Here is a 144,179-nt window from a genome sequence, read left to right as displayed (position 1 = left end):
AAAGAACAGAAATAAAGTGGGACTCCCAGGCCAGGAAACCAGGCCTGGGAGGGGCAAGGAAGCCAAAGTGGAGTCGTGTTTCAGGGAATATATACCTTCTTTCCATAATTATTCTAAAGCTCCACCAGTCTCTTTGTGATTGGTTAGTTCTCAGCTGTCTCACTTAATTTGCTCCTGAGTGGGGGATCTTCACATTCCTTATCTAACAGCTTTCTCTTTCCCCATTTGTTGCATCTTTATCTTTATGGCCCAGTCCTCTGGATGGACATCCCTGCATTGAAGTTAAACAGCTGCCCTTCTAAGTTGTCCATAAATTAAACCACTCTCCCATTTCTCCAATCTCTGCCTCCCTTTATCACCTGAAGGAAATCAGGACCAGAGTTAACAACGTTGGCCTTGGTCCTGAGATGTTTGTTTTTCCTAGTGGAATTGGTTACATTCCCTTGGTTGTCTTTATCTCTGAAGCCTCCCTAAATTCTTCAGAGGTCCTCTCCTGCACTGTCCCTAAATCTGCCTAATTTCTAGCTTGCCCTGTGTCTCACCCTCAGCAGTGTACTCCGGTCAATCTGCCTGTTCTGTTCCCCAGTCTGTCTCTGGTGAATTCTCTCATCCTCCGCACCTCTGGCCTGTACCCAGCTCTTGTATACATAAATAAAAATAAATCTTTTGAAAAGAAGTGGCCTTGAAAAAGAGTGCATGCTCAAGGGAAAAAGTTCAAGTAACAACAAAGAGACTGCAGTAAACAGTAAGCCCTGTCCCACCTGTAACTGAGACTTTTCTGCCCAGGGGTGACCATTTTCTAGATCATCTTGACAGTCATCCTTTTAGAGACAATCCTTATACTGTCAGGGCTTAAAGGTAAAATTCCCATAGCTCTCTAGATTCTCCTAGGCTGACAAATAATCACAAAAGTATCAGACAGATTGATAAGAGAAAAAAACCCAGAACGAGTTCAAAAGTAACATACATAACTCTCACATACGTGGGAGAGACCCAGCATGACTGAGTAACTGGCATGCCTTCAGAGGCTAGCTTAAACAGTTTAGCTAAAATAGGAGAGTTGAGGGAAGAAAGGGGGTTAAGGGAGTTTATGGGAGAAGGCACATTAAGCAGAGGTATGCAGATTAGGATGTGCCTTCTCCATTGAAAAGAGACAAGAAGTTTACAATTAAATATTAAAAACAACCTTCACTCAGCCTTCTGAGCTCCTCCCCAATATCAAGCTTTTGCCAAAAAGACACGTTGTGGGGTCGCAGATTTTGGGTCTGGGTCCTCCACAATACACATACAAGCACATATATGTGTTTTTACATATATATTCAATTATTTTTTACCTCAGTGGTAATGTAACAGGGTGGTCCCCAGGAAAGGGGGAGGTTCCCTGCCCCTCCCAAGGGAGGGTGGAGCTGAGCAGGAAGAGGAGAAGCTGCAGAAGGGACTGAGGAAAGAAGCAGGATGGAGCCAGGAGACCTGGAAGAGGCGCATGGAGCCTAGAGACATGTGAAGAAACTGCGCTTGTCTTTTGGTCGTGGACTGGGTGACACAGATGTGGGTGAGACCTGTGGGGAGGTGACAATGGCAGCTTTTATCTTGATGTTGATTTTGCTCTTTTCCTTCTGGGCTTGTCTGATTGTTTCTGACCCTTTGCTGTGGGTCCCCACTGGAAGGTTCTTTAGACTCATGGCAGGCTTTGGGGCCTTGCTCTGGGCCAATCCCATTTGGATGGACTTTTACCCACGAGGGGACGGGTAACTTTGGGTGCTTCACTTAGAAACTAGACTCTTTGCCTTACCTGTATTGTTTCCTAGTTTTATTAAAGTTCCTTCCCATTAAAGTCTCATATGTTTTGTGTTGATGTGGCGGATGGCAGAACCCATTTAGAATAGGCAGGTTTGCGGGGTTTTGGGCTGCCCCTCTCCCTGTCCTATAACAGTAACTCATTGTATTTTACCTCTTTTTTTTTTTTTCCCACCTAGCAATATACCTCAGAGGTCATTCCACATTCATGTAGATCTGTCTCGTTCTTCATAAGGGCTGCATAGTTTTCCACTCTAAGGCTATCCCAAAATATGTTTAGTCTCCTACTAATGGACATTCAAGTCATTTTTCAAATCATGCTTCAGTAAATAACTTTGTTCAATGGTCTTTGCACACATGTGAATATCTGGTGGAACATATTTCTACAAAGGGAATTTCTCTGTCAGAGTAGTTGCATTTTAGACTTTGGGCTGATAAGACCAGTATATTATAGTAGAACACATCCTGGAGCCAAACAGTGGCTCAGCCATATGTTAGTTGGGTGAGATCGGCCAACTCCCTTCATTATTCTGTGCCACAGTTTCCCCATCTTTAATTGACCCTCCTTTAGAGTGGCTGTGAAAACTCAATGAGTTATTATACAAAAACTACTTAAGAGAATGCCTGACAGGTAATAAAGTCTCTGCTTTTACATTATTTTTTTTTAATTTATTTTTTGTCAAATTGTCGTCAAAGTGGCTAAAATAAATTATATTATTTTACTTCCCTAACTCCCACTATCATTGCTTTTTTCAAACTTTTTGGACTTTCTGAATCTGATGGGAGAAAAGAGTATCTCGCTGTCATTTTAATTTTCATATTATGTTCTAAATTACCGAACTCAGTTACTTTCTCAGTCCTATTCTTCAGAACTTTACTTAGCATTTGACATTTGAAGCGTCAACCTAAATATTCAGGAGGCATTTAAAAAGGAAAACCGTATTTATTTGGGGTAAAGAAATATAATTCACAGTACACAGTTTCAGGTAGAAACTGTATATTGTGTCCAAAGCCAAGGAGGTAAGGTGACTATTTTTAACCAAAAAATAAAAAAACAAAATCAGAGTTACTTAAAAAATTAGCCCAAAATGGAGTCCTTCTTGCTGGGTCTGCACAATGACTTAGTATCTAATCTTATTGCAGTTACAACCCCTTCCAAAAATGTCATCATGAACCAAACAATCTAGAGTTTCCTAATCAGCCCCAGCAAGGCAATTTGCATGCTAAGAACTCCCTAGCTTTTCCCTGAGGAAAGGTGGCTTTACCTAAAATAATCTTTTCTTTTGCTAATAACCTAGGTCCACACTCTTTCTGTGTATAATTACCCTCCATTTTGCGTAACCCCTTGTAGTATCTAGACTGGATGTTTCCTGATTCATGATTCATTTAATAAAGTCAATTAGATATCGAGATTTGTGATTTTTTTTAAAAACAGAGGTATTCAATTATTTGAGATTATTGAATTACAAATGAGGGTAAATAATTTCAGATAAAAAACCTAACGTGTCACAAGAAGGGGTAAAAATAGGGTTCTATGGGAAGAAAAGAGGAAAAAAAACTAACTGGTTAAGGAAAAGTTAAATAGTGTTAATAAGCTTAAACTCTCTTTGGCTATACATAATCAATTACTGATTCTATCCTCATGCAAAAGTCCATAATCATCACTCTTTTCAATTAGGATGTTCTTCTGCTGGGTTCTCAGACACCAGTTCTTGAAACAAATTGCTATTTGGCCCAGTTCAAGGGTCTTTTGTCCCAGTACATGTCCCATCACGACAACTCTGACCCTTTTTAAAAATGTCTCACTAATGTGTTTTTCACACCATTCTTCTCTCCGTGGCTTCACATGGTCTTCCCTTTGTTTCTGTCTGTGTCCTTATTTCCTCTTAGAAGGACACCTTTTGTGGACTTCTAGTGAGTCCGAACCTGGGACATGACGGGGAGGGAAATCAGACATGGGGAACTGTCATGTCCAGCATGCAGTAAATCTTTATTGTCTTAGTGCTCATTATATACTATTTTAATTGCAGCAGGTGTAACATCAAAGCATACCATATAATGATAACATGTATGAATGATTAGTCTATTTTCTTACTATTATCTATTTACTTCAGACAGTACGGTACCAGGAGGTTAGTTCTCACACACATAATCTTATCGCCCCCTAGCCAGAGCCTGGGAAGTTCACTCGTTATTTTTGTTATTCTCAAACTGTGGAGATGTACACAGGTCACTTCCAGGCTCTCAACACCAAGTCCTGTCACCCAGAGGTTTTCCTCCGAGACGCATGTGTTTTCACATGCCTTAGGGACTCGGGTCAAGGCCCTTCTGCTCACTACACAGGGTGACCGCCTCCAACAACCTTTCATATTGGATTAGGACCTTCTCTAATGACCTCATTTCAAACTAATTATCTCTTTGAAGATTTTTCTTCCAAAAATAATCACACTTTGAAATTCTAGGGGTTAGAACTTCAACATATGAATTTTGGGGGTCACAACTCAGTCCATAACAGCCGGGTACTAATCTGTTGTCCCTCACACAACTATTTTACAGGAACCATCTCATTGCTATTTTACTTTTATAGATTAAATTGAGGTACAGACACGTTAAGCAGTTGTCTAGGTTGTAGAATATCTAGGAATCAGTAGAGCAGATCCTGAACCAATAAAGGCTTTTGGACTGCTAAAGGGTGAGTTGGAGCTGGCCCAGCAAAGTTACAGAGAGCAAACCAGGTATGGGGAGTATACAGAAAGGCCCTGGAGAAGGAGGAGGTTTAGTACACATAAGAGGATAAAAAAGCAGAGTTGATAATGTTAGAGAAGTGAGCCAGGAGAAATCATAGCAGTTTTTACAGGCCACAATAAGGATTAAGATTTCGGTCTTTATCCTATGAAAAATGAGAAACCATTGGAGGATGACTCCTGTTGAGTAGAGAACCACGTGAAAGAAATTCAAAAATCTGTTGCAAGTTTTTAAAGCCAAGGAACCTGAGATCCACTAGTTTTTTAATACACAACACCCACATTTCCAGAGAATTCACAATCTTAAGGGTGAAATGTGGGTCTGCCAGACTTTGTTACCTGCAATTCTGCATTCCTATACAAAGGTCAGAACTGCCCAGTCAATCAGTTATAACCAAACCTTACAAGGTGCCTTTCGAATCAACCAAGAGCAAAAAGCTTGATCACTCTGGGAAGGCTATGCATCACAAGACATGCCTGGGAATGCCTAGGGAGCCCGAGGACTGATGTATGACAAGGGACCCCTGAAACTGATCAATGGAATGTTTTGTTAATAAGATTAGAACCATGGCTGGGGGTTTGGGGTATGGTTTTGATGACAACACTTAGTTATCAAGCAGATAAGAAGTATCTAGGCAACAGACTCATGTCCCCCCAAAGTTCTAGATGACAAAACACATACTTTAGTTTCACCCATTTTTTTTCTCCTTGACCTCCTACACCACATAACTGATGCTGTATGATTATTCTATCCATAAAAAGTCCAGGATCTTGCTTGTTCAGGAGCATTGTGCAGTCTGCTCCATGACTCCTGTTCATCAGTGTGGTGTTGCTGACACAATAGTGAAATATTTGCAAAACTGGCCTCCTGCATGTGTGAACTATTTAAAGCAGGTGGGTATGTATTTGAAAGATATGTATAGCATAGATGATCTGTTTGCTATGCTGATCTCCCTAGGAGAAATAGAAAGATGAAAATTTCAGTTCTGCTATGGTACAAAGACTTACTCTTTAAATTTATTTTGTATAATTGCATTAAAAATTTTTTTAATTATTTTGCATCATTTATTGTGCTGGGGTGTAGGCCAGAGGTTGGGGGCAGGGCAGGTAAGAGGATTCACTAGAGACCCAGTGGGGAGCAGAAAAGGTGGAGCTACTGAAATATACTGCTGAAGGGAACAGGAGAGGTCTATTGCTCTTGGTAGCCAGACAGATTATGCAGATGCTTCTCTTCACTGACTTTCCCCCTTTTGCAGGGCGGCAGCCCTTCTGTTTGCCTGTGCCTATCCCACCTGTGCCTATACTGGTGCTCCTTGTTGCCAGTTTTTTCCCTTTGCAGGGCAGCAGCTCTCCTTGCCCACCTGTGAGCAAGCCCACCTGTGCTTTCTCTTCACTGACCTCCCTTTGCAAAGCAGCAGAAGCTACTCTTCTCCAAAGATTGTCCATCTGTGACTATGCAGGCCTATCTTTCAGCAAATCTGTCCCATTCATGGGCAGCTCATCCTGCCCGCTTGTGTCTATGCAAGTGTCCTTTATTCTTCTCTCCCTTTTCATAATAACCTGCCCTTTTGGATATAAATCAACACCTCTTTTGGATATAAATCAACCCAAGGACCCAGTTCTCTGAACCAAACACCTCTCCAAACCAACATCAGTTTTGATATCTTAGCTATTGTAAATAACAGTGCATGTTTGGGCTGTCTTAAATGGAAAGACCTGGTTAAGGTAGAAATTCAGCATTAAAAGTTGAGTTGAAAGAATAAGACAAAATAGCTTTGCTTAGAATTTTTTGACAACTTCATCAAGATATAATTTACATAGTGTAAAATTCACCTGTTTCAAGTATACAATAATTTTACAGTCTTCACAATCCAGTTTGGGAGCGTATCCATCACAGCAAAAAAAAATCCCTAGTATCTATTTTCAATTAACCCAGGACTAACCACTAGTCCCGGGGCTCTTTAGTTAGTGTTTTCCTGAGTTGTGATGAACTGACAAACTCCAGATTAACTCTTTTTTTTTTTTTTAATAGAGGCATGTTTTATTTATTTATTTATTTGTTTGTTTGTTTGTTTTGTTTATACATGCACTGGGTACAGTCAGAAGCGCGGGAGGGTGGGAGAATTCACCAGAGCCAGAGCAGGGAGCAGAGCAGGCAGAAGGACCGAAGTACACTGCTGAGGGGAGCAGTGGGTGGCAGGAGAGGTCTGCACGCCATGTGGGACCCTCCTCAGGTGGCCAGGGAGCAGCTGGGGATCGAACCGAGGGAGCAGCTGGGGATCGAACCGGCGCCGCAGAGCCGCAGAGGCCGCGGGCAGCCTCGCAACCCAGCGCTCAACCGCTGCGCCACCGGGGAGTCCCCTCCAGATTAACTCTTAAAAGGATTAAGCCAGGAGTGGATTACCAATAAATATGGATGTGCATCTCCTGTTGGGTCTGCATGTAAGAGCTGCATGTGAGTTATTCCTTCATTCATCCACTAAGCAAAAACACAACTGGTTGTCCTACGTGGACCTTATTATTTAAATGGGGGCAGGAGCAGTGAGCGTATGCGTTCAGGCACAGCATGTGTGCATATGTGCAGGAGGTGGGCACACAAACATGCGCCAGGACTACACGAGTAATGGGCGCCCAACACAGGGCCAGTAGGTGCCGTGTGCGCCTGCGCAGCCTCGCAAGCGCCTAGAAACCGGTAACCGTAACTCGGGGTTCGAGAGTCGTTGGTCCTGCTGTTGGGGCTCCGCTATTTCGGACACGAGCGTCTACCCGTGACAACCACCGAACCCAGGCCTGGCAGGTAACCCCTCACCCGCGCGCTCTTCCCATTCAGAGCTCACAAAGTGCACCAACAGCACCCGAACGCGCTCCCAGAAAGCGGCGCTCTCCCTAGGCCACACCCCGCAACCTATAGGCCGCGCCTCCTTGGCCAGTGAAGCGCTTAGCCCCGCCCCTTTGAGCCGACGCCAGCAGCCACGTATCACGTTTCTACGTGTCTCGAGCTCAAAGCGGAAGTTACGCCAGGACTCGCGAGCGAGGCGGTGGACCTGAAAGGATATAGGTCGCTTAAGGAAAGGGGGCGGGCCGACGGCATTGGCAGGCGCCGGAAGTGGTCCCGCCGAGGAGGGGTGGGAGAGGGCTCGGCGAGGCAGTCCTTTCGGCTGTAGCTGGGCACCGCGGTAAGACGCAGTACCGCTCCTCTCCGAGCACCTGGCCGGCCCTCCGCCTCGGCCAGCATGGATTTCAGGGAAATCCTCTTGATAGCTTCCAAGGGACAAGGTGTCAACAACGTACCGGTAAGTACCAGCCGGGCGCTACTGTAGGAGACCCTAATCTTCAAGTTGTGTGTATGTCTGTGTGTGTGGCCCGTGGAACTTCCTAGGACTCTCCTGTCCACTCCAGGAGAGGACAAACCCGGACGCCTGTTTCTTGGGCGTATGCTTTTAGGGACTTAGGTGAAGAGATGCTGGAGATGCGAGGCGAGCTGCTTTCCTGCGAGTAGGTTTCTCTCACTTAATGCCTCTGCAACATGGACTTTTCGGTTTGGGTGTTTTAGAGTTGCGTGAAAGCTGGTGAGTGGAGCCGTGCCTGGCACATAGTGGGATCTAGTGCTAGTACTTTCTGGCTACGGCATAAACTTCAGCTCATAGGTTGAAGAGGAAGCATGTTTGTTGGGGAGTTCAGAGGTTTTAGGGACTTGGCCTGTGAAAGTCTTTTGGCTGATTTCCCGCCGATCTTAGGGTCAAGCATTTAGTGATTTCTCGAACTAGTTCTCTGACTCGTGGCCCCACCCACTCCACCAGCTAAGTGAATTATCACGTCGCGAGGGTTATCACCTGGTATTGGAAAGAAGTGTGCAGCAGATTCCATGAAATCTTCGGTGGGTTAGTTTCAGCTCCCTTTATGTGTGGTTTTCCACAGTTGTCTTTGTTTGAAATCTAGGTCCCATTTGTTCAGTGATATTTGCCGATTCGTTGATATTCACAGAGCAGTATAAGATCTTTAATCTAAATGCTGGAGAGTGGGGAGTGCCTGGTTTGCGTGGTTGGTGCTGTTTTGCATAAACTAGTCATTTCTGGATCCTCAGATGGTACCCGCAGCACAGCTGTAAACCAATAAATTGCGTTGTGATACCTGCGGTTTGAGCAGTGAGGTGTAGAACTCAAACAGTTCAGTTCTCTGTTAAAGTCAATTCAACTGGAATTTATTGAGTGCTCACAATGTGCTCTGCATTTCTTACAGGCATAAATTTTATTACAATATGTTTTTTTTTTTCCTTCTGTGTTTTTTTTTTCCCCGAGGCCGGCCCAGTCTTTTGCCTTTTTGAAAATATTGATCTGAGATAGTAAAATAACTGGTAAATAAAACTGATACCCATCAATTTGTGCGTCCCCTCCATATATATTTTCATCTCCTATCCCAAGTGCTCTGAATAATCATTCCTCTTAAGTCATGAGTCATTAACTCTGCAGGTTGAGTAGCCTTTGAAATCTCGAACAACAGAATTACTTTCTGCATCTGTAAATTTCCTAGACATGTCAATATTGGATTTCATGACCATTCATCTTTGCATATTTATGTTCATATTTCATTCTAGCTGTTAATTTCAGTGGAGTTCAAAGATAACTGTGATGGCTAGGAATATCTGTGAAATCGTCATGATCAAATTAGTCATTTCTTGTCTTAAAACCAGTTGCTTTTGGGAGAAAAGCAGATATTCCTAGAGCATATTTCAAAATAATGTTTGTATTTCAGAATGGTCGTTATCTCTCCCCACCCCCAAGCTAGTAAACCTAGAAGTTTGTTAGTTAGCAGCATTATAATTCTTTTTTTTCCACATCAGATAAAAATACATCACAAAAGAAATTCTTGAGGAATACAGCAATGTTAAATGTAATCCATGATCTTTATTTTTTTTCTTGCTTTAATTTGATTCATCTAATTCTAAATATCAGCTCAAAGTAAAGTCTTTTTAGGACATTCCATCAGTGTAAACAGTGTTTATAGGGTCCAGGAAAACTGCTTCTTTCTGCAGAATTCTTCACCCTTTCAGGTGGTTTGGGGATAGAGCCCTACATAGTATATACTCTAAAAATTTGGGACACTTATGAAACATTCAGAATGTTAACACATCCCTATATCCCCACACCCTATATTTAAAATATATTAATATTTGCCATATTCATATTTTAAAAAATAGGCTAATATGGCTGAAATCTCAGTTTTTTAAATTGTGAAATGTAACATATCTTACAGTGTAATAGATTAACACAAAACAAATACCTTGTAAACCAATAATCAAGCCATAGCATACACACCCTATTTGACTTACACGATTGATTGATTGCTTGCTTGATTGATGACCTGAGAACCACAGAGGGTTTACAGCAGTTGACAGCTGTAGCTACATCCCTTTGTAGTGATTGGTTTATTTTCCCCTTTTAACCAACTTCCTACCTTCCATTTGGGTCCTTAATCTGAGCCAGCATTCACATTTCAGTCTTCAGTAGTTCCTATGTCAGACCTTTGCTACAGAAAGGAAATAAAATGACTAGCCTAATTAGACTAAAATCCAAAACAGCCAAATCAGACTCTTCGCAGAGCTTCATTTTTTTTTTTTTAAGATTTATTTATTTATTTGTTTGTTTATTTATACAAGCACTGGGTACTCAGAAGCACGGGAGGGTGAGAGGATTCACCAGAGCCAGAGCTGGGAGCAGAACAGGCAGAAGGACCGAGGTACACTGCTGAGGGGAACAGTGGGCACGGCAGGAGAGGTCTGCGTGCCTTGTGGGACCCTCCCTCCCCGGTGGCCAGGGTTTGAACCAGCGCTGCAGAGGCTGCGGGCAGCTTTGCAGCCCAGCACTCAACCACTGCGCCACTGGGGAGGCCCACAGCAGAGCTTCATTTTTAACAGGTGCTGTTGTATATGACTTGAGAAGCAATGGATGTTTCCCTAATGAAGCATCTTTTCCGTTTCTTCTTAAGAGAAATAGTTATCTATAATATTTTAATTAAAACAAAGGGAAGATTGCATCATGCCTGCAAATATTAAGCACACAATCATCTCCCAGTGGAAAACTAAGTACAAACTAATAACTGATCAAGGTGATGTAACCATTCATTGTTATTAGCTGTTTAAATTTAAAGGAGAAAAGGATATTTCTATTAACTTTGCACTTCAGATTTTTCTGGTTCCTCTAGCAAAAAAACAGTGGTTGTCTTGTTCTGGTAGAGTCTTGGTCTTTTAGAACTTAGATTATGAATTCTGGTAGGTTTCTAGTAGCTACAATTGATGCCTTCTAGTGCATAAAACAAGTTACATGATTCTCATAGTCAGATTGTGAAAATCATCCCAAACAAACTACCCTGTTGCTCTGGTGTAACCTACAAACCAAAAAAGTAAAGAGGAAACCTTCCTGTGGTCTCAGATATGAAAGGATTTGGGCAGTGGAGTGGGGGAGGGGAAGTAGAGGGGGTGCTAAATATAGCACCTTGAGGATAGGAACATTAATTTCTGAAAATGAAGCCCACTGACTTTTCTGGGGTGGCATATTAAGTTGTCCTCAGAGGCCAGGTAAACTATACGAATTGTTGAAGTACTCGGAATACAAAATGATAGGTGTCAAGCTCCTTTGGATTCAGAAAAAGCCTACCATTTATTTCTTTTTAAAGAACAGTCTGATCCAACAAAAAGTTTCTGCAGGTAGTTACTTTGTAACTCTTGATCTATAATATAACTGTATTGCTCCCCTCTCTTAGATCTGAAGAATGCCTTTTTCCTGTGACTGGGATAGCTTTGGATTTCTAACATGGAGCATTGTTTTAGGAGAGGGTCTTTTAGAAACTGTCTCCACAAAGATTCTGTCATTTCTCTTCCCCATTATAACCTGGAGAATTGCTTTCTGAATAATAATGATGATAACAGTTAACATTTATAAAACTTACTCTGTGTCAGGCACTTTTCTAGTACTTTGTGTGTTAATTAATCACCATAATAGCCATATGAGAAAGGTTGTTTGAGGAAACTGAGGCCCAGAGAGGTGAAGCAATTTACCCAAACCACACAGTTAATAAGTGACAGGGCTAATGATGGCAGAGCAGGGAATCTAATCCAGGCTGATTGACTCCAGAGTTGCTCGTAGTCTTGATTCTGTTAAGGAAAGTGTATTGGATATGGGTGGTGAGGAAAGTTGTCATCTTTACATCCTGAATCCAACTCCCAGCTCCCTACCCCCAACCCCAGCCTAATACAGCTTTAGGCAGTAACCCTATTGACTTTTTTTGTTGACACTTCTCATTGTACAGTAAAATCTAATGGGAGAGCTATTTAAAGGCCAAACCAGTAGTATCTGGAAACAAGTGGATATTGAAATATTTACAGCCTGTTTGAGAAAGTGCCAGCATGGTTAACAGAATTAGAGTCTGAGGGTGAGAGAAGATAAGATTAAAAGTTCAGTGGTAGACCTGTTTGAGGTAGTGACACTATCCAAGAGTCAAGTAGAAATTAGGGAATGACATTAAAATTGAGGTTAGATCTAAAGGTGAAAGTGTTGGAATTAACTGAGAAGTAAGCCATGTTGTAGTGGGACGGAAACACTTTTTTTTTTTTTTTTATAGAGGCATGTTTTATTTATTTGTTTGTTTCTTTGTTTCTTTGTTTATACATGCACTGGGTACAGTCAGAAGTGCGGGAGGGTTCGAGAATTCACCAGAGCCAGAGCGGGGAGCAGAGCAGGCAGAAGGACCAAAGTACACTGCTGAGGGGAGCAGCGGGCGGCAGGAGAGGTCTGCGCGCCATGTGGGACCCTCCTCTGGTGGCCCGGGAGCAGCCGGGGATCAAACCAGCGCTGCAGAGGTCGCCGGCAGCTTCGCAACCCAGCGCTCAACCGCTGCGCCACCGGGGAGGCCCCGGAAACACTTTTAGACCTGAGTCAAGAGACCTAGAATCTAATTCAGACTCTGCTACAAACTATTCGAGTAATATCAAGTGACTACTGAATACATACTTTTCTTTTCTGTTGGTGCCATTTCTAACATACACGTTGGGCTAGAGGCACTCAGTTATATTTCATAAACACAGTAAGTAAATTTTACATTTAATCCTTTAGCATGCCACAAATAACATTAACTCTGAAATGCTTGCTTTTTTGGTTTTATTTTCACCTTCTTGGCCACCCAGGGAAGCAAACCTTTGGTTTTCTAGGCATGCATGTATTTGAATATTCTTAACCCCTAAATCTAACCAATAATAAATTTTTAACTTATCTGGGCCTCCCCGGTGGCGCAGCGGTTGGGCGCTGGGTTGCGGGGCTGCTCGCAGCCTCTGCAGTGCCGGTTCGATCCTGCTCCCCGGCCACCAGAGGAGGGTCCCACATGGCGCGCAGACCTCTCCTGCCGCCCGCTGCTCCCCTCAGCAGTGTACTTTGGTCCTTTTGCCTGCTCTGCTCCCTGCTCTGGCTCTGGTGAATTCTCTCACCCTCCCGCACTTCTGACTGTACACAGTGCTTGTATAAATAAATAAAAATAAATAAATCTTTTAAAAAAATTTAACTTATGTGAAATCATCAAGAAATGTGTATGTTTGACAATTATAATAGGTTATCTCGTAAGTGAAGAACAACACTCAAGAAGGGTTTGATGCCAACATAACATATTTGGTGAACACCTATTTCTGAACTGAAATAGGTGTCCTTCTTTTCTTAATCTGATTGCGACAGTATAATTTCAATGCAAGGAACACATGTTCTAAGTGACTTTATGTTTTCTAGGCCTGTTGTCTTCAGAATTACAAATCCTGGCAAAATCTCTGATTTAAGTGGCATAAGTTTCACTGTTGTGGATCACTCACTGGCATCCAGCAGAATTACTGGGTTGGCTTGCAGGGTAACAAAATGGATACACTCAGGGTAAAAGAAACTGTTGTCCAGCTGCTTTTCATGAAGCTCAAACAATGAAGCAGCCTGGTGCCTTGAATCAAATTCAGAATTGGTGGGGACATCTTGATGTAATGCTGCTAGAGTTAAATGTGACCATCTGATGCAGGAGAAAGTGCCAAATAGCTCTTCTGCTTTATTAAATAGAATATAATGTAATCTTAGCCCGAGCTTTAAAACGCAAAACAAAACATGGGTCTCAACAAAACAGTTTTCTCCTGGACTTACCCTGTTGGAGTATAGGACTATCGATTAATATTCTTTTACAAGAGATGTTTTGAAAGGTTTAGCCAGCACAGGAAGATCTGTAGTGATATGCCCAAGAAAAATGAAAATATATTCACACAAAAACTTGTACACAGATGTTCACAGAGGCATTAACTATAAAGGCTGAATAATCCAAATATCCATCAACTGATGACTAGATAAATAAAATTTTCTATATCTATACAATGAAGTATTACTCAGCCATAAAAGGAATGAAGTACTGACACATGCTACAGCATGAACATTGAAAATATGTTAAGTGTCAGAGTTCTCCAGAGAAATAAACAATAAGTTTTATTTTAGGAAGTTGGCTCAGGAAGTCTGAAATTTGTAGGATAAACCTAGAGACTGAGAACTCAGGCAAGAAGAAATACTGTAGTCTTGAGATAGAATTCCTTCTTTGATAAATCAGTTTTCCCTTTTAAAGCCTTTAATTGCCCTTAAGGCCTTCAATCAGGGCCTCCCTGGTGGTCTAGGGGTTAAGTCCCAGTGCTATCACCACTAAGGTCTGATTTCCATCCCCAACCACAGAGCAAAACCAATGCCCTGCAGGAGACCTGTCTCACCTGCTGCTCACTCCCCTCAGCTGTGCATTCCAGTAAGTCCTCCTGTTCTGCTGCCCACTCTGTATCTGGTGAATCCTCTCACACACACTACACCGCACACATACCTCTGGCCTACCCATACTCTCTGGTGTAAAATTTTCTACCAAAAAAAATGTGTGTGTGTGTGTGTAAAAGGCCTCCAATATATTATGAAGGGTAATCTCCTTTACCTAAAGTCAGTTGGTTGTAGATGTTAACCACATCTGCAAAATACCTTTGTCGTAACAACTATTGGATAGTTGGTGTTTACTTGGTATCTAGCTATTGATCATCACAGTCACATATTCTGTGATTTCAGATTTTTCCAAGTTTTATTTGAGCAAAACAAATTTTTAGAAAAGTTTGTACTAACAAAAGAATGAATTAAATCATCATCTTTTAAATTAACTCACAGATTTATGAGAAAATTTACTTCTATATTATTTACATAATTGTCATTTTTGAAAATGTAGGTATATTCTGTTTTTTCTCAAATAATTACGACGCCCTTGCTAAATTATTTAATGGTCATAGAAACTAATCATTCTCAATTTTAGTTAAACCGGAGGAATAATTATTTTTCTGTTGAAGGATGTTAGGAATCTCCAAAAGATGTTAGCATTGTCCAAAAGATATTCTGTTGGCCTTTGAAAATGTCTATTTTTTAACTTAATAGTAGAATCAAATGAAAATTGACATCGGAGTTTCTAAATAAAAAAGTTACATATTTTGTATAATATGGTCTGTAGATTTTTACTTTATGATAAATGTCACTATGTCATGGTATGCTAGGCATATAATTTTATTTATATAATGTCTAGAATTGACATATTCATAGTGACACAAAATAGTTTAGTGGTTGCCAGGGAATGAAAGGAGAAGGGAATGGGGAATGTCTAAAGATGATAAGGGATTTAAAATGTTCTGGAATCAAATTGTGGAAATGGTGAAAAACAGTGAATTGTACACATGGGTGAAAAAACAGTGAATTGTACACATGGGTGAATTTTATAGTGTGTGAATTATATCTCAAGAACAATGTTAAAAGATCATCTATGGAGATTCAAGTATTCCCCCTTCCTGCCCCCATCTAGGTTTTATGACTTAAATTTTGCCTTAGAGAATCTTTTAATATTCTCCTAATATCTGCTTTTGAGTGCTATGGAAGATGCAGGCAACTATTAATTAATACTTAGTTCATGTCAATGAATAAGATTGATTCATCAAATAGGACCTCAAACTACTTAAATGTTTCCTAGCAGACTCATGAAATACACATTTTGTGAATTTACTGAATTTCTTTTCATATGGAAAGAACAAAAGTACTACAGAGTTGTTGGGTTAAATGTGAGGCTAATTTTCATAAGAATCCTTAAGGATTGGGGCCTCCCTGGTGGCGCAGGCAGTTGAGTGCAGAGCTGTGAAGCTGTGAAGTTGTCCTCAGCCTCTGTAGTGCCGATTCTTCGATCCCCGCCAGCTTCGGAGCAACCCACTTGGCGAGCAGACCTCTCCTGTCTTGCTCGCTGCTCCCCTCAGCAGTGTATTTCATCAGTCTGCCTGTTCTGCTCCTCGCTCTGTCTCTGGTGAATCCTCTCACCCTCCCGCACATCTGGCCTGTACCCCGGTTCTTAAGGATTAGAGGTGTTTTTAAAATCCTGAAATTGAAATTGGCATGGAATTGATGGAAATGATGTACAAATGGGTGAAAAAAGCTAGAAATAGTTTTGTAATTCTCTTTAGAGGGAATCCGAGTTACTGAACCCCCCTCTTGTTTCTTGATTGTGTTTTACTTTTTCTTTATGTTCCTTAGTGTTTCCTATTGAAAGAAAGGTCCATGCAGCAGGCTGGAATGCAAAAGCCTAACCGGAAGCCCACCTGGGGGGCAGGAACTAGGATACCTGCCTGGAGGACTCAGACAATGAGCCTCCCCCCTCCCCCTACGAGTCTCATCTCAGACAAAGAACCTCTACCTGCCCTACAAACTTTTCCCTCTGTAGGAGCCCAACTACCCACCTGACCTCTCCTCACCCTATAAAACCCTGCTTCCCCCTAACAACGTGCGCGACTCCACTGACCCCCCCCCCCCACCTTGGGTCTGTGAGGTCCGCCCGGGGCGCAATAAACTTTCCCTCCCTTTGAGAAATTTAGCCTGGCTCTCCTTTTCTTTACCGCGCTGAACCTTTCACCTATAGTATTGCACATAAAGCTTGGGCTAGTCCATAATTTTAGGTGATGCACAAATGTATTTTATTCTGATTTTTTTTAATAGTTCTATATTGGTCTGATCCGGAAAATACAGCCTTTTGGGCTAGTCATTTCATCGATATTATTGCTTGAGTTAAAGCTATAATGATAGATTATAGTCTTCCAGGTCTATTTTCTTCAATAAGTAAATAATACACATGGTATACTAAAAGGGCAAAAATTATGAAGTAGGCATGTGAATGACTGAGTCTTACCATTAAAGCATTAGACTCTGCCCTGTTGGCAATGCCATTTTCCCTCTAGGCACCTGTATTCAGGTAAGAGTAGCTTTTCTGCTAGTCATATAGCCCATCACCTATCTATTGATGCCCCAGGTTAGGAAAATAGGTTTCTGTCCTAAAGTCAAATTAGGAAGTGCTCATTGCTGTAACAGCTAGCTAATAAACCAACCCTGTTTTAAATTATTAGCACTAACGTGTATGTTGGCATTTTTCTGGGGGAAATCCTGTTTCAACTTTGATTCGACAAGATCTGGACTCTAGTTGTCAGGGACAGGAAATTAAGTCTTGCCAACAAAACCCCACCCTTCCTTTTCCAAGTTACTGATAACATGGAGTAGAGTTAGTCTGTGCCTCTGCTTATGAAAGGCTATCTGTCTTATACACCATGAATTATATTCATGGTGGCCCTTCCATTGTGGAATATTGTAATATTCTCCTAGTATTTGCCTTCAAATGCATAAGACCTGTGTTTAAGTTGTGAACTAGAACAATTCTATACATCTAGTTAGGCACACATTATTACTACTTTTTCTCCTTATTCTCCCTTCCCCTCGTTTTCTCCTTGTAATATTGGGCCCCAATCATTATGGAAATGGAGTACAACTAAATATACAAAGATAGGGACTTCAAAAGGGTCGCATTGTGAGTCAGCTAAAGTGACTGGGAGACAAATGTAGATGCTGCCTTTGGGATTTCTCTGTCAGGGATGTGTCAGGACTTGGCATTGCTATCATGCAGGATTTTCAGGTTTGATTAGGGCCTTGCCCAGCTGTTTTGTTGGTAGACTTGGTCAGAACATCCAGCCTGTTTCAAGATGTCTTGTATTTGACAGTTGTTTAGTAAGCATGAATCCCTTGGCTTTCCTCCAGAAATTTCAAACACATTTTGGGATTCACTTTTTTGATTTCTGAGTAGGTTAGTTTGTTCTCAGAAGTTAGTGTTTGTAGCTTAGTTTGTTCTCAGAAGTTAGTGTTTCTTTTTTTTTTTTAACTAGCACAGCAATAGGTTCAGTGGGTAAGACTGTCATCTGCCTAACAAGATGAAAGGGAATACTTTAAAAATCTTATTTCCCAGTCCATAAATTTAATGAATTTAACTTACGTTCTTATTAGAGATAAATCACCCTGGTCAGAGTGGTAAGTTCTGTTTATCATAGTTCTCTAATGATACTGACAAAATGGAAATATTTTTCCTTTCATAGTTCAAATTAACATTATTCTAGTTTTAATCATCTCCTGATACAGCTACATAAAAAGCAAAAGCCCAGAGAAATACCATCTGTGCTACTTTTGGTGTGATATGGAAACCTGTTTAAAAGAGTTTGTGTGGCAAGTTAGTATTTAATGAACATAGAGCTACCATTAAAAGATACAGAAAATTAAGCTCTTCTCACTGCTTAGATTTATTTAAAAACACTTTTTAGCTATGATTTGCCCTAAACTTTGCCTGTTATGGTCAAGTGAAAATCTCAGTGTTTTTGTTGTAAGCAAAATGACTTATCTACCTATAAGTTCCTACTAGAAAATCATCAGGAATGGGGTACTCGGGAGAGAAAACAATTGTGGATAGTTGTTTTTTCTGTTTGTTTGAAAAATTCAACTTTGAATTGCTTAGTTCTGAGGAAAACTCATTTTTGATCAGTTTGTAAAAATCTATTCTAAATGATTTCTTTAGTCACCCAGTCCAAGTATCTTTTTGGAAAAATAGCCTGAAAATAGTGCCTCTTGGTTCATTTAAGCATTATTTAGAACGTTTGCACCTAAAAATACTAATGCATAATAATATTTAGCCTAAAACTGTATAACTAAATTTTAATGTGGGTTGTATGATCTCTAGTCAGGATTGGTTTTTCAGTCAGCATTTAAACTTCTTTTTGCTTGGCACAGTGCCTTACACCTAGTAGGAAATGTTTTTAAAGTTGGATTGTTTACAATTTTCATTTTGTTTTTATTTTTAGAAAAGGTACAGTTTGGCAGTGGGGCCTCCCAAAAAAGACCCAAAAGTTAAGGGTGTCCGATCTGCAGCTGTACAAGCTTTTCTCAGAAGAAAAGAAGAGGAGCTCAGAAAAAAAGGTATGTAGCTATAGCTTTATTCTCAGTTTCAAGGTTTTCTTCCTTCACAACTTAGTTGTAATTAATGAGTGGATCTTTGTAAGAACAAAACAGGCTAATGAATTCGTTGTGCCTGAATGTTCTGTACCATTATTTATAGCATTGTGTTGGGGTCAGAGTTTAGGGGCTGGACTCTTAACAGTCCTACAGATCTTTTCTCAGTGAGGAAAGAATTCAACATGGAGACTAGAGTTAGGCAGAAAGGCAGGAGATTTATTGTCAGATAAGAAGGGCAGGAGGGCCTCCCTGGTGGCACAAGGGGTTAAGCACTGCACTATGAAGCAGTCTGCAACCACTGCAGCATGAGATCGATGCCCGGCCAGGGAGGTGACCCACTTGGCGTGGCAGACCTCTCCTTGTCTCGCCCGCTGCTCCCTTCAGCAGTGTGTTTCAGTCAGTCTGCCTGTTCTGCTCCCCACTGTTGTCTCTAGAGGATCCTCTCACCCCCTGCACCTCTGGCCTATACCCCAGCTCTTATATGCATAAATAAATCTTTTTTTAAAAAATTTTAAGAAAAAGGACAGGAAAGCTCTCTGAGCAGAGAGGGCCCCCTAGGGTGTTGCCAGTGAGGGGGCAAGTAGCAGGAGTCTATATGGATATGGTGGGCAAGGAGTGAGGGTTTGGACATTGGGTGTCTCAGCATTGTGTGTCTCATAGATTGGTTGAAGTCTCCCAGGTTACTTGATCTGTTTTCCTGGAACCAGCCTTGATCTGTTGCTTCGACATTGTATGTTTTCTGAACACTCAGTTTTTTGCTGCATCAGGGCACCCTGACCCTACCTGACTGCCTGATCTCAGCCTAACTTCCTTATTCAGCATTACACTAGTTCTTCTAGTATAATGTGTTCTTATGTTGATCATTTGTGTGTATGTTATCTTTTATTAGTAGTGCTGTCTTAATGAGCCTCCCCTGGTGGTGCAGCGGTTGAGCACTGGGCTGCGAAGCTGCCCGCAGCCTCTGCAGCACCGGTTAGCCCCGGCCGCCAGCAAGGGTCCCACATGGTGCGCAGACCTCTCCTGCCACGCCCACTGCTCCCCTCAGCAGTGTATTTTGTCAGTCTGCCTGCTCTGTTCCCTGCTCTGTCTCTGGTGAATTCTCTCACCCTCCCACGCTTCTGACTACCCAGTGCTTGTATAAATAAATAAATAAATCTCTTAAAAAAAAAAGTTAGACTAGGAACAGTTTATGAAAATCAGTAAACTCAAGTAGTTTAATACATGCAAACGACAAGGAAGCATTCAATAAATTTAAGTATTGATTGACTCAACAGTTGCGCTAATTGGGTATTAGTGGTACTTTAGCATCATATATTTGGTATTTTCTATATTTAAAAGTGAAAAACAAGCCCCTTACTTGATTAGTCATATAGAAAAACACATGTGACCCACTCATTGTGTAAAGGTGACTCAATTGATACTTGTTCAAATGACTTCCTCATTTGATTCCTAGATGTCTTTGAACTGTGCTTGAATGTTACTTGTATTGAGACATCTATTGACTGCAGGTGAACATGCTGTTATTTTGAGACTTTGGATAATATGTTCTTATTTCTCCCTTTTAGCCTTAGAGGAGAAAAGGAGAAAAGAAGAACTAGTGAAAAAGCGAATTGAGCTGAAACATGACAAAAAAGCAAGAGCTATGGCCAAGAGGACAAAGGATAATTTCCATGGTTACAATGGGATTCCTGTTGAAGAAAAATCAAAGAAGAGGCAGACATTGGAAACCCACACTAGCCAGAGAGCAGACCAGGAGTATGAGATGGACGAAGAGGATGAATTCTTAGAATACAATCAAGCAGAGTTAGAGCAGGAGTATGAGGAAGAACAAGAACCTCCCAAAGTTGAAAGCAAACCAAAGGTCCCCCTTAAAAGTGCCCCACCACTCATGAACTTCACTGACCTCCTCAGGCTGGCTGAGAAAAAGCAATACGAACCAGTGGAGATTAAGGTAGTGAAGAAAACGGAAGAGCGGCCTATGACTGCCGAAGAACTTAGGGAGCGAGAATTCCTTGAGCGAAAGCATAGGAAAAAGAAAGCTGAGACAGATATAAGACTACCTCCAACTAAAAAGGCACCCTCTCAAAAAGAAAGTATGGGCACAAAACTTAGCAAAGGTTCTGGGGACAAGCATCCTTCTTCCAAGGGTACTCCCCTTCCTCATGCTGAGAAGAAATCCAGACCCAGCACAGCCAATGAAAAACACATAGGTTTATCTTCATCCAAATCCATACCAGGAGAGAGGACCAAAACAGGACTTGGCAATTACTCCCAACCCCCACTTCGTGAGGGCCATGACAGACCTGTTTTCAATGGGATTGGAAAGCCCCACTCCAGCACTTACTCACCAAGTGTCCCAAAGACTTCTGCTAAAGGGACTCAGAGATCTGCTACTGAGCACAAAACCAAAAAATCTCCTCATCCTAGCCTTTCCAAACCTGGGCCTATGGTCACCCCATACAATAAGACTAAGAGTCCAAGTGCAGGCAGCAGCTCTAGCTCAGCCCCTGGGCGACCCAGCACTGGGACTGGTCGGCCCGTAGTCAATTCTGGCCCTGTGGTCAGGCGCCAGAATGGCACCTCCAGCTTAGGACCTGAGCGATCAATCAGTGGAACCAAGAGGCCAGCCAGTGACTTAAATCCCTCTGGACGGACAGTCGATGGTACAAGTGGCCCTGGACGACCTGCAAGCAGCTCAAGTGGCCCTGGGCGACCCATCAGTGGCTCAGGTGGTTCTGGCAGATCTGTGAGCAGCTCTGGTGGCCCTGGGCGACCTGTGAGTCGTCCACATGACCTTCGTCGACCAGTGAGTGGCCCAGGCCCCCATGGGCAGTCACTTAGTGGCCCTGGGCGATCAGTAAGTGGCTCAGGTGCAGCTGGAAGAACTGTCAGTATTTCAGGCTCCCAAAGACCAGTGAGCAGCTTGGGACCTGGGCGAACAGTTAGTAGCTCAGGTCCCAGCTTGAAGCCCAAGTGCACTGTTGTCTCAGAAACAATTTCTTCTAAGAATATAATTAGCCGGCCCAGCAATGGACAGATGAATGGAATGAGGCCTTCCTTATCTGGCTACAGATCTGCCCAAGGTAAAATTGCCCTTCACCCTAAGAATATATATTTGTCACTAAGAAATTGGAAAGAGTAGTTTTATATAACTAGAGACCCTGCTATAACTCTTCTATGTGCCCTTGAAAAACAATTTTATTGGAATAAAATTGTAAATCTGTATAGCATAATTTGACATCTAGCTATGCTACTTTGTATTCTCTACCAAAAGTCTGGTTCCCATCCACCACCGTGCAGTTGTCTCCTTTACCCAATCTGCCAACCCCCCAATTTCCCGTCCCCTCTGGTGGTGACCACCATTTTGTTTTCATATTTTAGGAGTTTTTGGTTCATTTGTTCGTTTCAATTTTAAATTAAGGTATAATATAAAGTTCATTGTTTTAAAATCTGTATATACTACGTTATGATCACTACTAAAAGTCTGTTTTATATCCAACAACACACAATTGAAATCTTTTACCTATTTTTCTCCCTGCTTCCCTCAGCCCCTCCACATTGGCAAACATTCTACTGTCAGAATATAAGGATTTGTTTTTGCCTTTTTTTTGTATGTTTGCTTTATTTATCTTACACATGAGCGAAATCATACAGTATTTGTCTTTCTCTGATTTATTTCACTTAGCATAATAATCTGCTCTGGGCCCACCCAAAGTCAGACTCAGTTTGAATAATTATCCATAATTCTGAGACTTTCATATTTTGTTGGACTTTAAAGAAACACCTTGTTCCAAAGGGCAAGATTTTATCTTTTTTATGCCCTAGTAGTGTTCCTTTGGGTATAAATAGAACATCATCTTTATCCATTCATCTGTTATGTGCCCTTTAATGCACTCTTGCAGTGATAGAATACTGATATTTTGTCTGTCTTGTGCCTGAGACTTCCCTTAATGATCCTGACTTGGAGGTCTTTAGAAAGTCGCTTATCTGTTCATCCCTTTAATATCTCCATGTGTAAAACTTAGCTACACAAGGGGAGTTTATATGCTTTACATGGTTCAGTTCCTCTTAATTTTTTCATGAGGATTGGCAAAACCTGTGTTCAAGGATTAGAGTGTATTTATAAGCTCCAAGACTTTTGTTGCATTATTTACTCATATATTTGTTAAGTACCTACTATGTACCAGGAACTGTTTCAGCTTGCCCTTGACTTTCTGCTGCTTATAGTAGGCAACATCAAGGACCTGCTGCTGGTCCATTGGGAGTCTACTGTCCCAAAGTCCAGGATCATCGGTAGCACCTTCTAACTGCTAGGTCATAGCTTTTTCATGACAATAAGCATTTGTTAAAACACTTGTTAGGTACTATGAAGAATGTAAAGCAAACAAACAAAAAAAAAAACACAATAAAAATCCATGGTATAAATGTCGTAAATCAGCCAGAACCTTGGTTCTCAACCGAGGCAGTTTTGACTGTTGGTGAACATCTCACAATGTCTGGAAACATTTTTCAGTGGCATAACTAGGGAAGAGATATTACTGGCATCAGTAGAGAGGTAAGGGATGCTGCTAATATTACTACAATTCACAGGGCACCCTCCGCACAACGAAGACTTATCTGGCCAAAATGTCAGTAATGCTGATGTTGAGAAACTGAGTAAGGGGGCAAAATGTACATATTAAAAAAATAACTGTAGGGCCTCCCTGGTGGCTCAGGGGTTACAGGCAGCACTATCAATCTATCGCCAGCCATTGCAGCACAAGTTAGATCCCTGGCCAGCCATGGAGCAACCCACATGGCACAGCAGACCTCTGCTGTCGTGCCCACTGCTCCCCTCAGCATTGTGTTTCAATGGATCTGCCTGTTCTGCTCCCCATTCTCTCTGGTGAATCCTCTCACCTACCTTGCAACTCTGGCCTGTACCCCAGTTCTTGACTGCATAAATAAATCTTAGGAAAAAAAAAATAACTGTAGAACAACAAAGGGAATTTTTTTTTTTTTAATAGAGGCATGCTTTATTTATTTGTTTGTTTGTTTTGTTTATACATGCACTGGGTACAGTCAGAAGCGCGGGAGGGCGAGAGAATTCACCAGAGCCAGAGCAGGGAGCAGAGCAGGCAGAAGGACCGAAGTACACTGCTGAGGGGAGCAGCGGGCGGCAGGAGAGGTCTGCGCGCCATGCGGGACCCTCTGCCGGTGGCCGGGGAGCAGCCGGGGATCGAACCGGCGCCGCAGAGGCCTCAGGCAGCTTCGCAACCCAGCACTCAACCGCTGCGCCACCGGGGAGGCCCCAAAGGGAATGTTTTTAATCAAGAACTAGAAAGCAGTTGTTCCAGATGCTTGTCTGTTGATTCATGCTTCTCTTTGCAAAGTTTTTAATCATTCTTTTAGCAGGATGACCAAAACAAGGATATTATAATGAGTTTTTCCTGAAGTCAGACTCAGTTTGAATAATTATCCATAATTCTGAGACTCTTTCATACTTCGTTGGACTTTAAAGAAACAATGAAACTTGGTATAATGGTATATTGTTACCTTTGGTGTCTTGGTAAAATTTGAAAGCTTGTGATGTTATAGCTATTCATAATTTTTTCAAGACAGTTATCCTGCAGAAGGATGAGAACTGCGAAACTAGAAAATAATAGACATTCCTAGTAAACCCTGAGATAATAGAAATTCTAATCCTTGTGAATACCATGAAGCAGCAGAGATGTTATAACAATGACTCCATCCTGCGGGCCAGCTTGCTTGCTCTGGTTTTGAGGACACCATCTTAATGATTTCTCCAAATCTCCAAATACATAGGACTTTATTGGGACTGTTGAAAGTTTTAATGCTCTTATAAATAATGACTTTACTATTCTTAGGTCCTCAGAGGCTTCCCTTCCCTATTGGTTACAAAAGGCATCGAGATTATGAAGATGAGGAGGAGGAGGAATATGACTCTGAAATGGAAGATTTCATTGAAGATGAAGGAGAACCTCAGGAAGAAATATCCAAGCACATTCGGGAAATCTTCGGCTATGACCGCAAAAAGTAAGGCTAAATAAGATTTAGGTAACATGATACACATTTTACTTTGAATAACTCATGCAAAGGAGGAGAAACATTAATAATAAAGGCAGTGAATACAATTCTTAATTTAGGAACCTTGCATGATTGTTTAGAGGTATTCTTTTGGGACTTAATATATAAGAATTAGATCAGAATGTTAGTATAATTATTTGCATGAAGGCCAAAAATACTTTTAAATTGTCCTCCTTTTAAGACGTATATTTAATGATAGTAAAGCAGCTTAATGTAAAAGAATTAAATTGGTTTTGAAATCAGAAAGCCATGTACAGGGCTGTATTGAAAGCTGGTCAGGTCTGACACCCGCTTTTTTTTTTTTGGTGTCAAAAGCTTTGGACAATAGAATGGGACCTATACTGTTGACATCACCTGGGAGCATGTTAGAAATGCAGGCTCTCAGGCCTCACCTCAGATCTACTGAATCCAAATTGGCTTTATAAGGCTCCCAAGTAATTCATGTGTACATTAAGGTTTGGGAAGTACTGATACAGAGGAAAGATCAAGGTTTGAATGAAGAGTCACAAATACTGCATGGTTAAATTTGAGTAAATTACTTTTTAAGAAATGACATTTAGAAGGATTACATGGAGTGTTTATGTAAAACAAAATCAACTTATCACAGTGCTTTGAATCCAGGGATATGAGAAATTAGAAAGCCATCCTAAGAAAAGGTCTTTAAAAAAAAAAAAGACATTTAGTAAAAGAATTGAATTAAAAATCAATTCTTGATTTTTATCTAGTATTAGATAAAACATCTAGTATGAGTAATGTCATTAGCTGGCTGGCTGTGCTTAAGCCTTTAACTTATTGGCCTTAGTCTCCACTGTTCCTACCTTATCTCATGATGATTGTGAAGCTCAATTGAGAGTAATATATGCAAAACTATATTCATGTGCAGATGGTCCCAAGCTTACTGTGGTTTGACTTACCAGTTCGACTTTACAGTGGTGCAAAAGTGATATATTCCTTAAAACCATACTTCAAATATTCATCTTGACCTAGACTATGATACAGGTAGTATGATTATCTTGTGATGCTGGGGAGCAGCAGGGAGCTGCATTTCTCAGTAAGCCACATGATCATTAGGGTAGCCAACCTACAATTTGCAGTATATGCAAGTGGAAGTGTTCTGAGCACATTTAAGGAAGGTTAGGCTAAGCCATGGTGTTGGTAGGTTAGGTTGAGTAAATGCATTTTTGATCTATGATATTTCTGACTTGCAATGGGTTTACCAGAATAAGGGAGAGCTATATATTATTCTTTCAGTACTTCAGTATCAACTGTCACATGTGGTGGTAAGTCAGCACTGTTGCCTTGGTATTTTCATCAACATTAAGATTGGGAATAGTTGCCTTCTGGGGGTAATTAGGACTCATTTATCTTAACTTCGGAAATTGCATCTACCCATCTTTCGCCCCCTTGTTTCTGCTAAGCAATGTTTTGATTTAGTCATAAAAATGTTGATTTTAAAGACAGGAGAATGTAAATCCAATTTTTAACAATTTCTGTTTTCTTTTATCAGATACAAAGATGAAAGTGACTATGCCTTACGTTACATGGAGAGTAGTTGGAAAGAGCAGCAGAAGGAAGAAGCAAAGAGGTAAGTGCAAAAGTTAACCTATTTGTGGGCCTCCCTGGTGGCGCAGGGGTTAAGACGCAACCTATGAAGCAATCCGCAGCCACTGCAGCATGAGTTCGATTCCTGGCCGGCCAGGGAGAAACCCACATGGCGGGACAGACCTCTCCTGTCTCCCCGCTGCTCCCCTCAGCAGTGTATTTCAGTCCATCTGCCTGTTCTGTTTCCCACTCTGTCTCTGGTGAATCCTCTCACCCCTGCATCTCTGGCCTGTACCCCAATTCTTGTATAAAAATAAATAAATCTTTAAAAAAAAAAAAAAAAAGTTAACCTATTTGTACAAAAAAAGTCCTGAAAGTTCTTTAGTGTTTGCTGCTTCAGTCACACCATTGGGAGCAGGGCTTTGGACTAAGTCCTGAGTTCCAATTCTTGCTGAGGGACTTTTAGACAAATTTCTGAGCCTTTCTAAATATGTGTTCTCATTTGTAAAATGTTTTTGCTCATTGAAGTATAGGATTAAGATTAATATATGCACAAGTTGCCTAGTGTTGAGTCTCACTGATATAAGCACACAATAAGTAGAGGCTTCCCCGATCCCTTTGCAACATGTTTTTCTTTCCCCATCCTTAATTCCCTTTACATATCACACACATCTCTTTTTTTTACAATTTATTCATACAAGAGCCGGAGTACAGGCCAGGGGTGTGGGGGTTGAAAGGATTCACCAGAGACAGTGGGGAGCAGAACAGGTGGATTGACTGAAATACACTGCTGAGGGGAGCAGTGGGCGAGACAGGAGAGGTCTGCTGCACCATGTGGGTCCCCTTCCTGGCTGGGGATCAAACTCATGCTGCAGTAGCTGCTGATTGCTCCATAGTGCTGATGTTCAACCCCTTTTGCCAGCAGGGTGGCCCACACACATCTTTTTCTTGCTAACCTGTATCTCTGCTGGTCTCAGGGACCTGGTAAGGGATGTTAAATTCCCTCTGTCTTGTTCCTTTTGGCTACCTGATAACTAATTTCTTGGGTAGTAGTAACAAGTGATCACTTTGTTTATGTAGCATTAACTTGGTGAAATAATTCACATGTCAACCCAGAATGTTAAACTCTTAACTCTCTTCTTATTCTCCCATCCTGTAACTAGATAAAATATCAAACTAAAACATTGGGAAGGGACAAGAGAAGAAGGTTATTTGTTGAAAAATGTTTTATTTTTTAAAAGCTGTTAGAAAATAACATTTTATTACTTTGATGGGAATATTAACATAGTTTGTGTTGTGGTTGTATGGGAGGTCCTATTTCTACTATAACTTGAGTCAGTTGCTACAGGTGAAAAATATTCCATCTAGGCTTTTTTCATTGATAAGGGATTGAGGGACTTTTAGTACACCAGTAAATTCCATGTAAGCTCAAGCTTAAATTTCATTCTGGCTTTTTAAAGAAAGTGATTTTGTGTGTATTGAGAACCACAATTTTTTTTTTTTTTTTTGACAGTTTAAGACTGGGTATGCAAGAGGACTTAGAAGAAATGAGACGTGAAGAAGAAGAAATGAAACGCCGAAAGACCAAGAAGCTAAAGAGGCATTAGCTGCTGCTTTTATTTATTTTTGTGAAATTCTAGAGATAATCTATAAGGAAGTCCTGCCTTCTGACTGAAGAAGCCCCCTCATCATTTTAGTTTTCTATTTAGGTACTCAAGGAGAAGGAATGCATACTGTCATTTGCAGGCAATCATTTGAGCATAGAGTATTTGCAAATACTTTCCAGGGTAAAATCTGTAATGCAGATGATAAAATGCCCAGTGAGTGCTCCGATGAAGTTAACTGTTCACAGGTGCCAGCCTTGCTCCTGATGAGCTATGCACTCTGCTGTGGGGCCACTCAGCAGTCAGCCAATCTCTTGTTCCTTTGCTGCTTTCAAAAGGAAAAAAAAAAAAAAAATTGCCCCTTGACTTCCATATTTCTGCTGATGTATGAGTCAGGCACTGTCTGGCTCCAAAACTTATTTTGTCTTTTTATCAGGAACCTGGCCCTTCCGTGAAAGTTGCCAGCAATAAAGTGACCTGTCTTTGGACTGAGAAAATGAAAATGTAGAGTAGGCTTTATAATTAATTATACGGATGTCATCTTTGTGACTTTGAAGTGAAAAGTAGAATAAATTATATTGCATTGTGCATTACTCATGGATTGGATGCTGAGCATTCTTATTCACTAATTTAGGCAATTAGGCAATTAAAAGTTATTCCAAGTTAAGTACAAGTTAACGCTATTTTGTATATTCTTTTTAAAGTTTTCCTTTCAGATTTGTTGTTACGTTGGTTTTTGTGTAAAATAGACAAGGTCACTGTGCTGATTATCAAAAAAAAAACCATTTTTGTATTGAAGAAAAATATTTTATTCAAACATTAGATTTGGAAGATAAATAGCTTAAAAATAAGTGGCATGTGAGGTTCCCCTCTCCACTCCACTCCTCCCCCATTATAAAGATATTTTGGAATACAAGTTGCCCCTGTATCTCTTGATAATAATTCCTTTGCATTTTTATCTCGAATTTCTTAGCAATTAATGGCAAATACCAAAAATAAATTATGTGTATCGAGAGCACCACCTTCTCTTTTGCCCATATTGCACTTTTATTTCAAGCTATGCACTGTGAAGAGATTATTTCCCAGATAGAAAAGGATGTTTACCTGTTACTGGTCTTTTACTAGGCTGTGGAACTGTCTTCTTATCCTTAAGTCCTAGCTAATAGATTTGATATCTCTTAAGCGTCAAGTCCAAACAATTCCAATCATACTGACCTTGGTTCTGGCTGGAGAGAAGCCAAGTCTCAAGGAAAGTCAGCTATAGAAAATGATACACGATACTGAAGAGCATTCTCAGTGTGACGGGTTAGGGACAGTGGAACATAAGCTTATAAAACAGCTCTGCAATAAACATCATGGCCATCCTACACCACTGAACAGTCGTGATTAGGAAATAGGAGAGGCCTACAAAGAATCCTTAACTCTTCAACAGGTCCAGAAGTTATTTCTTTTTATTCAGTTTTCTGTATTCAGGAAAATCCATAATAGATGGCCACTGTACTGGTAATCCCTAATAGTCATCCCTTAATGGGACAACCACGTGACCCAATTCTTTAAGACTGATTCATTTTGAATTGATTTTCAAATTTTGAACGTGTAAGGTTTTTATTTTGAATCTGACAGGTGTCTCTTCACTACTAATTGAGCACCCTTTCTAAAGCTCCACATAGAACTGACTAGTGGCAGAAAATCAATCTATTGACTGCCTATCACCCATCTCAAATAGCTTCAGTGAAATTAAGGGTAGTGTGATGTCCCATGTAATAAAGGCTTGGAACATTATTTCCTTTATTGTCACTTACATGCTTTCTTTTCTCTCCCAAATGTTTTTTCTTGGATTTTTAATATTCAGACACATGTCTGTAATCTATAATTGTAAGTGCTTGTCATAGCTGAAAGATTTCTGGAAGCTTAAGGTTTGCTAGCACTTTACTTGATATTGTACAGTTATTTGTACAGAGGCAACCTGTGCTAGATAGACGTTCCAGAATTTGGTAGGAAGAGTCAGGTTATGTCTATGTTGTCTATCACTTCTGAGTACATTTCTTCTGTAGTACAGATGTCGATTTTTGTATTATTCAACTCAACATTATAAAAGGGTACTTTGTAACTTTTTCTTTAAAGTTCCGAGTCTTAAATTTATCTTGGCCTTTCTAAATCGTCTTCCATTTTGTTCTGCAATTCCCAATTAGTAAAAAAGCTCACAAGCCTTTGAAGAAACTGGAATAGGCTGTTATTTTATCAAGGTTTACAAATTAAGTGCTTGATTTTTAATGTATCCTCTACTGTTCTGATTTTCAGATTTTATTCAATATTTGAAAATGTGCCTTTTATTGGGTAATGTTAATTCACGAATGTAGTAATGTTATCTCACGATGGTAATGTTATATGATCATGGATGCAGCATTCTCTAACAGATGATGTGAAAGGAAAGTAGTTTTCATAAAACTCACATGGCTCTGATTGCACAGTCCCACTTGCTTCTGATGTTGCTATGTCAAAGCAAGGGGCACTTTTAAGGCTACTTTCAGAAAATTTGTCTTTGTATTTTCTCTAAAGTATAAATGCAATTATGTCCATTGGGAGGCCAGGGTTCCACATGTCACAGGCAGCCTTACATGTGTGCCGTGAGAAGATTCAAAGACTGTTAACAAAAAGAAAGTCTATGGGAACTTGGAATTTCATTTTTTTAAATATGATCCCCAAGATTTTCTCTAAGAAATCATTAACGGTTTTGTATTTTGTAATTTAAAAGCAGCTATTAGTACTTTTCTGAGATATAGCAGGAGACCAAAACATGTTTAGAAAGAGAATATATGAAGAAAGACTGGTTGTTTTATTTTCAATGTACTGGATATATTAGACTATTTATTTTGTGAGTGGATGTAATGAAATATTCAAGTGTTTAGTGTATAATTAACGAGCGGGAACTAGATTTCTTTGAAGTTATTAAATCCATGTCTTTTTATAGAATGGATAAATCAAGTTAAAAAAATTTAATAGTTTAGCTTGTTTTCTGGTGCTGTTGACTTGCAAGAGAATCTACTTTTGCATATACAGGTAAAAGTTTTGCAACTTATGTGTAAAAGAAATTGTAGGCATTAAAAATATTTTATTGATATTTTCCACTGATTTGCATTTATTTACCAAAATTCAGATATTCCTTATCTCATCATCTGGAATATTTTTCTAGTTAGAAATCCCAGCATACTCATTAGCCTCAGAAATACGGTTTGCCTCCTTAAACACAGGCCTCTGGTCATTCTCTCTTACACATTCATGTCTGCTCAGCCCCTGTCATTGATACCGACCCTCTGCTCAACCACCTACTTAGGGTACTGTCCCACCGTCACAAAGCCAACTTGGAGAATTGTTTGGAGATATGCTCTGGGAACGGAGGGAAGTAGAACTGGATATATATTTCCTCTTGTCAGGAAAACTTGAGCAGGTTCTGATTGTCTATATAGAAAAGAGCCTGCCATGGCTGAGGAAGTGAGTCCTTAGGAATATATGTGAGGAAAGTAAGCACAGCCATGCAGTCAGAGGATCCATACACTTAATGTGTTGCATCAAGGTCAAGAAGTATAAGATACTAGTATGCTAGATTCAGAACTTACCAAGTATTGCTGATGGGTTTTGAATCTACTTTTCTTTGCGTAAAAAGAGGGCAGTCCATTCAGTGCATAGAGTCCCTTAAAAATAGTTCAGCAACCGTGTCAAATAGTCAACAAAATTGACTATATTGCCAAAAGATGTACTTTGCTGGTAGGGTTGCACTTTAGAACAATGGAACTATCAGTCTTCCTGGAGCAGCCACAGAAAGGGAACAGTTCCATATAGTTTGTTTTTAAAGTATTTGCTCTTGTGAGGTTTTCCCCTCTTTTAGAGTCTGAATCTAAAAGCTCCAAACCATTTTTTAAAACGACATATTAGGAATATCCTAGGGCTCAAACCCTGGGTCTTAGATTACCCATCTTGGGTCACATAAACACCTCTCCTTGCATCATACTGAAATTGAACAATTAGGTTTATACATATGTGGCCTATTTTGGCACTCACTCCAAAAAGAATCATCAATGTCTTGGCTGTTCAGGTGAGGAAGACATTTGAGCCAGAAGGCAGCGAAACTCTTGAATATCCATTTGCATTTGACTCATTTGGCTCCTTTTTTGTGTCATACAAAAGCAGGCAAAGGAGAGGCCTGGAACTCAACTTTGTGCAACCTCGAGTTGTGTGGGTTGCTCAGGCACTAAAGCCTCTCAACTTCACTTTTGCCATTTTGTAAATGAGGATAGTATCTAGCTCAGAAGGCTGTTATAAGGATTAAAATATGTAAAATTTATCTAGTAGCCAATATTGAGAGACTTCCCAAACATGGTGCATGCTTTGGGTTCTTGATAATAGCTGTGAAAAGGGTGAAGAGAAATAGCCTCAAAGAATATAATCTTCATGTTGCTGCAATCTACCCATTTATAACATTCTTTCACCAGTGGATCCTGGACCCAGAAACCAGGTAGGATAAAGGCATTACTTGGGAAATGGGTCTAAAGAGCTATAGTTTCTGTCCTTAAGGACACAGAAATCGAGAGAAACTTAAACTAGTTATTTAGTCAAAGATGTCATCTCCCATCCAGCCCTACTACCTACCTCCCCCCCACCTACACTCCATCTCACTGTTTGCTAATAGAATACCAAGTCTTGTAGTTAAAAAGGGCGGAAGTTTTTTACATAAAAATGACAAATTAATGTGCAATTACTTTATAGGAAACCAACAACAGGAACTGTACAGCTGGGCAGGTGAGCTTCAGAGCTGCATGACTTCACCAGGATCATCTTTGGTTATTTCCACCGGGGTCTGGGGAGAAAAAAGTAGGTCAAGCGGGTCTTACCTAGTGTTTGCCAGGTTGTGGGCCTGGGCCAACTGTTCCTTATGAAGGACAGACAGAGGTGGCTGTGTGCCATTCTGTTTGACCCAATGACTCCAACCCCAGCTGCCAGCGGGGCTTAGCAGAGTGACAAGAGGCAGGACACAAAAACATCCAAGATCTAAGAGGAGGAGGAAGGAAAAGGGATATGTCTCCAGAACCATTTTATAGGCCAGTGTTCACTTACAGAGCGAGTTACATGTGGGTTTGCCGGAGGGGCCTGATTTGGGAAATGCTAATGAAGGTTAAACATACAAAATGTCCTAAGCGCACAAGGACAAGTCACCCCTGTCAGACAGCTTTGACACCAGGCCTGATAAAGCTTTCCCTCTACACCTCCAGTTTAGTCATAAGAAACTGAAGAACTTAAAAAGTAAATATTCTTAAACTATCTTGATCACATGAAAGATGAAACTCTCCCAATTCTAAGTAGATAAGAGAAATAGGTAAGTTACAATAACACTTTTTAATAAAGAATATTTAAAGTTACTAGATTTGGATTTTACTGTTTAGTTCATTTATCTGGGGGGAATATGTTCCAAAGTAGGAAAAGAGGGCAAAAAGGCACACTTACCCCTCCTGGGGGATACTTATATCCCTTCCACATTGTTCCTGCAATGAGAAGCATCCATAAGACAACAATCATTGTAGCGTTTCTTGCTCAGTGGTGGTGTGTGAAGGGAAAATGGGTGGTTGTGAGAGCTGTGGTGTTTTAGTTCCTGAGTCCTGGGAACAGCACTGTCTTCATTCCAGACCGGATGGTAGATGGCCCAGCATGATAGGACCTAGCTGCAGAGCTCTGTGGTCTAGTCTGAACTGTAATGACCCACCATGGCTATTTTGGGGGGCAGAGCTCAGACACCAATTGTGACATCAGCTCCTGTGACTATGGGGACCAGTTTCAGAGTGAGTAGCTATGGGACAACAGGCCAGAATGCCGGGTGTGTTGGAGCTAGACGCCTTATCAGAAGGTAATGCTGACTATGTTGTTAGGATCTAAGTGGCACTAAAATTCTGATTACTGACTTTATGCAAAGAAATGCAAAGAAAACATTACCTTGCAAAAACAAACAAAACCACCCTATTAATTGGGAGGATTAATGGTTAGATATACTATGTGCAATTGCTTTTGACTTTAAAAAAGAAATATCTCGCATTTTGTGAAATGGCACAGTTAAACCTTAATCATGCAGGGTAAGCCACAACTTTCCTAAGAAAGAGAAGGAAAATGGGCTGTTACGCTCATTTCACAGCAGGAGAAACTGAGGCACAGAATGTTTCAATGGTTTGGTCAGCATCACAGTGTGACAGTGGCAGCTAAACAGGTACCCAGTGCCTCCCTCCACACCCCGAACCCCACAAAGGTCTGTGTTAGGCCAGTGCCCTCATAGAAATTCTGGGGAAGATGGAGGAAAACACCAAAATAGCCATCAGGCCTTGCTCTTAATACATCTGGGCGTGGGACTTGACACTGCCTTCTGGGTAGCTTCCTAGAAAACCTGCTCCTGTAACCAGTATATCATTAAGATTCTCAGAGTTAAGGATAACAGTGGGGACATTTTCTGAAAAGGTCTGAATGAGATGGGTTGGGATGCAAGAAACCCAGAAAATAGTAGGCTGAAAGGATGCTGCTATTAGTTTCCTATGGGGGGGGGGGGGCCTCCCTGGTGGCGCAAGGAATTAAGTCTCAGCACTACAAAGCTATCCACAGCCACTGCAGCACGAGTTTGATCCCCAGCCAGGGAGCTAACCCATATGGCACAGCAGACCTCTCCTGACTCGCCCGCTGCTCCCCTCAGCAGTGTATTTCAGTCAATCCGCTTGTTCTGCCCCCCACACCTCTCACCCCCCACACCTCTGGCCTACACCTCACTCTTGTATGCATAAATAAATAAATCTTTAAAAAAAAAAGTTTCCTATGGGTGGGCTAGTCCAGTGGTGTGAGTGTGAGAAGCTATTAAATGCAGATACCTAATCTTGCAGTACAGCTTCACAAGCCAGCTGGTTTGTGTGTCCTTGGGTAAATAGTTACAGTTGTTGTCAACAGCAAATCTTTGTTAACTGGTTCATGTTTTGCTTAATTGTGAAGTTAGCATTTACTAAATACTAATTGTCAAGCTTTGGGTTAAATGCTTTATATGGATTCCCAATGTAATCTTCACAAAAACAGTAAGATAGTGAGATATCTCCACTATGCAGATTTAGAAACTGAGTTTCTGAGAGATTAAATGTTTCCAAGCTTTCATAGGTAGTTGCAAAGTTAGGACTTGAACTCAAACACATTAACTCCAGTTTCATGATCTGCCGAAAGGGACTTAAAAATTCTGGTTGTCACTGGAAACCACCCAAATGCCCAAAATTAGATGCCCAAATGCCCACATCAAGAAGATGTGGTAAATACATAATGGAATATTATTCAGCAATCAATAAGGATAAACTCGTGCCATTCGCAGCAACATGCATGGAACTAAAGGAATTATGCTCAGTGAAATAAGCCAGAAGGAAAAAGAAAAATATCGGACGGCTTCATTTATAGGAGGAATATAGGGGAACCAAATAAGACATTTGTATAAAAAAATAATAACAGTACAAAACACAACAAAGCAAAGACAGACAATTATCAATCAGAGACATCCTGCAGGGGAGGAGGAGGGAGAGGGATGAGACGGAGGGAGGGAGGAGCACAGGGGACTGAGGTGATGGTGCACGGGTGCATTGGGGAAGGAAACTCTATGGGGACTACACCTGAGGGGGCGGGGGGAAGCAAATATTATTTTAAAATGAACACTGATGTAAAAAAATTAATATAAAAAATTCTGGTTGTCAAACAAAGGGGCAAATAAACTTTAAAATCAACCCTTGAAACTGAACATTGACCTTCGGCTTTCAGAAGGGGAGGGGGAGGAGAGAAAACAGGGGAATGAGGGGAAAACACAGTGAACCATGGTGGAGGACTATGGGTGCTCTGGTAGGGGGAGGGCCATGGTGAACATACTTGGTGGTAGTGGTGGTGTTGGGGTGGGGGGAGTGGAGACCCCGATACTGTCAAGATACTAGCAAGGATGGAAAATAACAGTACTTCAATAACAATAAAAATGAATTTTAAAAAATGTCAGTCGTATTTATTATAAGTTTGCGAGGAGAAAATAAGAGGAACATCTGAAAAGTATACAAAAAATAATTTATGAGAAATGGTTATTTCTGAATCTCAGTCTGCTGCCCTCAGACCTTTTGAGCCCTAAGTTCTCTTCCACTACCATATAGTTTATGGTACATTTCCCCTTCCATGTTTATTGTATTTTCCACTGGAATATAAATTCTCCACTGCGGTTTGAGGGTGCTACCAAGTTCTCTGGAAATGAAGGAATCCAGTCCAAAAGACCCATCCAGGGGCCTCCCTGGTGGTGCAAGGGGTTAAGATGCAGCACTATGAAGCTAGCCACAGCCTCTGCAGCATGAGTTCAATCCCCGCCCAGGGAGCTACCCACCTGGCACAGACCTCTCCTGTCTCGCCCGCCCACTGCTCCCCTCAGTAGTATATTTCAGTAGATCTGCCTGAATCCTCTCACCCCTCCACACCTCTGGTCTGTACCCCAGTTCTTGTATGCATAATAAATCTTAAAAAAAAAAAAAAGACCCATCCACCCACTCACAGTTTCACATCTTCATCCAAAGCTCGGTTCCTCAGTCGTGCCCTTCTCTGATGGACAGGCCACCTCTCTCTCCACTTCAGAGTTGGAGGCTAAATCAGAAAGAAACTTATAGGTGGCTCCACTTGACGCAGTAGGTAATTGCCTCTGTACGGTGACTGTAAGGGCTGCTGAAATGTCCGACCAACGCCCATGTTCCCTTTCCTAGCAGCACTGATCCACTTGGCCTGAAATCTGGAAGTCAGGCACTGTCTCCAGCAGACCCCTTATAAATCCGATGCCTAGAAATAGGTGACATCAAGTACCCATGCGGGTAGGTATATTAAAGAAGGGGGAGACTTAAAAGAAAGATGTCCCCATGAGATGGGAAGTAGCCTGGAAACTAACTTTTGTTTCCATGGTATCTTGGAATTAGTGGTGAGATGTCAACGAACTTTCCCATTTGGTCCGAAACCTCAGATGTGAGGGTTGGTCAGGACTGACTACCAGGGGTTTACAGGCAGGATTATTACTTACCATGAACTCTGGAAATGTACCCATGTAACATGCAAGTCCAACAAAAAGCATCCAGCCAAGCACGATCATGATAAAAAGTAAAATCTCTCAGACACAAATGCACAGTGAAAGACTATTCACCAAGATCTTGGCAAAGGAGAATATTCATGAAACCCTCAGCTGATAGAGTTCTCGCATGTCAGCTGCAGTCCTTGGCTCCAAAGGATCCGTGAACTCCCTAGTGGAGAAGTTGGAGTCTAGTAGGGCATTGTGACATCACTGGCCAAATGGCCCAGATTTACCACAGGTCAGAGATCCTACCCAAGGATAGTGTAGGCTAAGCAGCAAGCCAAGCTCCATGTATGTATGCATTATCTCACAGCAACAATGTGAGGTAGGTAATCTTATCAACCCCATTCCACTAATGAGAAAACTGAGGCTTAGAGCATCTAGTAACCTGCATTAGAGCTCACAGCTGAAGTTCCAGATCATGGCCAGGATGTAGGACCCAGCTGCCTCGCTCACCACCATCTTATTTTTATGAGGTGATTCTTCAACACCTTTGATTAGTTCCTCCCCATTGGTTCTCTTTTCTTAGCTTTCAAGAAGCCACAAGTATTCTTGTCCTCTCCTTCAAAAGCCTCCAACTGGTGCAATGGCTCCCTCTTGTCTTGATTCTTCATTTCTTTTTATAACCAAATTTCCTAAACAAGTGGGCCACACTCAAAAGCCATTCTTTCTTCCAACCCACATCTTTTCTTCTTGCATTACATTCTGACTTCTGGGCCCCATCCCAATATTTTTTTTTTTAAGATTTATTTATTTACTTATATAAGCACTAGGTGCAGTCAGAAGCACGGGAGGGTGAGAGAATTCACCAGAGCCAGAGCTGGGAGCAGAGCAGGCAGAAAGACCAAAGTACACTGCTGAGGGGAGCAGCTGGCGGCAGGAGAGGTCTGCGCGCCATGTGGGACCCTCCTCCTGTGGCTGAGGAGCAGCCGGGGATCGAATCAGCGCTGCAGAGGCTGCGGGCAGCTTTGCAACCCAGTGCTCAACCGCTGCACCACCGGGGAGGCCCCCATCCCAATATTTAGATGCTATGTCAGGGGTTGCCAAAGCTCAGGGTTGTTAGCTCTGGCTGAGGTATATCTAACAGATACTTACCCCTTCAACTCTTCCCTATAATCTTGTCATCTTCTGTCTCATGGCTTCCACTCTTGCCCGCACTAGTCTCTTCACAACACAACGGTCAAACTTAATTCTTTTAAAATTCCATCATATCATTCCTCTGTTTAAAGTCCTTCAAAAGCTTCCTTTTTTCTCTCATAGTAAAAATCTGAGAAAGAGAATACCAGCCCTTGACATTCGGGAACTGCTCTGATCCAGCCAGTTCTCAGTGTTGTCAAACACTGTGCTAGGCCATGTTATTTTCCTTTTGGATATAAAACATTTCACAAAACACCAACATCAGACAGGCTCACTTGAACCACAATAAAATGAGACAAAATAAGATTACTTCATGATTTTGTCTAAGCAGAGACAACAAAAACATCACTGTACAGTCCAAAAACCAAACATCCTTTTCTCTCTGCTAATATGAGTGCTGCAGCTTTACCAATTACAGCTTTATCCTCACTCAGTCTGGCCATCTTGTATTTATTGAGACACCCATTCATAGAACAGTCCTCACTTTCTGACAAAACCCAATCTAAAATGACGCTTTGTTTCCTTGAACCCTCCCCCAAACCACCCAAAGCCCAAATCCTATAATAGGTTCTTTCAAACACTTTCCTTCTGAGCTGTCTCAGTTGCTCTTCACAGCATCTGCTCCCTTGCTGCAAGGATTAATCACCACACCTTAGTTAACTACAGGTGTATTCCTCCTAATGTCTTGGCTGAAAGGCATTGACATACCAGGTCACAATGGCCTATAAAACCTCCCACCAGTTCTCAGACTTTATGCATTTCTATTACCTGGAAGGCTTGTTAAATCAGATTGCTCAGGTTCCATCCCAAGAGTTTCTGGTTTCTGATTCAGTAAGTCTGGGGGGAAGCCTTAGATTCTATATTTCTAACAATTTCCTGATGAAGCTGAGTCCCAGTCTGGGGATGGCACTAGAGGAATCACTTCCTAAACCATCTGTGCTGCCTTCATATTTCTGTCTTAGGCTTTCTGCTTCCTCACCTTATTTCTTTCTACTTCAGCCATGGTAAGTCTCCTTGCTGTTTTTTTTGTTTTTTTTTTTTTTTAAAGATTTATTTATTTATTTTATACAAGCACTGGGTACAGTCAGAAGTGCGGGAGGGTGAGAGAATTCACCAGAGCCAGAGCGGGGAGCAGAGCAGGCAGAAGGACCGAAGTACACTGCTGAGGGGAGTAGCGAGCGGCAGGAGAGGTCTGCGTGCCATGTGGGACCCTCCTCTGGTGGCCGGGGAGCAGCCGGGGATTGAACAGGCGCTGCAGAGGCTGCGGGCAGCATCGCAACCCAGCGCTCAACCGCTGCGCCACCGGGGAGGCCCTCCTTGCTGTTTTGAACCTCCCCAAGCAGCCACCTGTCTTAGGATTTTGCCTTGACTGCCCTCTAATAGCTAAGGAAATCTCTCACCTCTCAATGAGAACTGCTCTGATCTCCTTACCCTGCCTTTAAAATAGTTTCCCCAACAATTAATCTAACATTCAGTAAGCTTTACTTATATTTTTTCTCATCTACTAATGAAAGGATGACAACTTTATACAGCTGATATTTTTGTCTATTTTGTTCACTGCTGTATCTTCAGATCTAGAAAAATACCTAACAAATAGCCAATGCTCAACAAAGTTTTTTGAATAAATGAAAATGTTCCTTCCAGTTTTTCGTTTCTCCTAATTGAGTCGCAGCATTCCTGCCTTTGGCTCTTCTTATAAACACAATCACCTTCCTGCCCACCCCCCCATCCCCCACTCCCCCACCACCTCTTGACAATTATAACATGCAGCTCCTGACATTTTTTAGGCCCAGTGGTCCAAGCCAGGGAAACAGACCAGGTAAGTAACTCAAAAGTCAAGAAGACCAGGGACTCCCTGGTGGCGCAAGGGTTAAGCACTGCACCATGAAGCAATCCACAGCCTCTGCAGCACGAGTTCGATCCCCCGCCTCCCAGGGAGCAACCCACATGGCGCAGCAGACCTCTCCTGTCTCACCCGCTGCTCCCCTCAGCAGTGTACTTCGGTCAATCTGCCTGTTCCCCACTCTTGTCTCTGGTGAATCCTTTCAAACCCCCCACCCCCGCATCTCTGGCCTGTGTCCCAGCTCTTGAATGCATAAATCTTAAAAAAAAAAAAAAAAAAAAGAAGAAGAAGTCAAGAAGACCAAACAAGGCCAGAAAATCCTATCTCTTCACCCTCCATTCCCAGATGACTTTACCCACCAATCTACGTCTTCTATTTTCAAACTTTTTTTAACCTGGATTTTCCCACTCTGCCACCAACAAGGTTTTGGCGCCACCTAGCCCAACCACCCTCACCTGGTTGTCCTATCTCCCAGTTCTCCAAGGCTCTTCCCGACTCCGTTTTCCCTCTCTAGAACCTGAAGTTTTGCTTTTGCTGATCCACTACCTCTTCTTTCTAAATCGAACTGCAACTTTCAGCCTTGCTCTTTCTCGGTACTCTGCTGAATTGCACATCCTTCCAGAAACTCTTCCAGAACAATGCAAGTTGCTTCTACCTCCTTGACTGCTTCTCTCCTCGGTGCTTCCTATTCTTCGCCTCGCAGAGGTCCCCAACTTTCCTTCCAGCAAGTCGGGCCATGGTCCCCTCGGCGCTAACCGGCTTCTGCTGACTCTCGGAGTCCTGCCGGGTCGCACTCCGGGAGGAGCTGCGGCGGGAGATGCTGCAGGGAAGGCGACTTGACTTTCCAGTCTGGGAAGGGGCGGGGCCTTGGGCCTCCGGACGGTTTGGACCTCGGCGGCCCCCGTCCGAGCTTCAGTTCGGAAGAAGGTCCCGGGCTTGGGGTCGTGTCACCTGGCTGGGCCACCTGGCTGGATATGGAGTTCGACTGCGAAGGTCTGAGACGGCAACTCGGCAAGGTGTGCGCCGCCCCCTGGGCCGGGTCTGGGCTCAGGGGGGTCTCCGGGGAAAGGCCTGAGTGGGGCTCGTTGAAGGGCTTGGAGTGGGGTGAGCTGCCTTGAAGCCGACTACCTGGAACGGCCTTAGGGGGTAGTGGGGGCCGGAAGGTGACCTCCCGCCCCCCGAAACCGGGTCCCGGGCTCCATCCCTAGCACCGAGGTGCCCCAGTTTCTACCCAGTGTGAGACCTCACGCCACCAGCTTCTCTGATCTCCAGCAGCTCCCAGCTCTCACCTGTTCTTTTAAATACGCCTTTCTCTCCTCTGAATGGCCTGCCCTTCTTTTTCTTGATTGCAGTGCTCATCCTTTGTAAGACAACTCAGATGCCACTCCCTGGAAGACAGAATTACTTCCTTCTCTCTACTTGCTTTCAGAAATACCGATTATCACATTGTAGAGTAATTTTTATTTACAGCCTTAAGGTGCTCTTGTATTCCCTTCACCTAGCACAGGGCCTGACAAGCGTGGAGGTGCTAAATAACTGCGGTGGATCAAAGACCTAAGTAGATTTAGGAATCAAGACAGAACTTGAAGGCCCAGAAGAGAGCCTCTTAATGTTGAAAAATTGAGTGGGAGGGCTGACCCAGCAGTCTGACCTACATTTCTGGGACTTGCCTGACCCCCATTTCTAGGCCCTCTGATTCTCCACGTTAATTTGAGGCAGTCGGCTTTTCCAACAGTTTCCTAGTTAAATAATTTTTAATGCTTCGTAAAACTACCCCCACGAAGAAACCATTAGTTTACGCCATTTCAATTGGATTTGACTATGTCTTTGTTGGAGCAGTTTGTTAAACCTGTGTGATATTTTGAAGATTCGTGATTGAAATTGATGTCAGCTCCCTCCAAATTGATAAGCGTCAATGCAATTTCAGTGAAAATTCTAACAGGTTTTTTTTTTTTTTTAAAGATTTATATTTTTATTTATACAAGCACTGGGTACAGTCAGAAACGCGGGAGGGTGAGAGAATTCACCAGAGCCAGAGCAGGGAGCAGAGCAGGCAGAAGGACCAAAGTACACTGCTGAGGGGAGCAGCAGGCGGCAGGAGAGGTCTGCGCGCCATGCGGAACCCTCCTCCAGTGGCCGGGGAGCAGCCAGGGATCGAACCGGCGCTGCAAGGCTGCGGGCAGCTTCGCAACCCAGCGCTCAACCGCTGCGCCACCAGGGAGGCCCATCTAACAGGTTATTTAGGGAAGTTTTCACAATGATTCTAAAATACATTTGGAAGGGAAGAAGGCCAAAAATAATTTTGGTATTCAGTAGGTATGGGACCTTGCTCTACCAGATGATAATTAAGATTTAGTACACCATTGGTGTAAGATTGACAAATTAGCAAGTGGAACAGACTAGAGGGCCTAAAATCATATTCACACGTTTGGAATCACACTATAAACAAGAGGGATTGCAGATTAACTACAGAAAGGATGCAGGGACAGATTATTCAATTGAGGAAAAATGAAATGAGATCCCTACTTTTACGAAACATAATTGCCTGTAGATTATAGATTTAAATGTAAGAAACATACTTTGAAACATAAATGTCAGAGATAATGTGGACTCAGTATATATTTTTTGAACAAGACAAAATATTGATTGATATATTTGTCAAGTTAAGCACTTCAGTATCAAAAGATACATAATGAAAGTGAAGAAGCAAAATATAAACAAAAAAATCTGTAGTACCACCAACAAAATATTAGTACCAGAATACATAAAATATGCCTAAAACCAAATGTTAAAATCAGTAGAAAATTGGACAGACACGAATAATCATTTAAAAAAAGAGCACAGGCTCTTTTTTTTAATTTTATTTTATTTTATTCACATCTTCCAAATTATATAAAGTTAACTTATGCCAATCAGGTGAGAGCAAATGGTGGTTTACCATGGTCTTCATTTGCTTTTCCATGATTATTAATGAACTGTAGAAACATTAAAAAGTTTCTCAGTCACACTAGCCACATTTCAAGTGCAGGTAGCCACATGTGGCTTACGATTGCTTTATGGGATAGTCCACATACAGATCTTTTCTATCAAGATGGAAGTTTTATTGGACATACTGTTCTAGGTCTTATATGGGTGGATTGATTCATGTGTATTCCTCAAGATGTGTGTGTATGTACAACTTAGAAAATTTCTATGGTTCTCTAATTCTTATTTTGTACTTCCCTCACTGAGTTACCTTCAACAACGTAAATTTGCTCACTCATAAAATGATAAGATTGGACTTGATCTATAGAATCCTTCCTTTTAAAAAATTTTTATGAAGTGTTGCTACAGAATATTCCTGAATGTGTCCTACATTTGAGCAATGTCATACAAGAGTATTTTTGATGTTCATAAATATAATGTACTAAATAAAAATTCTGTAACAGATAAAGTTAAAATTTTAATAACTTCCAAGTTTTTCAGTATAATTGTTCTAGTTTTAGAATCTTGTGAGTCATTTTTCTTCCTGAAGTGAAAAGTCTGCACCCTTTATGCAGTTGACACTGTCTTAGAGCATGTTATGCAGATTTCTTTTGGGTGATAAAACAAGGAGTCTATTCAATATGTTTAATGTTACACTAAAACAATTCTGTTTTATATATAGTGGTAGTATGTTTTCAGGACAGAGACAATACATCCCTTTTTTTAAATATGTCAAAAAGACAGATATTTGACTAGTAGTGACATTTGGGTTTTCAAACCCTAAGGAGTGTTTTTGTTTATAATTGACAAACTCTTACAGTAGTTTTACAATTATATCAATTCTTATATCTATCCCTATATAGTCAAGTGATACAGAATGTTAAAGACCTAAAAACAGCTTAAAATATTAAGAAGAAAACAACAACAAAAGTTTTTGTTATAGTCAATACATATATTCCAGGTGACAACATGAAGCCTTCTGTACATTTGTGTAGTGTTTGGAGTTGGGATGATTTCATTCACTTTTGGTTACACTGAAGCAGGGACACTGAATCTGGGACACTTTTAATTCTGCTCTATTTAATGCTGATCAATTCTTAGTTGTAATTATTTTATTGTCTAGAGCTTTATTATTATATGCTCATTTTTCTCTTTTCAGTACAAATTCAGGGATCTGACTGTGGAAGAACTGAAGAATGTAAATATGTTTTTCCCACACTTCAGATATTCCATGGATACCTATGGTAAGGATCATATCTTCTAATTTTTGCTATATTATTTAAACTATTATTTCTTCCTAGAGAACTACAAAATTGTAATTTCTTATTTCTCTTTTATCCTGATTTTGAGTTATACTTTATTATCTGTGTTTTCTGAGGAAATTTAAGTTGATACAGTTTAAACTGTATTGATTTTTCTGTTGCTTCCATAACAAATTAGCACAGACTTAGTGGCGTAAAGCCAGACAAATTTACCATCTGACAGTTTTATAGGCTGCAGATTAGAAGTTCGGGCTAAAATCAAGGTGGTGTCAAGTTTTAGTTCTCTCTGGAGGTCCTGAGAGAGAATGTTTCCTTGCCTTTTTCAGTTTTTAAATGTCACCCATGTGACATTTGGTCTGGTAGTCTTTTCCCTCCATCTTCAAACTCATCAATGTTGCATCTCTCAGATCACCCCTCTGTAGTGAAATCTTCCACAGCTATAAAAGACCCCCTGCTTTTAAGGACCAATGTGGTTAGATTTGCCCACTCCAATATTATGGGGTAATTCCCCCATCTCAGGACCCTTATCTTAATTGCATCTGAGAAGAAATAATGGTACTTAGAGTTTATGTGTGTTTCTGTGTCTGTTCATATGCATGCATGCACTCTAATAAAGTTCTTCCTACGTCTGATTATACATCTTGGGCCTTTTTTCTTCCAGTTTTTAAAGATAGTTCCCAGAAAGATCTACTGAATTTCACGGGCACTATTCCTGTGATGTATCATGGTAAGTGTGGAAATTGAGAAAATGGGAATTTTCTAAAAGAATCATTTAATAAGAAGTCACACTTTAATTTTTATTTTATTTTTTTAAAGATTTATTTATTTATGCATATAAGAGCTGGGGTACAGGCCAGAGATGTGGGAGGTGAGAGGATTCACCAGAGACAGTGGGAAACAGAACAGCCAGATTGACCGAAGTACACTGCTGAGGGGAGCAGTAGGCGAGTCAGGAGAGGTCTCTGCGCCATGTGGGTTGCTCCCTGGCCAGCTGGGGATCGAACTCATGCTGCAGAGGCTGTGGATTGCTTCACAGTGCAGTGCTTAACCCCTTGCACCACCAGGGAGGCCCAGAACTTACACTTTTTTTAATGCCATAACGTTCTCAGTGCTTCATATACATGTGACCCAATCAGAAGCTGATTGGATATAGGAGAATGCTCTCCCAGTCAAGGAAAAGATGATTAATATCAACAAATTCAATTCATCTGGACAAATATTTATTTATTGAATGTCAATTATGTGTCCACTTCTCTGCTAGGTGCTGAGGTGCAGAGGAAAGCAAGACAGACATAGGCTTGCTCTTATGGAAAATTACCTCTGCTTTCCATAACAAACTGCAGGAGTCCCACCTTTCCCTCCAATACATCAATGTTTTGTTACCCTCTAGAAAAAGAAAAAAAAAAAAGAATTCTTACCCATCTAACAATATATCAATTGATTGATTTCATAATTCTTACCCATCCCAATGATTGCAAGGGTATGTATGTATTAACAGAGGGGTTTATGAATTTGAATAAATCATTGCTTAGTTCAGTTTCCGGCACAGTGTGGGGAGATAACACTGCTAAAATAAAGGTTATTTTAGCCCTTCATTGACCCCCTGCCTCTTCAAGAGCCATGGAGCTATGTAGTTGGACCTTATGTGGATCCTCTATGGTAGTGTTGGTGCCTGCATTATCTTTTGTTTTGCAGTACATTTTTGCTTTTAATGCAAATTTTTTTAATTCACTGTGATGTATACTGGTTATTTTTTACTCATCAGAGGTCAGAATGTATTATCTTCCTCATCTCTAAATGGCCCCATTATAGACCTTTATTCATAGAATTGCAAGGATTAAATGAATTACTAAAAGTAAAGCTCTTGGCATAGTGCCTGGCAGATAGTAAGTGCTCAGTAAATGAATGTTGTCTATTATTTGTTATCAGCCTATATTACTTTCTCTTTACTTGTTCTGTTACTAAAATAACAACACAATACTCATGCTAAAAAAAAAAATTTAAACATTTGAGAAGGGATGAGGTTAAGTTTTATCTAACCTTTCATGGTGTCCTTTTCCCCAGGTGAATTTTCTGTAGCTATTTCCCTAGTTACAGAAATTTTCTGGAGTATTTATCTTCCCTCCAAGATTGTGTCAAAGTTGTGATGACACTTTTTCTTTATCTACCCATTAGTTAGAGAGGTATATATCATGACACCCATCTAAATTTCATTTATATCTAACTTAAATTATATTGTTATGCTAAAATTACTTTAAGTCTAACAAAGGTTAGACTAACAAAGGACTCTAACAAAAGTTTGGACTCTAACAAAAGTTTTGACTCTGGCCTCGCTGGTGGCCCAAGGGGTTAAGCACCGCACTATGAAGCAATCCACAGCCTCTGCAGCATGAGTGAGATCACCAGCTAGCTAGGGAGCAACCCACATGGCATAGCAGACCTCTCCTGACTCGCCCACTGCTCCCCTCAGCATTGTATTTCAGTCAGTCTGCCTGTTCTGTTCCCCACTCTGTCTCTGGTGAAGCCTCTCACTCCCGGCATCTCTGGCCTGTACCCCAGCTCTTGTTTGCATAAATAAATAAATCTTAGAAAAAAAAAAGTTTTGACTTCAGAAATGAATTACTGAAAGCTAAATGCACAGAATAGGAAGCAAGGCATTTGCTGACAGAAAAGTATGAAAAAGAAGGAGGGAAAAAGAGATTGGAGAACACTACAAATGAAATCTTACAACTCAGAATGGAAATCTAGCTCACCAGGCGCTCTGCCAGCCTTGGGCTACTACAGTGTATGAATACAGCTTGGCCGGAGCATGGGTAGAGGCAGCAGATCCTTGATCAACCAGGAGGATACCTTTAATGTATTTCTTTCCTTTTCTTTAATGTGCAGTGTTTAATACAGAAAGAAACTCCTGTGACTTGGGCTGCCTCTCCAACTCTTAGGAAACAACAACAAAAAATTTACATGGCCTAGAACAATGGCATGCAATGTTTTTACAGTGGCCCATGTCAGAAATACTTTTATATAAATACCTAGCATATATATGTGTATGTATATAACTGAATACCATACTACTGTCATACATGGTATTTTCAATTAAATTCCATTTTAAAATATTTGCAGTCTACTAAATCAACCCCATAATCCATTTATTGTTATCAACATTTGAAAAACACTGGTTTGGTGTATGTAACGCTAGACAGAGTAACTTCTAGAGAAATATAATCAAGTCAAAAGCTTCAAGAGTAGGACCTGGATGTTTGTTCAACATGGTTTATTCAAAATTCCTTAACTGTTCTTGTTGTACAGACAGGGTTGAGTATTATATGGTTAGGGAAGGAAAAATCAAGATTTAAAAGTAGCTTTCAGTGGAAGGAGGATTTCCTTAATAAGAAAAGGTACAGAGGGATATAGAAATCAATAATATATAATCCTCTAGAAGTTTATAGTATAAAAGGATAAACAGACTATAGCAGGGTAGTCCCCAGGAAAAGGGGAGGTTCCAGGTTCCCTGCCCCACTCAAGGGAGGGTGGAGCTGAGCAGGGAGAAGCAGCTGGAGAGGAGACTGGAAACCAGACGGAGAGCCAGAAGAAGACCTGGAGGAGGCACATGGAGCAGAGAGACATGTGAAGAAACTGTGCTTGCTTCTTGGTCCTGGACTGGTTGAAATAAATGTGGATAAGAGGCTGGTAGGGAGGTTAACAATGGCAGCTTTTATCTTGGTTTTGATTTTACTCTTTTCCTCCCAGACTTGTTTGACTGCTTCTGATCCTTTTCTATGGGTCCCCGCTTAAAGGTGCTTTAGACTTGTGGCAAGCTTTCAGGCCTTGCTTTGGGCCAATGCTGTTTGGCTGGGCTTTTACCCATTAGGGCATGGGTAACTTGATTTGAAAACTATATTCTTTGTTTTTTCTTTGTTGCACACTAATTATATTAAAGTTCCTTTCCATTAAAGGTCTTATATGTTTTGCCTTAATGCAGCAGATGGAAGAATTTAGAGCAGGCAGTTTTGGGGGTCCTGGGGTGCCCCTCTTCCTACCCTGTAACCAGACCTATAAGCATATAATTTCAGTACAGAATAAGTATGCAAGTAGAAGTATCCACTACCTTTCAAGATTGATGCAGTTAACTCTGCTTGGGTGGAACACAGATTACATAGAGAAAATGTTGTATCCCAAACTCCTCATGCAGTAGATTCTGTAAGTATTTATGAATTAAATTGAATGAACTGGCTATTAGTTAAATTTCCTTAAGTGTTAAACTGGTGCTTTAGTGAGAACCTATTTCCAATGTGAATATGAATGAAATGGGGGAAAAAAGTGTTGATTTACATAAAATCTTTATAAGCTTGACTGGACTACATGTGTCTTAAATTGTCACTGACCTCTGCATTAAATTATATATTTCATTATGCATTTATTTTGTCTCAAATAGGTAATACATATAACATACCAATTCGTTTATGGATTTTGGATTCTCACCCTTTTGCTCCCCCCATTTGCTTCTTAAAGCCAACTGCAAATATGGGCATTTCAGTTGGAAAACACGTGGATGCTCAAGGCAGGATATATTTGCCCTATCTTCAAAACTGGAGCCATGTAAGATCAGTTTGAATTTTCTTTAAAAAATTATTTTTCTGAATATTGATCTCTGATCCCAATAATATGAATAAGTTACTGAATTTTCTTTCAGTGATATTTTTTCATATGGTCTTTAAAAATGATTTGAAATTGAGCTCTCAGAGGTCACACAAGTCGCAGAACCCTGATGGTTGCAGCCTGAAGGATGAAGCTGCTCTCTCCAGGTCTGAAAGCCAGCTGTTTTCTCCCTGTCTTTTCAGTTGTTCTAACTACCCATTAGTTAGAGAGGTATATATCATGACACCCATCTAAATTTCATTTACATCTAACTTAAATTATATTGTTATGCTAAAATTACTTTAAGTCTAACAAAGGTTAGACTAACAAAGGACTCTAACAAAAGTTTGGACTCTAACAAAAGTTTTGACTCTGGCCTCGCTGGTGGCCCAAGGGGTTAAGCACCGCACTATGAAGCAATTGAGCTCTCAGAGGTCACACATGAAAAGGAACTAGCTAGGTCCTGGGCTTTATTTCCTAGCCTCTCCTTACTAAATATTCTTATTTCTTATATGTATGTATGTGTCGTTTTGCCTGTTTTTTTTTACTTTTATGTACTTTGGTTCATCTTGTATGTAATCTTGTGTTATGTGCTTTAAGATCTAAGTCTTTAAAATTCACCCTTGTTGGGACTTCCCTGGTGGTGAAAGAGGTTAAGCACAGCACTGTGAAGCTATCTGCAGCCTCTGCACCACAGGTTAGATCCACAGCCAGCGAGAAACCCACGTATCTCAGCAGACCTCTCCTGTCTCGCCCGCTGCTCAGCTTAGTATGTATTTTGGTCAGTCTGCCTGTTCTGCATCCCACTCTTTCTCTGGTGAATTCTCTCACCCCCCCCCCTTGCACCTCTGACCTATACCCCAGTTCTTGTATGCATAAATAAATGAATCTTTTAAAAAATGATAAAAATCACCCTTATTAAAAAGTATGGATACTTTGATATTGTTTAATATGGAAAAATGCTCAATAAAGTGGTAGATGTAAAATACAGAATACAAAACCTTATAATGTGAGGATTTGCAAAACAAAATAATGAGTTACATATATCAACATGGGTGAATTTTAACTTATTTGTATTCTTTAGCAACATTACTGCATAACTTCCCTTTTGTATGTATTTTGCAGCCTAAATCTGTCATTGTTGGACTAATTAACGAAATGATTGCCAAGTTTCAAGAGGAACTTCCCCTGTATTCTGTGTCATCATCTGATGAGGCACGGCAGGTGGACTTGCTCGCCTACATTGCAAAAATCACTGAAGGTTTGTATTTTCTTTTTTTTTTTTTTAAGATTTATTTATTTATGCATACAAGAGCTAGGGTACAGGCCAGAGATGCGGGGGGTGAGAGGACTCACTAGAGACAGAGTGGGGAACAGAACAGGCAGACTGACTGAAACACACTGCTGAGGGAAGCAGCGGGCGAGACAGGAAAGGCCTGCGATGCCATATGGATTGCTCCCTGGGCAGCCAGGGATCGAACTCGTGCTGCTGAGGCTGCGATTGTTTCATAGTGTGGTGTTTAACCCCTTGCACCACCAGGGAGGCCCCTGAAGGTTTGTATTTTCATTCATCAGGGTGCCTCTTTCTACTACTTCATTTCTATAAGTACTTGCATGTTTCGGTATCTGTGTTGAGTCAAAAATTCCTGTACATTTATCATAGTTGTTACCATGTAGTTGCAATTACTATGGTTTCTTAGGATGTAAAATATTATTCTTATATGGACTAATAAACTAATTAGTCTTTTGTTCACAACTACTTGATTATATAATTAGGATCCCAAATCTTTTTTGCTATATGTGTATGTAGGGTTTTTTTTGCCTCATTCAATATGTTATACAAAACTGAAACAAAATACCCATGCTTGCAAAATTTAGTAGAGAGTTAAGCACTTTTTTTTGCATTGTATATCAGAGCAATAAGCATGAGAATGCTTTTTAGAATTATGGAAATCCTATTTTTTAGCTTTATATGTAATATTTTCAAATACTTAGAAAGATACTTTCTAAAGGATAGCCTCTTTTAATAGACTCGTTTTAAAGGCTAGCCTCTATTTTAATATGAGATTCCTGTCACTTTCATTTGTTCAACAAGTATTTTTTGAGTGCCTATTATGGACTAACATGTTTTCTGTCAGTTATTGAAGCTTGGTGGTTTTTTTTTTAAGATGCTAAAAATATTCTTGATATTTTAAAATTCTCATGATAATTCACTTTTCTTTGTAGGTGTTTCAGATATAAATTCAAAGAACTGGGCAAATCATGAAAATAAAATGGTCAACAAAATTACTGTGGTTGGAGGTGGAGAGCTTGGAGTTGCCTGCATATTAGCAATTTCAGCAAAGGTATGTAAACAGGTTTTATAAATTATCTATCAAAGTGTTATATCTTTAGGCATACAAAAAACAGTGGCTTCATTTTATCATTGTTATTGTTGTCATTGTTATCAGGGAAAACCTCATTTTGCCTTAAAATATATTTAGTAAGTTGACAAAAAAAAAACAAAACCCTAAAAACATTCATCAGTGATGTTGCCTTTTAATTAGTAATTAGTCCTGCAATAGGCTTTGAAAAAGTTGTTTGCACAATGGGGTCATCATCCTAATCGTTGAGAAACTTCAACTTGACATTCATCTGACTTTGTCACAAAATATTTTCTATTTTCTATGTCATGCCACTTTAATTAATCTCTTATTTAATAAAATACTTAATTATAGCTCTTTCTAAAATAAGTGTTTTCTAAAATTGATTGCTTTTTCTTGTGCGATTACTTCTCTTTCTTTAGGATTGTAGTTCCTGATTTGATAGTTTACGTTAGTTTGAGATTTGACTATTTCCTCATCAATCCTTTTTTACTAGATTTTATTCTATATAAATTATTCTCAGAAAGGCTTAAATTCCCTTCCAGAGAGCTTCAAAGGACCCTCCAGGGCCTAGTGTTATGGTAAAAGCATGTCTCTTTCAATCACAGCATGTAGCCCAGAATAGAAAAACTTCCTCTGTATGTTTGTTTTGTATCTAGCATTTAGTTTTTTTAACTAAAATTTGATTTTTTTGCCATATAAAAATTTCCCTTTCCAATTAAGATTCATATATGTTTTGGAGGTATGTTCTACTGAGGCAAATAAATTATACCTAAGGAACTAGAAAATTTTAAAAGTTGGCTGCTCAGAATAATATATGCTAACTTTGGACATAGAGTTTGATTCCCCCCACCTTCCAGATAATCTGAATACACTGTTCCTTCTTAATTTGAATTTGAATTGTTTTCTGTTCTTTTGTTACTAAATAGAATGCTTCTATAAACATTGCTCTACAAGATGCTTATTTTCTTGTCTGCATTTTTTTTTAGATGCACATAATCTCAAAAATAGTGCTAGTGAGTCAGAGGGCATCAATGGTTTTTATGGCACTTACTGTGTATTGGTACACTGCTCTTCAGAAAGGCAGAACTAGTTTATGTTATTAATAATAATGTTCACATCAGCCTGATCTTTTGTATTCCTAACATTATTGAGCTTTTTAAAATAAAAATTTTTTTGGATAAGTATAGGAAGATACTTTAAAGTATGTTTCTTTGGCAGTTATAAGTCTCATGATCAGTATTTGTCAACTGTCTGGATGGAAAATATTTTCCTTTTAAACATTAATATTTTGTTACAAGTATTCAAATAATGCAGCAATATTCAAACAATGCAATAATATTCAAATAATGCAATAATAATCAAAACAATGGCAGTAGTAGTAGCAGTGGTAACAGCAGTAACTAACCTCACTGAATGCTTGCTTACTAGGTGCTGAGCACTCATCTAAACTCTTGACTCGCTTTTACAACATTGTGGTTTATGTACTATCATTAATGCCATTTTACAAATGAAACCAAGGCAGAGATTACCAACTTGCCAAATGTCACACTGTTAAGAAATAGAGGGAGGGTTTGAACCTAGACAATCTATTTACAGAGCTGTATCCTAGTAACTTACTATTCAGTGTGACTGTCAGAGCAGCACTGGCATCACTTGAGCTTTTATTAGAAATATATAATTTCGGGGCCTCCCTGGTGGTGCAAGGGGTTAAGACGCAGCTCTGTGAGACTGTCTGCAGCCATTGCAGCATGAGTTTGATCCTCAGCCAGGGAGGTGACCCACATGGCGCAGCAGACTTCGCCTGTCTTGCCTGCTGCTCCCCTCAGCAGTGTATTTCAGCACATCTGCCTGTTCTGCTTCCCATTCTGTCTCTGTCTCTCCCTCCATCTCTGGCCTGCTCCCCAGCTCTTATATGCATAAATAAATAAATCTTTTTTTAAAAAAAAAGAAATATATAATTTCAGGCGACACCTAGACTTACTGATGCAAAATCTGCACCTCAAAAAAAATCTCTGGTCATCCATGTGCTTATTGCCCTATTAAGTGGTGATTCATTAAAGCTTGAGAAACTGCTGTAAGCCACCATGTTACACTCACTCATGATTATTGTTGTTGTGTTTTTTTAAAAAAAGATTTACCTATTTATGCATACAAGAGCTGGGGTGCAGGCCAGAGGAGTGTGTGGGGGGCCAGGTAAAAGGATTCACCAGACACAGAGTGGGGAACAGAACAGGCAGATGGACCGAAATACACTGCTGAGGGGAGCAGCAGGCAAGACAGGAGAGGTCTGCTGCGCCATGTGGGTAGCTCCTTGGCCAGGGATCGAACTCGTGCTGCAGTGGCTGTAGATAGCTTCATAGGTTGTGTCTTATCCCCTTGCACCACCAGGGAGGCCCTGATTGTTGTTGTTATGGATGGGCATTTAGATTATTGCTAGTCTTTTCAATGTTCTTATAGATATTATATCATTTTACACATTAAGAAACCTGTAGGATAACATCTGTAAGCAAGATTGGAGGGCTGAAGGAGTTACTGCATTGCAAAATTTTGATAGAGTTGTCAAAGTATTCCACATATTACTTGTACCAGTTTATTTTCAAACGCAAAGTGTATGAGAATACCTATTTTCCCACACTACTGTTAAACTTTTTGATCCTTGCCTATCTGATATATGAAAGTGGTGACTTGAAGTTTTCTTTGCTTTTTTTTTATAAATTGATTAAAAATAATGCCAGCCAGCCCTGTATCACCATAATTACTCTTCACAACTACATGAAGTAAGGTCAGATTCAGTGACTTACCCAGGATTACAGAGCTAATGAGGGATATAGCTGGGGTGTTTTCTTTTTCTTTTTTTCTATTTTTTTTAAAGATTTATTTATTTGTATGCATACAAGAACTGGGATACAGGCCAGAGGTGAGAGGATTCCCCAGAGGCAGAGTGGGGAGCAGAACAGGCAGACTGACTGAAATACACTGCTGAGGGGAGCAGTGGGGGAGTCAGGAGAGGTCTGCTGCGCCATGTGGGTAGCTCCCTGGCCGGAGATCAAACTCATGCTGCAGTGGCTGCAGATAGCTTCACAGGTTGCGTCTTAACCCCTTGTGCCACCAGGGAGGGCCAGTTTTCTTAACCTCTGATTCCTGCCTGATTGTCTGGTAGATCCACAAGTACTCTTGTCTCTGGACTCTAAGGTAGGAGTGATTTACAGGTCCCTTACTTCTCTGGAAAAAGATCTTCTACAAAGGTAAACTGACTCTTGGTAATTTCCATGCTGACATTTACAATTTCATTTACAGTTTCCGTGCCTACCCTGGCACCCAGGGTGGAGTATTCTACATGTATGGAATATTGTTCATGAGTTATCTGGAGAAAGCATTTTAGATTTGTGGCTGTTTTCTTTCTTTTTTTCTTAAGAGAAAATTAGCATTAGTGTTGACTTTCATGCTAGAAATTATGTGCTAAAATAGACTAAAAAGTAACTCAATTCTTTTATAATGGAAATTATGACACCAGAATGAATACATAAACTCAAGAACAATAACAAGCATACTGATTGTTACTAAATTATTTTTATTACACATTATCCTATCAAAGAAAACCTGGCAATCTGTGACTTCTGATTTAACCCTGCCAGATCTCAGTTTGCAGTCCAACCTAAAGGAACACATTATTCAAGTTCATCATAACTTTCTGCTTGCTTGTCCCTTTTATTGTTATTGTGTTACTTTTCCTTTATAAGATAACACAGGAGGCCTGTGTAGTCTGGCTTGGTCCTCACTTCTGAATGAATTTAAATTGAGTAACTTAGATGTGCAGCGTAATACTGTTCTTTTTTCTTATTGTATTTACAGGGTATTGCAGACAGACTGGTCCTCTTAGACCTCTCAGAAGGGACTAAAGGAGGGATGATGGACCTTGATATCTTCAACCTACCTAATGTGGAGATCAGCAAAGGTCTGACTCTTCTTGCCTCAAAGATATTTGCCTTGTTTGCTGTCTTATATTTGAGTCTAGAATTATTTTTAATAAACTTTACTTTTTAGAGAAGTTTTAGTTCACAGCAATATTGAGCAGAGGGTAGCGAGATTTCCCATCTATCCCTCACCCCTACACATGTATAGCCTCCCCATTATCAACATTACCCACCAGAGAGGTGCTATTGGAGGACCTTCCTTGACATACTATCATCATCCAAAGTCTGTACTTGATGTTTGGATTCACTTTTGGTGTTGTACATCCTATGGACCTGGACAAATCTACAATGACATGTGTCTACTCTTATAGTAGTTTTGATACTAGGGGAAAAAATGCCGGGTCCTTGTTGCCTCCCACTGCCAACCCAATAAGCAGAGACAGGGATTTTATCTTTTAACTCATGCTCTTTTTTTTTTTTTTTAAAGATTTATTTTTATTTATACATACAAGAACTGAGGTACAGATCAGAGTTGTGGGGGGTGAGAGGATTCACCAGAGACAGATCAGAACAGGCAGATCCACTGTAATTCACTGCTGAGGGGAGCAACAGACGAGTAAGGAAAGGTCTGGTGTGCCATGTGGGTAGCTCCCTGGCTGGGGATCGAGCTCGTGCTGCAGTGGCTTCCTCGAGCTTCATAGGTTGCGTCTTAACCCCTTGTGCCACCAGGGAGGCCCTGTAACTCATAGTCTTTATTCAGATTTGCCAGCAGATCTGAGAATGGCCAGGCATCATGCCTCAAAGAAACTGTTCTTACGCCTAATCTCCAGCTGGCTGTTTTATCACTATAAAAAACAAAGGCAGTTAATGCAGTGAGTGAGCTTTCACTCCAAGCATTTAACAACTCTGTGAATTTGTGGCACTCAGTTTCCCCGCAGTTCCCTCTTCTCAGACAACTGATTTTTTTTTTCACATTTTATTTAAATTTTATTTTTTATATTCCCCATACAATTACGGCACTACCCAGACTGCTGGGACTAATAGGTCTCTGACAGTAATAGCGTCCAGCACTCTTCCAGGAGCTTCCTGGGCTGGGAAGTTAACTCAGAGCAAACAGGGCTTAAGTCAAACAATGTGTGCAGATTCCTATATTATGCGTGGTGCCCTTTTTATCGCCTTCCTAGCCCCTATCAGTTTTACTCTTATAAAAATCGTCTGTGTTCTGCCTTGAGTCACAGAATTTTAATGCTCAAAGCACCTTAAAGATCATGCCCTTCATTTTACATATTAGACAATTAAAATTGAAATATATTAAATTACTTAAAATCATACAGAGATTATAATTGACTATATTAGCAAGAATCAGATGAACAAACATCCAGATTGGTGAAAGGATTTCTTTTCTATCTGTACCTAACATCTTAGTATAAGTTTGTTTTCTCTGATTTCTTCCTTTCTCATATGTTGGTGAAAAAGCGCTGATTTTAGAGTTAGATAGGGGTTTGCATCCTAGTTTGTTACTTTATAGTTCTTACATTTGTCAGATTATGTAATCTCTCAAAATTTAGTTTTATCATCTGTTAAGTGGGAGGAATACCTATCTCTTGGTATAGAGCAAAGTGCTAAATCAAAATTTAAAACATATGGGCCTCCCCGGTGGCGCAGCAGTTGAGCGCTGGGTTGCGAAGCTGCCCGCGGCTTCTGCAGCGCCGGTTCGATCCCCGGCTGCTCCCCGGCCACCGGAGGAGGGTCCCACATGGCACGCAGACCTCTCCTGCCGCCCGCTGCTCCCCTCAGTAGTGTACTTCGGTCCTTCTGCCTGCTCTGCTCCCCACTCTGGCTCTGGTGAATTCTCTCACCCTCCCGCGCTTCTGACTGTACCCAGTGCATGTGTAAACAGAACAAACAAACAAACAAACAAATAAATAAACATGCCTCTATTTAAAAAAAAAAAAATTAAAAAATATCTAATTCACTTTGTTTTTCTTTTGAATGTGTTGTTCAAATAAGTTTTAATAAGAACAAAAAGGACTTTTTATTATTAATAACATTTTAATTGTTAAGTCATTTTTATCTCATTTTTTAAATTAAAATGTTGCAAGTATTTTATAGTGTATATATTAGTATAGGCATATATATGTAGATAAATACCACATTTGGGTGTGTGGGATTAAAATTATTTTATTGCCAGGGAAGCACAATCAAGAAAAAATTGGAAGAGCATGAAGTAGAGTAAATGTATTACCTGAAACCATTCTGTTAGATTATAGGCAAAGTCAAGTTGTAGTATGTTATATTGGCTTGCCTTTCTTTACTTAGGCCACCTGCTTTCCTTGACCATATTATCCAAATAAAATATTGAGAGATATTTTCACAAGCCTGAAGATACTAAGTACATAGTGGGTCATGAAACTATTCCTATAAGTTATAAAAATTGGATCTAATAGTTCTCACAAGCCTCTGGGTCCCCATAGGATACACTAAGTTCATTTTCCTTCTCTGGAATGAGTACAGTTGTTGCTTTAATGATCCTTTTGTAGGCTTCATATAGAGCTTCCCTCAGGGAGCTGGATAGTCTCTTGTGCATGTCATTTCCAGGTGTTGATGTTCTTAAGGGACACCTTAACTGTCGCAAATCACTTTTAGGAGACTCTTAGTTCATGGACCCTAGAGGTTGTGAGGCTATTTAGGACCTGAGGAAATTATTTCTTCCTTATGTGTCTCATTACCATCAATAACTATTGTTTCGGATAATTGAAAGAATTGAATCCTTGGAGTAGGTGTGTAGTGCATGGTGCTTGCCACCAACTAGGCAATGTTGAATGAGTCCACACTCATTAATTTTGGTTATACTGGTAGTATGTGATTATTGTTACACAAAAATTTTTTAAATATAATTAATATCTCATATTTTTGATATGGGAAAGTACATTAATAATTTTTGGAAATTAAGCACAATAATTTTGGATATTTTAGTAATGACCCATGATGACAGGCATTGGTGATTATACTACAACTGATTCATCATATTGGAATGGTACTTTGCTACATTTGGGCTTTTTTTTTTTAGATTTATTTATTATTTATACAAGCACTGGGTACAATCTTTAGAACATGAGATAACCTGTAATGTTATTAAGCTTTCCAGATTATTCTTTTTTTTTTTTTAAAGTGAGGTTACTTTTTTTTTTTTTAAAGATTTATTTATTTATACAAGCACTGGGTACAGTCAGAAGCGCGGGAGGGTGAGAGAATTCACCAGAGCCAGAGCGGGGAGCAGAGCAGGCAGAAGGACCGAAGTACACTGCTGAGGGGAGCAGCGGGCGGCAGGAGAGATCTGCGCACCATGTGGGACCCTCCTCCGGTGGCCAGGGAGCAGCCGGGGATCAAACCGGCACTGCAGAGGCTGCGGGCAGCTTCACAACCCAGCGCTCAACTGCTGCGCCACTGGGGAGGCCCTCCAGATTATTCTTAAGCAACCAGCCTCATGCTTGAGGACTTGTGCTAGAGGATTGATAAAAATGCAGAACTCCCTATTTGCTCAGAAGCAGGTGAAGGTATAGATAGAAAGACATACATGCAAGACGTGAACAGTAATGCGTGGCAAGAAAGTAATGAGTCAACAAAACTGCTTGTCGAGAGAATGACACACAGTGAGGACTCTCAGAGTTGAATGGAGGGAGCCACTGCTTTCACCTGAGTAAGATTGTGATATATACTGAACTTTCCAGGATTTGGACGGTTTCGATGGGTAAAGAGGTAAGGAAAATGTACCAGTTGCTAACCTTATAGATCTTGGAGATGAAAAAGTAAGACATAATCCATGCTCTTGTAGAGTACATAGAGGTTTAACATATAATTAAACATATTTGTCACATGTGAGCTAAGTGCAGTGAGAAGTAGTCCAGATGGAAAGTATTTAAGCAAAAACCAGTATCAGGAAAGAGACATATTCTGGGGAAGAATTCTCAGGGTTGAGAGAAGCGCGCAGGGTGGTCAGGGAGTCGGCGAAAGAAGTGACAAACAGACACACTTCAAGAGAGTGTAAATCTGAGTGCAATTTAATTTGAGTCAGTGGTCAGTATATATATGTTTTTCTAAAGGCATAGGATCGGTTATCAGTGAACTAAACCAGCTGGCTCATAGGTTTAGCTTATCATTGACAGGGCAGTGATCTATGTCTGAAGTTACATCTGGACCTAGCTACATTTCTGGTCGACAGGCTATTAATTCTTTCTTTTGTTCTATGTAATTACTTTTTTGTTTTAATAACTACTCACTACCACTAACTTATTTATTAATTAGCATGGGTGAATATACTTTTCATAAGATCAAAGCTAACAAAGCCAAGGACACAATCAGAGAAATCATGAAACTAACAATTCTATTATTACACAGAGTTTAGAAATGTTTCATTTGAATTAGCCTAGTTATTAGATTACATATGTTTTTTAATCAGCAATGAATGACATTTTTAGGCCGGGAAAAGAAAAGATTTTAGAAAGACAGTTATAGTAGAATAAAGTTTGTGGGCCTTGAGAAAGCGAGATAAGGTTCCGTGTGGTCAGCATCCCTTTTAAGTCTTTGTGGCGGCTTCTGGTAGTTGTTATCTCTTGGCAGGCATTCGGCTTCTCTGCATCTTAGGGAGTTTGCTGTTCTCCCCCTGCGTGCATGGTTCCTTGCCCACGCTGGACCTCAGGGACCATGGCAACAGCCATTAGCCCTGAAGGTCACTGCAAGGGGAGGTGCAGCAATCTACTACTCCTGTTTACTGAAGTCAACATTGAAGGTGAGGACATTTCTATCATTCTAAGTCGAGGAAGCTAAAAAGAGAGAAGAAAGAAATGATCATGGCAAGATAGATTGGGTTGGGTGCTAAGGTCATAAATTAAACTATTTACTGATATTTAATAATATGAACAGGTCACCTAGTATCTCCAGATATCAGTTTCCTCATCTTTATGAAGACATAGGACTAAGTTTTTAAATACAGCATAGTGTTTAATACCACTCTGAAGTCAGACTGTCTGGCGTTGAATGAGGCTGTTACTCACTAGCTCTATACTTAGAGCAAATTACTGATCTGTGCCTCAGCTTCTTTGTCTGTAAAATGGGGATGATATTAACTCCATAGTGTGCTGTGGATTGAATTAAGTGAGAGATTTCAATTAAATGAAAGCTCTGAGAATAGTACCTGTCTTATATAAGTGGTAAGGAATTGTTAACTATATTCTTCTAGTTCTAATGTCGTCCTATTCTTGAGGATTTGACTCATCACGAAGTATCTATTCTGAACATTAGCTAACAGGAATTTTACTTCAGAGAGTCATGAAGAACCATAATCAAAACCCAGGACTCCATTTTGGGAGTCAACCCCCACCATTGTGTCAGAATATGAACTGAAACTGGATAATGCATTTCTCCATAGACACATTGTGCAAGTGTTTCCTTCTGAAGCTTGTTTAGAAAGATGGCCTTACAGATATAATTAAGACTATAAACTCTGGAATCTACTCATTGGCTCCCTGGGATGCTAATATTCATTTATGAATGTCAATTGGACTGATGCAATTCTCGTTACTGTATCATTTTTCTGTTGTGGTTAAGGCTGATAATGTTTGGCCATTGTTTTGGCACATACTCATTGTAAAACACACTGTGTAATAGAGTAATGTATTTGTAAAATTAGGATATGTATACTGAGGATCAGTGGATTCCTCAACTTTTCTAAGTCCTTTCAGTTCCTTACATGTAGGTCCGACTGAAGAAGCACCTAAAAACCAAGGACACTGGGCTTCAATCTAAGAAAAAGTCAGTGAAAAATAAACCAAGACATTTGCCTTCATTTAAAGATTTTCAAACCATTCTTTTCCTCTTTGGAGTAGAATCCTTAATAAATAAAATTGTAACAAGAATGAGCTACTCTGCCTGGAGACGTCTAAGTATATGGCCTGGAACCCTGTCTGCCAGCTGCCTTTCCACTTATTACTACTCTTCCTGGATGGCCTGAGTTACTTTCAAGGAACTCTAGACTCCTAAACTCACACTTTAAAATCAGTGATGTGAATAATTATAGGTTCGTTTTTCCTATTACTTATTTTTCAAATGAAATTTGTGAATTATGTTTAAAAAACTATCCTTATTCGGAGGTTCTTTTTTTAAAGATTTATTTATTTATTTATACATGCAAGCACTGGGTACAGTCAGAAGCGCGGGAGGGTGAGAGAATTCACCAGAGCCAGAGCGGGGAGCAGAGCAGGCAGAAGGACCGAAGTACACTGCTGAGGGGAGCAGTGGGCGGCAGGAGAGGTCTGCGCGCCATGTGGGACCCTCCTCCAGTGGCCGGGGAGCAGCTGGGGATCGAACCGGCGCTGCAGAGGCTGCAGGCAGCTTCACAACCCAGCACTCAACCGCTGCGCCACTGGGGAGGCCCTGTATTTTAACTTTATTGCTGTCTTTCCCTTTGGGATACACTCATGCTCTTAATCCTCTTTCTGGAGGCAAATCTCAGCACACTATGTACTTCCTCCCAAGGTAGGCTTGACCCCTGGCAAGCATGTCTTTACTTTTTTTAAAAAAAAGATTTATTTATTTATACAGGAACTGGGGCACAGGCCAGAGGTGCGGGAGGGTGAGAGAATTCACCAGAGACAGAGCAGGGAGCAGAACAGGCAGATGGACTGAAAACACTGCTGAGGGGAGCAGTGGGTGAGACTGGAGAGGTCTCCCACACCATGTGGGTAGCTCCTGGCTGGCCGGGAATCGAACCGGCACTGCAGAGACTGCGGACAGCTTCACAGCACTGTGCTCAACACACTGCGCCACCAGGGAGGCCCCCATGTCTTTACTTATAGAAAAGTAGAATGACTTGTTCTTAACATGAACAGTAACTTGATTAAAACATGTATTTTGATCTCTGATTATTTCTTTTTATTCATTAGATTTGTCTGCCTCTGCTCATTCTAAGGTGGTGATCTTCACAGTCAACTCTTTGGGTAGATCTGAGTCCTACCTGGACGTGGTACAGAGCAACGTAGATATGTTCAGAACCCTGGTTCCCCCTTTGGGACATTATAGTCAACACAGTGTCATGCTCGTTGCATCTCAACCAGGTAAAAAGTTTAAATTAACTTATGGCCCATAATACCAGGAAAATTGCCCTTACGGATAAATGTCAAAAAACTAGTTTATAAAGGAACAGCTAGAGTATTGCTCTTATAATAAGCAATACAGTATTTATTCTGTCAACTACTTATTTCTAATGAGTGACATTAACTAGAAGGTTATAGTTTACAATGTTTTATATAATGTGGTATTAAGTTCCAGGTTGCTAGCCATGCCTTCCTCAGTGCGGAAATGGTTAAACACCTAAAAGAAAAGTGCAATGGCTTAAATGAAAGATCTTTTGTTAACTCTAAAGCATCATAAAATGTTAGTGAGCATGCCAGAGTATATTTTTAATCTTTTTTATTGTAAATTATTTTGGAACTGTTTTACATAAAAAAAAGTATTTCTGAAGAACTAGGTAGTACTAAACTCAAATTGTAAACTTTTAAATTGTAAAAATCTAGTAAATTGTAGATTTTTTTAATGTTCTCAATATGAGGGAATGGTGTGTATTTCACTTGTTTTCCTGTAATGAATGGTTGATGGACTGTTCTCTTTAATTCCTGACATGTCATAAAAGAGTAGTTGTGTTTTGTTTTGTTTTTTTCACAATGCTGTGCTGCATAGCGTAGTGCTAGTGGTGGTATATGAATCAGTATTTTAATTTAAAAATAGAAATTCAGCTAAAAATTGATATAAAAGAGAACTTGACCAATAGAAAAAAAGATTATTTTCTGGGTTTTTTGTACTCAGTTTTCATCTTTCTTGCTTATCTATACTAGGAAATTGTTTCCTATTCTAAATTTATATTTAGCAACAAAGTTATATAAAATTAATGCTGAAACCTGGTTAGTTTTTTAAAGTACATTTAAAACATATTGTGCCTCATGGTGCATCTAGGAACTAAGAAGTGCTTATAGAAGCTCTAACATGCTTAGTGAAATAAGTATCTTGTTTATGAACTAGGCTAGAAGTATATATTTTTAAATCTTTATATTTTCACCTTGTCTGCAATATTTAATCTTCATATTTAGTGGAAATTATGACCTATGTGACATGGAAACTGAGTGCCCTTCCTGCAAATCAAGTGATTGGAATTGGATGCAATCTGGACTCTCAGAGATTACAATATATTATTACAAATGTTTTAAAGGCACAGACTTCAGGAAAAGAAGTATGGGTTATTGGTGAGCAGGGAGAAGACAGAGGTAAAAAATATGTTTTCATTAGATATATTGATAACTTAAATCATTAGTGGACAATGGCATTCAAATATCAGATATTCATGATCTCTAGGTATTCCAGAATTGTGGTGTTTTCTTCCACATCTGTGTACCTTCTGTGTGACAGGCCCTGAATACACTCTGCAGATATATCATTCTCTTTGATTTTACTTTTCTGTAAGTTTAAGATTAGGCAAGCCCCCAAAGTCAGGATTTAGAATTTTTTAATTGAATTTCAGAGTCCTGGTAATTTAAGTTTAATTTTCTAGAAAGCAACATTTAAATAAACCCTAAAACATATGCAGACTTCTTTACTCTTTCCACCCTTCCACCTTGTTTACCTTTCCTAAGTTCAGTCTAAGTTCTCCCTGGATATATACCATCTGCCTGTTTTTCATCATTTAAACAGAATTTTCCCTTGCTATCCTTTTGGCCTTTCTTCACAGCTTCTTGCTTGCTCCCTCCGACAAAAAAGCATTGACTTCCCTGAATTGGAAATCCCCTTTTCCTATCCCAAAAGAATGCTTCCCCTGTTTGTCTTGAGAATCTCTTTCTCTACTCTTTATCATTTCCCTCATGCTATGAAGTTGGGTTGGTCTGGTGATAAAAATGCTGTTTTCATTTTATTGATTTAAACAAGTTGATGGGAGTCTGTTCTACTCACTGCTGTATAAGGTGAGGGTGTGCTATAGAAGAGGCCCAGAGCAGTCTTGTCCATCATACTTAAAAATTATTTTAGGGCAACTAGAAAAGCATTTTTAAGATATTTAACTAGCAATAAAAGTATAGGATACTTTTTGATTAAATACCAAGATGAATATTACAGACATTTATGAATGCTTAGACACACAGTGAGCTTTTAACACAGGTTAAAATGACTAGAGATATAATCTATACAGGCCATATCACTGAACTGGACTTTGGAAGAATGAATAGGATTTGAATAGGTAGTGAAGAGTGGGAAAGACATTCCAAGAATGGGAAATCAGAACCGGACAAAGTTACATAGTTAAGTATGGTGTGTTCATGGGATAAAAAATCTAGACTAGTTCTTTCAAAGTTTCAACCTAGTAAGCATGGCTGAAATCACATTTTGGAGATCTTTGAATACCTAAATGCAGAGTTGGAGTTGATTCCTGGGCTCTGGGAACCATTAAAAGTATTTGAGAGTGATGTGTTGGAAAGGCCACTTGGGGGCTTCATCATTTGAAATACACAGCTATTATTTTATTCACCATGCATCCTAGAGTGTACAGCACAATGTAGAAAAGAACTCAGTCTATGAGGAGAGGTGATCGTTTCACCAGTGAGCTAAAAAAAAAGACCGTGCACATTAAATAGCAATACCCCTCAATTTTTTTTTTTTTTTTTTAGTGTTACATCCCATCTGGTTCTATTTTTTTAATACATTTTTTTACATCATTTTTCATTTTTGCACAATGTATGCATTTTCATCTTGGTTATAGTCCCCAAACAATTCCCACCCCCCTGGTTTTGATCCTACTCCCTCCTCCCCTTCCCCAGTGTACACCTCAGTTTTTAAAAAGAAGTTAAAGAGGAGTCAGACAGTAGTTCCACTAAGCAAATCACCTCAAAACTATTTTCTTGGAATTTAAAGCTTCCTATATGCTTTGATGCCGTTAAAGCAAACAGTGTATTAACAGTGCTCCCATCTGGATTAGAGAAAACCAAAAAATTTTACTCTTCTGTTTTCTAATTTTGGATATATAGTATTTGTGTAATTTTTAAGAAAGTTATTTTGATAAAATAGAATCTATTTTAAATCTGTAGAGATCTGTACTGGCTACCTGGAAAGTTCTGTGCTAAAAAGAATCAGGCCATAGAATAAACCTTTACAAAAACAGTGGAACAGAACTATGTTTCAGGCCCAAAATGTTCCCTAACACTAAACACTAATCAGTAGGGCCCCAGAAAAAGGCAGCAAACAAAAACTTGAAGTGTATGTATTAGATTAATGAATGTCTGGACACTTAAGCCCAAAACCCCGAATTTTCCTCACTACTACCATTTGACTTCTGGCCTATATCAGTCTCTGCTTATCTAAATATTACAAATCTCCCCCATTAGTTTGCTCTTTCTCCTCTAGACTACCCTGTAAATGATGCCCAATTAATCTTCCTAAATCATATTCCTCTTTTCGGAAACTTTCACTGATTTCCTCTGACTAAAACATTAAATTCCTTTGCTTTGCATTCAAGGAGTCCCAAAACCTTCTTTCCCAGTCACGTCAGTAGTAATATTAGAAAGCTGCAAGGGACCCAAGGAATCATTGATTACGTTTGCTTTAAGAGTACCAACAATGGATACAGGAATGGCAAGAATGGGTAAGAATTACCTGCCCAAGAGACTATAGCTGTTAGGGTCAAAGAACTGAAACTCAGATCTTGTTTCTAACCTTGCTCTTCTTTGCTTTATGCTGCGGACTAGCGCAGCGGTAGATTAGCAGGGCAGACTCAGGGATGAGAAGCTGTGCAGGGTGGTCAAGGATTTGGCGCATAAATGACAGACAGACACACTTCTAGAGTGAACATCTGAATGTAATGTGCTCAAATCATTATGCATTTTTATACATTTTCAAACAGTATTAGATTACATAAGATCAACAAAAGGAGATATCAATCATGAATGACAAAAGTGATATATTTTCTTCTTTTTCATAAAAGATGTGTGCAGTGTTCCATAGCAAGGTACAATTTTTTAAATAATGATTACAAGAAACTAAGCGTATGTGGTTAACCATATATGAGGTGTAACTGTGGCTACATTATTTCCAAACCTGTTTTCCTTGTTCTATACAAGTGCCTTGATTTCCCTGACAAAGTGATGGATACGAACTCCATGGTGACCTTAACTCAATTATATTGTATTAGTGATTTAGTATGCTTTATTTTCTTTTTCTTTAATAATAACTTTTTTCTTACCATGTAGGTAGATGACGTCAGTTTGTCACTGGGATTTTATATTAACTACATTTTTCACAATACCTCCTTGAAGTGGTCGCCACGGATGTCTTTTAATAACATAGAATGTTTCTAAGTGAGGTCTTGGCTGTTGGGGGAAGTTTCCTGACTACATTCCATAATTGTAGTCTATAATTATTAACTTATGAGCCTCTTCTCAGGCACTTTCATAAAACAAGGAAGATTAGAGTTATTAAAAGAATTAGGGAAAAGTTGTTAGTATGAGAAAATTCATTCATAACACCATTACCAGGTAGATTCTTTAGAGTCAAGAGATAAACAGCTAATGGGTAACTTATTCTGCTAGGCAACAAAGAAAACAAACTTCATAAAATGATGACAACGATCAGCAGCCATCTTCTCGGGGTTCAAGGTGTTCCTCCCGCGTGCTCGGTGCCTTGACTGTGCTGAACATCAAGGACTTAATTGTTATCATTTGAGTTCGGCCGCGGGAGGGGGCACCACAGCTTTAGTCACAGGGACCTTTGCCCACTTTGCATTTACCTCCCCCATATTCTCTTCTCACTCTCTCTCAGCATATTCAAATCTCATCCTTCAAGGTCTAGGGCAAGGCCCCTATTTTTATACTATGAATCTTTTTCTAATCAGATCACTGCACAGTAATTTCTTCACTCATTTGAGCTAGAAACTATTGCTAACTATATGGTAATTAACCATATATTGTCTTATGATGTTTATTTTGTTAAACTTCTGTTTTATTCTGATGCAATTTGAGTTTTGTGTGGGCACCTTCTCCCCATTGAAAGTATGTTAATAAGTTGTTCTTCCATTTGAAAGTAATCATTCATTTACATTGCAAAATACTAAATAGTACAAGAAGATATGCAGTGAAAATAAATCTTCTTTCTAAGCAAGACACCTAGTCCCTCTCAGTAGAAGTAATCAGAGTTATCAACTTCTTGTGTAACCTTCTAGAAATAGTCTGTGTATAGGCAAGCACATATATGAAACATACATCATATATCATTTTCCTCCTTGCCCTTTTACTTTCTGATTTTTTTTAAAATTTATTTATGTATGCATACAAGAGCTGGGGCGCAGGCCAGAGGTGTAGGGGGTGAGGGGATTCACCAGAGAGTGAGTAGGGAGCCGAACAGGCAGATGTACTGAAATACACTGCTGAGGGGAGCAGCGGGCAAGACAGGAGAGGTCTGCTGCACCATGTGGCCGGGGATCGAACTCATGCTGCAGTGGCTGCAGATAGCTTCATAGTGCTGCGTCTTAACCCCGTGCGCCACCAGGGAGGCCCCTACTGATTTTAATTGAAATTAACTGATTTTAATTGAAAATCATTACATAATAACATATAGAGATCTCATTCATTATTTTTAACTACTGGATATATCAAAATGTATTTTACCAGCCCTCCTAAAACTTAATTTTGACTGAATAAGAACACTTCAATATATGATGGTATTAATATGTCAAATTGTGATGACAGTAAAGGATGGTGTGACTTATGAATAAGCCTAAGGTGCTGTGCTGGCTGCATTTGGCGCTATAAATGTGTGAGAACCTGATCCTGTCTTTTGGATACTTTTAGTTTCATACAGGAAATGACTAGAGTAACAGGCAATGTTGACTTTCTATGAGAAAGGTCCAAGAGAAACAGTATAAAAACATAAGAAAGGGACATGGTGGTTCTGTCTTGAACTTTCAAATGGGGACTAGAAATAGAGGGATGTTTGTTCTGTGAATTTGAGATCACTTTAGTATTAAGTAATATTTGACTCTTAAAATACATGTACATGAATGTTTTAAATCATAATAGAATACTCATGAATCCACTCAATTAAGAAAATACTGATTCCACTGAAGATACCTACGTATTCTCCAACCCATTCCCTATCTCCTGATAAGCTACCACTATCAGATCACTTTTTATCCTGTTTTCTACGTTGTTTCAGAGATAATTACATCCATAGTTATTTAAAATATACTTATCTTAGCCCTGAAGCCAAAAATGTATCACAGGCTCCCTCTGCTGGTTTCATTATGTAGACACCTACTGGTTGTATTTTTGCATGTGATACTATCACAATAATAGCAATTATAATTATTTTTTACTGAGTGCCTACTCTTTATATTATGCTTTGTATATCTCATTTAAATTTTATGAATACCTTGTGATGGAGGTAGTGGTTTTTCAAATTATAGATGTTGAAGCTTAAGACTTAAGTATTGATAGTTCGCCCAAGGTTATATATCTAGTAAGGGCAAAACTGAGATTTGAAACCAGCTCTGACTCCAAAGTGGTGCTTTCCCTCTGACTCAATTAGATAATCTATCTAGGGTATTTAGTACACTGTCCAGTACAGTGTAAACTCAGTAAATAATAGCTGTTATTACAGTGATTGGCAAAATGATGATAAGTAGAAGTTGGCAAAAGGATATGTAAAACTATGTTTTAAAGTAAAACATTAGGATTCAATAACAATTAAAAGAATAGCAGGTTATAAAATTATTCTCTTTAAGTATTTCAGAGATAAATGACAACTACATCCTAGGGGAGGAATCATCTGACATTACAGGACCCTTTAGGATCTGTTTCCTGATTCCCTCCCCAGCTTCTACAATTCTGCCAGGAATTCTATGCTTGTCAAATGGTTACTTTACAGTTCCCCGAATGGTTCATGTTCACTCTCTTGCTTCCTGCCTTTGTACTTCCTGATGCTTCTTTTCCCTGAACATTCACTCACCCTTTAAGACTAGATTTAAAGGCACCCCTCTCAGGAAGCTTTCCCCATTCTCCAGGTTAAGTAAGTTCATGCCTCTATTGTCACCATTATGAAACTGTTACAATTGTATGTTTACATGTCTTTTCACTCCCTCAGATTGAAAATTCCTTGAGTTGGGATGGCCTCAGTAAATATGTTTTGAAATGAATGAATGATCATGACACCATCTTATTGTACTCAAAAGTCATTCATATTATGCCTCACCAAATTAGCTTGTCAACAGAACATATTCTTTGGTGCTGCTATTTTCAGCTGTGATATTAAAATTATATGTAAAACTGCAGATAACTCCTTCAAGCGGTGTGTTAGAAATTGAAGGACTGGACCTCACTCACACCAGGGTATTAGATCATCTTCTTGGGTATCCATCTTATCTAAGGGGTAGGGCTGTACCTAATGGAAAAGAGCTATTCCATAGTCATATTTTCATTAAAATGTTTGGAACCAGAGGATTATTATTCTTGAGAAACAGACCCAGACATTTAGGAAGTTCAAAGAGCTGTTCAGTAAATAAACAAAAAAATGAAATAATTAATTCGGTCTAAACTTAGTTGAAAATTCTAATGACTGTGTCACAAGCAAATTTAAACACAGTAAAGCTTCTTTCCTCTCTCCAAACATTCTTTTCTCATGGCTCTTTAAATTAGGACTCAAAGAGGAAGGATAAAGAATGTGATCCTTTGTGTAATGTATAGTGCAGTAGTATTCAAAGTTAATTTCCAGATTTTTGTGGGTCTGTTATCTTTTCTTATGCTTACCTTGCCCCTTTCATTCATCTTTCCAAAGTCTGTACATGCTATATTTCATTTAGCAGATATTTCCCTGCAATTTTCCATTTATCAAGAATATACTCATGTATCAACATTTTTTAAGAAAATAATTGATCAAGCAAAACATTTTTTAGAATCCCTTAATCTGTCCACATATATTTATATTTGTATATGATAATTTTTGGTTCTGCTTTGCTTTTTTGTACTTAACATAAAAACTTTAATTTTCCTTGTTTTTGAACTTGACTTGTAGCAAGTATGTTTTCCTCAGTTGTGAAAAACAACTATGAATTGCATCATCTCCTGTGCATTCTTTACCATGCTAAAGAGTAAGTGTGAGAGCACACAAAAGGACACATGGTATCTGTCCCCAGGAGCTTATGTTCAGTTTGAGAAAGAGAGAAGCATCTGGATCCATATGGTGTCATTTGTGTTGACACATCATTAAATGGCTTGTATTCTTTTTTTTTATAATAAATTTTATTTTTATATTCCCCATACAATTGCAACCCCCTTATTTTAACCCCAATCCCTCCCCTCCCGCCCCCTACCCCCCATAGAGTATCTCTGGTTCATAGTTTTTTGTTGATTTTGATTTTCACTTTCTTATAGTTATTCATTTTCCTGGTCCCTTATTTAAGTTTTCTAGATTCCTGCTATGAGTGAGACCATCCGGTATTTTTCTTTTTCTTTCTGGCTTATTTCGCTGAGAAATGGCTTGTATTCTTAATGCAACTTACGATTTATGTCTTAAACATAAGATAGTCATATATAGATAAATCTTGTTTTGCCTACTCAAAGATTTGTGTCAAAGAATGTCTTCCCATAGATGAGAAACAGGTGAATAGTAGAAAGGTTTCGAAATGTTATTCTCAATTTAATATTAAGATCTAGTATAAATATCTAGTTCACATTCACAGCTTTTGGATTTTTTTATATTAATCTTATAAATGGTGCATTGAGAAGAAATAAGTAATCCCAAAGACACTTAGAAAACAGGGCCCTAGGGTCTCCCTGGTGGCTCAAGGAGTTTAAGTTGCAGCACTATGAAGCTATCTGCAGCAACTATAGCACGAGTTTGATCTACGGCCAGGGAGCTAACCCATGTGACACAGCACACTTCTCCTGTCTTGCCTGCTGCTACCCTCAGCAGTGTATCTCAGTCAATCCGCCTGTTATGCTCCCCACTCTGTCTCTGGTGTATCCTCTCACCGCTCCCCACACACACACCTCAGCTCTTGTATGCATAAATATAATAAATCTTTTTTTTTTAGATTTATTTATTTATTTATACAAGCACTGGGTGCAGTCAGAAGCGCGGGAGGGTGAGAGAATTCACCAGAACCAGAGCTGGGAACAGAACAGGCAGACTGACGAAATACACTGCTGAGGGGAGCAGTGGGCGTGGCAGGAGAGATTTGTTGCGCCATATGGGACCCTCGCCAGCAGCCAGGGATTGAACCGGTGCTGCAGAGGCTGCAGGCAGCTTCACAGCCCAGTGCTTAACGGCTGCGCCATCAGGGGAGGCCCTAAATATAATAAATTTAAAAAAAAAAAAAAAGAAAGAAAGAAAGAAAAAGAAAACAGGGCCTTGCCTTTCTAGCAACTGTGGAAGCCTAGCCCAAAATAGGTGACCAAATTATTTCTCACCCTGTGAAAGAATTACTCTTAGTGTGATTCCCAACAGAACAAATGCTAAGTATTTGCATCATTTAGGAGACTAATACACATAGCCTACTAAGGAAAGAAAGTTTTCTGCTTAGATAGTAAAAAGGCCCTTACACAATTGTGGATGAATGAAAACAGGTTAGACTTTGGGGATCATTTTTTGGAGTGATTGAAGTCTTTTTCATCCAAGGTAATTGGTATAGCACATTCACTGCCATAGTTGAAAAATGTAGCTGTTGCCAGAGTGGGTAAAATGTTTTTGTAAAGCTTAATACAGGTACCTTTGACTGCAGTCATTTATTACATCTTAATCCTAAGAGTTATTGACAAAATATAATTAATTTTCCATTTTATTTTTAGTACCCGTGTGGGGTGGTCAAGAAGTAATGAGTCAAAACTCTCAGGTGCAGCTTTCCAACAGGTAAGAGTGAATGTAGATTTGCATTTATCCAACTGAAAATTATGTACTTCCTGGCTAACATAAAGCTATTTATACAGCATGTACTTATTAGGCTTCTGCAAACAAAATGAGCTAGTATGGACATATCCAAAAGTACAAGGGAACAATGCTTTCTATTCTTTTATTTTCTGAAAGTACATCTAAGGCTGCTTTGCACACTTTATTTCAGATACACAGTTGATATTTAAAGGGTAGAGCTGGCTCCTTATTTATAGACAATAGTTTATTGCTTCTGGATCTTAACATGAGGACATTGGAATTTTCTTAATGTAGAAGAAAATTTGACCATACTACTTAAAAGTGATATTTATTAATTACATATAAATATATTTTTAAATATGATTAATATGAGTGGAAAAGCCATATTATAGGCTCAGACAAAAACAAAGTAAAATGAGCAGATCCTTGTATTTTTTGTATTTATGTAGAGGCCCTCCAGAAATCTGGGCCATATACATTAGATTGTACATACTATCAATATATATTTTTATGCCATTTGTTGCTTCAGCAACACAAAATAATATGGTTTCTTGCAGTCTGAGTTTTGGAGATTTTTTAAAATGTTTTAAACCTTCAGCTAATAGTTTTTAGAATACAACTAGACAGAGTATTCTCTCATTGAGAAGATAGCATGTTGTATAATCCATGCTAGTCTGATTCTCTGTATAAACCAACATTTAGAGTTTTTAAAAGGAAGAACTTCAAACATGTTTAGCTCATTTTTATTATTTACAAAAAGAACGTATGCTATTATAAAATTTAAGTATGTACCTATCTATACAGTAAAAAGTGGGGTAATTCCACTCTCTAGAAACAACCACTATTAAAAAGTTTAGTGTCCACATGTCCAAACATTTTTTTCTAAAGCTCTGCAGACATTGTTTTTATTGTTTTTGTAATAGATTTGTGCTATTCATATTATCTTGCATCTTGTTTTGCTTCCTTAATAACAAAAATCATGGACATTTTTCCATATTATACATAGAAATCTAACTTGTATCAAGAGCCACCACTTTTGACAGTTTCTTCCAAAATGTGTGTGGTCTCAAAACAAGGTCAGCATGGTTATTATGTATATCTTTGCACATTTGAGCATATTGCTGTAGGATAAATTCCTGGAATTTCTACATGAAATGCTGTCAGATCTTTTCCTGGAAGATCACTTTATACTCTCAGTGGCAGTTATAAGAGTGTCTACTTCTCTGTAATGTCTGCTTCTCCAGAAGTAATAATCAATCTCTTTAATCATTGCCAATATTGATAAACTAGTATGTTTGTTTTAATTCATATTTAAATATTACTAGTTTAGTAATGTTACTACGCCATTCATATTTTCTGTGAACTGTCTGATATCTTAAGAAAAGCTTAATCATTAGATTATCTTTACACGTACCTAACAATTGCTAGATAGCTCTTATTTTTCTGTCATAAAAATGTCTAATCAATACCTTAAACAGAAGGCAAAATTAAATGTGCGTGTTTTGTGTATTTTCTGAGACCATGGTTGGTGTTTTTGTTATTATTTATTTATTTTTGTAATCCTAGAGCAATGGAAATGTTAAGAGTAAAAGGTCAAAAATCCTGGTCTGTTGGACTGTCAGTGGCTGATCTGGTTGACAGTATTATAAATGATAAAAAGAAAGTGCATTCTGTATCAGTTTTAGCAAAGGTAAGTATTATTCTCATTTTTCATCGTATTTTAAACTTTCTATATTAATATCAAACCCAAAAAGGTACTGTTCACCTGATACCCAGGTGTCTTCAGTATAACTAGCTTTTAGAGTAACACATTGGAGGAGGCAATTTGGTCTAAGCCCTGTTGTACTTGGCTATGGGAAGTCTGGACTTCTATCTCCCTCATGTAATTTTTGGGAATCCCTAAGAAGCATTTATATATACCATAAACTACTTCTATTTGTCACTTATCACCTCAGCCAGCCAGGTCTCCCCAGACTGACGTGCCAGCTAAATCACCAGTCTGCTTCTCCAGTTCAGTTCATTCTTTACTTTACCCTAAGCAAAAATGACACACAGGAGGAAAATAAAACATAGAAACAGAAAGGAAAATTTTAAATGGGTTACTGTATTTGACTGGCCCAGAGCCTATGCTGTGCCCTCCTGGGGAATCTACTCTGACAATCTTTTTTTAGCCCCCAGTGTGCAACCATGTTGCAGGGGGTTAGCTTACCTCCCCACAAAGTGGGTGTCTTTCACCAAGTTGCTCCCATTGTCACAAAAATTTTCTGAAACAACTTGAGTTTAGAAAATAAGTGAACAGGGCCTCCCCATGGCACAGCGGTTGAGCGCTGGGTTGCGAAGCTGCCCACAGCCTCTGCAGTGCCGTTCCATCCCCAGGCGCTGGGCGAGGGTCCCACATGGCGCGCAGACCTCTCCTGCCGCACGCTGCTCCCCTCAGCAGTGTACTTCTTCAGTCTGCCTGCTCTGCTGTCTGCTCTGACTCTGGTGAATTCTCTCGCCCTCCCGCGCTTCTGACTGTACCCAGTGCTTGTATAAAATAAATAAATAATTCTTTAAAAAATAAAATAAATCAATCTTTTTTTTTTTCTTTTAGAGGCATGTTTTATTTATTTGTTTGTTTGTTTGTTTGTTTATACATGCACTGGGTACAGTCAGAAGCGCGGGAGGGTGAGAGAATTCACCAGAGCCAGAGCGGGGAGCAGAACAGGCAGAAGGACCGAAGTACACTGCTGAGGGGAGCAGTGGGCGGCAGGAGAGGTCTGCGCGCCATGTGGGACCCTCCTCTGGTGGCCGGGGAGCAGCTGGGGATTGAACCGGCGCCGCAGAGGCCGCGGGGAGCTTCGCAACCCAGCGCTCAACCGCTGCGCCACTGGGGAGGCCCAATAAATAAATCTTTAAAAAAATAAGTGAACAGATCATTTATAAACATATAATTTGTGCTAAGACTACAAAATCAAGAGTACCTATATTTATAATTTTTTTTTTCAGAGATTCAGCTATTGTAACCCCTTTATCTTTTTCATTTCAGGGATATTATGGTATAAATAGTGAAGTGTTTTTAAGTTTGCCTTGCATCCTTGGAACCACTGGGGTGTCTGAAGTCATCAAAACCACAGTGAAAGAAGATATACTGACTGAGAAACTCCAAAGCAGTGCATCATCAATCCATGGTCTCCAAGAACAGTTAAAATTTTGATTCTAGGGCCTCCCCGGTGGCACAGCGGTTGAGCGCTGGGTTGCGAAGCTGCCCGCAGCCTCTGCAGCTCCGGTTCGATCCCCGGCTGCTCCCCGGCCACCGGAGGAGGGTCCCACATGGCGCGCAGTCCTCTCCTGCGGCCCACTGCTCCCCTCAGCAGTGTACTTTGGTCCTTCTGCCTGTTCTGCTCCCCGCTCTGGCTCTGGTGAATTCTCTCGCCCTCCCGTGCTTCTGACTATACCCAGGGCTTGTATAAACAAACAAACAAACAAATAAATAAATAAATGAAATTTTGATTCTAAAGTTGTAGAGTTACATAAAAGAGAGGGTCAATTTAATTTGCCAACACATAGAGGGTTAAGAACTTAGTATCTTTTTTTTTCTTTTTAAAGATTTATTTTATTTATTTATGCATACAAGAGCTGGGGTGTAGGCCAGAGGTGTGGGGGTGGTGAGAGGATTCACCAGAGACAGAATAGGGAGCAAAACAGGCAGATCTACTGAAATACACTGAAAATCTACTGAAGTACACTGCTGAGGGAAGCAGCAGGCAAGACAGGAGAGGTATGCTGTGCCCTGTGAATTGGTTCCCTACTGGGGATCAAACTAGTGCTGGAGTGGCTGTGGATAGCTTTATAGTGTTGACACTTAACCCCCTGCACCACCAGGGAGGCCCAAGTACTTCTGTATCTTAGTACTTACCTTCACAAACTGCTTGGTTAAGGTAGATGGGTTTTTGGTTAGCTTTGTAATTTGAATCCTTAGGGAATCTTCTTTGTTGTACTTGAGATATCTATACTGTTCTTTTTTAAACCTACACTACAGATAAACATTCATCTGTAATATATATCATTTAAAATTATGTGTCCTCAACTATAAGCACCTTGGGAATATTTCAAAAGTGTGTATTTTTAAAAGAAAATTGCTCCAATAAACATAATAAGCTGAATTTATAAAATCTGCTAGGTGTACATTCAAAGGATCCACAATTTAAGGTATGCTTTTTTCTTTAAAGTACAATTGGTAGTAATGGTAAAGAATTTTGTTTTTCCTCTTCAAATTAATTAGTCACCCAAAAATAGCAAAGAATTTTACTTTCATTTTAAAATAGTAAAAGGGGAAAGTCAGTTTTAATTTGTGAAGAAAAAGTATAGTTTAACTTCCAGTGGGACTCTCCTTTCTGAAATTTTTTGTACTCTTTTCTTGGGCTGTGTAAGATCTCCAATAGCTCATAACTCACTGTAATATTAATAGAGAAATGTGTGTTTTTAGTGGAAATAGCTTATGAATAAAAGCCAAGCAATTTAAGGCTAAAATACGAGGCTTTCATAAAAACTTCATATTTAGGGGAATATTAGGGGGAGAATGACCTGATTGTCCTGAACAAATCCTTTAACCACTCCTGCAGAAATGATCCAGAGTACATACACTTTCTTGATGGGTTAATACAATATATGTGAAACACAGCATTATTATTACTAATATGACACGATCTGGTAGCAGCAACTAACATCAGAACTTTCTGTATTTTAGGCAGTGTGATGAGCACGTCATTATTTTATAAAATCACCACAGTAACCCTTTGGGGTACATTTTATCATCACTTTATGGAGGAGAAAATTAAGGTTTAGTGCCCAAGACCTCATAACTAAGGGCTATTTATCCATACAGCTTCTGGTGTAAAAGAGGGAAAGCCTAACAGCCAAAATAGTTATAAGAACTTAAAGCTGTGAACTTGTATGCTGTGGAAGGATTACTTCCATTTTCTTGTAGAAGCTGACCTTTTATTCTTCCTCAACAGTTTTTAGAAAAATTGATCCCCTTGTTGACTTGACTTCTGAGACTTGCCCTGAGCAAAGAGCAGAGAGGAGTTTGCACTGAAATAAGTGTTTATTTATTTTTCAGGTGTTTATTTATTTAGTCATTCAGATTTTTTGACTGGGAGACTAGTATACACCAGGTACTATACTAGACACTGCAGATACAGTGGTGAGCAAACTTGAACCTAGGTATAAGCCCCAGTGCTCTGTACAGTCCAGTATGGGACAAATAGTAATCAAATCTCACAAACAATTTCAAGTGTGATGGGTGCTGTGAAGAAGTCCCAGGTGCTATGAAAGCATGTATTAGGTTAATTCATCCTGGTCAGAAAAGCTAGAATCAGATTGTTTACCAGGTTAAACAAACAAATACTAGGTAAAAAAGAAACAATCAAACTAATGCTGATTTAGTATAACAATGGATGCTTTTTGATAATGAACTTAAATCATAAAGATGAAGTTATATTTAGTGTCATGGTTTAAGAAAGTAGAAAGGTAATGCTTGGAAAGTTTCATCAGAATTAACTTGAATTAAAAAAAAGTTGGACACTTTAAGAGATGAGCATTATTTCTGTATAATTTCACTACACAGGTAAATTTTTTTATATATTACTCTAATAATGTATCCTCACTTTCTCTTGTATGAAATATAAAAGTAAAACTGAAAGAACCGGGCCTCCCCGGTGGCGCAGCGGTTGAGCGCTGGGTTGCGAAGCTCCCCGCGGCCTCTGCGGCGCCTGTTCGATCCCCGGCTGCTCCCCGGCCACCAGAGGAGGGTCCCACATGGCGCGCAGACCTCTCCTGCCGCCCGCTGCTCCCCTCAGCAGTGTACCTCGGTCCTTCTGCCTGTTCTGCTCCCCGCTCTGGCTCTGGTGAATTCTCTCACCCTCCCGCACTTCTGACTGTACCCAGTGCATGTGTGAACAAACAAACAAATAAATAAATAAATACATAAATAAAAATACATGCCTCTTTGAAAAAAAAAAAAAACTGAAAGAACCATTTTTTGTGTTTTTCAGACTAGCCTTTTACAATATCTGATATCTATATCAGATGTCTATATAATTTGTATCTATAATATATAATTATATCTATATATCAGATATGATATCTATAAAATATTAGATATAATATCTATAAAGTTATAATACCTGATATACTCTTGAACAAATAACCTACACTGTAACTGCTATACAGTTGCAACATACTGTATAGCAGAGAATTCACAGCATTAATTGTTAAGAGGAACATGTCAATACAGCAAATACTTATTGAGCATCTACTGTCATTCCAAGTACTATGGTATAATTTGAGCTTTGAAAGATGAGTATAGTTCTTGCTCAATGGAAGCCTGCAATGTAGAATTCTATCATATATTTCCTTGAGTGTGGACCATTATCAGTCATAGTGTAAGTTATAAGAAGCAGTACCACTACCGCCAACTTATTATGGTGTGTCTATTAACTTTCACTGTTTACTTTTTCCAAAATCATGTAATGTCTCCTCGTTGACTTTTAATGGGGCTTGGATTAAAAGACTTATTTAATATTGTAGCAGAGATTAAATATTTTATTCTCTAATTTACATCATAGTTTTCCTTAAATATCAAGAATAATTATAAATAAACTTTGACTTTAAAATCACCAGGAGATATCTAATTTATTGAGTGGAAGGAAACATTCAGATTGAAAAGAATGTTTCTTTTTTATAATTCATACAGTACCCAGGGTATTTCATTATTTTAACTGGCTTAAGTGCAAAATGAAGACTGAATTAATTTCCTTTTCAAATTTTTTAGCTATTTTTAAAAATAAAAAAAATAAAAGCAGGGTTGCTCTAACTGAAGGTATTCCTGATTAAACGGAGTTTAAAAACTGTTAGAAAACCACATCTAAGTGACATAAAAAAAGGTGCAATAGTAGGATATAGATTGCCCTATAGTCTGGTTTGACCTGAACTGTATGCTTAACTAACATGGTGCTCATATATGAAAGAATGATGCCTACTGGGATAGCCTTTATTATGTGTTTTTGGCAACAAGCTATAAAGATTTCCACGTGGTTTCAGCTAAGCCCTCTGTGTATTGGACCATTATTTAGGTGCCAGTGTAGAAGGGCACGAATACAACTAATACAACGGTTGTGCTCAATAAGCACTAAAAATTATCCAAATACTTCACATCATCAAGCGCAAGCTTTACAATACCTTGAATGGCACTGCGCTTAGGAAACATGGTGACATGCAATAATAGTAATGTAATAATACAAATGACCTTAAAGAACTTTTATATGTAGGTGAAATTCATTTAAGCACTCTTGCCCTGTACAAGGTTCTGAGGATCTCACGGTCAGCCTGCCCTCGCATAGACTTTGAGGGTGGCCAGGCTAGTACAGGCTAGAGGAGAATCTGATTTGGGGGAATGGTCCCCTGGAGAAGAAATTTCTGCCTGGCTTCTGGTGAAACGAGGGTTCTGCACTTTATCCCAGATATTATAGTATGGAGATTTTTAGCAGAAAAAAAAGAATATCCTGGGGCCTCCCTGGTGGCGCAGGGGTTAAAACACAGCCTGTGTGGCAATACGCAGCCACTGCATGGGTTCGATTCCCGGCCCGCCGGGGAGCAGCCCACATGGCGCAGCAGACCTCTCCTGACTCGCCCGCTGCTCCCCTCAGCAGTGTATTTCATTCAGTCTGCCTGTTCTGTTCCCCACTTTGTCTCTGGTGAATCTGTTAGTGAAAGGGGGTAATTGTTAGGGGGAAAAGGATGTCCCAAAGCAAATTCCATATAGGCTTTGTGGACTCCACCCCCACCCTAGGTCAAAGCCAAAGACACTGGGAACTCCAAATCCCATCACCACCAAAGGGAAGGTGGCTTTGACCTGGGGTGGGGGTGGAGTCCACAAAGCCTATATGGAATTTGCTTTGGGACCGCCTTTTCCCCCTAACAATTCCTCTCACCCCCCATCTCTGGCCTGTACCCCAGTTCTTGTACGCATAAATAAATAAATCTTTTTTTAAAAATCCTAATAGCAAGACCCTGGGTAACATCTAATGCAAGTCTCTCATCTTGAGAGTTGGAAAAAACTTTAGATCGTGCTACAAGTGCTTACGGCGGCTGCTATCACAAGGGCACGTCCGCGGCAGAAGTTCTCTGACTCCCCGTCCAGTGCCCTCCCCGTAGATGAGTCACTCGCAAGACCTTCGCGCTTCTCCTCCCAGTACCTGCTTCCCTAGTTTCATGCAACTGTGGGAAGCTGCCTTTCTAATCCCAGCCCCCAGTTTCTGAGCTTGGGGAATAAGGCCGCCCCCATCCTTGGAACCAGATCCAGCCGGCCGAGCCCTGAACCGCAACAGCCGTCCGGGCGGAACCCGCGCCACGCCCCCCGCCTCTGGAGCATCGGAAGTGACGAAGCGGAAGCGGAAGCGCCGTCGCGGGCGCCGACTTCCTGTTGTTAGAGGCGGGGGGGTGGGTGGCCGGCTGCTCGGTGTGCGGCTTTGCGGGGCGTCCTGGGGCAGCCGGGAGCGGCTGACCCTCTGCCTGCGGGGACGGGAGTCGCGAGGCGGCCGCCATGGCGGTGTCGGAGAGCCAGCTCAAGAAAATGCTGTCTAAGGTGAGGCCGTGGCGCGCTCGCCGCCGGCGCGCGCCCACCGCTCCCTCCCGCGCCCGACCGGGCCTGGCCCGACCCAGACCGGCGAGCCTCCCGGGCCGGCCGGAAGCCCCAGTGCGTCCTTAGCCGCCTTGGCCACCCCCAGCCCCGAAATGGTGGTCGCCTGGCGGCGGAACCCCAGACAGGGTCCCCGGCAGTGTGGGGGGCGGCGACCGTCAACAAAGGCGCAGAGCGGAGGCCGCCTGGCACCTGCCGTCCATCCTTTCTTCGGGAAGAGTTTGGGGCGGTCTGTGGGCCAGTGTAGTTTTCGTTTTGTTTTTTATAGACACAAAGAGGGGGGCCGTACTTCTCGATCTGGGGCACGCCTCTTCCACCGTGCCCTATAGTGAGCGTCCGTCAGTTTTCGCCCTTTCCTCCCAGCCCGCAGAGCTTGTGTCTCTGCAGTTTGATATTCCTCTCACAACTCGACCCCCGGGAGGTCAGTAACTGTTGGTGGAATTGCCTCAGTTATAAGTCAAAACGTCCAGAGAAGCCAAAATACCGGTCCCCCAGTACGTCCGGTGAAATAGGATTCCATTACCAATACTCTTTTTGATTGTATGCTGCTTATAATGCGATTCATTTGCTTTGAACTTCATGTATAATCAGATTTCAAAAACGGTGTAATTTTTTTTTAAAGGCAGATAGATATTGTAACGCCGTGAATTATTTTGATAATTATGTCAAATGTAGCGCCTGATGTCAGAGTGGACTGGGTGGTGGTTTTGGTTTTCAACTTAACAGTTAATTGGAATAAGATGTGCTATGGTTGAAGGGCTATCATCTCCAACAGGTTCAACAGGTTAGCTTTGGATACTTTTGTTAAATAATGATAGAAATCAAAGTTCAAGCAGTTTTTTTTTAATGGTCAGAAAACCAGCATGTATAAACATTTTTCTTTGAAATGCACACCTTTTTGCCAGTAAAATCATCCCCATAGTCCGTTGGTGAGGTATATATAATCTCTAATGAGAAAGCAAGTTTTCAAAGTAAAGCGTCTCTTGATTGTCTAATCATATATTCTAGATTTCTGTTTTTCTTTTTATAGAAGTAGTGATCCTTAATTGTATATAAGTTTTGGGTAGATCTAGACATTTGTGACCCTGTTCTGCAACAGTGTTTTTTAAAAACAGCATAGTGTTTTATATACTATAACTGAAGTATTTTGTTGTCGTTTTGATTTTTAAATTTACAGCATTCATTAAGGTTTACTCCTTGTATGTAAGAACATTTAGATATTGGTGTTTAATTTTAGAAACATAACCTTCCTAAGCCACTTTTAGAGGACCCTGCTTTCAAAATCAGAGGCATCTCATCTTTAGAAGCTATTTTATACCTACACTTTCATTCCCCTACCCACAATCTCTTTTTATTCTATGAACAAAAAAGGAAATAGAGAAGTGGAAGAGGGCACTCTACCTGTCTTTTGAGGTATTTGGTGCAATATCTGAAAAACTGAGTCACCTACAAGTGATGGTGTCAGTTCTGAGTATCAGCATTTTATCTAGCCAGCCTATGAGTAGATAGGAATAGTAAGTAGGATAATAAAAGCAGTTTGTGGCATTCATTCCTCCTGGTGGCGTGTTAAGCCTTTCAATTAGATACAGTCTAATGTAGGAATCGTTAATGTGGCCCCAGGACACATTGCTAGCATGTCCTTTATCTAATTGTGGGTCCCATCACCCATCATGGGACTGGGCCACATGCCTTGACTATTTCTTTTATGTATTATTATAGGTAATTTTTTCCTTTGAGCATTGTAAGTTTCTACTTTAGATTTTTTATAGACAAGTACCTATAGTCATACATAGTATATCTACACCCTTCCAAAAGATGAAGTCACTACTAAATAAGTAAAAGAGAGCTGACACATTAAAGATTGCTACTTATCTCACACTGTTTTTGGTTTTAGGGATACAACAGTAAACAATCACAAAAAACTATACTTCTGGAATTTAAATTCTGGAAGGCAATAAACTAAGTACATTAACTAGCATATTGGGAGAGAAGTGCTTTGGAGAAAAGTCTGGAAAGGGAAATAGTGCTGGCAGGGGAAGATGGGATGAATTGCAATTTTACAGCTAATAGTAAAGGAACGAGACTGCATTTGAGCTGAGGACCTAAGGGAGGTGAGGAAGCAACCTGAAAACAACCTGCAGTAAGAACATTCCAGGAAGAAGGAAAACAGGTATAAAGGCTGTGAGGCAGAAGCTTATCTTGCTTGATAGAGGAACAACAGAGGCAGCCAAGGTGACGGACTGGAGTGAGCATGGGGGACAGTAGTAGGAAATAAAGGCATGGGAGATTTTGGAGAATCTTGCAGGCGGTTACAAGGATTGACATTTACTTGGAGTATGTGAGAAGCTAAATGTCTGTTTTAACAGTATTTCTTTAGCTGTTGTATTGAGACTAGACTAGAAAGTTAAGAGTAGAGGCAGAGACCCCTGTTAAGAGGCTCTTGCAATAATCTGGGTGAGAGGAGACTTAGACCAGGCTTGTAGCTTTAGAGATAGTAAGAAGCAATCAAATTCTGGATATTTTTGAAGGTAGAGCTAACAGGGTTTCCTGACAGATTCACTGTAGGTGTAAAGGAAACGGGCAACAAGGATTTTTGGCCTGATCACCTGGCAGGATGTGGATATGGAAGGTTGTAGGAGAACTAGATTTTAGAAGAAAATAAGAAGTTCAGTTTTTATCATGTTAAATTTGACATTAGCTATCCAAGTAGAGGTATCAAGTTGGTAATTGGATATACATGTATGGGTTCAGAAAAGAGTTCAGACAGGAATGTTTTAATTTGGGAGCGATCAGCATGTAAATGATACTTGAAATCAGGAGAGGAGGTGACCAAAGGAGTGAGTTTAGATAATAAGAAGTTAGGAGAAGAAAAGGAAGCAGCAGAGACTGAGAAGGTGCAGCCACAGAGAGGAAAACAAGCTGTGGCATCCTGGAAATCAACTGAAAAACATATTTGAAGAGGAAGAAATCAACTCGGTGAGATGGAGCTGAGAAGAAAGATGAAGACTTCGAGTTGGTGTTGCATGTAGCCATGTGGAAGTTGTTAGTGAGGAGAGATTTCACTAAAATTGCAGACACCTGATTGGAGTGAGTTTGAAGAGAATGGAGCCAAGCATTAAGCTTCAGTGGTTACTAATATCACAGAGAGATACCCCAAATATGTGCTCTATAATGGAAAAATACCATCATCTGTGAGATGATCTTGCCAGAGAGAGAAGGGGGCCAGGGGTTGGGGAGGAGTAAAGTTTAGGGAAAAATGATGAAAAAATCACAACTTCTGAATCCAATTATTAATTCACAGGAAATATAGAGGGCATAGAATGTGCATGTGTGGCACCTACATGCAAATTCACCCATAGGAACGTGTATATCCAAGAGCATGCAGTTAGCAATATCTAACCCATGGGCATCTCTACAGTTGTCTAGGGTGAATGGTAATTGGAAGTGTGGAATGAAAGGTATGAGTTTCTTGGTGGGGGAGGGGGTGACATAAATGTTCTAAAATTGCCTTTGATTATGGAACTGTGAGTTTACTAAAAATCACTGAACTTTATATAAATCACTTTAAATATGTAAATTATATATAAATTATATCTCATTAAAGCTGTTACCAAAAGGGAGTGGGAGAATTTGTGGATTAAAAGTAACCTAAAAAGACATTTAAGCAAATACAATGTGTATACTTTATATAAAACTTTTTTTAAAAAAATCATGTGACTGCATGTTTGATGGCATTTAAGGCATCGTAATTGCTTTAGTATGATAATAGCATTGTGTTTTCTTAATCTTTTAAAAATAAGTACTAAAATATGAGTGGTAGGCTATGATATTCCAATTTGCTTTAGAATATGACAGCAGAAGGCAAAGTGAGTGAAGATTCTATTGACTCTTTTGTTTCTACTCAAATTTTTTATAAATTAAGATTGGCTAAAATTGGCGAGTTGATTATTGTTGGAGCTATGTACAAAATACGGGGCCTTATACTATTCTTAGTATACTTTCAGATTTGAAAATTTCCATAATAAAAAGTTTTTAAAAGAAAGCTATCAAAGACAGCAAATGTAGGCAGCTTCTTCAGGGAATTTTTGTTATAAAGAGGAACTGAGAGAAGTGTGGTTATAGCTGGGGAGGGCAGGGAAGTCAGGAACATATTTGTCTGAATAAGATGGGAAAAAAATGTATGCTAGTAGTACTGGTCCTATAGAATTGAATTGGTACTTTAGGATAAAAGATGGCAAGAAATGCCTTTGACTAGATCTCCTGGATTATTCTCTAATTTTTCTTGCATTTTATCCCTTATGGTCTATCATTTTTGTGCGCATCTCTATGAAATTTCTTTGACTTTCTATCTGAATCTTTCTCTTGAATCTTTTGTTTCTACTCATATTTTTTAATATCCAAAAGTTCTTCTTTTTTTTTTTTTTTGGTGTTCTTATTAGAGATATATCATTTCATCTTTCTTTGAAGTTATTAATGCTTTTGAAGTTTTCTTCTATCCTTGCATTATTTTATTCGTTAGTTCCTCCTAGTCTGTATGTTTTGGGCTCTGGCTTGCTTCTTGGAGTCTTAATGAATAAGAGAAAAGCACTGAAAGCTGATTGAAAGCTTCTGTGTGCGGATGGAACTTGTCACTTTGTGATCAGATGGGGATCCCCATGTCCTGATCTCAGAATCCGCCAAGTGTGTATGAATCAGGTGAATTAGGTTCCTAACTTTCCTGCTGTGGAAAGTACAGGTGGGGAGTGTAAAAAATACAATGTGGCAACAATACAGCAAGTGATAAATTGTAAAATATTTGGTATTGACAATGGTGTTGGAGTTTGAAGTAAAGAAAGATCTTATGAGCTAAGTACAAAAAAGAACTCATTAAGTGGGGGGGGGGGCTCTAAGCTGGATCTTTGAGAATCATTTGATTTGGTGGAAAGAAGGGCTAAAAAGGAGGTCAGTACAGGTTTGAATAGGTGAACAGTACAGGTTTGAACAGGTTTGAATGGAGAAAGCTACTGCCATTTTTTCAGGCTTAACTGATGTTATTGATTAGTATTGAGAATCATACTTTAAGAAGAGTGCTATTAAGAAAAGAAGATTTTAAGAAGATTAAGCTGACAGTTAAATGATGTCCGTTGGTTTTAAACTAAATTCTTGTGCTTTTATTTTTCAGTACAAATACAGAGACCTAACTGTACGTGAAACTGTCAATGTTATTACTCTATACAAAGATCTTAAGCCTGTAATGGATTCATATGGTGAGTTTATGTAATAAAAACATCAATTATATTTAGAGTTCTCACTTTTTGTTAATGATTATAGGTTTCCCATTTCCCTTTTGAGTTTGTTGGTTTTTCAATTTTAAGAATTAACTTCAGCTAATTAAAATGTAGGGGGTAGGAAATAACAAGGTCGTGGTTAATTAATATACTGTATGTTGAGTTATTTTAAGTTTAAAAAAGCACAGAACTATGCATAGACATAGAGGGAATGTTAACGATACTTTAGTCCATCATCTCCCAAGTATTTACAGATTAAACTAAATTGGTTTCTTTGCAGCAGTTCTCAGAGCCTTAAATGTACTAATATGTTAGGCCTCATCAAGAGTCTATATTGTACAGTATATCCTAAAATTACTTAGATGCTGAACCCGCCTCCCCCCCCCCCCACCACGGGCAAATAAAAGCATCTCTTTATATTCTTAGGGAACACATTTTTACAAAACTGCACTCTGAACTATTTCATTTTATAAAAGAGAAAACATTTATAATGTGGTTCTAAATTCTATAGAGTAGATAGGTTTGCTTCCACTTTTGTTGAGGCACAATAAAGTTGGGTTTAAGTAAAAAATGACAATACCTAGAGTTCTTATTTCCTTAAATAATCTTTTTGTCCCCACCAATCCTAATACCTCTCCAACCTCACCTTCCTAGAAAACACCTGTTGTGCTGAGGCCTAGGGGAAACTCATTGCCTCACATCCATTATGAGGCCTTGCACACTGAGAGCAAGTAACTGGATTTTGTGGCAGAAACTCCAGTATGAATGCCACTCGCTCTCAGGGCTTTGAAAACATTAGGAGCCTTGTGAAGAGTGGTGGAAACAACAGAGGGGCAATTATTTCTGAAATTCATGTTCCTTAAAATTGAAGCCCTGCCTGTGCACACCTCTGGTATTACTGAGCTGGTATAGCTTTATATACATAAGCCAAGTCCAAACCATTATTATCAGCATGCTTTTAGCGTAAACAAAATCCTAAAAGCTGACTAATTAATCACATTACCCTAGTTATTTTGACATGTGTTGTGTAAGGGAACCAATTCCAAGAAAAAACAAAAACTAAAATGCTTTTGATGACAGAAATGCAAACATAAATTAGAGCTGACTTTCCTTTTTAACTTTTTATTTATGTAGGATGGATTAATTTAAGTAGTGTTTTTACTGTCGTGAAGTCACAAATCCATTATGCTATTCTCCTTACTATTGATTGTTCATTTTTATTTCTGCTAATTTCGATACATTTAAAATATGTTTTCAGTTTGCTGAAAATACTTATGATACATGCATATGTACAATAAATCCCTTTATAGGGCCAGTCAAAACTAGCATTCTTTTGTAACTTTCAGTAGTTCAAATTTTCAAGGGAAAATCGATTTTCAGCTATTTTGAGCTATAACTTGATGTTCACAAAATAGGTAGATCAAAGGTAAACATTCTGTTTATGGACAGATAAACTAGATCTAGTACCCGGTAACATGGAAGAAACACATTTTGTCTTATCCCCATTTATATCAGGATTAATGAAAAAAATTCACTTGGTAGTCTGTACCTACACTGCCTGGTGTAAATAAAACAAAGGTAACATTAACCTGGTGATAGTTAATGATCTAAAAATACCATCAAACTGCAAATGAATTCCAAAACATTCCATCTGGCTCCTGTATACCAATGCCATACTTTTTGGTTGTTTTTTCTGCCCAGGCAGAATCTGACAATCCCAGAGCCACCACGTGTTAGCTGGAGACTGAACCTGAGTCCCAGTGCTCTCACTTTTATTTTTTGGAATGTTTTATTTTGTGTTTTTTAAATTGCCTCCACAAACCGCCCATGCCCATGCCCATACCCCATTTGCCTCCCTCCCCTATCCTCACCCTTTCTCATATTCTCTCTGATAACCATTACCTTCTTCCTCCACCCCCACCCTCGCCCTCCCCCACAGTTCCAATTTTTTTTTTCTATTGTTTGCGTGTCATTTTCTGGATATTTATATTTCACAGATGATTGAAACCATCCAGAGTCTTTCACTTTTTGACTTCACTCAACATAATCACCTCAAGGTCCATCCATTTTGTCGCAGATGCTACCATTTCATCTTTCTTCACAGCTGTGTCATATTTCGTTGAATATATGCCTCACAGTTTCTTTATCCATTCATCTGTTGAAGGGCACTTGAATTGGTTCCATGAGTAGACAATTGTAAGCAAAACTGTAAATTTAAATAAAATGGTTTTAAAAAACAAAATCAAATAAATTACAGCATAGTTTATAATTGTCAACAGAATGGCCTCCCTGATGGCCTAGGTGTTGAGTCTCAGTTCTATCACCACTATGGCCTGAGGTCGATCTCGGACCAGGGAGCTAACCCACATATGGCACAGCAGACCTCTCCTGTCTCACAGCTGCTCCCTTTAGCAGTGTGTTTCAGTAAAATCTGCCTTTTCTGTTCCCCATTCTGTGTCTGGTGAATCCTCTCACACCTCTCCAACCCTGCCACCACCTCATGGCACCTCTGGTCTATACCCTAATAGTTCTATGCAAAGATGTAAATAAATAAATACAATCTTCAACAGTAAATAAAATAGGTTGACAGTATATTTCTGTGTTCTTATACTATATACTACACCTTTTCCTTATATGATAGTGTTAATTCCACATCATTATTACAGGTAGCAGTCTAAGATACACAGATTGCCTTAATCAACTAATTAGAAATAGAAAACGTGTACTATGAGAAATGTTTATATTAAAAGATGTCTGTATTTGTGAAAATTTTTTTTAATATGATTGCTACATTGGAATTCAGAATGACGTAGGAATGAAAAGCTGAGGAATCTAAAATATAATGCTGTTAGGTTAATACTTAGTATGATGTCAGTTGATAGTGATTTTTAAGTGATTTTATGATCATGTTAGTTGGGAGCCCAGAGTTCATAGTTATTGGAACTGTAGTGCTCACATCCATTTTCCAAGTAACTCAAAGCATTTTTTCCTCATTAAAAAGCTAATCCCATTGAATGAATCAACAGAGGACACATTGTTAGTAGACAACTTATATGATGTGTTAACAAGTTAGGCCATTTCAGAGGTAATGAGTTTCAGGCCTTGTTTTTGAAATAGTAACTTATGTGAGAGCATCTCTGAAAATGATCATGATAAAATCACCGTTCTTTCTTTTCAGTTTTCAATGATGGCAGTTCCAGGGAACTAATGAACCTTACTGGAACAATTCCTGTGCCTTATAGAGGTAACTGTCTTCTAACTTTGTTTCTATTATAGCTGCATTTTTTTTTTTCACATAAGTTACCAAAGAGTTATAAGTAAATTAAATCCACTTTGTCTTAATGGTTTTCTTGATGATATAGAGATTCTTAACTTCTAACTGAACTTCTTTTGGTAGCTGCACTAAATATTTTCACCTTCTCCCTACCCTGCCCTTCCTTGCTAAGATATATCAACAAATAAGTGCTTCAATGCACTGGAGGAGTTTGATGTTTCAGCAATTAAGAGAATCATAGAACTAGAAAGGGATGTTAAATATTCAACCATCCAGGGCCTCCCTGGTGGCGCAGCGGTTGAGTGCTGGGTTGCGAAGCTGCCCGCAGCCTCTGCAGCACTGGTTTGATCCCCAGCTGCTCCCTGGCCACCGGAGGAGGGCCCCACATGGGGTGCAGACCTCTCCTGCCGCCCGCTGCTCCCCTCAGCAGTGTACTTCGGTCCTTCTGCCTGTTCTGCTCCCTGCTCTGGCTCTGGTGAATTCTCTCACCCTTCCATGCTTCTGACTACCCCGTGCTTGTATAAATAAATAAATCTTTAAAAAAAAAAAATATTCAACCTCCACCCCATTCAGACTTTTCTGACAGTGGGAAGCTATATATTAGAGTCACTGAGATAGAGGTCATCCTAAAGTCAGGACTAAGTTAGGTTTCACTTCTCACTGTATAATCTTATCAGTTTTGTGACAATGGGCATCTATAGCATTTAGGTAATTGTATCTAGCTCAAAAAAGAATTTGTTGTGAAAAGGTATGTAAAGAATTTAGCACAGAGCCTTGTATATAATAAAGCACATATCAAAAGTAGATATATGGTTGTAGTGTTGGTGATTATTTTAATAATAGAGAATTATGTCTCCACTAGCCAATCAGCCACTCTCTGGAGGATTACTTTAAAGTGATAAGGGAGCGTTCGGCCTCATAACTACTAAAAATTCCAAAAGCATTGGTCAAGCTGTGTCCACCAGTCAGCATCTTCTTAACAGCTTGAACTGGGTCTGTCAATTCAAGACCCAAGGGTTTTTGGCAAGGGAATTTCAAGTCTGTCTTAAAATAATCACTTTCTGATAGAACACCTTAATCCATAGTCTTCCTTCAGTATACCTTCCCTGTGAACCTTATAAACTGAAATGCCAAGTCAAGTAGCAAAGAATGCATTGGGCCAAAAGATAATTCATGAGGAATATTTTTACAACAGCTAGCAGATACTGACAGAATAGTGATCATTTAGCCCCTTAATCCTGCTGGTGTATTTTACAAACTGAAAATGTAAGAAAACAATCTTAAATAGAACTTTGAAACATAAAATAGTGTTTTTTTTTAATAAGTGTTGTAGCTCTCTCGACTACCTCCTAAGCCATTAAAAAAATAGTAAAAGTGGATTAATTGAAGTTTCTCTTTCTCTCACAGGTAATAAATACAATATTCCAATATGCCTATGGCTGCTGGACACATACCCATATAATCCCCCTATCTGTTTTGTTAAACCTACTAGTTCAATGACTATTAAAACAGGAAAGCATGTTGATGCAAATGGGAAGATATATCTTCCTTATCTACATGAATGGAAACATGTAAGTATGAACAGTGTTCTGTGAATTAGTTGGATTTTATATACTTTTTAATCACTAGCATCTACTTTCTGTTAACCCAGAGATGATTCAAAGAAAGAAAGATGAGTTCACATAATAGATTTAACATTGAGCTGTACATAATCAGAAAAGGCTTTCCAAGTAAATCTCATTTGTGTAGAGCTGGGTAAATTACAGAATATTAACTCACTAGAATTTTATTTGCTTGAGTTGAACCTGTAAGAATAGATAAAATTCACATAGTGACAACTGCATTTTTTAAGAAATGATATTCTAGTGGAATATACTGTGAAGCTGTTCAAATCTTATCAGAATGTTCCTATCAAGGATTAATAATAGGAAACTTCTGTTCCTGCCTCTGATAGTATAACGCTGGCAGGCCAGTGTTCCTGTCAAAAATAACTGGAAAACACAGAGTACAGACTGCATCTGTGGGGAAAGTTTTGGTGAACTATAAAAGCAATCAGGAGAAATTATGACACTAAATAGCTGATAGAGATAATGGAATGACCCTTTAGAACCTAATGAACTCATGACTGAGATACGACATAACATATACATAAAAGGGGCCTCCCTGGTGGCCCAAGGGGTTAAGCACAGCACTGTGAGGCTGTCTGCAGCCTCTGCAGCACGAGTTCGATCCCTGGCCAGGGAGCAACCCACATAGCGCAGCAAACCTCTCCTGTCTTACCCGCTGCTCCCCTCAGCAGTGTGTTTCAGTCAGTCTGCCTGCTCTGTTCCCCATTCTGTCTCTGGTGAATCCTCTCACCTACCGCACCTCTGGCCTGTACCCTAGTTCTTGTATGCATAAATAAATAAATCTTTAAAAAAATATATATATATATATAAAAATATGGAGTGAAAAAGAAACTATCAAATAGCTAGTTGGAACCACTTTGCCTACCATAGTTTGTCTTAAATTAGTGGTTGAAAGTTAAGAGAAAATTGAGCAATGCTTGTGGAAAAAGAGGTACTCTCTAACTATGGTACTACAAGGAAAGATCCTGTAACCATTTGTATCTTTCATACAACATTGTGAATTCTAAGCCAGAGTACCTATAATTTTAGAAGTGCCAAATACTATCTATAATAATAATCTATGAATATATATTTCCAAGAAAACATTGTTTTCTTTCAAAGACTTTTTTAACTACTACCTACATCCATCACCATTTGTACCAAAATACTTCATCTGTCCATTACAAGTACAAGTTTCAGTTAACTGTAGGGAGTCAAATGAATAATAATATGATCTGATTTTTTTTATATACTGCTTTATTTAGCTAGTGCTGGTTTTATATACAGGAGGTAACAGCCTTGCTACACATAAATCATTAAATAACTTTAAATCACCTAACTTTATTAAATTTTCACATTTGGGATCCTATAGAGAAAATTGTCAAACAGAGTGAGAAATGGTCAGACTTCCTTTTTGCCTAAAAGTAAATCTGTAGCTGACTTAAATTTGTTTTGTTTTTAGCCACAGTCAGACTTGTTGGGACTTATTCAGGTCATGATTGTGGTGTTTGGAGATGAACCTCCAGTCTTCTCTCGTCCTACTGTTTCAGCACCCTATGCACCCTACCAGGCAACAGGGCCACCAAATAGTAAGTAGATTTGAGATCTGATTTTTAAATTTAATGTGAACAAAAGAAAACAAAACCTTGTAAAAAAGTTTTAATGACTTCATTTTTTTTATAGCTTATCAAATTAGTGGATATTTTGGAGATATCTTGAAGTCTCACATCTGCATGAACAGATTCCCACCAAAGACTGGCATTTGGGCTTTCATTTGTGGGTAGAAACCTAAGTATTGGTGTGCTGGATTCCAAAATGGAGGAGAAAGAATGCTGGAATAGAGCTAGAATTTTTTTTTTTAATACTGCATGCCATGAAATAGCCTTATTTGATCAACTTGGAAGCAGATATAAATTGAAAGGTAGTCTGACCTCAGTTTTATAGATAAGAATTAATTACAGAATCAATTAAATGATTCACATCCAGCTATTCTGGGTATACACAATTGGACATCTAGCTCTTAGCTTCCTTCTCTTCAGTACAGCCAATTCATTATTTTACCTGGTGTGTAGGGGATGTGAACATGGAGACAGTACCAGTTCTCTCTTAATTGGAAAACAGTATTTCTGGGTTTTTAAAATAATTCTTACTGATACCTTCAAATCACCCTGGATAAATGAGTTGGTTGTACTTGTTTTGACTACTAAGTCTGTGTTGATGTCATTGAGATTTGAACTGTGCCTTTTGTTTTAAACAAATTTTAAGATTATAATTAACCAAAATGTATTTATCTTAAATTATGAGCTATCATTTTTCTCATACTGAAATTTTCTCTTCTTAATCTCTGTCTTCAGGGGTATCTTGACTAACAAACTGAATAGGAATCAAAAAACTGAATTCTTTTCCTTCCCTACTCTCCTAGAATAAGCTTGGTTTTAGGATTTAGCAGCCTTTAAAGATTTTAGTGATTCTTTTGGACCAGAGATTTGTTTTGATCTTAATAAATTCTGTTGACTCTGATACCTAAAATTGGAGTATCTTACTCATTTAAGTGTGAGACACCAAATATTTCTTCATCTCATTGCTTGTGTTTATTTGCTCAGATAATATAGGCAGTGAGCACTTGAGGTAATAAAGATAATCTTTTCAGAATCTTAGAAAGTCTCCTGAGTAACACTTTGTCCCTAATTTCTTCTAGTTTTATATTGGCACTACAAATACAACTTTCTAGAAAGAAATTATATTGATAATTGCAGTTCAATTTTGCGTTCATTCACTGTAAGTGATATTAAACATTCTAGAGCTAATTTAAATCAGTTACTAAGAGACCAATTTTTTTTGTCCATCCATTCCATTTTTAAAATTCATTTAAACAATGTTATTATCAGGTACAGTGATGATGAAATGAAGGTCTGAATTCCATACCCCCCATATATACTAATTAGTAGCCCAGAAATTTGGATACATACTTAAATGGTTTGTTACCATTATTCAAAATATTTTCAGTCTCCTCTTTGGGGATGACTTTCGAGCTCACTATGAGTCACATATAAAAAGTGTTGACAACTAGCAGTAATAGTCAACATTTATTGAATGATAATATTCAGTAACATTCAGCTAAACACTTCATATTTATTCTTATTTATTCTCACAATAAAATCATTTGTTGTGTGTATTAATATCCCATTCAATTCTGGCCCTAAAGTCGTTTCTTCTCATTATCTGCTTCCTTGCCAAGTGTCTGAAACACACTTGTTGTTTATCAAAGTTAAAATTTGAAGGCTTTGGTATAATTATTAGCTTTTTAGAACCTTAGAAAAGGAAAATGGTTTATAACTGTGAGAAAATTGCTTATGACTAGGAGGTAATAGTTTACGTGAGAAACTAGCATGTAGGGGCAGTAGTTGACTATGTGTGCTGCTTACACTTAATAGTAGCCTCATAGTAGCTTTGTGCCTGGGAAGAAAATATGTTTTATGGAATCTAGCAGTACTATTTTGAGAGGTTTTTTTTTTTTTTTTCCCTTTCTGAAATAGCACTGAACATCATCAGCCTAGCTTTATTATACTTAAAATTTTTTTACTTGTGACATCTATAGATTCATCATAACAAGAAGACTGACCACTAGTACTTGGAAATCTATGCTCAGCAACTGTGGTAAAAACTTCTAAGGCCCTTGGTCAGAATCCAGCATACTTCTCCCACCCAGTAGCATTCTGTGTTCTAAAGGTTCATTCCTCGAGGCTCTGCCTCTCTTGCCTTTAAACCCTCATATTCTATTCCTTTACTAAATCACTTGTTTACTTCTCCCTCCTAGGTGTGGATGAGCTGCTTCCTTTATGATCCCATGCACAGCATTCTGCACTTCCCTGTCATAACCTACATCATTCTGTATTATTCTTTGTGTGTTTATCTACCCTACTAGACTCTTGAGGCCAGGGATTCTTTTTTTTTCTTTCTCCATCAAATTTACAGTTCTTGTTACATTCATGGCACTAAAATATTTGTAAATTTAAGAACAAATTCATTGTTGTGTTTAGTGTGAAAATTTTCACTGAGGATGAATTGATTCTCAGACAAATCATTTACAACTGAGGCCAGAACTAACTATTCTTTTTCTTCTGGCTTCTGGCACCACTGACCTTTGTTCTGTCATTATTGGTTTGTTTGTTTTTTTAAAGAAAATAAAAGGCATTTTGAAGCTTGCCAGATTCATACCTTTTGTTTTTAACCAGTCTAATTAATATAAGTTTTCTATGGGACTTCTTACAGTAATTTGAAGTCTTTTAAAGTCTCACTTAAGCCAACAAAACCAGCTGTGCTAAATGGTCAACATTGTCTTAAAAGAAATATCAAGGGATTTCTTAGATATAATAAAGAGGCCACTTTTTAGGAACCTGACCTTGCACATTCCATATTAAGCTCTGCATTCCATATTAAGCTGGCTACTGTCTCCAGTTATAAACTCCTTGAGAGCTTATGGAGCCCATCAGGTTGACCTGTTTGCCAGTTGCTCCTTGTTGGGATTATCATGAGTGTTGTTGTAAATTGTGTTTAATGAATTGAAAATTTTGTGAAGATATTGTTTGAAGGTAAGAACTAATATATGGGTGGAGTTTTTGTCTTATTTTGGTGGTAGACTTGGGTCTTTACATGTATAAAATTTTGCTGTTGTTTGACAGTGAGATATGTTTCGTCTGATAACTTACATGTCTAGGACTATGCGTAGTTTTGTGTTTTTTTTTAATGTTAAAAATTGTTTTTAGCTTCCTACATGCCAGGCATGCCAAGTGGAATCTCTGCATATCCATCCGGATACCCTCCCAACCCCAGGTAATAAAAAATTGTCTTTTGAATAATACTATTAGAAATTCTGTTCTACAATCTCAATAATGAATGCTAACTAGGCTGTTACAGTAAATTTGGTTGCAAGTTAATGAAAGGTAAAAATTCATTTTATTACTGGAACTTTATAAACCGTTCAATTCTATTTTTTTTAAAGAATTTTTTTTTAAGATTTAATTTTTATTTATACAAGAACTGGGGTACAGTCAGAGGCGCAGGAAGGTGAGAAGATTCACCAGAGACAGAGTGGAGAACAGAACAGGCAGACAGATCGAAGACACTGCTGAAGGCAGCAGCGGGCAAGGCAGGAGAGGTCTGCTGTGCCATGTGGGTTTCTCCCTGGCCGGCTAATACTCGAACCCATGCTGCAGAGGCTGAGGACAGCTTCACAGAGCGGTGCTCAACCCGCTGCGCCACCGCGGAGACCGAGTTCAATTCTATTTACAGAGCGGAATGGGGTGGAGTAATGAAAATGATCTTGATTGGCTTTGAACCTTGAATCCTTGTTTTCGAGAACACCATGTAGTGTAGATGGTTAAAAGGTTAACAGAATAGTAATGAAGATGAATGAGGCCAAGGAGAAAATATTTTAACACTTTAAAAAAATTTTAACTTTTCTGTAAATTATGGGGATAGTAAATGATTTACATGATGGCATTAGTCTTGTTCCTATGATATTTATTCTTTCAATTCATAGATTATACTGCCAATCTTTATTATCCATTTGATAACATAACAGGTAAATTGATAATGAAATTAGTCTATAAATATAACACACACTAGAAAAATCAATGAGAAATAATTATTAACCTTTGTTTTGAATGTGTACTGTTCCAGTGGTAATTAGGAATACTTTGCAAATATGGTCTTTGTGATGGAATTGAATAAAGGTACAGCTGTCATAGGCATTACAGATCACCTAAGACCTTCCTTTATCTCCTCTAGCTGGTATTCATTTTCCACTGTACATCTTCTGAGCATCTGTGAACATTTGTTATTTTCCTTGATTTATCAAGGTTGTGTACAGGAATCTTGCCGTATTTTTATTATTAGCATCATGAGGAAGAGATGAATTTATACCTTATCACCTATTTAAGCCCTTATAAATGGTGCCTTAAATATAATAAATAATAAATTTTGAAAAGTGTATAAAGAAAAAGGAATGTGAGAATGCTGGAAAAAATTTTTAAAACCACTTAGGTCAAAAGGGACCATAATTCAAAAAAATTTGCTATAATTGTTTAATAGTGTACAAAGATAGAAAATGATACTGCTCAATTATCTTTTTACTAAAGAAAAATTATTAACCCTCACAGAGAATAACCATGAAGGAGAAATTGAGCATGCTCATTAAATAGAAGGGAATTTTCTGAAATTAATACCTGTAGGCCTAGAAGAGTTTATAAGAGGTTACTGAAAAATTCAGCAATATGATCACAGATTTTCTTTGAAAAATGTGTGTAAATGGGAGGAACTTGAGAAAAAAAGAAATTTATCCCAGATTTCAAAAAGGTAGATTCAGAATTTTCAATAAGACATTGTTTCCTCTAAGCATTATAGCATGGCTTATTTAAAAAACAAACAAAAAAACCTAGAAATAAAAATCCAGTAGCCTTCTTTTGGCATGTGTCCACTAAACACAAAAACGCTTAATTTTTTTTCTTTTTTGGGTTTGCATTTATACTGCTAGATAAGAGTATCATGGTTACACTGAATTTGCAGCAAATCACATATAAAATTTTCTGTTGGTGACAAGTTACAAAGTGTGAACTGGTAGTACAAATACTGATAGAAGAGTCTTCGGGCCACTGTACTGAAGGAGGATTACTGGACTGACTCAGTAGTTTTAATGGACTCGAAGGCAGTTGTAGCTAAGATAGGATTAGTAAGATTTATTGTCAGCTAGTAATCATTCTGTTCTACTTTTCTTCTCTATTATAAAGGAAGCACTGCTAAGCTAGTGAACATTCAGAAGAAAATGATTAGATCTGAAAATCATGTCCTATCAAGAATGGTTGAAGGAATTTTTAAAATAATTTTTTAATATTTCACTCATAAGACTGAGGGGGAAATGTCAGAAGTATTAAAATATCAAGTGATCGTCCAGAATGCACATACAGGTGGAAGTCACATTGACATAATTTCAGTGTTCGTGGAGACGTAACTGTTTATCAGGGTATTGTGACTGATAATCTGTAAGACAATGTTGAGTAAGAGATTGGTAGAGAATACTTCTGAGAAAGATTCCTTCAAGTTCTCATATGTCAATACATGAATGACACAAACTAACCGTAGACCAAGAAGAATTTGTTTTAACTATTTAAAGAGTATTTTTACAACAAATATTTGCAAAAGTTATCATTGAACCACAGTTAAAAATTAAATAGTGGAGCAGCTGGGCATCACTTGGGTCATGAGGGCATTGTGTCCTACAGAGGGAAGACTTGAATCCAAGGTCATGGCAAAACATCTGAAGTTCATTGCCAGGACTGTGATGGCACAAGAAGGGATCATGGAAGGCTCACACAGGTCCCTCACTATGGATTGACTAATAGAGGTATTAAGCAATGGTGGTACTATGAGAAGCCTTGCCACCGGTGACAAAAGGAAAGCTATAAAACCTGCAGCATATCAAGAATTTGGAAATGAATGTCAATTTCTTTTTTTTTTTTTTTCAAGATTTATTTATACTTTATACAAGCACTGGGTACAGTCAGAAGCGCGGGAGGGTGAGAGAGTTCACCAGAGTCAGAGCAGAGAGCAGAGCAGGCAGACTGATGAAGTTCACTGCTGAGGGGAGCAGCGGGCGGCAGGAGAGGTCTGTGCGCCATGTGGGACCCTCACCCGGTGGCCGGGGATCAAACCAGCACTGCAGAGGCTGCGGGCAGCTTCGCAAGCCAGCGCTCAACCGCTGCACCACCGGGGAGGCCCCAGTGCCATTTTTTTAATGGCAACTTCTTTTTTTTTTTTTTTTTTTTTTTAATAGAGGCATGTTTATTTATTTATTTATTTGTTTGTTTGTTTATACATGCACTGGGTACAGTCAAGCGAGGGAGGGTGAGAGAATTCACCAGAGCCAGAGCGGGGAGCAGAGCAGGCAGAAGGACCGAAGTACACTGCTGAGGGGAGCAGCGGGCGGCAGGAGAGGTCTGCGCGCCATGTGGGACCCTCCTCTGGTGGCCGGGGAGCAGCCGGGGATCGAACCGGCGCCGCAGAGGCCGCGGGCAGCTTCGCAACCCAGCACTCAACCTCTGCGCCACCAGGGAGGCCCAAATGGCAACTTCTTGATGCCAAAAAATCAGGCAGATCCATGGCAGGGCTGCTGAGGCCTGTGAATAGGTAGTGTAGTCTGTAAACCCTTATCTAACCCAGTCCCGTGTTCTCTTACAATAAATTCGGTCATGTATATGCAAGAGGGCTTGCATATACTCAACAATGGACATTCTTTCATTAAGTCAAAGAGAAACTCAGTCAAAAGTAATGTAGTAGAGTAGTGGTTACCAAAGACTGGTTGAGAAAGGGGGAATAGATTATTATTAATGGGTGCAGTTTTTTTTTCTTTTTTTTAAGATTTTTATTTTTCTGCGTAGAGGGACTGGGATGCAGGCCAGAGGTGCAGGGGGTATGTGGATTCACCAGAGACAGAGTGGGGAGCAAAACAGGCAGATCTATTAAAATACCCTGCTAAGGGGAGCAGTGGGCGAGACAGGAGACGTCTGCTGCGCCATGTGGGTTAGCTCCCTGGCCAGGGATCAAACACAGGCTGTTGCGGGCCTTTTTTAACCCATTTAACAATGGGTTCAGAGTTTCAATGAGAAGATGAAAGTTCTGAAGATGGGGCCTCCCTGGTGGTACAAGGGGTTAAGCACAGCACTGTGAAGCTATAAGAACTGAGTGAAATACACTGCTGAGGAGAGCAGTAGGCGAGACAGGAGAGGTCTGCTGTGCCATACGGGTCACCTCCCTGGCTGGGGATTGAACTCGTGCTGCACTCTGCAGACAGCTTCATTCATAGGTTGCGTCTTAACTCCTGGCACCACCAGGGAGGCCCACACCATGGTGTTTTAATTAGTGTTGCTTTGTAAGTCAAGGAGCCTTGATAACTCCATTTTTATTCCTTGTTCCTCAGGAGTGAATATGCTATTCAAGGTCTTTTGAAGTTCCAAATATATTTCATGATTTTTTTTTTAATCTAGTTCTGTGAAAAATAGTATTGTGATTTTGATAGGGGGATGTATTAAATATGTATATTCCTTTAGTAGTATAAATTTTTAAAATGCTAATTCTTCCAGTCCATCGGTATGGGATACCTTTTCATCTCTTTGTGTCTTCTATTTCAGCAGAGTTGAATGGGTTTGTAGAGAGACTATAATTAATGTTGGGTTGTCTGAAGATTTAATGTTTTTTGTTCGTTAGTTTCCCGGGCTGTCCTTATCCACCTGGTGGTCAGTATCCTGCCACAACAAGTTCCCAGTACCCTTCCCAGCCTCCTGTGACCACTGTTGGTAAGTACGGTACCTTCAAATTTGTTTTTTTCCACATAAGGAAAACCAAAGTCTGCTGTCAGGAACAGTGTACTTTTCTAGTCCCTGTAAAATGTTTGAATACCATTTATTCTCAGTGGTCAATATCCTAGAATCTAAAACTTGATGTGATTTATAATTATGAAAATAATCCTACCAGGGCATAAAAATAAATAAGATTCTCTTACCACTCTTTCCCTATGGGTCACATTTATTGTTGAACTTTGTGTATGTGTGTTGAACTATTTACAAATACTTGGGTTTTCTTAGCCCATTTACCTATATAAAAATAGATAAACATCTTTAGGAAAAGAAAGCAACGCTGGGTAATAAGACTGTATCAGGTAAGACAAATTATTGTGGGCAAGAGTTGCCTGTATCTAATTTTCTTCAGTTGCAAAAGTTAAAGCAAGATGAGAACATAAACAGACTCCCACCCCCTTGTGTGCCTTCTGCAACCACCTGTACCATCACAACTCCATATCCCTGTTACCATAGATCTTTGCTTCCATCTAAAGCTGTTTTCGCTACTAGATTTTATCCTAACTTCAGTAACAAATTTTAGGAATGAGATTGAGATGTGGCAACAAAGTAGAAGTTTACAGTAGCAACAAAACATCTGGTAGAAAAATAAGATTCACAGATGGATCTTAAAAATGATCATTTTCCCTCAGGAGTCGTCTTAGACCTTTTTTTCTTAATCACCCCTTCCCCTACCCCAACTACTAATACCTTAGATTATATTACGTATCTGTTCAGGTGCCACATATATAAAAGTAACAAGATTTCATTCACCTCCTGAGAACCAGTTTTCATCCCTTTAGAGGAGTGCTAGCACCCTGTTGAAAGTGTGCATGGATTGTAGTGATGTTGGCTGAGACCCCTCCTGAGCTCAGAGGAGGTGTAGGAACTAGAGAGAATAGTTTCTCAGATTACTCAAAGCTTGGTGCCGGAGGCCAGCTCCAGCAAAATGTCATGTCAGGGCCCTGCAAGGACGAGATGGTGTCGGAGAAGTGGAGGGATGAGGAGAGAGGGGAGATGAAGTAGATGAGGTAATAAGGAGACACTGACACTTGATCAGGGTGCCGACATCTCCCGCTTAGGGTCTTAACGGATCTTTATACATCAGAAATTGTTATTTGATCATTACATCATGCAGTCATGTGATTTTACTTTTACATTGTTTTAGAAATTATTAATGATCATTAACAGTGCACAGTCCTTTTTTTTAATTTTCCCAGTCTATGATTAACTTGGTAACTTGGTTACATTATTTCCCTAGGTAATGTATGTTATTCAGAAAATAGAAACAGGTGCTATAGACAGTGTGATTTATGTGGTCAAGCTAAAAGATTAAGCAGGCATTGTAAGATCAGGGACAGCTTCCTATTTTCTGTAAGAACCAAGGTTTCCCGGTACCATGGGAACAGCGTGTGGTGTGTTTCTCTCGGACCATTTCACCTCCCAGGGCGCCTCAGGGCCTTCTCTAGTGGGGACTTTTACCGGGCTCAGTTCCGTCAGTTCTATCAAGCATGGCTTGTTAAAAAAAACTCTTTGTTACTCATAGTAACTGAATTACAAATTGGAGGACTGGAGAATTATTGGGAATTGTTTCATTATCAGTAATGTTAGAAAGAACTTTTCTCAAACTCCTGAAGTGTGCATTACTGGCACTAATGCCAACACTCATTGTGTTATTCTAAAGCTTATAGAAAATTTCCGTGGTTTCAATAACTGCCACAAACAAATGAAAGGAAGTAGCAGGAGCCAGCTACTCTCTGACTTTTCAGAAATTTCCCCCATGCTCATCAGACCTTGTCAGACAGCATGAGTAGCATGGCCCGCGCCATCTTGGGGCTAGGAATTCCTAGAGGTGAATGAATGGACTGTTCTTTAGCCAATAGCAAAATGTAACCAGAGAACAAGAAAAGCAGAGGAGAAAACTATGTCCCTGTGCTTAGAATTTGGAAGAGGGATATAGATGAAAGCTTAAAAGCATCTGGCCCTTCAAAGTGGTTTGAAGGCAAACAGTTCTCTTGCTGAAAATGGGAGGCTAGAACTTTTGAAGAATGTGGAGCTGGACTCGTCATTAAAGGGGTAGGATTCTTGTTACAAAGGAGAGCAGGAAAAGAGAATGAAGACTGCCAGCTCATGGTTTCAGTCATCTTTGAAGATACTGAGGATTTTTGCCTTTGAGGGCAGATAGTGAGAGCTTAGGGCTTAAGAGTCAAAAGATTTGAGGACTTTGGTTAGGTTATAACGAGGCCTTAAAGTTAGAAGTCCTGGTGGCCTGACAGATGTGAGTCCACCATGGGTAGCAGCACTCTTGTACGTGATGGACACGGAGTGGGGCTGAGGGGGATGGTCCCTGGTAGTAGGAGTGGTGGAAAGAGAAATTGAAGGTGCCAGAAAGAATATGTGGAGATATGAATTGGTGAATGCAGGAAGGTTGCTGGTCATCTTGGTGTCTCCAGAGGAGAACATGAGTAAAAGAAACTGAGGGGAGTAAGTCGATAGGTGACACATTCACTGGTAAATTGGTTAAGAAATAGTTAGGTATTAGAGGTCAGGGATATGAAAACAAGGCCTCACAGGATGGTCTTTAGAGGCATTTGGAATGTCCAGCATATGACAAACCGTCATAGGCCATCCTACAATGCAGCCTCTAAAGAAAGTAGGCTGTCCTGAACCTCTGGTAATAGAATTATTTACTTTTATACCAAGAAGGTTGGAAAAGCTCCAAATCTGCATGTAGTGTGTGCCCAGGCCAACTGCAGGGAGTTCATGCTATGAGACCTAAAGTTCTTATGAGGCTGTCTGAACCGAAAAACATGTCAGCAGGGCCTATGGTAGCTCCATGTGTGCTAGACGTGTCCAAGACAGGCGCAGATGGGCTTTTCTTACTGAGGAGCAGAAAGTCATTGTGAAAGTGGTAAAGGCACAAGTACAGAGTCAAAAATGAAGTTTTTTTGAATAATTAAAAAAAAAGAAAAAGAAGGCCTCAGTTTTCATAAGGGAAATGTGGTGGTTCTCTAGCTTATAACTTCGAATTCCAAAGCACAGGCGATCTGAACGAGTTAAGATGTTCGGTTCTCGAAGTATGAAATAATCTGAAATAATTTTGTAAAATCGTAAGTGAATTGTGGAGACAGTGTACTCTATGGATTTGTATGTTAATAATCAACAAAAAATTGATTTTCTTTTTGAACTCTGTAGGATGGATGCTAGTTGGGCTCACATAAGTATGACATTTCTAGCAAGAAATAGGAAAACCCTTGTAGGAAAAAGAAGTGAACGTTGGGAGTTGATGTTGGGCTCTTTCACTCTGTACAAGTCTCAGTGCTTGGGGCAGATTTTGATAGAGGATGTTGTCCAGGAAAACTTGGCCATGGGAGACACTGTACTCATTTCATTCACAAGAAGAAAATCCAAGTTAAAAACAAGTATATGTAGTCCTTCTGTGGTAGAAAATGAGAGAGAAAAAGCAGAACTTTAGACTTAGACTCTTCCTTTTGAAACCTGTGGAAACTGAAACCACCAAGGTCACCCAGTGCCATTTATTATTTTTATTTATGTATACAAGAGCTGGGGTACAGGCCACAGGTGCAGAGGATGAGAGGATTCACCAGAGACAATGGGAGCAGAACAGGTGCGTCTACTGAAGTACACTGCTGAGGGGAGTAGCAGGCGAGACAGGAGAGGTCTGCTGCGCCATGTGGGTTAGCTCCCAGGCTGAGGATAGAACTCAGGCCTCGGTGGCTGGCAATAGCTTGATAGCACTGAGACTTTAACCCCTGCACCACCAGGGAGGCTCACCCAGTGCCATTTAAAGAAGCTCAGAAAAGCCTTCAGGGTAAGCTCTATGAACCAGCTTCTGTGAGAAGACAAAACACAAACTAAAAAGTAGAGTGAGTCACCAGCTTACGGAATGTTTAGAGCTGTGATCAAATGGGATTCTGAAGATGAAGCCAGTGTGTGGACAGCATGATATCCTATTAGTAAGCAGTGTGCCTTGGTACCGGGAAGGGACTTATATTGGATGGAAACATGCGTAGTGAGAGTTCAGGTACAGTTTTGTAACTGGGTAAAGGTGCTTTTGTTTTCCCTGACAAGGAACTCACTGTCAGTGTGATACAAGTTGTTATCTGAAGTTGAATTCCCTACATGATACTTCATTATCACACATAACTGAAAATCAGAATACCTAACTAATGAACATTGATCGTCCTTGAGTTTCTATATTTATGCTAAAGGGAGGAAGATATCTACAGAATAAATTTGATTTGAAATGTACTAGGAAATTCCTTAAGACACTGATAAGGAAGAAACTTTTGGAGGGAAATCATGAAGAATCTGAGAGAAAACAAGTTCACCAATTAAATTTTTTGAATGTCATTTTCTGTTCATTCATGCTGTCCTGTTCTTTTGGTAAGAAGGAAAGGAGTGCAAGTCTTGCAGAAGAGAAGCCTTCGTAACCTGTGCATTAGTTTAGGAAACTGCCTCCTCTCAGGCTGTCTCTTCCTGGCCTTTACAGTGGGCTTCTGACTTTTGTAGTTTAGCAGTGGACTTGATCTGAATCAAATGTTATCCCTTGTTACAAATATGTTGTCCCATTTCTTGGAAATTTAGAATGATTATAATCTGTTGGGATGTAACCTTTGCCTCATAGAGAAAACAGCTCGTTGTTTGAGCTGTAGGTAGAGAAAGTGAGATGGATTGATAGTACCCCCTTGCAGGGAAAGTATTTGTGAACTAACTCAAATTTTAATGTTCTTTTTGATGAGATGGTAACATTTAACATACAGTTTCTCTTTCCTCCCACTTTGAATGTATCAACTCATATTGCCCTGGCCTCTGAAGGTTCTTACTTAAGGAGTAGAAAGAGCTTGGGAAATCAGCAAATGTTTTTTTTTTTTTTTTTTTTTTTAATAGAGGCATGTTTTATTTATTTGTTTGTTTGTTTTTGTTTATACATGCACTGGGTACAGTCAGAAGTGCGGGTGGGCGAGAGAATTCACCAGAGCCAGAACAGGGAGCAGAGCAGGCAGAAGGACCGAAGTACACTGCTGAGGGGAGCAGCGGGCGGCAGGAGAGGTCTGCGCGCCATGCGGGACCCTCCTCCGGTGGCCGGGGAGCAGCCGGGGATCGAACCGGCGCTGCAGAGGCCGTGGGCAGCTTCGCAACCCAGCGCTCAACCGCTGCGCCACCGGGGAGGCCCCAGCAAGTGTTTTTTGTCTTTTTCTCCTGCAGGTCCTAGTAGGGATGGCACAATCAGTGAGGACACCATCCGGGCCTCTCTTATCTCAGCAGTCAGTGACAAACTGAGATGGCGAATGAAGGAGGAAATGGATCGCGCCCAGGCAGAGCTCAATGCCTTGAAACGAACAGAGGAAGACCTGAAAAAAGGTCACCAGAAATTGGAAGAGATGGTTACCCGTTTAGATCAAGAAGTTGTAAGTAATTCACTGAATAGTTATGATTGTAGCTATTACAGTGTTCTGTATGGGCTTTGGTTACCCTGGACATTATAGATATAGTTAAGAGTTTGGGATATTATACATGTCTTTAAGCATTTGAATATAGAGATAGCTAAAAGTGGAGCCTGTGATTGTAATTGGTCTTTGATTGGAGATGAATGTATTTTGGGCAGTTTGGCTTGCACCTTCATCCAGAGATAATCATGTTTTGACTCAAAGGAGGACTGGTTGAATGCTTGATATTGCCACAAGACTTAAGAATTTTACAGAGTGGCAAGCCATGACAAACATACCTTGGATACAGATTTAAGGGTCAGTTCTTTTGCTTCCAAATATTATTTGAACTATATTTAGACTATCTTTAGCTCTTCCTGTAAGTACCTTAGATGATCTCTAAAAATGGTTCCCTACTCACTTGGCCCTGAAAACCCTACAAAGTCATGCAAATTGGGAGACTCAGGTCTTCATGTTCATTTTAAGAACACTCAGGGCATTTTAAGAATCCCCAGGCCAGACAGTGGGGCTGAATTCAGGGTCAGTGGTCTAAAAAGACAGCTGAATTTTTACTGCACATGCTTTCAAATGCAGAGATCAATGCTGAACTTAGGGTTTAGATGTAGATTTCCAGTTGAGCACATCCAAATGAACAAAGTCCCCAAGATGCATCAAGAACTCACAGAGCTCATGGTCACATTAACCCACAGATGAACTCTCCCTGCCGCACTGAGGATCCTTGCTAAAAAAGAGCGGAATTTTCCTAATCCAAAAGAGGAGGTACACAGAAGAAAAAGATCCCAGAAGGAACTGAAAAAAACAAACTTAAGACCTTGGGAATTTAAGTACAAAATAAATGCAAATAAATAAAGTATCTTCAGTGAACTTTCTGAAGTTAATCCAGAGATATTTGAGTGACTTAAGCGCATGCAGCCTTTTGCTGTTAAACTTTCTCCAATTCTTAACAGACTGCTGTGGCCTGAAGATTAGTGTAAATCAGCCCTGTGACTTTGGCTTAATGATGAAGTTGGAGATATTAGCATAATTTGAGTGCATCACATTCCACTTTCATTCCTAATGAGGGAGGATTCATCCCAATAAATGTGCATTTGTGATGAAAGGGTAAAGAGTTATTGAATGTTTGAAGGCTTTGGGGGAAGTGATTTGTATATATGGTGGCCTAGGGATTAAGTCTAAGCACTATCACCTCTACAGCCTGATGTCGATCCCTGGCCAGGGAGGTAACATGGTGCAGCAGACCTCTCCTGTCTCACCTCCTGCTCCCCAGTCTCTCTCTGGTGAATCCTCTCACCCCCAGCACCTCTGGCCTTTACCCCAATTCTATGCAAAAAAGAAAAGAAAAAAAAATTTTTAATGATTCTAGCATGTAAAGTGTACTTTGCAGTAGTCAACTATTTTCAAAAATTGAGGAAAGTGAACATCAGTACAATTCAGAGCCTGCAACCACCACCTGCACTGTTTAAAGTTCAAGTATTTGGGGTTCTGTGCATCAAGTCCTATAAACTGTGGCAGATACCCATTTGTTTGGAAGAAAGATCTCTCATTCACATGTAAGGAACTTCCTGCTGGAGAGTATCTTGTCTGATGTCTTAGTTTGCAGTAGCACTTGTCACTGATAAATGACATGTTTATCACTGTCACTGAAGTGCTTAGCTCAGGGCATTCTCAACATCATCCTTTGTTCACTCTGCATGTTAGATCACATCTTTTCTTCTGCCTTTGACCAATGTATTTAAAACAACTGCATCCGTGAGTTGTTTATAAGATCTTTTTTATTAGCAAGTCTCGTTATTTGAAGTTGTAGGTGTCTGAAAAGCAGATAATTATGTATAGTTACTTCAGAATCATCATGCTTGGACTGTTCTGTTTTCAGGCTGAGGTTGATAAAAACATAGAACTTTTGAGAAAGAAGGACGAAGAACTAAGTTCTGCTCTGGAGAAAATGGAAAATCAGTCTGAAAATAATGACATTGATGAAGTTATCATTCCCACAGCTCCACTATACAAACAGATCCTAAATTTGTATGCAGAGGAAAATGCTATTGAAGACACTATCTTTTATCTGGGAGAAGCCTTGAGGCGGGGAGTAATAGACTTGGATGTCTTCCTCAAGGTATGTCTTTCCCCACTCAATTTTCCAGGGTTTTAGATGTTGTGTTTTATATGCACTGACGTTGAAAATCACAAACCTAGAGGGTTCCCTCCCCTGAAGGTGGGTTAACATCCGTTGTCTTTCCAGAAGAGCATGGTCTTCTCACCTGTGGAGGGATGAGGATCATTCTGAGTAGGGGGAAGGTGGGCTAGAGGCTCCAACTCAGACAGCATCAAGCTGAATGTAATTCTTCTTACTATTATGCCTGGGTGGCTCAAAATGAGATTACTGGCTGCATCACCCTGTTTTTTGTTGACTTTTTTAGAGCTGCATAGTTTTAGACCTGTTTCCCATATCAAACAACCCTGCAAAGTATTGGGTTGCCCTGCTGGTACTAGAGCCTCTCTGAATATCAGGCTTAATGCTGTTGGACAGACATGAAAATCTAGAAGCCACATTTGGCTGTAGTTGAAGCGCAGGGCTTTAGAAATAGCAGCAGCCACCCATTGAATCTTCAGTCCAGCTACAGCTGGTTTTCAGTGTACATGCAAAGCTGGCCATGTCACTTGCTGATCTTTCCTATCTGTGAGTGGCCAGATGATGCGAGCACATGTGAATGGCTGGGTATAAACTGGAGACCCAGAGAGGACTCCCCCCTCTGTACAGTTCCTGTACAGGTTCTATGCTTGGGTGGCGTAGCTTGGAAAAGATGCACATGCAAAGTCAAGAGACACCAAACTTAAGGGCTGACCTGGTGCTATTCATCCCTACCTACCCTCTTGAAGCCATTATTGGTTTTGTGGGTAACTTTTGTTTGGATCACAGTGCTAATTTCCCTGACATCTTGATTGTCTCAAAATGTAATTCAAACTAATGAGCCAGATCCTGCAGTGTGGTACCTTCCCTATGAAGTAGTAAGCTGGTAAAGGTCTGAGACCACTTTAACACAATCCACCAACATCTTCTGGTGGAGTTTTTATAAGCCACGTGTAATGAGGTATTGCTTTCAAAGAAGGGTTGACATGAGTTTAGGACTCTTCATGCCGGGGTCTGGATTAGTCACTCTAATTCTGAACTCTTAAACTTTCCCCCCTCCTCCCAGCACGTACGTCTTCTGTCGCGTAAACAGTTCCAGCTGAGGGCACTAATGCAAAAAGCAAGAAAGACTGCTGGGCTCAGTGACCTCTACTGACCTCTCTGACATCAACTGGAGATTGAGCTCTTCTTAATGCATTCTTTTCTCTTCCTTTCTCTTATCAGTAGGTGCCCAGAATAAGTTATTGCAGTTTATCATTCAAGTGTAAAATATTTTGAATCAATAATATATTTTCTGTTTTCTTTTGGTAAAGACTGGCTTTTATTAATGCACTTTCTATCCTCTGTAAACTTTTTGTGCTGAATGTTGGGACTGACTATGCTAAATAAAATTTGTTGCATAATTTTTCTCTTCTTTATTCAACTTCTTTAGACAAAATCTGAATTTTTTTTGATTTAGCAAACAAAGCATAATACCCATCTTAAACTGATATGTGTACATACTTATTTTTACATTGTAGAGGAAGTTATATATTTTTTATAGCATATACATTAACATGGGTGTCGGCCAGCTAGAATAAAAGAATAAACTTGATGAACAGAATCAGAATTTCTGTAACACAATGTACACACATCATAGTGTGTCGGACCAGATGGCAAGTACGAGGCAAGGCACCAAAACACTTCTAACAGAGTTGCTTAGGAATTGTACCAGTAAGCTATTATCCAATATCTGGATGCTAAATCAAAGAGCAAGCTAAGAACCATTCCCTTTCCTTTTTCAAACTTTTAAGAATATCTCTTCCTCAGTAACTTTAGAATGGTAGCTTTAAGCAACTTCAAAGCTTGACCTCCTTCTGAATTTTCCAAAGAATTTCTGCTCTCTTTCAGAAGGGCCTCCTCTTCAGGGGTCAACTTCACCTTTATGACCTCTATAATGCCATTGTCTCCCAGGATGCAAGGAACACTAAGGAATACTTCATTTATTCCAGAGACCCTGAACGTAAAGACTTTAAATTATTCCTTTAGCTTTCTTCAAACATAGGTTTGCAATATAAAAAGTAATTCATTTTGCCTTTTGTAAATGACTAACAGATTTGTAGTGTCAGGTGGGGCAGAGAGACGACCAAGACAGAACAATTTAAAATAGCCCTAACGTTTAGATTCATCAACCATCTTTTCACATAGGCCCTGACCCCAACCCCAGCATCTTTGCTGGGACAACCTCATTTTCCTATGTCCTTGCCCCCAAAATTCTATCAGAGAATCACTTCAGCATTCCTAATACTTTATTCCATTTTGTTTTAACCTATCCCATGCAGACTAGCAGGGGGAACTTAGCCAGGTTCCCAACTTCGGCCTCCCCACAAGAAGAACTGCTAATAGCTTTGTACTAGAGCTTCTTACCTAAGTCTCTTCACTAGGCATAACTGGAACCATCTGAGAATAAATTATAAAGTAGCAAAACCTACCGACAATGGTTCCCTGTGTTAATAGGTGTGATGAGTTAGTCCACTCAAATAAAGATGAAAGAATACTTGATAGTTGTATAATAAATACTATTCTAGGCTAAGACAAAGGTACACAGAAATAGGTTTTCCCTCCTCTTTGTTTCTCTTCAGCAGCAGCAAAGAATAGATTTTATGAAGAGATTCTTCCAGATGATCAGCCTCATTTTAAAAAGTCTTTCATATATGCTCTTTTACCCATTTATGTTAATGTTAAATAATTTTTCAAACATGAATATCCTACCTTATAGTAGAAACTGGATGCACTCTCCTAAGATTCTTCAAAATACTTTCTGTTAAATCAGTTACAGATGAAGCAACACCCCAAGAAGTATATCCTTTCTTTTTAAGCATTTCATACCCACTGGGGGATTAATAAAAATCATAAACTATAAATTAATGAAGAAATAGTTATCAAATGTCCATTTTGTGGCAGCCCTAGCCCTTAGAATTTATTTCTGTCCACCCTATAGAAATAAATTCTTTTTAAAAATGGGAGGGGTGGGTGCATAGGGCAAAAGGGTCATTTTGTGACAATGCCACACAATGAAATGTTTTCATCAATAATTTCTCCTAGAAATTTCTTAGTTTGGTTTAAAGTAAACAGTTACAAGGTAAAAGATCTAGAAATTAATATGCAATCAGTTTTACCATTAGCAGCAAGGACTATAAAAACAGTTTAAAAGAACATACTGTCCGCAAACAAACAGGTGCCTACTGTGTGGTGAGCACGACAGGCTCTGTCCCTGGAGGTTGTAAGAATTTACAGTCTGGTGAATTTGATGATCCACAAAATAAATGTGGAAGTGCTAATGTAGAAGAAGTATGGAAAAAAGAACGGTCAGCATATATATTTAAGGGGCCGAATCTTACCCTTTAGCAAAATCAGGCTCACAACCAACTTCCAAGGTAGTGAAGATGCAAAACTGTTACCTGGAAACTACTTGTTTATGAACATCTCCCCACTGCTCAGGATCTTTATCAGTTCCTACATCAGGGTGCAGATCTTTCAGTGGGACCCCAGCAATGTTCACTCCACTCCACACAGAAACTTAGAAAAAGGTAACAAAAAGTCCATTTACAACAAGGTACTATATAGCAGGATTTTTTTAACCTTGGCACAACTGTTAAAATTGCACTAAGAACAACTAGGAATGTTAACTGAACAAAAAATTCAGATGTCGATAACCCTCCCACCCCAAATCAGCTAAATTAAAATCTCCATGGATGAGGCAGACAATTCTATCATCTTAGCAGAGATTTTCCCAATAAGACAGTGACAGTTTTAAACTTTTATCACTTCAAGTCCTTTTTCATAGACAGGGTATAGGTATTAGGTGGGTTTCAAGAGTTCTTAGCCAGAAGAAATGAAGGGGAAATAAAGAAGCTATCACCATGCAAATTAATTTTCTTGTTAATTTAAAGAATTCATGTTACTTGAATTATACACTAGAGTATCCCAGTAAAATATAAACTGCATTATACTACTTAGGACTGTGTTAAGAAAGTCTTATCATTTTAACCATCATGTAAGATTATAGTAACATTCTCATTATTTCAAATTTGTATTTCTGGTAGATGATATTCTTATAAAAATGTTTTAAAAATTATAACACTACTAATAGGGCTTAAAGAAGAACAGAAGTCCTTTCTCCCACCCAGGAGAAATTATATTTTACTTTATGATTAAATATCTGTATGATCAATAAGGTCTAAATATATTTCAGAGAGCATGTACAGCTGGTTGGTGTTTTTAGACTTACCGCTTGAGTCTCCATGCTCTCCATGGACCAACCCATGGCAGCTTTCAGGGTGGCTACCAAGCCTCTGCCCAATAAAGAAACGGAAACGGGCAGTGTCCAGATTACAGCTACTCCCAATGACACAGTTTTTGGGAAATGCACTCAGCTTCCAGACTATGTAGGTTAAGATACCATTGAGAAGAAAAACTTCACGTCAGAAAAAATTCACATCTAAAATACATTTTTTTAGATTTATTTAAATTAAAACTGGTAAATCTGATGTGGTTTGTGTGGTGGAGAACATGGATCTCTATCTAACTCCAGCTATGCCACAATTCCAACAATATCCACCGTATAGAAATAAATTCTTTTTAAAAATGGGAGGGGTGGGTGCGTAGGGCAAAAGGGTCAAATGTATGGTGAATGATGGAAACTACACTTTTGGTGGTCATAATGTATGTATAAATGTGAAATTATAATGCTATACACCTGAAACCTGTATGTTACAAACAATTGTTACTTCAATAAAATTTTTCTAATTAAAAAACTTTTGTTCTTTCTTTTGTTCTTACATAGACTGTTGTGCAGAAACAGTAAGTTCAATCCATAAATTTTGACAATCATGAATAACTTCTTTATCTTTTAATTTTTTTTTCTCAGAAAATAACCACCTAAAAAGTTTAGCTAATAAGCAACAGAAGAAAAAAGTGTAGACAGAATGTCATTGTTAAGTAAAATATAAACAGATCTAGTCCCAATAAGCAAGTGAAATTTTTTGGCATGTTTAGGGTACATGAACTGTTTTTAAACATCAGCTTTATCAGAGTTCTTTTTTCTTACTGAATTAAAAAAAATGGTAACTTAGCCAAAAGGTCAGTGTAGCTATAATAACAGCAAACAAAATTTTCAACAAGAACATTGATAGAAATAGATACTAGGGCCTCCCCGGTGGCGCAGCGGTTGAGCGCTGGGTTGCGAGGCTCCCCGCGACCTCCACGGCGCTGGTTCAATCCCCGGCTGCTCCCTGCCTACCAGAGGAGGGTCCCACATGGCGCGCAGACCTCTCCTGCCTCCCGCTGCTCCCCTCAGCAGTGTTTTCAGTCCATCTACCTGTTCTGCTCTCCGCTCTGTCTCCGGGGAGTCCTCTCACACCCTCCTGCATCTCTGGCCTGGACCCCAGTTCTTGTATAAATCTTTTTCAAAAAGTAACTCAAAAATTGGGAACTGCAAAGGGGGATTTGATTCATAATTATAGCAGACAATTTTAACATCAGAAAGTGATAGTAATTATTAAAAATGAGGAATTTGGCAAAACCAATACAATTGTGACATATCTTTATGCCCAATAAAGCCCACTCTTCTCCAAATATATGTGGGACATTTACAAATTCTGTTAAACTAGGGTACAAAGTAAGCCTGACGCAGATTTCAAAAAACAACCCACGTTTCTCATCTCATTTTAAGTTAGAATCAACCACAGCAAAAAAAATTTTTAATGTTTCAAAGCTAAAAATACACTTATAACTGAGTTAAAGTGGAAATAAAACAGAATTGCAAAATATTTAGAACTGAATGACAAAAGTACCACAATCAAAAAAAAGGTACTTGTAAATATGTATCATTAAAATGTATTTTTTATTTTTTAAAAAGATGTATTTATGCATACAAGGACTGGGGTACAGGCTAAAGGGGGTGGGAATGAGAGGATTCACCAGAGACAGAGTGGGGAACAGAACAGGCGGATCTACTGAAATACACTGCTTGGGGGAGCAGCAGGCGAGACAAGAGGTCTGCTGCGCCATGTGGGTCAGCTTCCTGGCCGGCCATCAAACTGCAGTGGCTGCAGATAGCTTCATAATGCTGCAACTTAACCCCCTCTGCCACCAGGGAGGCCCATAAAAATGTATTTTTTAAATATATAAAAATGTGGGCGTCCCTGGTGGCGAAGGGGTTAAGCACAGTCCTATGATGCTATCTGCAGCCACTGCAACATGATTTCAATCTCAGCCAGCCAGGGAGCTACCCACATGGCACAGCAGACCTCTCCTGTCTTGCCCACTGCTCCCCTCAGCAGCGTATTACAGTCAGTCTGCCTGTTCTGTTCCTCGCTCTGTCTCTGGTGAATCCTCTCACCGTCCCGCCACACCTCTGGCCTATACCCCAGCTCTTGTATGCATAAATAAATAAATCTTTAATAAAAAAGGACAGTGAGCAGAATATTCAATCTCTGTATCTACTATTCAGTCCTTTTTCCCTAGATGCATTGGCCCTCAGCAATTCTTTTATTCAACTACTAGATCTCCAGTACACTAAGCACTGCTCCAGACTCAGTATACAAAACTCAGTGACAAACATTCCTGCCCCATGGATATCACATCATAGTAATAAAAGTTTTGTATTTTGGTATATAATTCAGTAATTTTCCAAAACATTGCTGTTTCTCTACTAGAATGGTATCATAAATTCCTGCAGATAAGTTAAAAAAAACAATTCTTACTGAGAATTCCTTCTTTGTCACCAAGGAGCTTTGAAGGTATTACCAACTCCTTAGGTCAAAGAAGTAGCAGAGTCTAGGATCAAATGAGGGAGAGATTAAAGTTAGCCTTGGACTTTGTAAAGGTGTAAAGGAATTGTACACAGTCTTCTAGGATACACAAATGGTATAGTTTGCAACACAATAGAATTCAAGCTCTAGGAGGTTGTGGCTATAATCTTTTTTTTTTTTTTTTTTTTAGGGCTATTGCTTAATCCCTCCCCAGAAAGGCCCTTCAATGCAAAGATGACAAATCTTTTACTTAAAATTCTCTGTATATACTTTATCTATTCATACAACCTGAAATAGTGCCTTTTTCCCCATCTATAAAATATAATAATTACTTTTTTTTTATATAGATGATTTTTTTTCTTTCTTTTATAGAGGCATGTTTTTATTTATTTGTTTGTTTGTTTGTTTATACAAGCACTGGGTACAGTCAGAAGCGCGGGAGGGTGAGAGAATTCACCAGAGCCAGAGCGGGGAGCAGAGCAGGCAGAAGGACCGAAGTACACTGCTGAGGGGAGCAGCGGGCGGCAGGAGAGGTCTGCGCGCCATGTGGGACCCTCCTCTGGTGGCCGGGGAGCAGCCGGGGATCGAACCGGTGCCGCAGAGGCCGCGGGCAGCTTCGCAACCCAGCGCTCAACCGCTGCGCCACCGGGGAGGCCCCTAAAATATAATAATTACTTTTTAAGGTTGTACTACATAGTGTACTTTAAAGGCATATTGTTATCGTTATTACCAATGCTGGAAGAAATGCACTGGCTTAGTGTATGTGTACGCTTCACTAGCAGTGAGGACACAGCTGACAAAGGCACCATAGTTAGTAGGACATAATGAGCTGTGCGGTTTTCATGATTGCCAGGAGCAGCCATTCACAACAGGAGAAACTTCTAGTGCTTTAAGGACACTGTAAAGGCAGGACCAGGCACAGTGCAGGTTTTCTGATCCCATGCAGACCGGGTAAAGGAGGAGTCAGAGTCCTCAGTAGTTTTGCAGGTTTTTTATTTGGGGTTCACCAGGCATATGGTAGGCAGGGGTGCTGGCTGGGGGGCTGGGAGGCTGGCAGGCCTCCCAGCCCCCAGCAAGTCTTCACTCTATCTGGGCTCTCTAGCGTTCGTTCTGCTGCTTCTCGGCTTCTCTTTCTGCTGCTGCTGCTGCTGCTGCTGCTGCTGCTGCTGCTGCTGCTGCTGCTGCTGCTCCTGTCCCCCCGTGACGCCGCTGCTGCTGCTGCTGCTGCTGCTGCTGCTGCTGCTGCTGCTGCTGCTGCTGCTCCTGTCCCCCCGTGACGCCGCTGCTGCTGCTGCTGCTGCTGCTGCTGCTGCTGCTGCTGCTCCTGTCCCCCCGTGACGCCGCCCTTAAAAGCACAGTCTTAGCTCAGCTGAATCCCATCTACCTATGCCCACACCCTATTCCAGGTGCCCGCCGTCAGGCATGCATTCAGGACAAGGATCCATCATCTATCCTGATGGCTGCTGCTGCTGCTGCTGCTGCTGCTGCTGCTGCTGCTGCTGCTGCTGCTGCTGCTGCTGCTGCTGCTGCTCCTGTCCCCCCGTGACGCCGCCCTTAAAAGCACAGTCTTAGCTCAGCTGAATCCCATCTACCTATGCCCACACCCTATTCCAGGTGCCCGCCGTCAGGCATGCATTCAGGACAAGGATCCATCATCTATCCTGATGGCGGAAGGGCAGAAAAGCCTGACATTTTCTTTACCCTACAGACACTTAACATCGCCTCAACATAAACCATGCCAACTGTAAATATTATAGATAGTAGTTAATACAAATTTTACAGATATTCTTTTAAAAGCAAAAATTCAAAGAGAATTTACTAAAAGATCATGGGTTCAGATTAGGGTAATATTCTTACAAAGAGATCAGAATCTTTCTAGCCCTGTAGCCATTATACTGGAAGCTCACTTGATCAATTACACCAACCCTAAGAACAACATTAAAACTAACCTAACATGAATAAAGAAGGGAAACAAACTAGGAAATTGAAAAGAGAGGTTTAAAAGAAAAAGGTTATTGCATTTGGTACGAGCAGGACACCTATCACACTCTTTTCTTCTACCACAATTTACGAAAGGGTTGCTCTGAGCTAAGCCAGCAGCCCTACCCCCACTCCCAGCCACCCCAATCCACCCGATCCCACCCCACCCCTCCGCCTTCTGGCATTCCCTGAAACTTGCACAAACTTATGCATTATCCTTGCCTCCAACCAAGAAAAAACTGGTTAACCCTATGTCGGGGCACAACTTACTTTTAATAAGATGCTGACTGCACAAGCCGGCCCGACCGATCCAGTTCCTATCATGGAGACCTCAGGATGATGAACGGCCTTCTCTGCAGTGAGGTTCGTGACTAGGTCGCCATCTTGGAGACCCAGCAAAGTGGAGGAAAACCCGCACAGCCGCTTCCCACTGTGGAATCGCTCGGTAGCGAGGAGCACATTGAGAAGTCCAGTGGCTGCAGACACACCGGGAATGCCAAAGATGACTGGCAAAGAAGCTGGTAAGTTCTTGCCAGCAGCGCAGCACCCAAGAGAAAACGAAGGGATGAGGAAGAGGGATACTGGTAAGGTGGGTAACGAGGGCTGAAGGAAGGCAAAGGGGCTGCTCGGCCAAAAAAAAATTGATCACAGCTGACCCGCTCTCCGTCCCACACCCCGCTTGGCCATCCTGCCTCTTACCACCATCCTTCCTCTCCTCCCCAACGATTAGCTCCAGGATCAAGCTCAGGTGCCCTGGGCCCAGGGTGGAGAGCCGCCGGGCGTGAGGCGCTTCCCACCGCACTCTCGGAGGGGTAAGGCCAGCCCAGGCGGTGGGATGAAGCCTGGAGGGGACACAGCCATCCTCAAGCAAAAGAAATTCACTCCCTTGGCACCTATTCTCTTGCCATGCTGCATGACTCCTGCAGTCCTGCTCATGTCCACTCAAGAGGCAAATGAAGAAAATGGAGTGAAACGGCAGGAAGCTGATAGAAACTGGGGTGGGGGTGGGGGGGTTCCGTTGACTGACGCACCCCGGCCTCCACAACCACACCTGTGCAAGGCCACGCCCAGCTGTGGAGGCCCGTGGAGGCCCATCACATTTGGCGCTGGCTCAAGGCCAGGAGGAGGCCTGCACCTGTGGCCAGTCACTCGCCCACGAGGGAGGGTGGAGCTTTCTGTGCTTGGCCAGGTCGGATGAATCCTTGGTCTGCAAGCATACCAGGTGCAGCAGGTGGACCACTGTTCTCAAAGTACTGCTTGCCCAGAACCTATCCATCCCAGTGCCAAAGTAAATTTATGTGTAACCAAACCTTGTCTGAATGTATCCAGTAAGGGCTTTTGGGCTTATGGCTGGGAAATTTTCGCCAGGGCTACAGGAGAAAGGGACCTCAAGCTACTTTTTACCACCCACAAATGGAAGCTGTCATAGAAAAAATAAACATTTTAAAGCTCTCTATGCGAAGAGAAATTTAAAATAATGTATGAAACCCTAGAAAATTTTATCAGTGCTAATTGATAACCCTTTCCACAAGCGGAAGGAAAACTCATTAAGTCATTAAATGTAAAATCCAAAATTCTCCCCCTATCCCATAATAAACTGTGGTTTCTATTTCTCTTCCTTTCAGTTACATCTGCTCCCCCCCCCCTTAAGGGGAGGTGCCATGTTCCCCATCTGGCTTACATTCAGCCACCCAAGCCACAAGTACCAGGCCACAAGTCCCAAGCTGCCTGTAGCAGCAGGAATGGCATAGAGCAGGTTCTCTAGGATCCGAGCAGACAGGTGATGGAGGAGTCCTGGAGCCCTCGGTGGCTTTTGCAGGCTTTTATTGGAATTTGCCAGGTACACAGCAGGCAGGGGGGCGTGGGGGGGGGCTGGCAGGAGGCTGGCAGGCCTCCTAGCCCCTGGCCAATCTTTATGCTTTCTGGGCTATCTCACATGTTCTCTCTTGGCCTCTGTTTCTCTGCTGGTTCCTCTCACTTGTTCTTCTGATGTTCTGTTTCGGACAACGCCTTATAAGTCTCGTCTCAGTCCAGGTGAATCCCACCTATGTATGCCCACAACCTACTCCAGGTACCCGCCATCAGGCATGTATTCAGGATCGCAGGGATCCATCATCAATCCTAATGGCAGTAGGGCAGAAAAGCCTGAAAATCATTTACCCTACAGTGCCTAAACCAGACTTTCTACCAATTGCTGCATAAAGACAGATGAAGCATATGAGAGGTCAAGCAGCCATACTTGGTATATAATTGAATATGTGTGAGGCCAGAGCTCTCTTGTTCTTGAGACTGGATTTGCACCCTGGTTCTGAGGGAAGAAGACAAGAAAGGAGACATGGAGGAGACAAAAGCAGAGACACTTGAGACACGTGCAGTCTGACAGTAGCAGCCATTATCTTGATGTGGTATCTCCTTCTGGCCCAACTTTCTGTGATCTGCTTCAGAACCTCGTTCCTGTGGTTCTCCACCAGCAGTCACTTTACACTTGTGGCAAGCCTTCAGGAATCAGCAGTCCCACATAAAGCCAACCCTATTTGGCTGGGTTATGTGATTTGGGGTGTTTTATTGGGAAACTAATATCCTTTCTTCTCTATGCACATATCTGACAAATTATTTTATGTTTAGCAGTGGTTTTTTTTTTAATTCTTTCTCCCTCAAGAGCCTTTTTAGGCATCTTCCCCCCAATCATTCAGCTCCCTCTTCCCCTGCCCCTCACTGTTAAGTATTAAGGAATAAGATTGTGTCTGGTAGGTTTGAGGTTTGGAGAGCCAAAACTTTGTAATATCTAAGTTTTTGTCACCTACCAAAAACGAATTTTCACTCCTTGGAGACAATGTTGCATTGCTAAGAATACAGGATGTAAAGCAGTTTTAAGTCCTATAACGTTCCCGTAAAAACTGTATTTTACAGTCTTTCAATCTCTGTAAGGGTTCCCTAAAATGAAGTTTTAACTTGGTGTACAAAAAGGAGCTATAAAAAAAGGCAAAATCCACAGAAAATGCAAACTTTCTCCTCATTCTAACTTAAATTTACTCATAAACCATATTTTGCACATTCAAGGGAAGAATTGAAAAACAAGGAAAAAGAACAAAATAATGGGAAACTAATCATCTTAAATAGAAGATGACTAGAAAGCAAGCTATTAAGACAGTAAGAATAGCAGAGGTGAACCCTGACTGACCAAATAGTACTACATGTCCACCAGTCCTGTAAAGTCTCAAGGCCTGCATATCTGCCTCTTATTTTTCCTACTGAGGCTATCCTGATGTAAATTTGTAAGTTACCTTGGCCCTGATTTCTTACTTGTTTCATTGTATATTTTCTGTAGCTGCCTCAAATTTTATGGAGTCAAGGAAATACTGCCTATGTGTTATATGTGTGTGTGAGATATTTACATGAACCCTGGACACCATAAAGGAGGTGCCAGTTAACTGTGACAAAGCACTCATCATTAATCAATTGATTGAGGAACCTTAAATACTCACTGGGAAACACTGAGGGCAGAAATCACATGGTACTGATCACATAACCATGCCACAGCAAGCATAGTAGTTTGCAGAACAAATGACCTAGAGGATGGTCGAAGCATCTCTGTTATTTCAACAGATACCAAACCAACTGTATTTGAATTTACATGAACTGGTATAATTCTTGCAGAGTTGAAGATTATTTTTGCACCATAAAGTTGTATTTCTATTTTCTTCCTGATATACTTGATGTTTAAAATAAGTACTTAGTCAAGATTATACCTACGCACATAAAATTAATGAAGCAATATAAACTGAATGTTGGTGCCCTAATGGAAGAAAGCACAAGATGAAAATTCAATATCCTAAAAAGTACTTATTTTGTGAAAATAACCATAAGCTCTATATTATAATGAATTATTAGACATATTCTGCCAAGCCTGAAGGCAACTCTTACATATATGATACACTCAAAAGTATACCTTACATAAGTACAGGCTGGATTCATTGCAATAGAGCTAGTAGAGGACTCATAAAGAAGGGAAATCTCTTGCCATTTCACTTTTCTAGCTTTCAGAGACTGGAGTTATGTCATAGGTTCCAGTGTTTGTCTTTTATTTTTGACAGATTATATGCAATACTTTCAACGTGTAAAATACACAGTCTGCTATCTCATTTTAAAACAGTGGGACATTAAAAAGCTTTAAATTATCAGGTCTTTTTGGACATTCCAAATAGTGGTTGCACTCTTCTTAAAAAGATTCTCCTCCTCAGAATTCAGCTTAATTTTCACAATATCTGAGACACCATTTCGCCCCAAGATACAAGGGACACTGAGAAATATTTCTTCCTTTATTCCATATAAATCCTGAAAGGCAAAATTAGATTATTGTTCAGTACCCTGACATGACAAAGCAGCTGTGCAAGAACTTCACAATTAGAATATACCAGAAAGGGGGCCTCCCTGGTGGCGCAAGGGGTTAAGCCACAGCGCTATGAAGTTATCCACAGCCACTGCAGCATGAGATCGATCCCTGGCCAGAGAGGTGACCCACAATGGCGCAGCAGACCTCTCCTGTCTCGCCCCCTACTCCCCTCAGCAGTGTTGTTTCAGTTGATCTGCCTGTTGTGTTCCCCACTCTATCTCTGATGGAATCCTCTCATCCTCCTCACTTCTGGCCTGTACTCTAGTTCTTAAATGCATAAATAAATAAATCTTTTAAAAAAAAAAGAATATATCAGACAAATGGTGCTGCTCAATAATAATTACTCAGAGAGCCGAAGAGTGATCATAGATAATGCCAAGAGCATCCTGCTATCCTATGAACATGTGGAACTTGTGCTCAATGACATGAAGAACATCAAAGGGCCTCAACAGGAACAAGGATAGCACTGTCTATCATTTACTGGGCCATCTTTCTGTCCAACAGAAAGGATATCGTGCAGTCCTTCATGATACTATTTTATCTAAGGAAGGTTGTGAAATCAAGCAGCCTATGTTTGGTGTAAACTTCACATCAACAGAACAGTGAAGTCTGAAGCAGGAAGTAATTGGAGAGGTTCTGTTTCCTACAGGTTGATCTCTAGAGCAGAGAGCACCATTGAGTTTGGGCAAAGAATGGTATAGGAAGCATCATCTCCCGTCTCCAGAGGTCAAGCCTATAATGGAGCCTATGGGTACACAACAGGGTCTGTGTCTATCTTCCACCAGCAGACAATGAAATATATTCCTCACCCTCTATTGTCCCCACCTGACTTCTATCCAGGACTTCCCATGATGGACAGCACCATAGAGTAGGTGCAGCCATGACCACTGCCCTATCCTGTGCATATGAAACCTTCGCAACCCCAATATGCTCCCTCCAACACTGTAGCTGGAGCCAAGGCCATACAAGCAGTTACCAGAACCTATAAAGGTCTGGACACACAATGTAAACATACCTACAAGTGAGCCTTCACCCCCCTCCATATGGAAGGGGGAAGATAAGACAGCTCAGCAGTTCATCACACCTCCTTTGAGTCTAGGACTAGGGCTAGGGGAGGTGACTAGAAGGTAATGTTTTTTTCCAAGTCTGATTATAAAGTTGTCAGGAACTAACAATGAAAAAAATAAAAGACTCTCTGAGTCTAGAACAGTGCTTCTCAGCTTCCCATGATAGCTCAACACACACAGGCATTACTCAGCCAAGCTTCCCGCTCATCATTTCTAGGGCTCTCCAAATTAACTCCTATTCATTATTCCAATTAGGTCACATTTTTCTGTCATAGTAAGCCTCTCCTAACCACCACCAATGGCCCCCATCCAAGTGCAGTTAACTTTTCTTAGCATTTTGTAGTTTTTCATCATAGCACTTGGCATAATGTTAGCACATATTAACCTTTTTAATTGTTTTATTAAGATTACTTCTTTCATTAAAAACTATGACTTCAGGGCCTCTAGCTTATTTATTCACCATTGTATCTTCAACATGTATAATGCCTGGCATACGGTATGGACTTGATAAGTATTAAAGGAAAGAATGATAAATGAAGATTCAACTTAAGTCTACCTTAATCATAGTGGAAACTGGATGCACTCTCCTGAGATTTTTCAATATTGATTCTGCCAGATCTGTCACAGATAATCCAATAGCCCAAGAGGTATAGCCCTTCCGCTTGATGATTTCATAGGCACTACCATTATAGAAAAAACAAAATTCATGAGAACTCAGAAAAACATAGTATTTTTCAAATTATTTATGAATATGCGATCACAGTTTCTGTACTTATTATAAACATATAAACCTCACTATTCACTTTATTAATTCACCCTTCTTTTATCAAAAAGGCACATTACAGGCCTCCCCGGTGGCGCAGCAGTTGAGCACTGGGTTGCGAAGCTGCCCGCGGCCTCTGCAGCGCCGGTTCAATCCCCGGCTGCTCCCCGGCCACCAGAGGAGGGTCCCACATGGCGCGCAGACCTCTCCTGCCACCCGCTGCTCCCCTCAGCAGTGTACTTCGCTTCTGCCTGCTCTGCTCCTCGCTCTGGCTCTGGTGAATTCTCTCACCCTCCCGCACTTCTGACTGTACCCAGTGCATGTATAAACAAGCAAACAAACAAATAAATAAATAAATAAAACATGCCTCTATAAAAAAAAAAAAGGCACATTACTAGAACAACTGTGCCACTCAAGATGAAACTAGCTTTAACTTTTTTGTATTGCTGCTTATATATCCAAATACAGAATATGATCACCTTGATAGCTACCGCATATATCTGACTACTTAAAATTGTTACAAGGGTACCAACATAACTTTATATAATTGTAAGTCATGTGTACATTTTTCCTAAGAATATATCATTAAATCAACAATTATAGAAACATGGGAAATGCTTATGATACATTTTCAAAGGAAAATAGCTAAGTCCTAGTTATGCAATTTCTTATCTCAGACTTGTAAAAAATATACTACATTTTTATAAGAACTTCAGAATTACATTACTCCATAAAGAAATTGATAGTGATTAATTTTTGAGTGATAGACTTATAAGTGGTCTTATCTATTTTTGCTTTTCTGAATCTTCTTATTTTCTACAATAAATATGTATTATATTTTTGCACTGCCATCAAAGTGGACTCAGTATTTTTGTCTGTGAAATTTGTTCTTAAACTTTAAGGCATTAAGAAATTGAATGAATTCTATTACCTGTTAACAACTTGTTTATGAATATTTTTCCACTGGTCTTTGTCCGAATCTGTTCCTAATTGAGGGTTTAGAGTCTTCAGAGGAACACCAGCAACATTCACCCCACTCCATAAGGGCACTAAAAGAAGTAGATCTCAAGGTAAAAACTCTATACCTAAAACATAGTGTTGCAAAACCTGTATTATCACAATTTTAAAGGGTTGTATGTGGGCCTCCCGGGTGGCGCAGCGGGTTGAGCACAGCGCTGTGAAGCTGTCCACAGCCTCTGTAGCACGAGTTCAATTCCTGGATGGCCAGGAAGATTCCCACATGGCACCGCAGACCTCTCCTGTTGCGCCTGCTGCTCCCCTTAGTAGTGCTTTCGGTCCATCTGCCTGTTCTGCTCCTCACTCTGTCTCTGGTGAATCCTCTCACCCTCCCGTGCTTCTGGTCTGTACCCCAGCTATTGTATAAATAAAAAAAAAAAACTTTAAAAAAAAAAAGGGTTGTGTGTATATGTATATATACATGTATGTATATACACACATACACATAGATACATATATATATATATATATGTATGAATGAACTCTTCTCAGTACTATTACAGGTAAGCATGCAAGGCACCCCAGAACCCCCAAACCTGCCTGCTCTAAATAGGTTCTGCCATCTGTTGCATCAAGTCAAAACATACTCTGTTGTGTAGGGCCTTTTTTTAAAAAAAAGATTTATTTATTTATGCATACAAGAGCTGGGGTACAGGCCAGAGATGCGGGGGGTGAGAGGATCACCAGAGACAGAGTGGGGAGCAGAACAGGCAGACTGACTGAAATACACTGCTGAGGGGAGCAGCAGGTGAGACAGGAGCAGTCTGTTGCGCCAGGTGGGTTGCCCCCTGGCTGACCAGGGATCGAACTCATGCTGCAGAGGCTGCGGACCGCTTCACAGTGCAGTACCATCAGGGAGGCCCTATTGTGTAAGGCCTTTAATGGGAAGGAACTTTAATACAGTTAGTGTGCAATAAAGTTAAGGGAAAGAATAGAGTTTCTAAATCAAGCACCCGAAGTTCCCCATCCCCTCGTAGGTAAGTGCCCAGCCAAACAGGGTAGGCCCAAAGCCAGGCCACTGAGGCCAGAAACCTGCCCCAAGTCTAAGGCACCACCTGTGGGGACTCGTAAGAAAGGGGCAGAAGGAGTCCAACATGTCTGGGACAGAAGGAGCAAAATCAAAATCAAGATAAAAACTGCCATTGTTAACCTCCCCACAGGCCTTTCACCCACGTTTGTGTCACCCAGTCCATGACCAAGAAGAAAGCGCAGCTTCTTCACATGTCTCTCTGCTCCATGTACCTCCTCCAGGTCTCCTCCTGGCTCTTTATCTTTCTTTCTTCCTTCCTCCTGTCTCCTCCCCAGCTTCTCCTTCTCCCTGTTCAGCTCCACCCTCCCTTGGGTGAGGCAGAGAACTGAAATCTCCCCTTTCCCTGGGAACCACCCTGTCACAGGACCACATCAGTTACTGAGTTCAGTGGGTCTTTTTATAAAGTTAGGTTACTACTCTACACTACATATAAAAAGTTTCGACTGGACCAAAAAGACAAATGTAAGAAATAAAATTATAAAGTGTTGAATACATGTAGTATAATTTATTTATAATGATGTGGTATAGGAGGCATTTTAAAACAACATACAAGTACAGGGCCTCCCCGGTGGCGCAGCGGTTGAGCGCTGGGTTGCGAAGCTGCCCGCGGCCTCTGCAGCGCCGGTTCGATCCCTGGCTTCTCCCCGGCCACCGGAGGAGGGTCCCACATGACGGCGCAGACCTCGCGCAGACCTCCCCTGCCGCCCGCTGCTCCCCTCAGCAGTGTACTTCAGTCCTTCTGCCTGCTCTGCTCCCTGCTCTGGCTCTGGTGAATTCTCTCACCCTCCCGTGCTTCTGACTGTACCCAGTGCATGTATAAACAAAACAAACAAACAAATAAATAAATAAAACATGCCTCTATTAAAAAAAATAAAAAATAAAAAAAAAATAAAAACAACATACAAGTACAGAATCCACAAAGAGAATAATTCATAAGAAAGGGCTAAATATTATAAGCAACTAGAGGGAAGAGAGGAAGAAATTAATACCATACTGTCAACCTAGAGTCTTATAGCAATTAAACTGTCTTTCAGAAATAAGGAGAAACTAAAATATCCCATTTAAAAAAAAAAAAACATTGACAAGAAGAATAGAATAGAATCCAGGTGAAGGAGTTAGAAGCAGGCTATAAAGACAAGCAATAAAACTGGGAAACATTAACACAAGTCAAAACAGGTACTGACTAATTACATAATAATAATTAAAATTAGGGCCTCCCCTGGTGGCGCAGCTGGTGAGAGCTGGGCTGCGAGGCTGCCCACAGCCTCTGCAGCGCCGGTTTGTTCCTCGGCCGCTGGCGAGGGTCCCACAAAAAAATAAATAATGATAATAATTAAATTTAGTGAGGGGGATATAAAAATAGGAGAAAACCAGATATGTAACTTATAATTACATATATGACAGAAAGAGTATGATCAAACTTAAAGCATTCTAAGATCAATGTACTGTTCCAAAGAAGGGAAAAGGCACTTATAATTTTTAGGTTAAATATGAATATTAAAATTTATAGGTAATCATGTAAAAAGTGAGTATACAATCAAAATTAAAGTTTAATTAACTCAACAGAAAAACAGAAAAAAACAAGAGAAGTATAAGAAAATCTCACTAAGAGGAGTATTAAATATTGGGTTGTCGAATAAGGGATCAGGAAAAAAAGAGTAATAAAAAAAATTAGCAGGCAACCATAAATCAGAGACAGTCTGTGAGGGAGGGAGAGGAAAAGGGATCAAAACAAGGTACAGACCATGGAATATTACTCAGCATTCAAAAAAGATAAACACATGCAATTTGCTGCAACATGGATGGCGCTGGAAGGGATCATGCTCAGCGAAATAAGCCAAAAAGAAAAAGAAAAATACCGGATGGTCTCACTCATAGCAGGAATCTAGAAAACTTAAATAAGGGACCAGGAAAATGAATAACTATAAGAAAGTGAAAATCAAAATCAACAAAAAACTATGAACCAGAGACACTTTTAGGGGGGCGGGGGCGGGAGGGGATGGATTGGGGTCAGAATGGGGGGCTGCAATTGTATGGGGAATATAACAATAAAATTTATTAAAAAAAAAAAAAAAAAAAAAAAAAAAAAAAACAAGGTACAGAAGAGCACAGGGGACTAAAGTGATGGTTCACAGGTGAGTTGGTGGTGGGAATTTTACGGGGAATACACAATGATGTAAAAGATATAAATAAAAAAATTAATTAAGAAATAAATACTGGGTTGTCAAAAAAATCATGATGCATTTTTGCTTGAAAAATAGAAAAATATGTCATGATTTTTCTAACAACCCAAAATATTCATTAATACTAACCAAAATGTTCTGTTTTTTTAACAAATAAAATCATAAAATATTAAATGTGAAAAATTAAAACATATCTGGAAAAATTATTTGTAATGACTTTCAGAAGGAAGACCTGAGTTAAGATACAAGACCTGGGGCCTCCCTGGTGGCACAAGGGGTTGGGACACAACCTATGAAGCTGTCAGCAGCCACTGCAGCATGAGTTCAATCCCTGGCCAGCCAGGGAGCAACCCACATGGCGCAGCAGACCTCTCCTGTCTCACCCACTGCTCCCCTCAGCAGTGTATTTCAGTCAGTCTGCCTGTTCTGTTCCCCACTCTGTCTCTGGGGAATCCTCTAACCCCCCACACACACACCTCTGGCCTGTACCCCAGCTCTTGTATGCATAAATGAATGACTCTTAAAAAAAAAAAAAGAAAAGATACAAGACCTGGGTCAAATTAAGGTACTGGTCCAAGAAGTATACTAGTCAAAAGTATCACACTTGAAATATAAAGAATAGAGAATTCATTAAATGTTTTGAATAAGCAAATAAATGAATGATTAAAGGTATCTGTTTTCAATGGAACTAGAGCTATCATGGAAAGAAAATTTAAACATAAAACACAGAGAACATTGTAATTGTGTGAACAGTCCTACTTGTGTAGCAAGGATTAAACATTTAAGTTCAGAAAAGAAAAAGGTTGATGTGGCCTAAGTAATTGCTTAAAGCACATATTATATAATATTTATATACAAATTTATAGCACCAAAGTAGATTACTGGTTGGTGGGGAATGGGGTAGGAGCTCATACAGAATGGGGGTTTCTTTTTGAGGTGATAAAAGTGTTCTATAATTAGATTATGGTAATGGTTACATAACTTGAATATATTAAAAACCCATGAATTTAAACACTTTAAATGGGTGTATTTTTTGGATATGAATTATATATAAATAATGCCTTTTTAGGGCCTCCCTGGTGGCACAGGGGTTAAAGACAGCGCTATCCAGCTGTCACCAGCCACTGCTGCACGAATTCCATCCCCCAGCCAACCAGGGAGCAACCCACATGGCACAGCAGACCTCTCCTATCTCACCAGTTGCTTCCCTCAGCAGTGTATTTCAGTAGATCTGCCTGTTCTGCTTCCCACTATCTTGTGAATCCTCTCACGCCCCCACACTTCTGGCTTGCACCCCAGTTCTTGTATGCATAAATAAATAAATGTTTAAAAAAATTAAAACTGTGGTTTTAAAACCACAGTAAGGTCTTCAGATAAGGAAAACACTTGACTTTTTCAAACAGCTATGTGCTCTCTGCATATTTTATGAGGTAACTAAATCAATGACTCAAAAGACTGAAAGTAAAGAAATAAAAAAATACACTAGGAAAATAGAATAAAACAAAAATCGGGCAACTATATTAATATCAGAAAAATACTTTGAAGAACATAAACACCAATAGTGATAGGTTATATAATGATAATTATGACTACATAATGATAATAGGCTTGTACTTACCACTAGAATCACCATGTTCTCCAATAATCCAACCATGGCAGCTTGTGGGATGGACACCCAACTTCTCTCCAATTAGATAACGGAAACGGGCAGAGTCTAGATTACAACCAGTTCCTATTATACGACTTGGTGGAAATCCACTCAACTTCCAGACCACATATGTCAAAATATCCACTAGGAAGAACAATCTCTTATTAGAAAAAATCAATAGTAACTTCCTTTTTCAATTTGCTTTTTCTGAATAGATTGTCTTAGAATTAAACTAAGGTATGTTATAGAGTTAAAAGTGAAGTAAATTAACAAATATGAAAAATCTTCACAGGTTTTATAAAGGTTAAATTATTCACTACTGGAATTTTTTTAAAAGATTGATTTATTTGTGCATACAAGAACTGGGGTGTAAGCCAGAAGTGTGAGGGTGAGAGGGGTAAGAAGATTCACCAGAGAGAGTGGGGAGCAGAACAGGCAGATCTACCCAAATACACTGCTGAGGGGAGCAGCAGGTGAGACAGGAGAGGTCAGCTGAGCCATGTGGGTTGCTCCCTGGCTGGGGATCAAACTTGTGCTGCAGTGGCTGGTGAGTTTGATAGTGCTGTCTTTAACCCCTGCGCCACCAGGGGGCCCACTACTGGAATTTTTAAGCAAGCAAAAAAATCCTCCTCCTTTGAGATAAAGTATGTATCTAACTACATATCTAACAGGTAGTTAATTCTACCTCCTTAAGAGAGTCTAGATTTCTATTCTTCACCACAGCCTCACCTAAATTATTAGCATCTCCTATCTAGAATAAGGTTACATCAATGCCCAGAACTGCATACAGGTGTGTAAAAGCTCGGGGAACAAAACAAAACAAAACACAAAGACCCTGAATTTTAGCTCTGTCTGACACAGACATGCCTTCCAAGTAAGACATACCAATGGCTAACAGGTACAATGAAAAGATGTCAACATCATTAATCATCAGGAAAATGTTAATCAAAACCTATAGATTCTGTATAATCTATAGATTATAGATTATCATATATAAACATTACCTCAATAAAGTTATTATAAAAAGAAATGGTATGGAAATATCATCCTTATGAGGTTATAAGGAGGATAAAATACTCACCTGGATTTGAAACAACAAGTATTTTACATTCAGGACTATGACGAACTATGGCAGGAATCATTGATTTCATGATATTCACATTACGTTGGACTAAGGCAAGGCGGCTTTCTCCTTCTTGCTGTCGTGCCCCTGCTGTTATAATAACTAATTTGGAGTTTTCAGATACACTACAGTCTTAAAAGGAAACAAAAAATAATATTTAGATCAAGATTGCCATAAATTATTGTGCATTAATTCTTTAAAACTGTGTTATATGTCCTTGGTATTAAAGTACTGATCTACTTTCATGTCTGACAGTTGTAATAAATATTTTTCCATGTTGTAACTGTTATTTGCATAACCTGTAGGAAGCCTTGTCACTATGACATACATTATTATATGGCTTTTTTTTTTTAAGCAATAACAACAGAACCTGCCAACCCCCTTAGTCCACATTCTCATGTTATTAAGGTCGAGGACAACTCAAGCTCTCTGGTTTCTTAGAAACATGGAAATCCAAAGTCATCTTTTATTCTCTGTGACCTTTCTCATCCCTACTTTTCTCCCTTCTTTCCACCTGACTTTGAGGAGAAACAAACCAACAACCAAAAAAAACTCTTGCAACTTCTCCAGTCATCTCTTCATAGTTCAGATAGATTACTTGAAATATTACTGATAAATTCAATTAAAGTATATACCAAAATAAAACATTTAGTCTTTTTACAATGTCTCTAAATTACCTTGTAATATTTTAGTCATATTTTTCAGGTGCCCTGATTCTACCAAGGCCATCATCTTACCTGTTATTTATTTTCCTTTTTAAATATAACTCAATCCCCAGTGACAAAATTGCCAATCTTCTGGCCCAAAGATTGAGATCTCACTACCTATATCCTGACTCTGCCACTCTCTAGCTGTGGGACCCTGGGCAAATATTTTACCTTCTCTGACCCTCATTTCCGTATCTACAAGACTAAGCTAACAAAAGCTTTTCTTTATAAGGTTCTTAAAAATCATTGTTCTTAGGCCTCCCCAGTGGCACAGCAGGATGAGCTCAGTGCTGTGAAGCTGTCCGCAGCCTCTGCAGCGTGGGTTTGATTCCCAGCCCGCCAGGGAGAAACCCACATGGCGTGGCAGACCTCTCCCGTCTCGCCTGCTGCTCCCTGTCTTCGGTCCGTCTGCCTGTTCTGCTCCCCACTCTGTCTCTGGTGAGTCCTCTCACCCTCCTGCGCCTCTGGCCTGTACCCCAGTGCTTGCATAAAAATAAATAAATCTTTAAAAAAAATAACAAAACTATTGTTCCTAGCCATGATTCAGTTAAGCTAATATACAGTATACAGAACAATGCTTACCACATGTTAAATGTTCAATAAATGTTAGCAATTATCACTATTATCATGTAAGTTTGTCAAGTGCCAATTCTTGTTATGCATCTCCTAATCATATTCATAAATACTGTTCTCTTCACTGAATTTTTAAAGCACTGCCTATAATTCTCAAATAGCCCTTATATACAGTACTTATGTTATAGTCCCATGATTGTTTTACTTATACCCCTACCTTCATCATAAGCTCCATAATAAACAAGTTCTAATCTCATATTTGATTATGGTTCCTTCTATAATCCAGGATCTTAGGCTGAGTGTTAACTATTGTACATATGAGACAATTAAAAACATCTGTGGATAACCAAAGTTCCATTGCTCTTCCTCATTAGGGCTCATTAAAATGTATTTTCAGGGCCTCCCCGGTGGCGCAGCGGTTGAGCGCTGGGTTGCGAAGCTGCCCGCGGCCTCGGCGGCGCCGGTTCGATCCCCGGCTGCTCCCCGGCCACCAGAGGAGGGCCCCACATGGCGCGCAGACCTCTCCTGCCGCCCGCTGCTCCCCTCAGCAGTGTACTTCGGTCCTTCTGCCTGTTCTGCTCCCCGCTCTGGCTCTGGTGAATTCTCTCACCCTCCCGCGCTTCTGACTGTACCCAGTGCATGTATAAACAAAACAAGCAAGCAAATAAATAAATAAATAAATAAAAACATAAATAAATAAATAAATAAATAAATAAAATAAAAATGTATTTTCAAAATGTTATGAGATATAGTGTTCATTATTCAGAGATAAAATATATGTTCAAATTTTAAATATTAAATTTAATATTTAGCAATTTAACAATATTTAACAATTTAACAATTCTCTAAAAATCACAAAATTAATAGAATATCACCAATATGTTGAAAGCCCCTGTGTGTTCCTAATAGATAATGTCTGTATCTTCATACTCAGACGTTTCCAACCTCCTCTCACTGGTGAAAATCACCGCCTTACCTTGAAAACAAAGTTTTACCACCTATTCATATTTAACCAACATACTAAGTTTTATCTGGTTTTGAATCATAAGGTATTACATTGGATAAATATTATATATCTGATATTCATCCAAGTTAATGTCACTGTTGTCCATTCACTTTTACTGCTGTGTAATATTACACTGCATAATTTATATAATACTGGTATTCATTGAGTTATTTCCATTTTAAGGCTATCCATTCCTGTACTTGCATGCAATGCACATGTGCACAAGTTTTTTGTTTTTTTCTGGTGGGGAGAGGGGTGAATATACCTAGGAATTAATTTCTGGGTTGTAGAATATGTTCCTGTTGAACCACCAGTTTATCAGAAAGTGTATTTAAAGTGATTTTACCATAATACACTCTGAACTATTATACATGCAAGCACCTATTGTTCCACAGCCTCAGAAACACATAGTATTTTCACACTTTTGCCAATCTAATGGGTGGATAATAGAACATTAATATGGTTTTTATTTTCCTTCCATGGTTACTAGCAAGATTGTCCTGTGATACAATTATGAGCCATTTGAGTGTCTTCTCTGATGAAACATTCATGTCTTTCCACATTTTTCTACTGTGCTATGTATACTCATCTTATTATGTGAGTACTTTTATTCTGAACACTTTTCATCAGTTGTTTTTGTTGCAAATATCTTCTCTAAATCTGTTGTCTAAAGAGTGCTTTTATGATGTGTCTTTATAAGCACAAACTCTAAAATTTATATTTTTTCCTTTATTGTGTTTGTATGTGTTTGCATTTAAAAATTCTTCTCTACCTTCAGGTGATAAATATAGTCTATTATCGTCTTAACAAAAGCTTTCAAATTGTTCTTATAACTTGTTCTTTTTCAAGTGTCTTGTTAATGGAAAGATTCATGCACTTTATGTTCAAAGTAGCACTATTCACAATAGCCAAGTCACAGAACAAACCTAAATGTTCATCAATAGACAAATGGATAAAGAAATTATGGAATATACACTAAATGTAATAATAAATGAAATATTACCTCTTGAGACAAAATGAATGGCTCTGGAGGTGATTATACTAAGTGAAATAAGCCAGAAAGTGAAAGTTACTGGATGGTTTCACTCATTTGTGGAATAAAAATGACCAAAGAAAACAAACTGGCAAAAGACAAAAATAATTCTTAAGGCTCTTTGAAAAATATATTGGTTACAGGAGAGGATACAGGGTGAGAAGGTAAGGGGTGGGGAGGAAGGTGACAGGGTATTGGCACTAGAGCTTTGGTGGAGAGTATATGAAAAGTATACATATGGAGATGTGAAGTTGTACTCCCAGAATTATACAGTTATGTAAATACTTAGCAAATCAATAAAATTTGAAAAAAATCCTTTTTGGTGTCAGGAAGAAAAATGAAAAAGAATGAAAATGGGGCCTCCCTAGTGACACAGGGGTTAAAATCTCAGTGTTATCAAGCTAATGCCAGCCACTGTGGCATTAAATCTGATCCCCAGCTAGGGAGCTAACCTACATGGTGCAGCAGATCCTCTCCTGTTTGGCCCACGCCACCCCTCAGCAGTGTATTTCAGTAGATCCACCTGTTCTGCTCCTTACTCTGTCTCTGGTGAATCTTCTCAACCCTCACACTTCTGGCCTACACTCGTTCTTCTATGTGTAAATAAATAAATCTTTTAAAAAAATTTAATAAAAAATTTGAAGGAAAAATCATAAAAATTCAGTAGATTGTGGGCCTCCCTAGTGGCGCAGGCGGTTGAGCGCCGCACTGTGAAGCTGTCCGCAGCCTCTGTCTCACCTGCTGCTCCCCTCAGCAGTGTATTTCTTCAGTCTGCCTGTTCTGTTTCCCTCTCTGTCTCTGGTGAATCCTCGCACCCTCCCACACATCTGGCCTGTACCCCGGTTCTTGTATAAAAATAAATAAATCTTAAAAAAAAATTCTGTAGTTTGTGATCAGATTGCTTCATGATTATCTTAAATTTCTGGTAGTACTTCAAAACAATTGACATGATCACTACTGTTATGGTTTAAAAAAGGATGCTGCAAAATTCCAATCAGCTGAGTTATAGTCAAAGGACTTGCCCTACAACCAGAAAACCTGCAAAAGAACTTCTTATGTATACTGCATATTTATGGTGGCTCTTTCTAGCAAGCATTTAAAATTAAATAACCACCATCAGTTTCAATTATATTAGGTAAGAGGACTTCTAGCAGAAAGTACATCTGTTGAATTACATTACCAAAATCTTGACTATAACTTTAGGGTATGATAGATAAAATAATTATTTTTCCTAATTCTCCAGGATTTCTCAATTGGTCAACACATGGTACTAATACTAAAGGGGCTAAGCTCCCCATTTCCTGTGGTCTGTAGCCTTGAAACCTGACCCTTATATAAACACAAAAATAAAGCCAGGTTAAAGAATATGGTTAACTATATCAATAACATTACAAAAGCATTCAAGACTTCTTATCCTTGGAAAAATACATAAAAATGACAATTTTAAAAAGCATTTATAAATACAATGTCCATTATAAATAGAATTAATGAATACATAAGCCCATTAACAGAAGAAATTTATATTTTTATATTTTTTATTTTTCAGTTATAATGTTCTTTTTTAAAAAAAAATAACTTTTAAAACATATGTCCCAATAAAAATGATAGCACTTTTAATTTATACCTATGAACATCAGTTTGGTAAAAATAATTACTTCTTTAAAAGTTCTTGAAATAACTTTTGAAGCTAAAATTAACCTTTTCCAGAGGTAATCTTTGAAGTATGAAAGAAAAGACTGCCATGCTGAAGATCCATTGTTTCTCCCTTCAATTTGTCCTCTGCAACATCAACAAGGGCAAGTTCATCAGCCAAACCCTAAGATACATAAAAGTTCTAAATAAAATATTCTGAAAACTGTGCTTGAGCTTTACAAGAATGAAAAGAATTTTTCTGTGGTCACTGTAAATTCAAATTTTCTATTCAAATTCATTTTTCTGTTTCTAATAAAAAATGCTATAAAAATGACAATTTTTTGAAGGTATATAACATGACCACAAATCAAGGTAATTACAATAGAATATAGGGGGGAAATTTTAATTTTTTTGCCTTCAATTTTTTAAGAATTGGTTCAGATAAGTTTAAAACCAATGAAAAGTCATAAAATTCTTTTCAAGGATTTTATTATATTTAACCCATATGCCTAATTCCCCAGTTGAACGAGCTGCTTTTAGTATGCATCCTTGTGATTCAGTACAATACAATTAACATTGGCCCTCCAATCTTGGAGCAGATGCTCATATAACCAAACCCAACCATTATTCTATGTAACATAAACTTTCCTCTGCACTGTGTGGACATTGCCAACCCCTGAAACAACAAGGGAGCTCATTCGGTGTGTTTTATATAGTAGATGCTGACCCCGGCAGTTGCGGGGCACTCTCTCTCACGGGAGGTCACACCTGATCTCTACTTCTACATAAATTCTGAAAAAGTTGAAAAGAAAGAGCAGGCCACTGATGAAAAGGCTGTGGTCGAGGAGGAATTTCAGGGTGAATGGACTTCTCCTACTTCCAAGTTTACTGCTACTGAACATGAGGTCACAAACTGGTCTGAAGTGCACAGGTGCCATTTGTACCTATTCAGCAGTTCTCCCTGAATACTGGAGGGAATAACTGAGTGGTCTTAAGCTGTTCTTCCACAGATTTTTAAAAAGAAAATGGAAATAATGTTAATGGAAAGTAAACTGTTTCCTAAAAAAAAAAAAATCCCAAGTGGCGTTTTTTTGGGAGGAAAGGGGTGAAACATTTTAATCTGATAGTAGCACATAATACTATACAGGGACCACCACTCTAATAAGAGTTTTCTCCCAGCTTCTAAGAAAGTTCTCAGAAATATTTGCTATAACCTGGTCCCCTGCCTATGGGAGAGGGAATGGAGTGGGAGAAACACTAGCATCTGCTTTCAATCACTCATAGATCCAGTTCTGAGCAAAGTTCTTGTAACATACTAGTTTCTCAGGATGAAACCACAAGCTAATCTCCTCTGCATTCTCCACAGAATCACTGCCATGAAAAATGTTCCTGCCAACTTGGATGCAAAAGTCCCTGTGGATGTTCCCAGGCTTGGAGTCTGCCAGGTTGGTCTCCACAAGCATCACTCCGCCTGTCTTTAGAACATTGTCCCTCCAAGACCATGGCAACCACTAGCCCTGAGTCAAGTATTTAGCCAGGCCAGCAAAGAACACACAGTCCTTTCAGTCAATGCAGTGTTCCTTGAAAAGGTCTTCAGAAACCTGTATCAATTTCAGAGCAACAAGGCAGAAAACACTTGGTGATCTCTCCTACCAGGGCTCACTTGACCACATTTGGCTTGATGGTGATAAGTATGACCTCATCATTGGCCTTGATCCCCTCCAGCTGCTGTGGCTCAAACTGAAGGCTGCCACTGACATTGGACCCAATGGTTTTTGGGTTTTTTTGGAGAAATATACATTCTAAAATTCATATGGACTCTCAAGGGACTCCAAATAGCTAAAACAATCTTGAAAGAGAACAAAGTTGGAGGTTTCATGCTTCCTTTTTTACAAAACTTATCACATAGCTACAGTAATCAAAAGAGTGCATTAATGACATGGTAGACATACAGACTAATGGAATAAAGTTCCAGAAATAAATTCTCATATATATTCAAACAATTTTTGATAGTGTGTCAAGACATCCAGTGGGAAAAGTATTACTGGAACCCAGTCATCTTAGTGGTGGGAGCTGGCAGGAGAGTGATGTCCTTTTGACCCTGCTGCCACACCATAAATCAGTTGTGGCAGTTGCTCCTCAAGCTCAATAACTGCCATTTGTTTTGTTTTTTAAAAAGATTTATTTATTCATGCATACAAGAACTGGGGTACAGGCCAGATTTACAGGAGGGTGAGAGGATTCACCAGAAACAGAGCAGGGAACAGAACAGTCAGACTGACGAAATACACTGCTGAGGGGAGCAGCGGGCGCGGCAGGAGAGGTCTGCGCGCCATGTGGGACCCTCGCTGGTGGTGGGGGATCTAACGGGCGTAACCCCGCAGCCCAGCGCTCAACTGCTGTGCCACCAGGGGAGGCCCTATGAAGTAATTTAATTAAGGTTTCTGATAGTAATAAAAGAGAAAGATCCATTACGTAAAAGCCCCACTTTGCAGGACAAAAGTCACTATGCTAAAACTGGGAAATAAATAAAATGAAAAATCAAAACCAGGAAAAGGGAAAGAACCTTGAAATTATAAAAGAATGATTTTCTTCCAAAAACAATACACCTGAATGAGGGAATATTTGCAAAAACAAAATCCCAGCATTGTGAACAACTTCTTGTTCTAACAAGTGAAAATAACTTGCTAAACTCTAAATTGGAAAATGAAAAACAAAAAAAAAGAAACACTGAAAACAGAAGCTGAATCATGCCGCTGTAGACTGGATACTGCTGTAAAAGATCATGATCCAAGTCAGACATCCGAGAGAGACCTAGAACTTAATTTCCAAGGGACAAGAGAGGAGCAGTTACATTTAGAGGGAAAAATGAATTTTGATCCATCTACCCTAAAAGATGACAATAAGCTTCTTGTCAACAGCCTTTTAAAGCTAAAAGTAAAATTGACAGCCTGGAAATTGAGCTTGAACACAGCCTCTGAAAGAGATGACGCGGGGAGCCCCCAGAAAAAGGAGACGACCAGAGCCTCCGAAGGAGGAGAGCCGACGCCAGACCCCTGAAGAAAAGAAGAGGGTTCCAGCCTCCGAAGAAAGAGGAAAGAAACATCCAGTAGCTGCCCTCCACAGAGGGAAGAGAAGCCGAAGGACTCTTTCATGAACTGGGCCTCAGTCCTGTATCTGACGTTGCCTCAAAGGAGCACAAAAGGCCCTGGGTCTGGTGCCTCTAAGAGCTGTTTGTTGTTGGTACTAGGTGAGGCAGCCGCCACTTGTGGGTACAGAAAACTCTGTTTCACCTGTTTGTAAATAAACCCCATAGTTGTTGTTTTGGAGTCTAAGGTCTCTTGCAGTTGTGTGCGTGGGTGAGAACACACAGGCGGCGACCTGTCCTCTTATAGGGGCACTGTCCTTTGTTAAGTCTATAGCTCTTGGTTTGGTTGTTGGCCTTTTGGAGCTTTTGGGTGGCTCGCTGGTCTCAGAAAAAATGAATTTTTGATCCGTCTACCCTCAAAGATGACAATAAGCTTGTCAACAGCTTTTTAAAGCTTAAAGTAAAATTGACATCCTGCAAATAGAGCTTGAACACAGCAAAGATGCTCTCAGAGGAAAGACTTTGGCTTTAGAAAAGGTCCAAAGAGACCTAAATCAAACACAATGTCAAAAGGAGGAAACTGAACTCATGTATCAGAACGAACAAGGAAAAGTTCATTTACACATGAGAAAGCACAATCCTTTTTTTTAAAAAAAAAAGTTATTTATGCATACAAGAACTGGGGTACAGGCCAGAGGTGTAGGGGATGAGAGGATTCACCAGAGACAGCGTGGGGAGCAGAATAGGCAGACTGACTGAATTACACTGCTGAGGGGAGCAGCAGGCAATGTGAGTATCTCTGCCGCAAGCCGGGATCGAACCCACACTGCAGAGGCTGCGGATTGCTTCACAGTGCTGCACTGAACTGCCTGCACCACCACAGAAGCCCAAAAGCAGGATCCTTAGAGAAAAGATTATCTCAAGTACAGAGTGAAAATACGCTGTTTCCACAGCAACCAAATGAGGCTTGCAATGAAACTAGCAATAAAAAGGAGACAACCCAGAACCCCAGAAAAAGGAGATGACGAGTGGAGCCCCCAGAAAAAGAAGATGACCCAGAGGCCCCAGAAAAAGGAGACCACCCAGAAGCCCCCGGAAAAGGAGATGACCAGAGCCCACGAAGAAGAAAGAGAAACAACGCCAGACCCCTAAAGAAAAGAAGATGGTTCCAACCTCTGAAGAAAGAGAAAAAGAAGCATCCAGTAGCCGCCTCCACGGAGAGAAGAGGACCCGAAGGACTCTATCATGGACTGGGCCTTGGTCCTGTCTCTGACGTTGCCTGAAAGGAGCACCAAAGGCCTTGGGCCTGGTGCCTCTAAGAGCTGTTTGTTGTTGGTACCTGGGTGAGGCAGCCACCACTTGTGGGTAATTTCCCGTTTGTAAATAAACCCCATGGTTGTTATTTCTGGAGTCTAAGGTCTCTTGCAATTGTGTGCGTGGGTGAGAACCCACAGACAGTGACCCGTCCTCTTATCAGGCACTGTCCTTTAGCTTTTGGTTGTTTGCCTTTTGGGTGGCTCTCTGACCTCAGAGACCCTGTGGTCTCTTTTGAGCCTCTCCGCCCCTGTTTCACCGTGAGTGAAACCAGCAAGAAGGCTGGTGCTGAACTTCCAGTGAATGCAGATGTCAGGAGACATGACCCAGATGAGAATGTCAAAAGTACGGTTCCTGGCTTGCAGAAGAGAGCAAAGGAAAGCAAAACTGACTCATGGTCTTCATCAGATCCTGTGGGTCAAGCCAAGGAAAAGACTGCTATTCGAACTCCAGTGAATGTAGATGCCAGGAGACAAGATCCAAATGAGAATGTCAGAAGAAGGGTTCCTGGCTCGCCAACGAAGGTAGTAAAGGAAAGTGATGATACGTGTTCTTCATCAGAATTTCTAGGTGAAGTCAGAGAGAAAGCTGGCGCTGGACTAATGGTGAATCACCATTAGGGCAGAAGACATGACCCAGATACGAATGTCAGAAGAAGGGTTCCTGGCTCGCCGACGAAGGTAGTAAAGGAAAGCGATGATACGTGTTCTTCATCAGAATTTCTAGGTGAAGTCAGAGAGAAAGCTGGCGCTGGACTAATGGTGAATCACCATTAGGGCAGAAGACATGACCCAGATACGAATGTCAGAAGGTCTGTAAAGAAAACACCTAATGAGAAGAAGGAAATCAATCCTATGGGGTGACTTTGATGATATAACTCAGACATCTGAAATGGCTTCAAGGGATTGTGACTTGCTTTACTCTAAACATGAGAATTGTATGTTGTTAATGGAACAACTTTGCATGAACTGTAAATCCCAGGATTTAATTTGTCCACATAAATGATTATTTGAACTTAATCACTGTGAACTACTAATGGAAAAAATTAGAAAAATGAAAGATGAGATTTGTGCACTACAAAAGAAGCTATCAGAAACAAAAGATATAAAATCACAGCTAATGCAGCAAAATGTGAAACAAGAATGCTGCAATTTGAGGGATCCGCTAAGGAAAAAAGAAGAGCAATGCAGGAGTGAAGTTCAAAGGAAACAGCAGCTTGAGTCCATACTGTCAGCAGTAGATATGGAACTGAGAACTCGAAGAAGTAATTTAATTAAGGTTTCTGATAGTAATGAAAGAGAGAAAGATCCATTACATAAAAGCCACATTCTGCAGGACGAAATCACTATACTCAAACTGGGAAATAAATAAAATGAAAAATCAAAACCAGGAAAAGGGAAAGAACCTTGAAATTATAAAAGAATGATTTTCTTCCCAAAACAATACACCTGAATGAGGAAAAATTTGCAAAAACAATATCCCAGCATTGTGAACAACTTCTTGTTCTAACGAGTGAAAATAACTTGCCGCCCTCCATGGAGGGAAGAAAAGCCGAAGGACTCTGTTACAGACTGGGCCTCAGTCCTGTCTCTGACGTTGCCTGAAAGGAGCACCAAAGGCCCTGGGCCTGGGGCTGTTTATTGTTGGTACCTGGGTGAAGCAGTCACCACTTGTAGGTACAGAAAACTCTGTGGCCTCTTTTGTGGCCTGCTCTGCCCGTTTCAAAAGGACAGTCAACCAATGGTAATGGGATGACTAGATATTTACATGCAGAAGAATGAAGTTGGACCCTTTTTTTACCTTAGACCATATACAGATTTAACTCAAAAACGATCATACACCTAATGCAAGACCTAAAACTGCTCTTAGAAGAAAACATAAGAGGAAAGCTTCATGACGTTGGATTTAGGATTCATTATTTAGATATGACTCCAAAAGCACAGGGAACAAAATTAAAAGACACTTTGAACTACATTTTTTAAAAATGAACATTAAAATTAAGGAATGTCCGTGCATCAAAGGACACAATCAGGATGAAAGGCAAATCTATGGAGTAGGAGAAAATACTTGAAAATGATGTGTCTGGTAACGGATTAATTTCTAGAATAGAAAAAGAACCCCTCAACTCAGCAACAACAAATAACTGGATTTGAAAATGGGCATAGAACTCAAAAGGACATTTCTCCAAACAAGCAAGCGTGTGAACAGACGCTCTGAAACAGAAGATTAAAGGAAATTCATTATGTCATCAAACTTGGTACTTTTTGGTTTTACAATGAGCATGTCATACAATTTTTTTTAAATGTTTTATGTAGAAGCCATCAGGAAATATGATTTTCACCCATTACTCACTCAGAAAGACAAGGTCCTGAAGCACTTCCACAATGTTATATTATGGAATAATCCAATCAGTGTGTCCCACTAATAAAGTTTAGGAATGCCTAGACACATGTAAACTCCAAATACATGTTCCTAAGATTCTGTCAAAATCAGATGAGGATACATATTAACCCTACAACCCTGAACTTAACAACATCTATAAGGCCTAAAAGTGCTTATTTGATGGTCAGCCATGGGATGGTTCATCACTTACCTTCAGTAAGATACTGATAGCACAAGCCATGCCCACAGCGCCTGTTCCCACAATGCTTATTTTACTCTGAGAGAGTTCATCTTCCGCAATTAGATTCTCAATAAGCTGCTCCTTGACAGTTGCCATTTTGAAAACCTAAGGTATAATGCAATTTCAAAGGATTAAACTCCCTAAATTAATCACTCAGGTAGCAAAGGAGGTACGCACCACACTTAACATGGAAGGAACTCCCCCGGGTTCCCTTTCCCATCATATCTGAACACTGGTCTTGGTGCCAGTAGAGGGAGGAACAGTAATACTGAAGTTGGCGTTGCAGGACTGGCCGTCAGCCGTAAGGCATGGGGACTAGTTTCAAACACAGTTGAATAAAATAAAAAGAAAAAATCAAAGAAACTACCTCCTGAGCATGCAGAATATTGGCGAGGTGAGGAGGGAAGGTGGGAAACTGAGAATGTTCAGATTGAGTGGGTGTGAAGGGAGAGAGCAAGAACTATCTATCTGGAATTTGTGAAGTTAGTTTCAGTTTACCAAAGTAAGTACATGAAAATATCTGGTCTTAACTAAAATGTTTCCATGCCTTTGTTGTAATTAAGAATATGAATGGCCTTCTTCAACATGGGAACCACATTGGGTTCCTATTTTATTGAACTCTATTTCATAAGTTTAGTAGTTTACCAGCCCATTGCTGCCCTGTGATTTTTTTTTCAATCTCATTCTGATGTAATGTTCTGCAGCATTGTGATTTTATGCAGTTGCACTGCTATCAGAATGTTCTTTCTCATGAACCAAGGAAATAAATTTGTTTGAAATGTTATTTTCACTCAGAAAACTGGTCATTAACATTATTTCTTAACCTCTATTGTTACCGAAAGGATTGCCTTTTATCTTACCCTTTATAGCACTCAAATTGGTTTTAAGTTTTCTCTTCTTTTGTTCCTGGTATAATTGAATTCATTAATACATGACCCCCAAGTTAGCCCAACCTGTTCATAATATGTTGCTAACTGACCAACAATAATATGAATAATTCCTACCTATTGCGAATCTACAAAATACTAGGCTGCCCTTCAAAATCCAATTTCTTTTTTTATGAATTATTTTATTTTATATAATTCTTACATCATTTTTCATTTCTGCATAATGTATGCATTTTCATTTTGATTATATTCCCCATACAATCCCCACCCCCTTTTACTGACCCTAATCCCTCATCTCCTCCCCCCCACCCCGGCCCCCCACTTTAGTGCGTCTCTGGTCTATAGTTGCTTGTTGATTTTGATTTTTACTTTATTGCAATTAGTCTTTTTCCTGGTCCCTTATTGAGGTTTTCTAAATTCCTGCTCAAAATCCAACTTCTTTTTTTTTTTTTAGGTTCTGCTTCAGATTTATTTGTACAAATAGCACAAGAAGACACCAGTGCCCTGTCGACAGCAGCCTAGGCGGTGACACCAGTCCTTCTGTCCTCACACGGGCGGACAGCGTTCTCTATTCTTAAGGCTTTGCGGGGGCCTGGGCACCTTTGGCGGCCTGGGTACCTTTGGCAGCCTGTGTTCCTTTGGGGACCTGTGCTGCAGCCGCATTCTTGGCCTGGGTTTGAGCCTTGCCCTTTGGCCACAAAAGTCTGAGACCCTTGGCGATGCGGACACGTGCATGTTTCCCAAGCTTGGGGTGAGCGATGTAGGCAAGTCAGCTGAGCTTGTGGCTGCTGCCCTTTGGGATGTTAGCCCTGACCGTCTTGGTCTTTACAAGGGCCTTGATAGCCTCAGCACGTGCACTCATAGCCTTGGCATTGTTGGCCTACATCTTCTTCAGGCCCTTCTTGTTATGCTTCTTGGCAAAGCGCATGTTCCTTAGGAACTTGGGATCTACCCCCTTAAGAGATTCGTGTCTTGGGCCTCCCTGGTGGCGCAGCGGTTGAGCGCTGGGTTGCGAAGCTGCCGGCAACCTCTGCAGCGCCAGTTCGATCCCCGGCTGCTCCCCTGCCACCGGAAGAGGGTCCCACATGGCGCGCAGACCTCTCCTGCCGCCCGCTGCTCCCCTCAGCAGTGTACTTCGGTCCT

At 39.8% G+C, this 144,179-nt stretch overlaps 5 protein-coding genes across 8 annotated transcripts; 3 read left to right on the top strand and 2 right to left on the bottom strand.

Annotated features, from left to right (window-relative positions):
* Positions 1-7,774: 7,774 nt before the first annotated feature.
* SPTY2D1 (SPT2 chromatin protein domain containing 1) lies at positions 7,775-28,155 on the top strand (the record flags this gene model as incomplete). The annotated part of the gene is made up of 6 exons (XM_084239604.1): positions 7,775-7,834; positions 18,769-18,883; positions 20,485-22,002; positions 24,787-24,955; positions 26,514-26,591; positions 28,062-28,155. The coding sequence occupies 6 exons, from the start codon at positions 7,775-7,777 to the stop codon at positions 28,153-28,155; spliced, it is 2,034 nt and encodes a 677-aa protein (XP_084095730.1).
* Positions 28,156-41,245: 13,090 nt separating this feature from the next.
* UEVLD (UEV and lactate/malate dehyrogenase domains) lies at positions 41,246-75,602 on the top strand (the record flags this gene model as incomplete). Of its 2 annotated transcripts, XM_084250219.1 has the most annotated exons (12): positions 41,246-41,287; positions 44,395-44,479; positions 45,159-45,224; positions 48,930-49,093; positions 50,258-50,393; positions 51,359-51,477; positions 55,351-55,453; positions 62,354-62,524; positions 63,554-63,727; positions 72,281-72,341; positions 73,926-74,049; positions 75,388-75,602. In XM_084250219.1, the coding sequence occupies 12 exons, from the start codon at positions 41,246-41,248 to the stop codon at positions 75,553-75,555; spliced, it is 1,413 nt and encodes a 470-aa protein (XP_084106345.1). In that variant the 3' UTR covers positions 75,556-75,602. The 2 variants fall into 2 exon arrangements, with proteins under 2 accessions (XP_084106345.1, XP_084106346.1); XM_084250220.1 differs by lacking the exon at positions 45,159-45,224.
* Positions 75,603-80,943: 5,341 nt separating this feature from the next.
* On the top strand, positions 80,944-109,331 carry TSG101 (tumor susceptibility 101; the record flags this gene model as incomplete). Of its 3 annotated transcripts, none has more annotated exons than XM_084241253.1 (10): positions 80,944-80,985; positions 86,201-86,285; positions 89,485-89,550; positions 91,093-91,151; positions 92,650-92,776; positions 95,954-96,020; positions 100,449-100,537; positions 105,806-106,008; positions 107,921-108,160; positions 109,242-109,331. In XM_084241253.1, 10 exons carry the CDS (start codon positions 80,944-80,946, stop codon positions 109,329-109,331), a joined length of 1,068 nt encoding a protein of 355 aa, XP_084097379.1. The 3 variants fall into 3 exon arrangements, with proteins under 3 accessions (XP_084097379.1, XP_084097378.1, XP_084097380.1); XM_084241252.1 differs by having other exon boundaries at positions 90,988-91,151; XM_084241254.1 differs by lacking the exons at positions 95,954-96,020; positions 100,449-100,537 and having other exon boundaries at positions 90,988-91,151.
* Positions 109,332-110,013: 682 nt separating this feature from the next.
* Positions 110,014-118,044, bottom strand: LOC311175581 (L-lactate dehydrogenase A-like 6A; the record flags this gene model as incomplete). The annotated part of the gene is given in 8 exon segments (XM_084240508.1): positions 110,014-110,056; positions 110,058-110,171; positions 110,927-111,046; positions 111,616-111,733; positions 112,446-112,631; positions 117,243-117,425; positions 117,649-117,791; positions 118,001-118,044. Coding segments are annotated over 8 exon segments (951 nt in total).
* Positions 118,045-121,119: 3,075 nt separating this feature from the next.
* LOC311175494 (L-lactate dehydrogenase C chain) lies at positions 121,120-142,245 on the bottom strand (the record flags this gene model as incomplete). Its single annotated transcript, XM_084240382.1, has 7 exons — positions 121,120-121,284; positions 122,966-123,089; positions 124,104-124,221; positions 129,021-129,194; positions 130,132-130,305; positions 135,191-135,308; positions 142,120-142,245. The coding sequence occupies 7 exons, from the start codon at positions 142,243-142,245 to the stop codon at positions 121,120-121,122; spliced, it is 999 nt and encodes a 332-aa protein (XP_084096508.1).
* Positions 142,246-144,179: the final 1,934 nt, after the last annotated feature.

Source organism: Talpa europaea, assembly GCF_964194135.1.
Source record: "Talpa europaea genome assembly, chromosome: 1".
Classification (NCBI taxonomy): domain Eukaryota; kingdom Metazoa; phylum Chordata; class Mammalia; order Eulipotyphla; family Talpidae; genus Talpa; species Talpa europaea.
This window is presented reverse-complemented; position numbering and strand designations above follow the sequence as displayed.